Here is a 144,179-nt window from a genome sequence, read left to right on the forward strand (position 1 = left end):
GGGACTAGACGAGGAAACTCTTCCCAGCGTTTTTAGGGACTGGATGTCCTCCCATAACTGCGCGCGCTGCACCAACCGCAGCATCATCTGAGTACCCTCTTGAATGTGTGCGACGGTGAGCCCAGGATGACGAATTCCAGGGTGCTTTGTAAGCTTCCTTTCCAGCGACAAGAATCTCCGCAAAGCCTGAGGATAGGAATCTCCTAAAGAGTCCAAATTGAGTTTTAGCGGCAACCGTACCGAGTAATCGGCGGCTGGCAATCGGGTGTAATTTTTAACAAAGTGGGCCTCGCAATCTAGCTCCTTAGTGGCTTGAACTATTGGGCCGGGACAATTTTCTACCTCCCAAAAGCGCTGCAGAAGTGAATCATGTTCAACATCAATGCCGTTTTCCTTGCTAGCTGAAGAAGGAACGCGTGAAGTTATTAAGGCGCTACCGCAAGGGCGCGCGCAGCCTCCAGATGTTGAAATTTCTCAATGTTGGAGGGTCCGGATGGCTGTCGATTATGCTCGTGAACACGGAGTAAAAATCCGCTCAGGCGGCAACGGCATCGGTCTCGGCCGCGGCTGCGTTTAAGGACCACTACACTGGTGGGGCACAACCCATTCCGCAAGCGTTGAGTGCGGCGCGAAATGCACATTGCGTTTGGCTATTCCCGAGCGCACACTAGCCTTGACTTCAACGATGAATTCATCGAAGCTCTCGCTCATTTCACTGCCAATTTCGTCGAAATCCAATTCCTCCAGTTCTGTATGCAGAACATTGAAGGCACTTTGCAGCTCATCAATCTGCTCCAGCCTCACCGTAAGAGTAGGTTCGTCGTATCCGCTTAGCGTCTCATTAGACAGCGACGTTTGTAGCCTCTGCAACCTGCTGAACAGGTCACCCTGTTTTTGTCACTTTCAGCGGGCAATTCGGTTCAGCGGGAAGATGAGCACAAAATAAATGCCGAAAATGCAAGCGGAGTCAATGCACTTAACGATATATGTAGCAATGTATGTATGAATACATGTAATGCTTGCTCGCTTAAACACAACCACTACCACCGAAATCACCACTCACTTGTCCAACCGATAGCGATTTAATATTTATTTATAAACGGGATAAGTGCATTAATTAATGCATGCAAATTAACACGATCACGTCGGGGCACCAATGTTTAGCTATTGAGCTTTTTCAATAGCTGTTTCTAATAATAATAAATCGAAGAAAGTTTGTTTATTTTCCGATACTGGTTATTTTGCGAATTGTTTACGGCAGCTAGGGCCGACAAAGAGCTATATGGAATGCACAAGTTGAGTCTTTGCCGAAAAACGAAGAAGTGACAATTGGCGGGACAGACGGCCGAAATGCAGCCCCCTAGCTTAACGTAGATAGATAACAAAGAGAAAAAGGAATGAGCGCCGTACAGATAAATGCGAGCGAGAACAGCGGTGTGCATCTGGGCATCGCAACTGCTACCACTGAGTACTTCGGCTTACAGGGAGCATCACTGTTCCAGGGAGAATCACCCTATTCGCTTATGTCCACGGTTCCTCGAAATTGAAGTGAATGGTCGCTCCGACTACATCAAGAGAAGCCAGCTCTGCCTTCTTCAAGTTCGTCTGCGACAGCCAGGACTCTGCCCGCACATATTCCAGAAGGCACGGACGCCTCAGAGGATCCCTCAGATGTGCAAGTATGCTTCGCTTCCGGTTCAAAAGCCGTTCTACTGGGCACTGCCCTCATTCAAGCGCGAGCTTTGATTGACCCTGGGTCCGAAGCAACCTTCATTACAGAACGGCTGTTCGACTTAATGAGACTCCCTTTCAAGACTATCCAGGCCCAAGTGTCCGGCCTAAACCAAACCGTGAACGGTCACGACCCTAAGGTTTGTAATTTTTCGATTCGATCGCCTTCCAGACCTGGGATACAGTTAGAGAGCGTGTGTTCTTCCGCACCTGGCCTGAAATCTGCCCTCGTATCTAATCCCACAAGATCTTTTTAAGGATCTTCCGGACATCCCCCTTGTGGACCACAAGTTCCTTGAGAGCTCCCAGATTGATGTCTTGATAGGAGCATACATTCTTCTGTCTATTCTCCTCGGCAACTGCAAAATAAACATTTGTGGATCCCTTTCAGGCAAGGAAACCATTTTTGGGTGGGTGTTGACGGGCGCATTCATTCATTCAGCAGACCCCTGGAGGGTGTCCGCCTTCTCCACGCGATTTACCTGCGCCCTCGAGGACTAGCTGGACCAGAACCAGAATGACGCTGCGATCCGAGAACACCTTGACTTAGGTCACATAGCCTGTCCACTCCATTGTTCCTCGTCACTGTGCTGTTGTGTAGTTAGTCCAATTCGTAGTTTTACCAGTAATGATTTCCGCTTCTCTCTCCGTCCTATTCCTCCAGTCATATCAAGCACGTTGTCTACAATTCCACGCAGCACCACCGCAGTGGAAAGCAGATGTGCTCGAGGTACCAACTCCTACAGTTGCCGAGTCTGCAGTGGGATCCGTCCGAGTAGCCCGTTGAGCGCATCCTCCGCTCCGTCGCTGTCATCCCTGTTACAGCGACACAGCGTCAACCTGCTACCGACTGCTCTGGTGCGGCTTAATACCGGGACTCAGGTCTTCGACACGGCGCCGCTCATCGACCCGTGCTCGCCTACGAGTTGCATCGACGCGTCGCTGGCGACAGCGACGACTGCCAACGACATACCCTTGAGTTCATCGCCGATATGTTATTATTATTCATAAGTCTCTAAGACTTAAGCACATGCCTACACACGAGTACACATAAAACATTTACACCCAAACACACCCACACAGCCTACACAACTCTGGATGTACCCAACAGATACCAGATACCTGATAAGTCACCCACTGGTAGACTAAACATCCGATGTCTAATTTAAACAATCTATGCTTAAGCCCTCGCATCATCGTTGCGTTCCCACGTTCAAAGCTCGGACTCGCAATCCCGAAAAACAGAAGTATTAGATTTCAATAAACAAAATTATAAGAATCTGAGAGCACTTGTATTCAAGAGCGAAAAACAGAAGTATTAAATTTCAATAAACAAAATTATAAGAATCTGAGAGCACTTGTATTCAAGAGCGAATGCACTTGAATCCATGAGAAATGCAAAGACTTTTAAAGTCAGCAACTCCAAAGCTTTCTCTCTTCATTTGATCAGAATCCTAAAGTCTAAAGTCCATAATAGAAAAGCTCGAAACCGAGGCTTGAACGTCAATCAAATCAGAGTAATTATCAGAGTTCAGTTTGAGGCCTAATTATAATCCATCAGTGTTATTCTCAACTAAAAACAAGAGAGAACGCTATAGTCGAGTTCCCCGACTATCTGATACCCGTTACTCAGCTGGAAGTGCGATGGAGAGTCTTCAACACTGACAGTTTTTGGCGGTTTGTGGGCGTTAGAGTGGGCGTGGCAAAACGTTTTTTGACAAATCGATAGAAATTTACAAGACCAATACAAAAATGAAAAAATATCTAAACATTTTTCAAAAGTGTGGGATTGGCAGTTTTGGGCGGTTTGTGGGCGTTAGAGTGGGCGTGGCAACATGAATCGACAAACTTGCGCTGCGTCTATGACTCTGGAGTCTGTATGCCTAATCTAAACTTTCTAGCTTTTGTAGTTCCTGAGATCTCAGCGTTCATACGGACGGACAGACAGACAGACGGACAGACGGACAGACAGACAGACGGACGACTATTAATCCTGATCAAGAATATATATACTTTATATGGTCGGAAACGCTTCCTTCTGCCTGTTACATACTTTTCAACGAATCTAGTATACCCTTTTACTCTACGAGTAACGGGTATAAATATTGTAATCATTCAGTAAAATAAAAATATATATATTTATACCCGTTACTCGTAGAGTAAAAGGGTATACTAGATTCGTTGAAAAGTATGTAACAGGCAGAAGGAAGCGTTTCCGACCATATAAAGTATATATATTCTTGATCAGGATCGATAGCCAAGTCGATCTGGCCATGTCCGTCTGTCCGTCCGTCTGTCCGTCTGTCCGTCTGTCCGTCCGTCCGTCTGTCCGTCTGTCCGTCTGTCTGTCCGTATGAACGTCGAGATCTCAGGAACTACAAAAGCTAGAAAGTTGAGATTAAGCATACAGACTCCCAAGACATAGAAGCAGCGCAAGTTTGTCGATTCATGTTGCCACGCCCACTCTAACGCCCACAAACCGCCCAAAACTGCCACGCCCACACTTTTGAAAAATGTTTTAATATTTTTTAATTTTTGTATTGGTCTTCTAAATTTCTATCGATTTGCCAAAAAACTTTTTGCCACGCCCACTCTAACGCCCACAAACCGCCCAAAGCTGCCACGCCCACACTTTTGAAAAATGTTTTGATATATTTTCATTTTTATATTGGTCTTTTAAATTTCTATCGATCTGCCAAAAAACTTTTTGCCACGCCCACTCTAACGCCCACAAACCGCCCAAAGCTGCCACGCCCACACTTTTAAAAAATGTTTTGATATTTTTTCATTTTTGTATTAGTCTTGTAAATTTCTATCGATTTGCAAAAAAACTTTTTGTCACGCCCACCCTAACGCCCACAAATTGCCAAAAACTGTCAGTGTTTAAGACTCTACTTCGCACTTCTACCAGCTGAGTAACGGGTATCAGATAGTCGGGGAACTCGACTATAGCGTTCTCTCTTGTTTTTTTTTACATATGAGTATTGCGATTATTTAATTGGCGCAGTCGGTAGGATCTGTTAAATAAAAAGTCCTTTTAGTACGGTACCGATCCATTGAAGGATATGTTATACAACTGGCTATCCAGGATCGGCGAATTAAAACAGTGATTCTAAAATTATTTTGAGATCCACAAAAGAATCTACGTGAAAGTAGTATTCAAGAAAAAATCCCGTATAGTCAGTAACATCTGCAAAATAATTTAAAATCCCGTACGGTCGGAAACAAAATTAATTAATATTTTTAATTCCGTAACTTAAAACAAAAAATTAAAATAAACACCGTGTATCCAGAAACTTATACCAATACACCATGGCAGTTCCGCAACTTTCGGAAACCCACCTAAATCAATTATTAGAACTGAACTTCTACGATAGCACACCTGGCAAGCTGTCTGTGTTTGTTAACCAGGTCGAGCAGCTACTCAACTTATACCCCACCCAAGATGCCAGACAAGCACATGTTATCTACGGAGCAGTAAAACGGTTACTAATGGATGCAGCATTGGAGGTCGTGACCCAAGAAAGAGTAAACACATGGCTGGATACAAAGACGGTCCTGGCGATGGCATTCAAGGATCACAGGCCCTACATAAAACTTATAAGACAACTGGAGGATACATCATACCCCGGAAGCATCTGTAAGTTCATTGAGAAGCTCGAATCACAATATTGGATTATGTTTGACAAGTTAGAATTACAAAGCGACCCTGTAGATAAATCAAATTACACTGAAAAGTTAAAAAGAACTGTTAAATCTGTAATAGATCGAAAATTGCCGGATAGAATTTATATGTCATTGGCACGCAAAGATATTGATACTATTTATAAATTAAAACAAGCTTCAATGGAGGTAGGCCTCTATGACGCCAGTCCAGCAATTCAGCGTTCTAATAGATCATAAGGGACCAGACGCAGGAACAGGGGAAATCATAATCAAAGCAATAATCAATATTACTATAATAGAAATTACAATCACAGCAATTATTATCCTGGAACGAATCAGAATAACAATCGCAACCTTAAAATTCGAATCAACCTACAATAAATCAGAATCAGTATTCCACTCGTCCCATACCGGTTAATCAAAGGGGAAATTATTACACGTTTAGAAGGGTGTTAACACAAGGCCAACAAAACAATCCTCTTAATAATTCCCTTCATTTCCAACCTTTAACTTCAAATAATACTAACGGTCAGATGCCGGTAAAAAGACAACGCGAGAGTCAAAGTGGCCAAAGCAGAATGGATGTAAATTTTCATCAAACTGCCTCGGACACTCAAGTGACACAGGAGGACGTACCAGTCCCCATGTACGAATAGGTTATCATAACAAAATTTACAAGGGAATGATCGACACAGGCTCATCAATCAATATCATATCCGTCTGTTCAGAAATTCTATATCCACAAATATCCACAATTATGATTTCCTGTTAGCTCGAAAGTATCTAGAGGATACAAAAGCTAAGATAGATTATGATAACGAGACCGTAACTTTAGGTTCAAGAACCTTTAAGTTTGTGTATGGAGAAAAGAAGGGCGAGACCGCATCTAAATGCCTCGACCCACAGGATGATTCTGCTCCAGTGAAGGAAATCAATCCGAAGATGCAAAAGGTTAAGACCGCACCTAAGTGCCTTAAACCAAAGCACCAACAACAGAAGAAGAAGACAGCATTACCAAAATGCCTCACTCCAAAAGTTGTTAGTGACACAGTGGACAATGATGTAATACATCTCGATCCCATGTCCATTGACATCGATATAGTCAACTTCGTGATCAACAATGAGTTACGCGATTGTAACGAGTACAGACTCGAACATCTAAATGTAGAGGAAATTAAATGTTTAAAGAAAGTTCTATACGAATATAGAGACATTCAGTACAAGGAAGTCGAAAATTTGACCTTCACCAGTACTATTAAAAATGTCATCCAGACTCAGCATGAGGATCCAGTTTACCGTAAACCCTATAAGTACACCCAAAGTATTGACCAAGAAGTCAACAAACAAATCAAAGAAATGATAGAGCAAGGGATCGTTCGCAAATCGAAGTCCCCTTATTGTTCCCCTATTTGGGTGGTCCCCAAGAAGGCAGACGCCTCTGGGTAACAAAAATTTAGGTTGGTAGTTGATTACAGGAATCTAAACGAGTTAACTGTTAATGACAAATTCCCCATTCCCCGAATGGATGAGATATTGGATAAATTGGGTAGATGCCAATATTTTACCACAATTGATCTAGCTAAGGGTTTTCACCAAATCCAGATGGACGAAAATTCTATTGCAAAAACTGCTTTTTCAACTAAGCATGGGCATTACGAATATACACGTATGCCTTTTTGCCTAAAAAATTCTCCAGTTACTTTTCAGAGATGTATGAACAATCCACAAAGATTGTTTAGTCTATTTGGACGATATTATTGTTTACTCCACTTCATTGGAGGAACATATTTATACCCGTTACTCGTAGAGTAAAAGGGTATACTAGATTCGTTGAAAAGTATGTAACAGGCAGAAGGAAGCGTTTCCGACCATATAAAATATATATATTCTTGATCAGGATCAATAGCCGAGTCGATCTGGCCATGTCCGTCTGTCCATCTTTCTGTCCGTCCGTATGAACGCTGAGATCTCAGAAAATCTTTAAAAAATTGAGATTCGGCATACAGACACCAGAGACATAGACGCAGCGCAAGTTTGTCGATTCATGTTGCCACGCCCACTCTTACGCCCAGAAACCGCCCAAAACTGCCACGCCCACACTTTTGAAAAATGTTTTGATATTTTTTCATTTTTGTAAATTTCTATCGATTCGCCAAAAAACTTTTGGCCACGCCTACTCTAACGCCCACAAAACGCCCAAAGCTGCCACGCCCAAACTTTTAAAAAATGTTCTGAAATTTTTTCATTTTTGTATTGGTCTTGTAAGTCACCCACATAATCATTTTTGGGATTATGTGGGTTCTATCGCAAGTTCATTCCAAAATTTGCCAAGATAGTTAAACCCATGACCCTCAAACTAAAGAAAGGTGTTGTAATAGATATCAAATGTCAAGACTACATCAAATCATTTGAAAGACTAAAGGTTTTGATAACGTCAGATCCGATATTAATCTACCCCGATTTTTCGAAGCCCTTTTCTCTAACAACTGACGCGAGTAATGTAGCTATTGGTGCAGTGCTATCACAGAACCATAAGCCCGTTTGTTATGCCAGCAGAACGCTGAACGAACACGAAATCAACTATGCTACCATTGAAAAAGAATTGTTAGCTATAGTTTAGGTCATACTTATTCGGCAGGCCATTTGAAATAATGAGTGATCACAAGCCATTGGTATGGCTGAATAATATCAAAGAGCCGAACATGAAATTACAAAGGTGGAAAATCAATCTTAATGAATTCTATTATAAAATAAAATAACTTCCAGGCTAAGAAAACTATTTCGCGAATGCTCTTTCCCGCACAAAGATAGAAGAAGTCATGGTTGGCGAAGTCGCAAACAGCGCAGACGCAACTATACATAGTGCTAATGAAGATAATTTAAATTATATATCTATAACGGAGAGACCAATCAATTTCTTCTCTAGACAAATAAAGATAGAAAAAGGCGACAGTGACACAAGTCTAAGCCACTACATTCAAAAACTAAAGATTAAAATAGTCTATAAAGAAATGGCACTTGAACTCGCCAAAACCCTCATTAAGATATATGTGTGCACCAAGAAAAGCGCAATTTACTTCCCTAATGATGAGGATTTTCTGATCTTCCAGAGGGCATTTACCGAAATCATAAGCCCTAACAATTTCACAAAACTATTGAGATGTACCACGAAGCTAATTGATATACTAACTTATGCGGAATTTAAGGATTTAATCCTAAAGAGACATAAGAAAGTTTTACACCCAGGTATAGAAAAAACCATTAATTGGTTTAAAGAAAAATACTATTACCCAGATAGTCAAAAGCTAATTCAAAATATTATTAATGAATGTGAAATCTGTAATCTGGCAAAAACAGAACATCGAGACACAAAATTGACATTTGAAACAACACCAGAAATATTTAACACAAGGGAAAAATACGTGATAGATTTTTATGTCACGGGTAACCAGATCTTCTTATCTTGTATTGATATTTATTCAAAATTTGCCTCACTAGTTGAAGTAAAAAGGAGATATTGGCTAGAAGCGAAAAGAGCCATTACTAAAATATTCAATGATATGGGAAAGCCACAGGAAATTAAAGCGGACAAAGATTCAGCTTTTATGTGCATAGCTTTGCAAAATTGGTTACGATCCGAAGACGTACAAAATTCTGTAACAACCAGCAAAAATGGTGTATCCGATATAGAAAGATTTTAGAAGACCGTAAATGAAAAGCTGAGAATCATCGGTAGTGAACAAAATATTGAAGATAGGTTTACAAGATTCGAAACAATCTTATACGTCTATAATCATAAAACTAAACATAATAGTACAAAACGATCTCCGGCAGACACTTTTCTATATGCAGGCAGCCCAGACTTTAACGTATAACAAAACAAAAGCGATAAGATCGAATATCTTAATAAGAATAAGCATGATTTTGAAGTTGATATAAAATATAGACAGGCTCCACTCGTAAAGAGTAAAATCACCAACCCATTTAAAAAGACAGGAAGGTTTGAACAAGTAGACAGTAAACATTTTGAGAAAACAAACCGCGGCAGGAAAATCGTTCATTATAAATCAAAATTCAAGAAACAAAAAAGATTAATAAGAGCAAATACGATAATTCCAGACCAGCCAGAGAAGCGCAAAGTACGCAATATATTTCTAATAATGCTTAGTTGCATGTTATCACTTATTACTATGGTCAAATGCAGCAAACTCGAAGTAAACCCAATAAGTGCGAGGAATGGATATCTTATATTCCAAACCGGAACGATGGAAATTCCAACCAGCTACGAATACCACTATTTGAGTATAAACATAACAAAGACAATGCATATGTTCGAAAATCTAGTAACTGAAGCAAACGACTATCCCAATGTGCCTCTGATACAATATTTAGTCGATAAACTAAAACGGGAAATAAATGGATTAAGAATTATTAACAGAAGCAAAAGAGGTCTATTGAACGTAGTTGGGAAGGCATATAAATACATATTAAGTACATTAGATGAAGACGACAGGGAGGAGTTAGAAGAAAAAATTAATAACATGTCAGAAGACTCCGTTAAAACCCATGATCTAAACATGGCTATCGACATAATAAACAGCGGTATAGACATAATTAATAGGCTCAAGGTGGAAAAAGAACAGAACCAACAAATTGCGATACTGATATTCAACCTACAGCAGTTTACAGAATACATAGAAGACATCGAGTTAGGTATGCAATTGGCCAGATTAGGAATCTTTAACCCAAAATTACTAAAACACGATTATTTGAAACACGTAAATACGGAGAAAATGCTAAAGATAAAAACATCAACTTCGCTCAAGACAGACACGAGCGAAATTTTGATTATATCCCACGTTCCTAGCGAGGTCACTAAAGTTCCGATATTTCAAATAGTTCCTCACCCAGATGAACATAACTATATTATAACCGAGCAAATATTCGATAAGTTTTATGTATTCAATAACCAAGTATTTCATAAAGATACAGATAAATTAATATTCGCAAATGTATTGTTGGACTTATTAAACAAGACCAAACTCAATGCAAATACATTAAAACCCAAAGAAATTTCCAAATAAATTATATAGAACCAAATATACTTTTTACATGGAGTATTCCTGAAACAGTTGTCAACCAAGATTGTACAAACAACAAAATATTAATATCAGGAAACAACATCATTAAAATTTAAAAGTGTACCATGCAAATAGATGAATTCCTAATTTCTAATAATGTAGCAGATTTTACACAAACGATTTATATCACTAACAATGTTAGAACCAATAAATCACTTAGAAATAAGAGAAATGATCAAATTGCATGTAAAACACTACAATTTTTTCCAAATTATATGCATTACAACTTTTGTCATCATGATAATTAGTTTGACTCTGTATTTAGCATATAATTTTAAAAATATACCTAAGAAAATTTTTGTCAAATACTGTAAACAAAAAGAAGAACATCCGCACCTTTAAACTAATGTCAAGGAAAATATTCAACCAGAAAACAATGTTATGATATATCCAAATTTAACGACCTGAGGACAGGCCAAATTCAATGATTATGGGAGTGACATATCCATAAGACTTAAGCACATGCCTACACACTAATACACATACAACATGTACACCCAAACACACCCACACACCCTACACAACTCTGGATGTACCCAACAGATACCAGATACCTGATAAGTCACCCACTGGTAGACTAAACATCCGTTGTCTAATTTAAACAATCTATGCTTAAGCCCTCGCATCATCGTTGCGTTCCCACGTTCAAAGCTCGGACTCGCAATCCCGAAAAACAGAAGTATTAAATTTTAATAAACAAAATTATATGAATCTGAGAGCACTTGTATCCAAGAGCGAATGCACTTGAATCAAATCAGAGTAATTATCAGAGTTCAGTTTGAGGCCTAATTATAATCCATCGGTGTTCTTCTCAGCTAAAAACAAGAGAGAACGCTATAGTCGAGTTCCCCGACTATCTGATACCCGTTACTAAGCTAGGGAAAGTGCGAAGGAGGTCACTGACAGTTTTCGGCGGTTTATGGGCGTTAGAGTGGGCGTGGCAAAAAGATGTTTGGCAAATCGATAGAAATTTACAAGACTAATATAAAAATTAAAAAATATCAAAACATTTTTCAAAAGTGTGGGCGTGGCAGCTTTGGGCGGTTTGTGGGCGTGGCAGCATGATTCGACAAACTTGCGATGCGTCTATGTCCCTGGAGTCTGTATGCATAATCTCAACTTTCTGGCTTTTGTAGTTCCTGAGATCTCGACGTTCATACGGACAGACAGACGGACAGACGGACGGACAGACGGACGGACAGACGGTCATGGCCAGATCGACTCGGCTATTGATCCTGATCAAGAATATATATACTTTATATGGTCGGAAACGCTTCCTTCTGCCTGTTACATACTTTTCAACGAATCTAGTATACCCTTTTACTCTACGGTAGGATCTGTTAAATAAAGAGTCCTTTTAGTAGGGTACTGATCCATTGAAGGATACGCTATACAACTAGCTATCCAGGATCGGCGAATTAAAACAGTGATTCTAAAATTATTTTGAGATCCGCAAAAGAATCAACGTGAAAGTAGTATTCAAGAAAAAATCCCGTGTAGTCAGTAACATCTGCAAAATAATTTAAAATCCCGTACGGTCGGAAACAAAATTAATTAAAATTTTTAATTCCGTAACTTAAAACAAAAAATTAAAATAAACACCGTGTATCCAGAAACTTATACCAATACACCATGGCAGTTCCGCAACTTTCGGAAACCCACCTAAATCAATTATTAGAACTGAACTTCTACGATAGCACACCTGGCAAGCTGTTTGTGTTTGTTAACCAGGTCGAGCAGCTACTCAACTTATACCCCACCCAAGATGCCAGACAAGCACATGTTATCTACGGAGCAGTAAAACGGTTACTAGTGGATGCAGCATTGGAGGTCGTGACCCAAGAAAGAGTAAACACATGGCTGGATACAAAGACGGTCCTGGCGATGGCATTCAAGGATCACAGGCCCTACATAAAACTTATAAGACAACTGGAGGATACATCATACCCCGGAAGCATCTGTAAGTTCATTGAGAAGCTCGAATCACAATATTGGATTATATTTGACAAGTTAGAATTACAAAGCGACCCTGTAGATAAATCAAATTACACTGAAAAGTTAAAAAGAACTGTTAAATCTGTAATAGATCGAAAATTGCCGGATAGAATTTATATGTCATTGGCACGCAAAGATATTGATACTATTTATAAATTAAAATAAGCTTCAATGGAGCTAGGCCTGTATGACGCCAGTCCAGAAATTCAGCGTTCTAATAGATCATAAGGGAACAGACGCAGGAACAGGGGAAATCATAATCAAAGCAATAATCAATATTACTATAATAGAAATTACAATCACAGCAATTATTATCCTGGAACGAATCAGAATAACAATCGCAACCTTAAAATTCGAATCAACCTACAATAAATCAGAATCAGTATTCCACTCGTCCCATACCGGTTAATCAAAGCTGCCACGCCCAAACTTTTAAAAAATGTTCTGAAATTTTTTCATTTTTGTATTGGTCTTGTAAGTCACCCACATAATCATTTTTGGGATTATGTGGGTTCTATCGCAAGTTCATTCCAAAATTTGCCAAGATAGTTAAACCCATGACCCTCAAACTAAAGAAAGGTGTTGTAATAGATATCAAATGTCAAGACTACATCGAATCATTTGAAAGACTAAAGGTTTTGATAACGTCAGATCCGATATTAATCTACCCCGATTTTTCGAAGCCCTTTTCTCTAACAACTGACGCGAGTAATGTAGCTATTGGTGCAGTGCTATCACAGAACCATAAGCCCGTTTGTTATGCCAGCAGAACGCTGAACGAACACGAAATCAACTATGCTACCATTGAAAAAGAATTGTTAGCTATAGTTTAGGTCATACTTATTCGGCAGGCCATTTGAAATAATGAGAAATCACAAGCCATTGGTATGGCTGAATAATATCAAAGAGCCGAACATGAAATTACAAAGGTGGAAAATCAATCTTAATGAATTCTATTATAAAATAAAATAACTTCCAGGCTAAGAAAACTATGTCGCGGATGCTCTTTCCCGCACAAAGATAGAAGAAGTCATGGTTGGCGAAGTCGCAAATAGCGCAGACGCAACTATACATAGTGCTAATGAAGATAATTTAAATTATATATCTATAACGGAGAGACCAATCAATTTCTTCTCTAGACAAATAAAGATAGAAAAAGGCGACAGTGACACAAGTCTAAGCCACTACATTCAAAAACTAAAGATTAAAATAGTCTATAAAGAAATGACACTTGAACTCGCCAAAACCCTCATTAAGAAATATGTGTGCACCAAGAAAAGCGCAATTTACTTCCCCAATGATGAGGATTTTCTGATCTTCCAGAGGGCATTTACCGAAATCATAAGCCCTAACAATTTCACAAAACTATTGAGATGTACCACGAAGCTTATTGATATACTAACTTATGCGGAATTTAAGGATTTAATCCTAAAGAGACATAAGGAAGTTTTACACCCAGGTATAGAAAAAACCATTAATTGGTTTAAAGAAAAATACTATTACCCAGATAGTCAAAAGCTAATTCAAAATATTATTAATGAATGTGAAATCTGTAATCTGGCAAAAACAGAACATCGAGACACAAAATTGACATTTGAAACAACACCAGAAATATTTAACACAAGGGAAGAATACGTTTTAGATTTTTATGTCACGGGTAACCAGATCTTCTTATCTTGTATTGATATTTATTCAAAATTTGCCTCACTAGTTGAAGTAAAAAGGAGAAATTGGCTAGAAGCGAAAAGAGCAATTACTAAAATATTCAATGATATGAGAAAGCCACAGGAAATTAAAGCGGACAAAGATTCAGCTTTTATGTGCATAGCTTTGCAAAATTGGTTACGATCCGAAGACGTACAAAATTCTGTAACAACCAGCAAAAATGGTGTATCCGATATAGAAAGATTTTAGAAGACCGTAAATGAAAAGCTGAGAATCATCAGTAGTGAACAAAATATTGAAGATAGGTTTACAAGATACGAAACAATCTTTTTTTTTTTTTTTTTCGCGCGAGTCCCACGGCCACACCTCCCGCCCAACCGACCGAGGGGCGCTGCCGTGTATCGTACGGCTCGAATCGCGGGAAGATAGACGCGATATAGAAGACAGTAAAGGACGAGGAAATATATGTATGCTAGTAGTAATATCTAAGAATTCGTTAAGTATGTTAGTATTGATCGCTTTAAAAACGGCAGAAAGTCAGAATTAGAGATAATAGGATAGAATCTATTATAGTCAGAACATAATACTCTGTAGGGATCATGCAACTCATAGTTAGATCTACACTGATTTAAAATTAAAGGTACGTAATTTCTAGTAAATCTGCTTGGAACAGTGAAGTTTAGCCGACTAACCAAGTCGGGACTATCCACTTCACCACGAATAAGGTTGAAAATAAAGACTGTTCCAAGCATCGTTCTACGGTTAGCTAAGGAGGGTAAGTTAATTAACATTAATCTACTCGAATAAGGAGGTAATCTACGGTTTGCATCCCAATTAAGGCGCCGTAAAGCAAAAAGTAAGAAGTTCTTTTGAACCGATTCAATGCGGTCCGAGTAAACTTCATATTGTGGACTCCAAACAGGTGATCCATACTCGAGGATCGGACGGACTAGAGAAATAAATAAGGTTTTGGTCATGTAAGGATCATCAAATTCCTTTGACCACCGTTTTATAAAACCAAGCACACCCCTGGCCTTATTGACAATAGACGAAATATGGTCTGAAAATTTAAGTTTAGGGTCCAGAAGAACACCAAGATCATCAACATAAATAAGGTAAAAAGGAGCGGACCTAGGCGGCTCCCTTGTGGGACGCCGGATGTGACTCGGAGAATACAAGAAAGAGAATTTTTAAAGAGGACCCGTTGCGTCCTGACATTCAGATAACTTAGAATCCAATTTAGGAGATCAACAGGGAAACCTAATAAATCAAGTTTTTTTATTAAAAGTGAATGATTAACAGAGTCGAATGCTTTACTAAAATCCGTATAAATGACATCTGTTTGAAGATTATTTTTGAAACCCTGTACTACGAAGGAGGTTAGCTCCAGAAGGTTAGTTGTTGATCTGCGTTTCATGAAACCATGCTGACATGGTGAAATAATTGACCTACAAAGGTGCTGCAAGTGAGGAGTGATAACGTTTTCAAAAAGCTTAGGGATAGCAGACAATTTGGAGATTCCTCTGTAATTGCTTGCATCCGATTTGCTACCTTTTTTATGGAGAGGGATCACAAAGGACTCCTTCCATATTTGGGGAAACTGTGTAGATTCTAGAGATAAGTTAAACAGTTTTAGTAGAGGTTTGCACAAGGCTTCCGCACAGAATCTAAGCACACAGCCAGGAATTCCGTCGGGACCTGGCGAATAGACAGGCTTAACTCGCAGAAGATCATAAAGCAGTGAGCTTTCGTTTAAAGTGGGACAGAATATTAAATTTGACTTTGATACCGCGTAAGATTAAGGTCGTTCGGAATGAGGTAACGTAGAATATGTGGTTTGAAAAAACTTGGCAAATAAATCGGCTTTTGCCTGATCCGATGTTACCGAAGTATTTTCAAAAAATAGCGAGGAAGGGTAACTAGTTGTTTTACGCTTAGTGTTAACGAAATTATAAAACTGTTTGGGATCCTGTGTGAACTGGAACTTACAACGGTTTAAATAATTCTTATAACACTAAGCATTAAGCACGGTAAAATTTAACCGAGCACTTACATATTTAGAAAATATAGATTGAGAACCGGTATTTTTAAATTTTATATAAAGTCTGGACTTAACATTTCTTAGGTGTGTCAACTCTTTATTAAACCAAGGTGGTTTGTTAGAAGTAGACGGATAGTACATCGGAACACAAGAGTTGAAAAATGATTTAATTGCAGTATAAAAAATATCTATGGCATCGGCCATTTTGTTGCAAGAATATAGATCGGACCAATTAAAGCCAGATATAAAAAGATTTAACCTCTGAAAGTTTGCCTTACGAAAACAATGAATTCGTTTGGTTGACTTTTCTGGCCTCTCTTTTATTACGGTACCTGTGTCAATTGTCACCTCGAAAGTTGGATGGTATGGATCTTCTGGTTGACTAAGAGGTGCTACTCTAGTCAGAAACACACTTTCAGGACTTGAAACAAAACATAGATCCAATAAACGACCAAGCCGTCAATAAAGTCATGCTGTGCTATAGGCAGGAGAATATTTGACTGTTCCTCTGTGGACCACTTAGTGCCTGGTATATTAAAGTCACCTAGGACAACTAGTTGGTCCCTATCGGACAGTCTGTTTGTAACGGATTGGATAGCGGACAAATGGTTAATATATTCAGGAAATTCAGAAGACGGCGGAATGTACGAGCACGTAATATAAACATAGCTATCAGAAAATGACAGCTTTACGCATAAGAATTCTATGTTACGGAACTCGTCAAAAAGTACCTCCTCTGACGTGAGGGTAGACCTAACAGCAATTAGGACTCCACCTCCCCGCCTGGAGGGACGATCATGCCTGTATACTGTGTACATACCTGGGAGAACTTCGGAGTTAAGTATTTTCGGTTTTAACCAAGTCTCTGTAAACACAATAACATGGGATGCAAAGGAAAGACTATTAGAATACAAATTAGTTAGCTTACTACACAAGCCTCTTACATTTTGATAACAGATAGTGAGACTAGATTTTAGTTTTTTGAAGATAAAGAAGTAGAAGTAGTAGAGGAGGATGGGGCAGTGATCTGGCCACTTGTGGGAAGTTTAATTCCCACGGGCCTTTTTATCCTATTTTTAATCTTAGCTTCAAACTCTTTCACAATCATACTTTTCGGCCAAAAATCACCAGAACATATGGTTGAGAATAGCTCATTTGGGACAGTTATCTTGAAAGATGAGATGTCCCTAGCATAAGAAAAGTTAAATTTTTCCACTTTTATGTTGTCGGCTTTTGTTTTGTCTTGTATATAAGACAGTACATCAGATGATGTTTGATCAGGGGAAAGCCGAGAAACAAAAATTTGTTTCTTTAGTGGAACCACCGAGAGGGGTTTTGGCACTGCAGGTTGTATTTCTGAAGTGCCAACTTGTGCCGGTAGTCCGGACTCAATATTCCTTTGTGGTGGTAAACAATTCGGGACGGGTGGAATCACCGGTTGAGAAACCAGTGCGGACATAGCGGAATCTGTAGCAATCCCAGGCTGGACTCCCTCCACAACCGATTGATCGGATTGCACCGAATCTTTTTTAGCTGCCGATCTAAGCAACATTTGAGGGTTTGCTGCGATCGTCAACTGATCAGCTGTGGAGTCCTGTTGATCACTCGCCAAAGGTTGCGGGGCATTCCCCTTAGGCAGCCTACCACCAGCGGCTTTCTTGCGCTTTGGAGATTCTTCTAATAGTTTGAGGCTATTAAATTGTGAATCAAGCGCAGAAAGAAGATCATCAGCTCGACGAAAACTATCTCTAGCCACGCCAAAACTGCTGATCAGTTCTTTCAAGCCACCTTTAGTTTGGCGCATAAAGAGTTGCATTTCATTCGCAACTCCTAGGCAAGTATCACAACAGTATTTTAGATTAGGGCCTTTAGCTAGGTCATCACTTGTTCGGCCGTTAAAACCAGCGCACTTAGTGTGCACCATTCTATCACATAGCCAACAGGTCATTTTTGACTGATCAGGCTTTATTACCTGACGGCATTTGTTATGGAAGCAGACAACATTGGTTTCCATGTTTAATTGGGTTTTGACCACTGTACCAAAAGACAAAATCAGAATATGTACCGCAAGAGCGCAGTGTGCACTTTAAGATTTTGTGTGGGAGAGCGAGAGAGCAGGTGCACCGTGCAGTTAAGTACAAAAACAACACCAAACAGCACTACGGACAACGCACGAAAAAGAGAGTAAACAAAACGCAAAGACAGAAAAAGAACAGATCGAATTAATTTATTAAAATAATGCACATATCACAAAAGATTCACTCGCGAAACGAACGGCACTTTAACTAGTACAGATTATGAAATTGAATTATTAAATAATTTGTTAAATTCCACCGCTGGATTTAGCAAAACAAAAATAAATTCGGAGCGCAGAAAAAAAACACGACCGTTCGCTTTGAAGCTTGGAAAATTCTCGTCTACGTCTATAATCATAAAACTAAACATAATAGATCTCCGGCAGACATTTTTCTATATGCAGGCAGCCCAGACTTTAACGTACAACAAAACAAAAGCGATAAGATCGAATATCTTAATAAGAATAATCATGATTTTGAAGTTGATATAAAATATAGACAGGCTCCACTCGTAAAGAGTAAAATCACCAACCCATTTAAAAAGACAGGAAGGTTTGAACAAGTAGACAGTAAACATTTTGAGAAAACAAACCGCGGCAGGAAAATCGTTCATTATAAATCAAAATTCAAGAAACAAAAAAGATAAATAAGAGCAAATACGATTATTCCAGACCAGCCAGAGAAGCGCAAAGTACGCAATATATTTCTAATAATGCTTAGTTGCATGTTATCACTTATTACTATGGTCAAATGCAGCAAACTCGAAGTAAACCCAATAAGTGCGAGGAATGGATATCTTATATTCCAAACCGGAACGATGGAAATTCCAACCAGCTACGAATACCACTATTTGAGTATAAACATAACAAAGACAATGCATATGTTCGAAAATCTAGTAACTGAAGCAAACGACTATCCCAATGTGCCTCTGATACAATATTTAGTCGATAAACTAAAACGGGAAATAAATGGATGAGGAATTATTAACAGAAGCAAAAGAGGTCTCTTGAACGTAGTTGGGAAGGCATATAAATACATATTAAGTACATTAGATGAAGACGACAGGGAGGAGTTAGAAGAAAAAATTAATAACATGTCAGAAGACTCCGATAAAACCCATGATCTAAACATGGCTATCGACATAATAAACAGCGGTATAGACATAATTAATAGGCTCAGGGTGGAAAAAGAACAGAACCAACAAATTGCGATACTGATATTCAACCTACAGCAGTTTACAGAATACATAGAAGACATCGAGTTAGGTATGCAATTGACCAGATTAGGAATCTTTAACCCAAAATTACTAAAACACGATTATTTGAAACACGTAAATACGGAGAAAATGCTAAAGATAAAAACATCAACTTCGCTCAAGACAGACACGAACGGAAACAGGAAACAACATCATTAAAATTTAAAAGTGTACCATGCAAATAGATGAATTCCTAATTTCTAATAATGTAGCAGATTTTACACAAACGATTTATATCACTAACAATGTTAGAACCAATAAATCACTTAGAAATAAGAGAAATGATCAAATTGCATGTAAAACACTACAATTTTTTCCAAATTATATGCATTACAACTTTTGTCATCATGATAATTAGTTTGACTCTGTATTTAGCATATAATTTTAAAAATATACCTAAGAAAATTTTTGTCAAATACTGTAAACAAAAAGAAGAACATCCGCACCTTTAAACTAATGTCAAGGAAAATATTCAACCAGAAAACAATGTTATGATATATCCAAATTTAACGACCTGAGGACAGGCCAAATTCAATGATTATGGGAGTGACATATCCATAAGTCCCTAAGACTTAAGCACATGCCTACACACTAATACACATACAACATGTACACCCAAACACACCCACACACCCTACACAACTCTGGATGTACCCAACAGATACCAGATACCTGATAAGTCACCCACTGGTAGACTAAACATCCGTTGTCTAATTTAAACAATCTATGCTTAAGCCCTCGCATCATCGTTGCGTTCCCACGTTCAAAGCTCGGACTCGCAATCCCGAAAAACAGAAGTATTAAATTTTAATAAACAAAATTATATGAATCTGAGAGCACTTGTATCCAAGAGCGAATGCACTTGAATCCATGAGAAATGCAAAGACTTTTAAAGTTAGCAACTTCAAAGCTTTCTCTCTTCATTTTATCAGAAATTCTAAAGTCCATAATAGAAAAGCTCGAAACCGAGGCTTGAACGTCAATCAAATCAGAGTAATTATCAGAGTTCAGTTTGTGGCCTAATTATAATCCATCGGTGTTCTTCTCAGCTAAAAACAAGAGAGAACGCTATAGTCGAGTTCCCCGACTATCTGATACCCGTTACTCAGCTAGGGAAAGAGCGAAGGAGGTCTTCAACACTGACAGTTTTCGGCGGTTTATGGGCGTTAGAGTAGGCGTGGCAAAAAGTTTTTTGGCAAATCGATAGAAATTTACAAGACTAATATAAAAATTAAAAAATATGAAAACATTTTTCAAAAGTGTGGGCGTGGCAGCTTTGGGCGGTTTGTGGGCGTTAGAGAGGGCGTGGCAGCATGATTCGACAAACTTGCGATGCGTCTATGTCCCTGGAGTCTGTATGCATAATCTCAACTTTCTGGCTTTTGTAGTTCCTGAGATCTCGACGTTCATACGGACAGACAGACGGACAGACGGACGGACAGACGGTCATGGCCAGATCGACTCGGCTATTGATCCTGATCAAGAATATATATACTTTATATGGTCGGAAACGCTTCCTTCTGCCTGTTACATACTTTTCAACGAATCTAGTATACCCTTTTACTCTACGGTAGGATCTGTTAAATAAAGAGTCCTTTTAGTAGGGTACTGATCCATTGAAGGATACGCTATACAACTAGCTATCCAGGATCGGCGAATTAAGACAGTGATTCTAAAATTATTTTGAGATCCGCAAAAGAATCAACGTGAAAGTAGTATTCAAGAAAAAATCCCGTGTAGTCAGTAACATCTGCAAAATAATTTAAAATCCCGTACGGTCGGAAACAAAATTAACTAAAATTTTTAATTCCGTAACTTAAAACAAAAAATTAAAATAAACACCGTGTATCCAGAAACTTATACCAATACACCATGGCAGTTCCGCAACTTTCGGAAACCCACCTAAATCAATTATTAGAACTGAACTTCTACGATAGCACACCTGGCAAGCTGTCTGTGTTTGTTAACCAGGTCGAGCAGCTACTCAACTTATACCCCACCCAAGATGCCAGACAAGCACATGTTATCTACGGAGCAGTAAAACGGTTACTAGTGGATGCAGCATTGGAGGTCGTGACCCAAGAAAGAGTAAACACATGGCTGGATACAAAGACGGTCCTGGCGATGGCATTCAAGGATCACAGGCCCTACATAAAACTTATAAGACAACTGGAGGATACATCATACCCCGGAAGCATCTGTAAGTTCATTGAGAAGCTCGAATCACAATATTGGATTATGTTTGACAAGTTAGAATTACAAAGCGACCCTGTAGATAAATCAAATTACACTGAAAAGTTAAAAAGAACTGTTAAATCTGTAATAGATCGAAAATTGCCGGATAGAATTTATATGTCATTGGCACGCAAAGATATTGATACTATTTATAAATTAAAATAAGCTTCAATGGAGCTAGGCCTGTATGACGCCAGTCCAGAAATTCAGCGTTCTAATAGATCATAAGGGACCAGACGCAGGAACAGGGGAAATCATAATCAAAGCAATAATCAATATTACTATAATAGAAATTACAATCACAGCAATTATTATCCTGGAACGAATCAGAATAACAATCGCAACCTTAAAATTCGAATCAACCTACAATAAATCAGAATCAGTATTCCACTCGTCCCATACCGGTTAATCAAAGCTGCCACGCCCAAACTTTTAAAAAATGTTCTGAAATTTTTTCATTTTTGTATTGGTCTTGTAAGTCACCCACATAATCATTTTTGGGATTATGTGGGTTCTATCGCAAGTTCATTCCAAAATTTGCCAAGATAGTTAAACCCATGACCCTCAAACTAAAGAAAGGTGTTGTAATAGATATCAAATGTCAAGACTACATCGAATCATTTGAAAGACTAAAGGTTTTGATAACGTCAGATCCGATATTAATCTACCCCGATTTTTCGAAGCCCTTTTCTCTAACAACTGACGCGAGAAATGTAGCTATTGGTGCAGTGCTATCACAGAACCATACGCCCGTTTGTTATGCCAGCAGAACGCTGAACGAACACGAAATCAACTATGCTACCATTGAAAAAGAATTGTTAGCTATAGTTTAGGTCATACATATTCGGCAGGCCATTTGAAATAATGAGTGATCACAAGCCATTGGTATGGCTGAATAATATCAAAGAGCCGAACATGAAATTACAAAGGTGGAAAATCAATCTTAATGAATTCTATTATAAAATAAAATAACTTCCAGGCTAAGAAAACTATGTCGCGGATGCTCTTTCCCGCACAAAGATAGAAGAAGTCATGGTTGGCGAAGTCGCAAACAGCGCAGACGCAACTATACATAGTGCTAATGAAGATAATTTAAATTACATATCTATAACGGAGAGACCAATCAATTTCTTCTCTAGACAAATAAAGATAGAAAAAGGCGACAGTGACACAAGTCTAAGCCACTACATTCAAAAACTAAAGATTAAAATAGTCTATAAAGAAATGACACTTGAACTCGCCAAAACCCTCATTAAGAAATATGTGTGCACCAAGAAAAGCGCAATTTACTTCCCTAATGATGAGGATTTTCTGATCTTCCAGAGGGCATTTACCGAAATCATAAGCCCAACAATTTCACAAAACTATTGAGATGTACCACGAAGCTTATTGATATACTAACTTATGCGGATAGTCAAAAGCTAATTCAAAATATTATTAATGAATGTGAAATCTGTAATCTGGCAAAAACAGAACATCGAGACACAAAATTGACATTTGAAACAACACCAGAAATATTTAACACAAGGGAAAAATACGTGATAGATTTTTATGTCACGGGTAACCAGATCTTCTTATCTTGTATTGATATTTATTCAAAATTTGCCTCACTAGTTGAAGTAAAAAGGAGATATTGGCTAGAAGCGAAAAGAGCAATTACTAAAATATTCAATGATATGGGAAAGCCACAGGAAATTAAAGCGGACAAAGATTCAGCTTTTATGTGCATAGCTTTGCAGAATTGGTTACGATCCGAAGACGTAAAAAATTCTGTAACAACCAGCAAAAATGGTGTATCCGATATAGAAAGATTTTAGAAGACCGTAAATGAAAAGCTGAGAATCATCGGTAGTGAACAAAATATTAAAGATAGGTTTACAAGATTCGAAACAATCTTATACGTCTATAATCATAAAACTAAACATAATAGTACAAAACGATCTCCGGCAGACACTTTTCTATATGCAGGCAGCCCAGACTTTAACGTACAACAAAACAAAAGCGATAAGATCGAATATCTTAATAAGAATAAGCATGATTTTGAAGTTGATATAAAATATAGACAGGCTCCACTCGTAAAGAGTAAAATCACCAACCCATTTAAAAAGACAGGAAGGTTTGAACAAGTAGACAGTAAACATTTTTGAGAAAACAAACCGCGGCAGGAAAATCGTTCATTATAAATCAAAATTCAAGAAACAAAAAAGATTAATAAGAGCAAATACGATAATTCCAGACCAGCCAGAGAAGCGCAAAGTACGCAATATATTTCTAATAATGCTTAGTTGCATGTTATCACTTATTACTATGGTCAAATGCAGCAAACTCGAAGTAAACCCAATAAGTGCGAGGAATGGATATCTTATATTCCAAACCGGAACGATGGAAATTCCAACCAGCTACGAATACCACTATTTGAGTATAAACATAACAAAGACAATGCATATGTTCGAAAATCTAGTAACTGAAGCAAACGACTATCCCAATGTGCCTCTGATACAATATTTAGTCGATAAACTAAAACGGGAAATAAATGGATTAAGAATTATTAACAGAAGCAAAAGAGGTCTCTTGAACGTAGTTGGGAAGGCATATAAATACATATTAAGTACATTAGATGAAGACGACAGGGAGGAGTTAGAAGAAAAAATTAATAACATGTCAGAAGACTCCGTTAAAACCCATGATCTAAACATGGCTATCGACATAATAAACAGCGGTATAGACATAATTAATAGGCTCAAGGTGGAAAAAGAACAGAACCAACAAATTGCGATACTGATATTCAACCTACAGCAGTTTACAGAATACATAGAAGACATCGAGTTAGGTATGCAATTGGCCAGATTAGGAATCTTTAACCCAAAATTACTAAAACACGATTATTTGAAACACGTAAATACGGAGAAAATGCTAAAGATAAAAACATCAACTTCGCTCAAGACAGACGAAATTTTGATTATATCCCACGTTCCTAGCGAGGTCACTAAAGTTCCGATATTTCAAATAGTTCCTCACCCAGATGAACATAACTATATTATAACCGAGCAAATATTCGATAAGTTTTATGTATTCAATAACCAAGTATTTCATAAAGATACAGATAAATTAATATTCGCAAATGTATTGTTGGACTTATTAAACAAGACCAAACTCAATGCAAATACATTAAAACCCAAAGAAATTTCCAAATAAATTATATAGAACCAAATATACTTTTTACATGGAGTATTCCTGAAACAGTTGTCAACCAAGATTGTACAAACAACAAAATATTAATATCAGGAAACAACATCATTAAAATTTAAAAGTGTACCATGCAAATAGATGAATTCCTTATTTCTAATAATGTAGCAGATTTTACACAAACGATTTATATCACTAACAATGTTAGAACCAATAAATCACTTAGAAATAAGAGAAATGATCAAATTGCATGTAAAACACTACAACTTTTTCCAAATTATATGCATTACAACTTTTGTCATCATGATAATTAGTTTGACTCTGTATTTAGCATATAATTTTAACAAATACTGTAAACAAAAAGAAGAACATCCGCACCTTTAAACTAATGTCAAGGAAAATATTCAACCAGAAAACAATGTTATGATATATCCAAATTTAACGACCTGAGGACAGGCCAAATTCAATGATTGGGGGAGTGACATATCCATAAGTCCCTAAGACTTAAGCACATGCCTACACACTAATACACATACAACATGTACACCCAAACACACCCACACACCCTACACAACTCTGGATGTACCCAACAGATACCAGATACCTGATAAGTCACCCACTGGTAGACTAAACATCCGTTGTCTAATTTAAACAATCTATGCTTAAGCCCTCGCATCATCGTTGCGTTCCCACGTTCAAAGCTCGGACTCGCAATCCCGAAAAACAGAAGTATTAAATTTTAATAAACAAAATTATATGAATCTGAGAGCACTTGTATCCAAGAGCGAATGCACTTGAATCCATGAGAAATGCAAAGACTTTTAAAGTTAACTCCAAAGCTTTCTCTCTTCATTTTATCAGAAATTCTAAAGTCCATAATAGAAAAGCTCGAAACCGAGGCTTGAACGTCAATCAAATCAGAGTAATTATCAGAGTTCAGTTTGAGGCCTAATTATAATCCATCGGTGTTCTTCTCAGCTAAAAACAAGAGAGAACGCTATAGTCGAGTTCCCCGACTATCTGATACCCGTTACTCAGCTAGGGAAAGTGCGAAGGAGGTCTTCAACACTGACAGTTTTCGGCGGTTTATGGGCGTTAGAGTAGGCGTGGCAAAAAGTTTTTTGGCAAATCGATAGAAATTTACAAGACTAATATAAAAATTAAAAAATATGAAAACATTTTTCAAAAGTGTGGGCGTGGCAGCTTTGAACGGTTTGTGGGCGTTAGAGTGGGCGTGGCAGCATGATTCGACAAACGTCTATGTCCCTGGAGTCTGTATACATAATCTCAACTTTCTGGCTTTTGTAGTTCCTGAGATCTCGACGTTCATACGGACAGACAGACGGACAGACGGACAGACGGACGGACAGACGGACATGGCCAGATCGACTCGGCTATTGATCCTGATCAAGAATATATATACTTTATATGGTCGGAAACGCTTCCTTCTGCCTGTTACATACTTTTCAACGAATCTAGTATACCCTTTTACTCTACGGTAGGATCTGTTAAATAAAGAGTCCTTTTAGTAGGGTACTGATCCATTGAAGGATACGCTATACAACTAGCTATCCAGGATCGGCGAATTAAAACAGTGATTCTAAAATTATTTTGAGATCCGCAAAAGAATCAACGTGAAAGTAGTATTCAAGAAAAAATCCCGTGAAGTCAGTAACATCTGCAAAATAATTTAAAATCCCGTACGGCCGGAAACAAAATTAATTAAAATTTTTAATTCCGTAACTTAAAACAAAAAATTAAAATAAACACCGTGTATCCAGAAACTTATACCAATACACCATGGCAGTTCCGCAACTTTCGGAAACCCACCTAAATCAATTATTAGAACTGAACTTCTACGATAGCACACCTGGCAAGCTGTCTGTGTTTGTTAACCAGGTCGAGCAGCTACTCAACTTATACCCCACCCAAGATGCCAGACAAGCACATGTTATCTACGGAGCAGTAAAACGGTTACTAGTGGATGCAGCATTGGAGGTCGTGACCCAAGAAAGAGTAAACACATGGCTGGATACAAAGACGGTCCTGGCGATGGCATTCAAGGATCACAGGCCCTACATAAAACTTATAAGACAACTGGAGGATACATCATACCCCGGAAGCATCTGTAAGTTCATTGAGAAGCTCGAATCACAATATTGGATTATGTTTGACAAGTTAGAATTACAAAGCGACCCTGTAGATAAATCAAATTACACTGAAAAGTTAAAAAGAACTGTTAAATCTGTAATAGATCGAAAATTGCCGGATAGAATTTATATGTCATTGGCACGCAAAGATATTGATACTATTTATAAATTAAAATAAGCTTCAATGGAGCTAGGCCTGTATGACGCCAGTCCAGCAATTCAGCGTTCTAATAGATCATAAGGGACCAGACGCAGGAACAGGGGAAATCATAATCAAAGCAATAATCAATATTACTATAATAGAAATTACAATCACAGCAATTATTATCCTGGAACGAATCAGAATAACAATCGCAACCTTAAAATTCGAATCAACCTACAATAAATCAGAATCAGTATTCCACTCGTCCCATACCGGTTAATCAAAGGGGAAATTATTACACGTTTAGAAGGGTGTTAACACAAGGCCAACAAAACAATCCTCTTAATAATTCCCTTCATTTCCAACCTTTAACTTCAAATAATACTAACGGTCAGATGCCGGTAAAAAGACAACGCGAGAGTCAAAGTGGCCAAAGCAGAATGGATGTAAATTTTCATCAAACTGCCTCGGACACTCAAGTGACACAGGAGGACGTACCAGTCCCCATGTACGAATAGGTTATCATAACAAAATTTACAAGGGAATGATCGACACAGGCTCATCAATCAATATCATATCCGTCTGTTCAGAAATTCTATATCCACAAATATCCACAATTATGATTTCCTGTTAGCTCGAAAGTATCTAGAGGATACAAAAGCTAAGATAGATTATGATAACGAGACCGTAACTTTAGGTTCAAGAACCTTTAAGTTTGTGTATGGAGAAAAGAAGGGCGAGACCGCATCTAAATGCCTCGACCCACAGGATGATTCTGCTCCAGTGAAGGAAATCAATCCGAAGATGCAAAAGGTTAAGACCGCACCTAAGTGCCTTAAACCAAAGCACCAACAACAGAAGAAGAAGACAGCATTACCAAAATGCCTCACTCCAAAAGTTGTTAGTGACACAGTGGACAATGATGTAATACATCTCGATCCCATGTCCATTGACATCGATATAGTCAACTTCGTGATCAACAATGAGTTACGCGATTGTAACGAGTACAGACTCGAACATCTAAATGTAGAGGAAATTAAATGTTTAAAGAAAGTTCTATACGAATATAGAGACATTCAGTACAAGGAAGTCGAAAATTTGACCTTCACCAGTACTATTAAAAATGTCATCCAGACTCAGCATGAGGATCCAGTTTACCGTAAACCCTATAAGTACACCCAAAGTATTGACCAAGAAGTCAACAAACAAATCAAAGAAATGATAGAGCAAGGGATCGTTCGCAAATCGAAGTCCCCTTATTGTTCCCCTATTTGGGTGGTCCCCAAGAAGGCAGACGCCTCTGGGAAACAAAAATTTAGGTTGGTAGTTGATTACAGGAATCTAAACGAGTTAACTGTTAATGACAAATTCCCCATTCCCCGAATGGATGAGATATTGGATAAATTGGGTAGATGCCAATATTTTACCACAATTGATCTAGCTAAGGGTTTTCACCAAATCCAGATGGACGAAAATTCTATTGCAAAAACTGCTTTTTCAACTAAGCATGGGCATTACGAATATACACGTATGCCTTTTGGCCTAAAAAATTCTCCAGCTACTTTTCAGAGATGTATGAATAATCTTTTGGAAGATTTGATCTACAAAGATTGTTTAGTCTATTTGGACGATATTATTGTTTACTCCACTTCATTGGAGGAACATATTTATACCCGTTACTCGTAGAGTAAAAGGGTATACTAGATTCGTTGAAAAGTATGTAACAGGCAGAAGGAAGCGTTTCCGACCATATAAAATTCTTAATCAGGATCAATAGCCGAGTCGATCTGGCCATGTCCGTCTGTCCGTCTGTCTGTCCGTCCGTATGAACGCTGAGATCTCAGGAACTAAAAAATCTAGAAAATTGAGATTCGGCATACAGACACCAGAGACATAGACGCAGCGCAAATTTGTCGATTCATGTTGCCACGCCCACCGCCCACAAACCGCCCAAAACTTCCACGGCCACACTTTTGAAAAATGTTTTGATATTTTTTCATTTTTGTATTAGTCTTGTAAATTTCTATCGATTCACCAAAAAACTTTTGGCCACGCCTACTCTAACTCCCACAAAACGCCCTAAGCTGCCACGCCCACACTTTTAAAAAATGTTCTGAAATTTTTTCATTTTTGTATTGGTCTTGTAAGTCACCCACATAATCATTTGTTTGATTATGTGGGTTCTATCGCAAGTTCATTCCTAAATTTGCCAAGATAGTTAAACCCATGACCCTCAAACTAAAGAAAGGTGCTGTAATAGATATCAAATGTAAAGACTACATCGAATCATTTGAAAGACTAAAGGTTTTGATAACGTCAGATCCGATATTAATCTACCCCGAACCATAATCACAGAACCATAAGCCCGTTTGTTATGCCAGCAGAATGCTAAACGAACACGAAATCAACTATGCTACCATTGAAAAAGAATTGTTAGCTATAGTTTGGCCGACAAAATATTTTAGGTCATACTTATTCGGCAGGCCATTTGAAATAATGAGTGATCACAAGCCATTGGTATGGCTGAATAATATCAAAGAGCCGAACATGAAATTACAAAGGTGGAAAATCAATCTTAATGAATTCTATTATAAAATAAAATAACTTCCAGGCTAAGAAAACTATGTCGCGGATGCTCTTTCCCGCACAAAGATAGAAGAAGTCATGGTTGGCGAAGTCGCAAACAGCGCAGACGCAACTATACATAGTGCTAATGAAGATAATTTAAATTATATATTTATAACGGAGAGACCAATCAATTTCTTCTCTAGACAAATTGTGAGGAGTTAAAACTCCGCACAAATGCGAATAGTGATCGCATAAGGAGGGCCTGCCGTTGCCAGTTACGCAACAAGGCAAAGCGTAGTAACGGCAGTGCGAAGCCCAGAGAGAGAGAGTTTGGAGACTCTGGGCTGGAGAAAGAGAGTTTGGAGACTCTAGAGGAAGATAGTTTGGAGACTCGGGAAGTGGAGAGAGAGAGGATGGAGACTCCGGACTTGCTGAAAAGAGAGTTTGGAGAGTCAGCAGGCTCAAAGGCAAATAACGGGACAAATCGAACGTTGGACCGGGCCAACGGTCATGGACTTTGGATCCGGAGACTGGAAACCAAAGGGATAAACCGTTAGAGGAGGCCTATATAAACAGGCCGAGCGCTGGAAGCGAGACCGACGGTCAAGGAAAGCAAGTGTACGAGTCAGCAACATAGAACGAAGTCAGCAGAGGAGCTACGACCGTTATAGTCACCAAGGAGCAAGATCGCTACGTCAAGACGTTCGGGACGAGAAGGTCTCCGAACTGAGACGCAGGTAGCTGAGGTTCAAACGACGAAGCACGAGTAGCCAGGAGGCAAACAACAGGAGAGGCCAGACCTAAGCGGGCACCCGAGGAAGCGGCAGGGATTGTGGTGTAGACCCGGTGGACTGTGTAGGAGATCGCGTGCTTGAACCAGGCGATAGCCTGGTGTGTCCGTGCAATCCAAGCGGCGCCGCCAGTCCGAACCAGACGTGGGGTTGACGCGTTGCTGTTCCACAGGCGTTTGCCTTGGGGATCACAGCCGTGAGCTTCCGTGAAGCTCAGCCCACGCGACAAGCGCCCACAACGAAGGTCCGCGCCACCCAGGACGACGAAAGCGGCAAGACAGGAGAACCAGGCCGCCGAGCAGGACATCCAGGTCCGACCGCACAGAAGAGAAAGGTGGGGTGGAACGTTCGTCTTTCACTGGGCGTCTTGCTTCAGGGACTGCGGCGTATCCGGGCGATAGCGCGGTGCGTCGGAAGGAACTGAACAAGCGTCTGGCGGGACCGGCCGGGACAGAGCAAGGGACAAGAGGTTGTGGTTAGCGAGACGTATGCCTTTGAGAGCCCATCAATTGTTCACCCTAGTCTGGGAACGGTGACGTTTCCCTAAGCCCTCGACCTTCCTTCTCGCGCGTCAGCGGCAATACCGACCGGCGAAGGTCCGACGCTACGACGAGAGAGCAGAGGCGTCCGGACAATCGAAGTACATTGTAAACTGAGCCCAAAAAAAGACCCGAGAACGAAACTGCGAGTGTTATTACTGGTAACCGGGTGATCACGTTATTCTATAAATTTGGTGGGACGAACGCACAAACTCTACTGAGCTAGCCGCACGTATTCCGTAGCGAGCAGACAAATAAAATCAGTTCGTTACATCTGGCGCCCAAATAACGTGATTATCCCGGCAGTAAACACAAATAAAGCAGTATGGGTAGAAGTTGGATCTACCGTCTCAAAAAGGAAGATTTCGCATATGTCGCACAGAGGTTGCGCATATCGCTGTTCGGAAGGACAGAAGACATGCGGAAAGCCCTAGCGGAGTACTACGCAGAGACAGAGAACGACCCAAAGCTCGCAGCAGTCTGGACAGAATTGGAGGCAGCATATCCAGACAGACCAGGTCCAAGCATAAAACTTACAAACCCCGAGGGTGAAGACTTAATCGCATGTCTGAACATGGAGGAGATGTTTCGAGAAGGGCAACGCAGAGAGACAAGCAGGGAAAGGAGACCAAGTCCAGAAAGACCCAGGCCCAGCCCGCCAGACTACGCGAAAGTAGCAAAGCAAGTAAGAGAGTGGTCTTTTCGCTTCGACGGAGAAGAAAAACCCCTCGAATTCCTGGAGCAGGTGGAATGGTCCGCAAACACATACGGTTTGGACCTGAACATGATTCCCCGAGCCATGCCGGAATTAATGCAGGGAAAGGCTCTGAAGTGGAACATAGCCAACAACAAGCACTGGAGGACTTGGGCCGAGTTCATAGACAGTTTCCAGACGTATTTCCTGCCCAGGGGATATTTCACGAAGCTCGCGGACAAGGCGAGACAAAGGAAGCAAGGGTTCAGGGAGGCATTCAAGGACTACATGGTCGAGATGCAGACCCTGATAAGACTCCTTGGGTATGGGAAGAAAGAAACGCTGGAGCTCATCAAGGAGAACTGCACGCCAGACCTCCGAATAGCGTTGAGATCCTACCACGTGGACGACCTAGAGGCTCTCATGATCCTGGCAGATGAATACGAGGAACGGCACAGGGAACGGGAGGCATTTGCGGAAGAGCACAAATACAGCCGCAACAAAGCCCCGGCCGCAACACACGTCACGTGCAGAAGGTGTGAGGACTCAGGAGATCCAGGCACGCATACCCGGGAACAGTGGGCACAATATATCCCGGTCCAGGCCAGGCGACAAAACACGACCCTATGGAGGCCGCCAGTCACCGCACAGAGACACACTGGAACAACGTCAGGGGGCAACCTGGGTCAGAACCCAACCCATATTGCCAATCTACTGGAAGCGTGTCGCAGGTGCGGCGGACACGGCCATTGGGCAAGAGGCTGCCGAGAACAGAGGCTGCTGTTCTGCTGGATGTGCGGGAAAGTAGGAGTCCGAAGCACAGAATGCTGCCAGAGAGCGGGAAATGGCCAGCGATCCCAGCCGCAGAGAGACGGGCCGGGGTCGCAAGATGCCGCCTCTCCAAACTAACCGGAAAACTAATCGAGGAGGAGCAGCAGTTGTGCGCAGCGGTAAAGATCGGTGGGGACACGTACAAGGCCACGATCGACACCGGGGCAACAGCAAGCTTCATAAGTGAAGAGCTGGCGGACAAGCTGGCTGCCCAGGGAGCGATTACAAGGATACGACGGCAGGTTAGGTTGGCAGATGGAAGGTGTGGCGAAATCAACGCAAAGCTCGAAATAGGAGTGGAGTTCGGCAACAGGCGACTCGCCATGAGCCTGCTAATATTACCAGGGATAGTGGATGCGTTGGTGCTGGGGTGGAATTTCCTCACGCAAGTCGGGGCCGAGATCAAGTGCGCCGGTCATGAAATCCGAATACCGGCCAGAGGCAGACAACGGGTGGCTCGAGGAGAAGTTGTCGGTCGCATTAGTCCAAAAGGATGGCGAAGAGGACCACGTGGACAAATTCCTGGAAACAGAGCTCGCGGAGTTTCAAGCCATGACCGGAACGTCGAGTATAGCCGAGCACACGATAATCATGAAGGACGATAAACCAATTAAGCAGAGATACTACCCCAAGAAGGTGGACGAACTGCTGGAAATGGGGATGATAGAGCATTCAAGGAGCCCGTACAGCTCACCCATAGTCATGGTGAAGAAGAAAACGGGAAAATGGAGACTATGCGTGGACTTCAGGCAGATAATCGCGAACTCCATAAAGGATGCCTACCCGATGCCACGGATAAACTACATCCTCGATCAACTAAGGGAGGCGCGATTTATAAGCAGCCTGGACCTAAAGGATGGGTATTGGCAAATACCGCTGGAAGAGTCAAGCCAAGGCTTCACGGCCTTCACGGTCCCAGGGAAAGGGCTGTTCCAATGGAAGGTGATGGCATTTGGGTTACACTCCGCGTCGGCCACATTTCAACGGGCCCTGGATCAGGTGATTGGACCGGAAATGTCGCCGCATGCATTTGCGTATCAAGACGACATCATCGTGATTGGCCGCACCCTAGAGGAACACAAGAGAAACCTCAGGGAGGTATTCAGTCGCTTGAAGAAAGCGAACCTGAAAATAAACCCGGAAAAATGCCAGTTCTTCAAACAAGAACTTCTGTACCTAGGGCACCGCGTCACAAGCCAAGGGATAGGCACAAACCCAGAGAAGGTAGCAGCGATAGCCCAGCTAGAACCACCGTCATCGGTCCGAGAACTGAGGCAATACCTTGGAGTCGCATCGTGGTACCGACGTTTCGTGCCTGACTTCGCGCGCGTCGTAAGGCCACTCAACGACCTCCTCCGCAAGGGTACCAAGTGGACATGGTCACAGGACCACCAGCAAGCCTTCGAGGAGGTAAAAGCCAGATTGGTTACCGACCCAGTCTTGGCGTGCCCCGACTTCGGGAGAACGTTCATCCTGCAAACGGACGCCAGTGACTACGGGATTGGGGCAATCCTCACGCAGGACACAGAAGATGGCGAAAGGGTCATTTCATACTCCAGCCGGACCCTAAACGGAGCCGAGAAGAACTACTCGACAACGGAGAAGGAGTGCTTGGCAATTGTTTGGGCTATTCGGAAGCTAAGGCCGTACCTTGAGGGATACCACTTTAAGGTGGTGACGGATCATATGGCGCTGAAGTGACTGAACAGCATAGTAAGCCCTTCGGGAAGAATTGCCAGATGGGCGTTGGAGCTGCAGCAGTATGACTTCGAGGTAGCAGACGCGTTGTCGAGGCAGCCACTGCCAGAGTCGGTCTCAGCAGAACCCGATATGCTGAGAAGAACGCAGGACAAAGGGGCCGAATCAGAGTGCAGCTGGATCAAGGAAATGCGAGAAAAGCTAAAAGCACAGCCTCAAAAGTTCTCAGACTACGTGTGGGAGGGTAGCACCCTCTACAGGCAGATTCCGCATAGAGCAGGGAACGAAGATGTAGTGACCTGGAAGCTATGTGTTCCGCGGAAGCTGGGAGAAACGGTCTTGCGTGAAAACCACGACGCCCCAGCAGCCGGTCATGTAGGCAGTCGGAAGACGATTGCACGGCTTGCAGCCCGGTACTACTGGCCAGGAATGCAGAGAGACGCAAGGGCCTACGTTCGGAAGTGCGAGGACTGCGCCAGGTTCAAACCGAATCAGCGGCAGGCGGCGGGAAAGATGTTGACACAGATCCCGGAGGAGCCCTGGGCGACAGTGTGCGCCGATTTCGTCCGACCACTACCGAGGTCGAAACATGGAAACAGTATGTTGTTGGTACTGATCGGCAGGTTTTCGAAGTGGACGGAGTTGGTGCCTTTGCGAACAGCCACGGCGGAAACGTTGCAGAAAGCGTTCAGGAAACGCATAGTCTCACGATTTGGAGTACCGAAGGTGGTGATCACGGACAACGGCGTGCAGTTCACGAGCCGGGCTTTTAAGAAGTTCCTCAACGACATGGGGATAAAGCAGCAGTTTACGGCACCGTATACCCCACAGGAGAATCCGACAGAGAGAGCAAACCGCACTGTGAAGACAATGATAGCGCAGTTTGCCGGACAGAACCAGAGGAATTGGGATGAAAGGTGGCCCGAAATCATGCTGGCTGTGAATTCCAGTGTTTCACAGGGCCGCGAGCCAAGACTACCGAACGCACTCCATGACAGAGAAACGCTAGGTACGGGAAGGCAACCAGAGTCACCGGAAGGAAACGCTGAGAGGATGAGAGAGGTCTTCGAGATTGTGCGCAGGAACCTAGAGAGGGTGTCCCAGGACCAAGCAAGGCATTACAACCTGCGGAGAAGGCAGTGGAAGCCAAGCGTTGGTGAAGTGGTGTGGGCCAAGGAGCACCATTCGTCTAAAGCGGCTAAAGGGTTTGCGGCCAAACTAGCTCCGAGGTTCGATGGACCGTACCAAATTGTGGATTTCATATCGCCGGTGATATGTAAGATTCGCCACCGGACGAACAAAAAGGAACGCACGGTACATGTCAGCGACCTAAAACAGCAGGATCAGGAGGAGAAGGGTGGCAAGAACGTGGAGTCGGATCCATCGGAAGGCATGCAGGAGAACGACAACACCTGAGAACGGACTGGGTTCGGCAGCCGTTCTAGCGTCAGGCCGAGGCGAGAGTCAACGGATGCAGACTGCGAGTCCGACAACCATTACAGCGTCAGGCCAAGGCGAGAGTCAACGGCTGCGGACCGCGAGCGAACCAGAGTGTTCCCGCGACAACCACCACCAGGGAAGAGTAAGGCACAAACGACGGGAAGTTGAGAGTGACAGCACCTGAGAACGGACTAGGCTCGGCAACCGTTATAGCGTCAGGCCAGGGCGAGAGTCAACGGGTGCAGATTACGCATCCAGCAACCGTTCTAGCGTCAGGCCAAGGCGAGAGTCAACGGAAACGGACCACGAACGAACCAGAATCCTGCCTCAACAACCACCGGACCAAGGAACCCACATACTCCCGAGGAAAGGGGAGGGGCGGTACAGCAGTACCGCAAGGCATGCCAAATGAGTCTGCGGGGAAAAAAAGAGTCGAGGATTACAAGGATGAAACGTTTTGTTTATACTCCAACTTACCGCCAAAATTTTGTTTATAGTCATCAAAGCTTAGTAAAGGGGGCGCCTCGATCACAAGGCGGTCGATCGGCACTCGATAGTGTCAATCGATGGGCAAAAACATCAACATGACGGGTCACACTACGGAAATACCAGGGTCACCAAGTGGCAACGCCGCCCCAACGGGAGTTATCGGGATCTATCGGTGACAATCGATCAACGGCGAATGGTGTGACCAGATGACGAGAAGACGAAAATGTGGAATGCGGGAAGAAGAGCGTAGAACGAAGAAGCATCACGGATGTACATATGAGCGGCAAAGTTTGAAACTAAGAACGAGGAATACAGTCAAAGGAGATCGGCGCAAAAGTTGGAGGACACACTGCGGTGAGCTAATAAGTTAAGTTAGTTGCAATTGTGAAACATTGAATTCTTCCAGAATAAAACGTGTTCTACTACCACGGATTAGTCTGCCCTTTCTTTCGGGAACCAATGCGTGGGGTAGCCGTTTAAGGCAACTCCATGTGACGCACGACGACAGCCTTTTATTCGCAGTCCTAGGGCGACTCCAGGGGCAACTTGCGCTGGAATGACGGTTTAGACGGCCAGCTAGAGAGTTGCCGGAGCTGGAGTGACGGTTTAGACGGCCAGCGAGGAGGATTTGTGTGAGCGCAGCCAGCGCTACGTACCGTCAGAGGAGTCGCAGCCAGCGACAGTGGCGTCGCAGTCAGCGACATAGAGGGACGCAGCCAGCGTCGAACGCCGTATATATAGCAGCAGCCAGGATCCAACGTGTCGAGATCTTATCGCTCCGGATTGAAGTGGGGTAAGTTTGACGGAACACTGGTTTCGTGTTTTTCTCTATATTCTTATATATGCATACATTCCTGTGCCAATATTATTTTTATACGACTAGAAAATTTATGTATGTTTTTGTAATAATAACCGAAGGACGGTATAAAAAAATTCTTTTTAGGTTAGCCTCTTCCTGGCAATACATTTCATTAGTAGAAATTAAATGTTCAATGTTCAAGTTTGTTTAAAGAAAAATAAGCGGCAAGTTTTTAATTTGCAAAGACAAGAGCTCTTAGAGCGGCGTTTGTAGTCGTGAATAGCCAACAATTTTTGTTGACGTGCGCACCGATGTCCGGTGAAGAATTCAATACTCCCCGCTAAAAACAATTATAGTCAACTTCGCATAATCGTTTTATGATAGCTGTCGCGGATTGAATATTGTTATCGATAGGCTAGTTAGTATTTTTGAGAAGTCCAAATGTACGAACGGGTCGCAGCCAGCGACAAGGAGACGCAAGAAGCGTCATTTGTGGAGACCGCAGCCAGCGGTCAGAAGGCGCAAGGAGCGCCAAGCATCCGTGGCCGCAGCCAGCGGCACGAGGCGTCAGAGACGCCATTTTGGGCGCGCAGAGGCGCCGCCATTTTGGAGCTGGGGAAGATGCAGCATTCCCCCAGGAAGAGTGCCCGGCTGAACGGAGGGGAAGCCACCCCTATAACAACAGTGAGTCAGCAGCCAGCCAGTAGTGGAGCAGGAACTCGGACGCGGGTGAACATCACGGCGGCGTCGATTCCTTGCCCGGCCACTACGGTGACTACAGTAGCTTCCCAACCTAGAAGTACTGCTGTCACAGCTGCGAGTTCAGTACCGGAGGTGAACCAGCCCCTCGCGTTGGAACTCATGGAGAGGATCGCAGCGTTGCAGAGGGAGCTTGAGAAGGCTAGATCCCTGGAAAGTGTGAGCACCGCCAATTGCGCGCCAATCGCAGTTGGCCCAAGCGCAGTTGGCGCCAACAGTGGAGCGTCGGGGTGGCCGCCATTTTGGAGCGGCCAGCCAATACCCACATCTAACGGAGAGGCCTTACATAACGGGGTCGGGTCGGTGCCATACAACGGTGACGGTGCGAGCGGTGCGGCCTGTACGCTGCCGCCATCTTCGAGTGGACCGCCATTGCTAACGACTAGCAACTATTATGTGGAGCCACTGTGTGCAACAGGCACTGCGCAGCCAGCGCATGGACTCGTGCTACCGGGCGTGAGCATCCACAATGCGGCAACAGCATCGCCACTTGTCGGATCCTACGCCGCGACGACGCCGAGTGGAATCCAGGGAGCATATGGGCCAAGGAAGCTTCCGGACTTGCCTATATTTGGAGGGCAGCCCGAGGAGTGGCCGATCTTCAGCTGTGCGTTCGTGGAGACGACCCGAGCGTAGATCATTCCCTTCGCAACCCGAGTGAGTAACCTGGCGGCCTTCTTGCAGTCAGCGAAGGCGGAGCAGCACCTGGGGAACCCAACCCTCATGGAGGAGCTTGTGGCCAAGCTGCCAACGAGCAAGCGAGTGGATTGGGCCAGGCATGCTGCAACGATCGCGCCCTTTTCCACTGTAGTCCACTTCAGCGCATGGCTACAGGAGTACCCAAACGTGGTGTGCACGGTTTTGTGGAGGACAGCATGGAATATTGAACTGCAGAGAATTTATTGGAGCTTCGCCACAGGAAAGGTGGAGCAATGTGAAGAGGCATCGGCTCTGCTTCAATTGCCTGCGAAGCGGGCACACGGCTAGATCCTGATATACGCAAGGTGAGTGCCAGATTAATGGATGCCGAAGGGAGCATCACCGTCTGCTACATGGTGCGGACGAGGAGCGAAGGCCGCTGCAGCGAGGTGGCTTCAGACGCCACGAAGGGAACCAGCAGCCAGCAGTTTCCAGACGCAGCCCGGCCAGGAGGCCTTCGCTACGAGATGGTCACAGGGACCAGGAGAGGAACCGGCAGCCAGCCGTTCCCAGCAACAGCCTGGAGAGAGGAGCTCCGCGTGAAGCGGAAGCGCCCATGCAGAGGAATTTGAGCTGCGTTGACGCCGAAGGAGGCCGTCTACTGTTCCGTATACTGCCGGTTACGCTGTACGGAGCGGGGCGAAAGGTGGATACGTATGCGCTCCTAGATGAGGGATCCTCCGTCACGATGAGCGATGACGAGCTACGAAGGGATCTTGGAGTGCAAGGAGAGCGTCGGCAGCTAAATATCCAATGGTTTGGAGGTAAGGCAACCAGAGAGCCTACCAACGTGGTGAGTCTGAAGATAAGTGGAGTTGGAAAGCCCACTCGCCATGTATTGAAAAACTTTTATGCCGTTTCGAGCTTGAGTTTGCCGATGCAGACATTGAGCCGACGAGATGTCCAGGGCGTGCACAGGGATGCGCGTCTGCCGATGAAGCCTTACAGCAACGTGGTGCCGAAGCTGCTCATCGGCCTGGATCACGGACATCTGGGGTTGCCACTTAGGACGAGGCGGTTCGCTCGAGAGGGACCGTATGCGGCCGCAACCAAGCTGGGCTGGGTTGTGTTTGGGCCTGTAAGTGGGCAACCGACCACGCCGTCACCGAGGTCCTGCCTACTTGCCGTGTCAGTGGATGACGCGATGGAAAAGATGGTGGAGGACTACTTCGACATGGAGAATTTTGGAGTGAAGCCCGCGCCGCCGGTCGCAGCCAGCGACGATGTTCGGGCCCAAAGGATACTCGAAGACACCACGGTGAAAGTGGGGCGTCGCTACCAGACGGGATTACTCTGGAAGGACGACCACGTTGTGCTGCCACCGAGCTATGAGATGGAGTACAGGAGGCTGGTCAACGTCGAGAAGAAGATGAAGCGCAACAAGCCGTTGGCGCAGGAATACGATCGGATTATAAAGGATTACGTGTCTAAAGGATACGCGAGGAGGCTGCAGCCGGAGGAGGTCGCGGTAAGGAGCGATCGCCTATGGTATTTGCCACATTTCGGTGTCGAAAACCCAAACAAGCCCGGCAAGGTACGGCTTGTGTTTGATGCTGCAGCCAAAGTTGGAGGAACCTCGCTAAACTCGGAGCTGGACAAAGGGCCTCAGCACTATAAGCCTTTGCCAGCTGTGCTCTTTCATTTCAGAGAGGGAGCCGTCGGAGTCTGCGGTGACATCAAGGAGATGTTCCACCAAGTGCTGATCCGACCCGAGGATAGATGTTCCCAACGATTCCTCTGGAGAGATGGCGACGACGAGAGAGATCCGGATGTCTATGAGATGAACGTAATGACGTTTGGAGCAGCCTGCTCGCCGAGCGCTTCGCATTACGTGAAGACTATGAATGCCCTGAAGTATCGGGATTCGGATCCGAAAGCGGTCAAGGCCATCACCGACTACCATTATGTCGATGACTATGTGGACAGTTTCGCTACAGAGAGCGAGGCTATCAGCGTATCTACCCGAGTGAAGGAGATACACAAGGATGCTGGATTCGAATTATGCCAGTTTTCATCCAGCTCACCCACCGTGGAGACGGCTTTAGGACCTGGTCGAGTCAAGAGCGTCGGATGGGGTGAGGCTGAAGAGAAGATCCTCGGAATGCGTTGGCAAGTAGCAAAAGATGACTTCAGATTCAACGTGGAGTATCATCGAGTGCCAAGCAGCGTCCTGAGTGGAGATCGAGTCCCTACGAAGAGGGAATATTTGAGCCTGGTGATGTCAACGTTTGACCCCCTGGGATTCCTGTGCTGCCTCATGGTTACAGCGAAGCTGCTGCTGCGAGAGATTTGGAGGCAGAAGATCCAGTGGGACGAACCACTACCGGAGGAGTTAAGCAAGATGGACGCCGTGGGACAGTTCCGATGTCCGCGCCATTATTTTGGGCGTGGAGCAGTCCGGGCCGTAGAGTTGCACGTCTTCGCGGATGCTAGTCAGGCAGCATTCGCGGCGGTGGCCTATTGGAGGGTCACATATGAGGACGACGACGTGCAGGTGAGCTTCGTGAGTGCGAAGACGAAGTGTGCCCCAATTAGAACGATGACGATCCCACGGCTGGAGCTGCAGGCAGCAGTTCTTGGAACCAGGCTGATGAACACTGTCAAGGAGGAGCACAGTGTGGTCATCACGGACCTGGTGTTATGGACGGACTCTAAGACGGTGCTGAGATGGATCGGCAGCACCCACCGCCGGTATAAGCAGTTTGTTGGCAACCGAGTGGCGGAGATTTTGGAGTCGTCGAAGGTTTCCCAATGGAGATGGGTGCCTACAGCCGACAATGCGGCTGATGATGCGACGCGGTCGCAGAAAGGAGTCGACCTTAGCCAGGAATCAAGGGGGATAAGAGGACCTGCATTTTTGAGGCAGCCAGCAGCCAGCTGGCCGGGGCCTGAGGAAGGAACTGAGCGTGTTCCAGATGCCCCTGATGTAGAAGAGATGCCCAGTGAGTTTGCATTAGTTGCGGCAGACGATTTTGTTATTCCGTTTCAGAGATTCTCGAGCTTCAGTCGCCTGGTGAGGACCACAGCCAGGGTCCTACGGTTTACGCGCTGGTGCCGTAAACAGCGAAACGAGCTCGAGGAATACGGCCTTACTGCAGCAGAATGTAAGGACGCGGAGAACCTGTTGGTCAGACAGGCACAATTGGAGTCGTTCCCCGACGAGATGATGTCGGCGGAAACTGGACAGGACGTCGCTAGATCGAGCGACATTCGAGGGTTGGTGCCCTACCTACGCTTGTGCGCCGCGAGAAGTGGTGCCGCCGAACGGAGCACATCCACCAGGGTGATATGGTCTTCGTCTGCGATGCTGCCTTGGCCCGACGAGAGTGGCGCAAGGGCATCGTGGAGGAGATCTACACACTGCGGTGATCTAATAAGTTAAGTTAGTTGCAATTGTGAAACATTGAATTCTTCCAGAATAAAACGTGTTCTACTACCACGGATTAGTCTGCCCTTTCTTTCGGGAACCAATGCGTGGGGTAGCCGTTTAAGGCAACTCCATGTGACGCACGACGACAATAGCCTTTGATTTTTCTATTACCCAACAATTTATTAATCAATAAAGATGTGTTATTTATTTAACTACAAAAAAAAGAGTAGGTAAACCTTTTTAAAAGGGGGGCTGATGCGAGAAGTGCAGTAGGCCAGAAACGATAACATAACGTTTGACGGACAACTTTGACAAAGGGGATCGTATAGCGCGGCCCGCGACGATCCATCAGGCATGCGGACGAATGAAGGAGTGATTCCCACCCGCCGAAAATTTTTCCGATCGTTTTACGATCAAGCTAGAGCTTGGGGGGCACTGAGGACTGCTGATAATGTATAAAATGCTTATAAAATGTATTCTCGTTATGTTGGAGAGGTGAGGGGCTTACCAAGACCCCACGCCCCAAAATCGTCGGGCTTACGCTGGCAACCTGTTTCCGGCCTTACTCCTTACCCAGGACACGGGCACTAATACACCGACGTAACAAGACCGACGAAATTTACATTCCAGTGAGAACAGGCGATTGTTTGCCTGTGGCAAGGTCGATTCAATAGGCGGTGCCTTCTCTTTAAAAGGGTAGTCGACGACATAAGCCCCGTCCATCGCTTATAGGTGGCAGTAAAATTACGCTCTGTAGGATCGATAGCGTCCAAGAGAGCATGGTTGGATTGAATGCTGTCCATTTCCATGAAAAACGAACCATTGTTCCTAGGTCTGCTTGATGAGTAATAGCAGTAGTAGGATGATCATCGCAGGCAGAATAAGAACCTGCAATAATCCAACCAAAAACAGTATTGAGCGCGATAGGAAAGTCGTTACCAAAAAATGTCTTCCTAACTTGGGCTGGGAGTGATGACGGCAGCGAGTTGAGTATAAACGAGACCAATTCGATAGTTTGACTCGAATGACAAGAGCGCAGCTTGACACGCGACCTCGGGTAACGCCCGTGCTGTTGCCGGCGAGACCAAGAAGAGAAATTCGGGAGAGAATTCGCCTACTCGCTGAACAAATGAGTCCGATGCCAAGATTGTAGATCCAGTGTTCAAGAGCAACCTATAGGTTGCAGTATTGCCCCAGACTACAATGACGTCAGCAAGGATGGTTGACAACAGGGTATTGTGCGTTAAGTTGTTTTCTGCGGGAGGCTCGCTACCAAAGTGATGACCTTTACGAGCTAGCGGTTGATTGTGGGTAATTATAGATACCTCGCATGAGACTAGTGGTCGAGCACGCCTGTCGACACTCCCTGGACACTATGATGGTTGCGGTAACTTAGCATTCGGTTCCTTTAAGGTATGCAGCCATCTAAGAGGTTTATGGTCACTAGAAATTAGAAATTGTCATCCTAGTAAACTATGTCGAGCATTTCTTTTTCAATAGCACTGTAATTTAACACGTGTTCATTAAGTTAAACATTTGGTCGTTAGTTTTGCTATGTCTGCACAATTCGGTATAAATTTATGATAATAACCTGTTAATCCAAGGAGAGCTCTGATTTCTTTTACCTTTTCGAAATGAGTTATGAATCTATGGCTTTAACTCTAAGAGGGTTTGGTTTTATGCCATTAGGGCTTACGATGGGACCACGAAAACGATCTTCTTTTTTGAGGAATTCACATTTAACTAGCTGCAATTTTAGATTTGCTTCTGCAAGTTTTGAAATAACTTGTTGTAATGCATTTAAGTGTAAGGGATGAGAAAAAAAAACTGTAATATCATCCAGATACACAGAACTGTGTTTGTTAAGCAACGGTCGAAGTATATTACTGAAGACATTCAAAGATATTCGTAATTACGGCTTTTGGTGGAAAATAAAGTTTTAGATATTGATTCTGTGTTCATTTCAAAATGATGGAAATCGATAGTTGTGAAATACTTATCTTTTTCCAATTTACCAAGGATTTCGTCCATTTTTGGTTTTGGATATCTGTCGGGAATAGTTATTTCATTGAGATTTAAATAATCAATAATTACTCTATACTTCATTTTTCGAGAAGCATTCGATTTTTTGTACTACCCAGGTTGGACTATTGTATGGTGAATTATTTTCCCTAACTCATCCCTGATTAAGTAATTCCTGAACTTGTTTTCGACTTCAATTTCATGCATTTAAGCAAGTTGGTACTGTTTTGAATAAATTGTGGAGTTATGTGTTGTATTTAGGAGGTGTTTAATAATATTTGTAAATGTTAGATTGTATCTTTCCCTATATTGGAGATTTTTAAACTTATGTTAATAAACCTTTCAACCTTATAGTTAGTTACCGCCTCAGCATACACTCTCGGTCGGTGGCGGATGTTGGCAGGCGGTTCGCGTCAAACGGCTCAAGCAGACGAACGACCGTCGGCAAGCGACAATGGTTGTCGGCGGTTCGACGCAACGAGAAGTTCGCCGAGCGAACGGTCGTCGGTCGACGTCAGGCCGGACGGTTCGGGCGGTCGGAGATCGAGGTTCAGTGCAACAAAAAGTTCGATGGTATGAGGCGGTAGGAGAACGGTCGTACGTAACGGTTCCATGGAAGCGAACGTTGCAAACAAGTACAGGGGCGGATCGGAAAACACCGCGGGGCCTGATGTAGGGAAATTAATAAATTAGGGGCTCGTTCGCATGTATTGGGCAGGACGCTGTGCAAACAGGGTGGCTGCTTAGCTTGAGGACGAGACCAAAAGTGGATAATTAGAAATAGGATAGACATTCACATGTATTAGGCGGCGCGCTGTAACGCACGGGGCGGCTGCTTAGCATAGGAATGGATATTCGTATATAGAGAAAAATTAAAATTTTAAATAGAGGAAAATACGACAGAATAAATCAATTTGAAATAAATATCAAAATGAAAAAAAAAATTAAAAAATAAAAATTACTGGATATGAAGAAGAAAAAATATTAATAAAAAAAATAAAAGAACAATAAAGAAAAGAAATTATGCAATCCAGCCATGCACATGTATTGGGCGGCGCTCTGTAACGCACAGGGCGGCTGCCTAGCGTAGGTATGGCTGGGGGTTAAAGAAACTACGCAGTATGTGAGAGAAAATAGAAACACCAAGGTGCAACGACTGTCCGCATTTGGTTCCGAGGCTGTATCGCACAGCCGACGAGCTAGCTTCAGCATGCAAGGTGGACTAGATAAACGGCGATGCCTTAGCAATGACTGTGCGCAGTTGGTTGTGAAGCTGTATGGCAGAGCTGAACAGCTGGCTTCGGCATGCAGGGTATTTTAAGGAATAAGGTATCGGAAGGGAAAATAATAACAAAGAGTGAAATAACATCCAATAATAAAACAAAAAAAAAAAGAAGCGATATTTATTTTGAAACCCCATTTTGTTAAAGTAAGGTTGAATATTGAGGAGTCCTTCCTGATTATTAATTACAGAAACTCCATTTCACACACGGACACAATATACACGCACAATATAAATTATTCCAATAACTGGCATACACGGAGATCCGGTTTTGGCATATACACTTTTTTAATTACTATTACTAAATATTAATATTAAATAGGCAGGCAGAAAGGTAGCTAGGTTAGCAGAAAATGGCAACTATTTGTGTACTAGAAGCGATCACCTTGATCGATTTGGTAGAGATTGTTCCCAAGTATGATGGCGAAGGAGGTAAGCTAGACGGATTTATAGCTGTGGTGGAGCAGGTATTAGGCTTGATCAAAGGAAAAGAAAGGTCGAATATAGGACTTATAGCGCTCAGAGCAGTTAGGAGCAAGATAATAGGAGCAGCGGATAGGGTCTTAGATCTAGATGAAACGAAATTGAATTGGGACCAGATTAAGAGGACATTAGTTTCTCATTTTAAAGACAAGAGGTCGGAGCAAGACCTGATAATGGAGTTGCCTCATATTAAGAAAAGGAAGTTGGAAGTGGAGGCCTTGTATAACAAGGTCATGACATTGAAAAAGGCGCTGGTGAGCCTTGTTAAGTCTAGCGAGCATAATATACTATTGAAAGAAGAGAAGATTAAATGGTATGAGAAAATGGTGTTAAATGCCTTTGTGTCCGCGTTAAAAGGCCCGATAGGGGTGACCATTAGGAATATGCAGGGGCTAAACATAGTGTAGCATATCACTGTTATTAATACCAGGGTATTCGGACCAGCTGATGGACATAAGAGGTAATACCGCACGCGTTGCTTCCGGCCTTGCTCAGATTCGGGACGATGGGTGGGTTTTTCTAAGTGTATTACTCGCAGTGCTGGCGTCGTATGCAAAAAGAATTATTAAATTTCGCGTGCTTCGGGAATTATAGGAAAAGGGCACTCAGATCCGAAAAGAACAAAAAAAAACAAAAGGAAACATTGGGGCGATAGACAGAAAAGAATTTATGAAACAAGGCGACTTGAAAAATTGTTGCTATGGCTGTTTTTATAGCAACTGGTATTAGCCCACCCAACCTTGACCATTTTATTCCGTACAAAAAAAAATAAATAATTTTAAATGGTCCCTAATTTCAAGTTCACGTTTTAACACCCTATCATTTTTAGGTTCAGCATGACCCCCACGGCAGAAAAATTAGCAAATCATTTCAACTTCAAACATTTATTCATAAGACTAATTTTTCATTTAATTTATCCATTTAAATTGACCTAAATCACAACTTCTAAAATGAGCTTATTTATTATTTTTTTTTTTTATGTGAGAGATATGAGAATGGTGCTGTGGGTAGATAATATGTATATGTATGTATAGGTATAGATATGTATATATTTAAAATAGGTATAATAAAAAATATAAAATAGTATATAATAAGTATTAAATATAAAATAACTGCGAATAATAATGATAGGGAAGGCCAAAGTAAGGGGTTCCTTGCATGTTTTAATAAAAAAAAGAATTCCATAGCGAATATATGTCAGCTCAGACGGTGTTAAATTACAAGCATTGAAAAATAATTAGTTGATTAAGAATCGACATGACATTTACTTTACAGAGAGACATCAATTTGACTTTGCGTCGATTTCTACATGATTTTACATTTTCTTTGTCTTGCCTTTGATTTTAGAACAATGGTTGTGCAGACTTACCTCTCCATATCCAGTCGGCGAAAGCGCTTTCGGCGAATCTATAGGGAGGGGTAAAGGGGCTTTTAGATCACTTTTTGTTTTTTTTTTCTTTTTATTATTGATTACTCGATTTCACCTGGCAACGTCATAATTTTGCCCTCATTTTTCTCGACATTTTATTTTAATTATTTTTCATTTTCTTTTGTTAGCACACAATCATCATCGCTTTTATATATGTTTCACTGGACCGATTCTCTTCATTACTTTACCTTATATTTCAACTATTATATTACAATTTATCTTTTTTCTATTTTTTTCATATAATTTTTTTTTTCTTGTTTTTTCTCTTCTTTTTGTTTCGATTTACTTCATATTATTACACAGAACACCATTCTCTCACATGATCATATTCTCCTCACTACATATTCTTTTCTACACTACAAAAAATTATATATAATACAACAAAAAAAAAATAAAATAAAATATAAAACTATAACTAGCCTATTCTCGGCAAAACGAACTTCACTCTTCAATATTTTCGATATTTAAACGTATACGCATATATATATATATATATATATATATATTTATATGCATATATATGCGTATAAGTTAAAATTTTGAAAATATTGAAGAGTGAAGTTTGTTTGCCAAGGAATGGCCGTATCGAGAATAGGCTAGTTATAGTTTTTTATTTTATTTAATTTTTTTTTGTTGTAGTATATATAAGTTTTTTTTGTAGTGGGAAATTATTGAAGTTTGGTGAGGAGAGTATGTTCATGTGAGAGAATGGTGTTCTGAGTAAATATGTGAAGTTAATCGAAACAAAAAAAAGGAAAAAAAATAACATGAAAAAAAATATGATATAAAAAAAAATAGAAAAAACAAGAGAGAACGCTATAGTCGAGTTCCCCGACTATCTGATACCCGTTACTCAGCTAGTGTAAGTGCGAAGGACAGTTTTTGGCGGTTTGTGGGCGTTAGAGTGGGCGTGGCCAAAAGTTTTTTGGCGAATAGATAGAAATTTACAAGACTAATACAAAAATGAAAAAATATCAAAACATTTTTCAAAAGTGTGGGCGTGGCAGCTTTGGGCGGTTTGTGGGCGTTAGAGTGGGCGTGGCAAAAAGTTTTTTTGTAAATCGGTAGAAATTTAAAAAACCAATACAAAAATGAAAAAATATTAAAACATTTTTCAAAAGTGTGGGCGTCGCAGTTTTGGGCGGTTTGTGGGCGTTAGAGTGGGCGTAGCAGCATGATTCGACAAACTTGCGCTGCGTCTATGTCCCTGGAGTCTGTATGCCTAATCTCAACTTTCTAGCTTTTGTGGTTCCTGAGATCTCGACGTTCATACGGACAGACAGACGGACAGACGGACGGACAGACGGACATGGCCAAATCGACTCGGCTATTGATCCTGATCAAGAATATATATACTTTATATGGTCGGAAACGCTTCCTTCTGCCTGTTACATACTTTTCAACGAATCTAGTATACCCTTTTACTCTACGAGTAACGGGTATAAATATAAATTGTGCGTTAATAATAAAATAGTTGAAATATAAGTAAAATATAAGTAAAGAAATGAAGTGAATCGGTCCAGTGAAACATATATAAAAGCGATGATGATTGCGTGCTAACAAAAGAAAATGAAAAATAATTAAAATAAAATTTCGAGAAAAATGAGGGGAAAATGATGTCGTTGCCTGGTGAAATCAAGTGATCAATAATAAAAAGAAAAAAACAAAAAGTGATCTAGAAGCCCCTTTACCCCTCCCTATAGATTCGCCGAAAGCGCTTTCGCCGTCTGGATATGGAGAGGTAAGTCTGCACAACAATTGTTCTAAAATCAAAAGCAAAACAAAGAAAATGTAAAAGCATGTAGAAATCGAGGCAAAGTCAACTCGATGTCTCTCAGTAAAGTAAATATCATGTCGATTCTCAATCAACTAATTATTTTTCAATGCTTGTAATTTAACACCGTCTGAGCTGCCATATATTCACCATCGAATTCTTTTTTTTATTAAAACATGCAAGGAAAACCTTACTTTTGTCTTCCCCATCTTTATTATACGCATTTATTTTATTTTTAATACATATTATATACTATTTTATATTTTTTTTATTATACCTACTCTAAATATATACATATCTATACCTATACATACATATACATATTATCTACCCACAGCACCATTCTCATATCTCTCACACAAAGGAAAAAAAATAATAAATAAGCTCATGTTAGAAGTTATGATTTAGGCCAATTTTAAATGGAGAAATTAAATGGAAAAAATTAGTCTTATGAATAAAATGTTTTGAAGTTGAAATGATTTGCTAATTTTTCTGCCGTGGGGGTCATGCTGAACCTAAAAATGATAGGGTGTTAAAACGTGAACTTGAAATTAGGGACCATTTAAAATTATTTATTTTTTTTTGTACGGAATAAAATGGTCAAGGTTGGGTGGGCTAATACCAGTTGCTATAAAAACAGCCATAGCAACAATTTTTCAAGTCGCCTTGTTTCATAAATTCTTTTCTGTCTATCGCCCCAATGTTTCCTTTTGTTTTTATACCCGTTACTCGTAGAGTAAAAGGGTATACTAGATTTGTTGAAAAGTATGTAACAGGCAGAAGGAAGCGTTTCCGACCATATAAAGTATATATATTCTTGATCAGGATCAATAGCCGAGTCGATTTGGCCATGTCCGTCTGTCCGTCCGTCTGTCCGTCCGTATGAACGTCGAGATCTCAGGAACTACAAAAGCTAGAAAGTTGAGATTAGGAATGCAGACTCCAGGGACATAGACGCAGCGCAAGTTTGTCGAATCATGCTGCCACGCCCACTCTAACGCCCACAAACCGACCAAAACTAGCCTTCGCACTTACACTAGCTGAGTAACGGGTATCAGATAGTCGGGGAACTTGACTATAGCGTTCTCTCTTGTTTTTTTGTTCTTTTCGGATCTGAGTGCCCTTTTCCTATAATTCCCGAAGCACGCGAAATTTAATAATTCTTTTTGCATACGACGCCAGCACTGCGAGTAATACACTTAAAAAAACCCACCCATCGTCCCGAATCTGAGCAAGGCCGGAAGCAACGCGTGCGGTATTACCTCGTATGTCCATCAGTTGGTCCGAATAATAATAACATTGATATGCTACAGAATAATTAATGGCGCCCAAACGTGTCGGCCAACCGGCAAGCCGAGTAGTATATGCTAACTGGCCATCTCCATTGAACAACTTTTGGAAATCAGCAGAAGCTTAGGCCAACTAATCCCTCACGCACACTCTTTTCTAAAATCTCTATCTTTTGTCTTGTGAAAAATAAAAAAATAAACAAACATGCTATTGCAAATGGACCAGGTGGACGAAAGTATCTTTCAATAGATTTTTGGCCCTGGCTCTGCAAAAGTATACATATTTAAACCTAGACTCTAAGAGTTTAGACTAGTGAATGATTTCAAGTAATCGCGCTTCGACCAAAGAGTCTAAGGTTAATTGTATTTTAGTCGAGATAAATGGGAAAGTCGAAGTAAAGGATTTCTGGATGCAGTGTAAGCCTTTTCCTTTTTTAAATTTGCCCGACTTCTATACCCTTCTACATATCTAATAATTTAGCTATTGAATACGATTAGTTTCAAAATAAAACTAAATACCAACGGAGCTAGCTAAATTCTTTGTGTTGATTGTTTTCCTTATTATATTTTATGTTCTGTGTATATTGAACTCTTTTGTGGTATATTACTACAAATGTGTTCTATACCAAACATAAAATTAATCCTATCTTACAGAACTGAATAAAACAAGTTTATACCCTTTCTGAAACAAGTAATAGCATGACCCCGATATTTAATTGAATAATACTTACCACACCTTTTGAGTTAGATTAAATTATTATAGTTTTCTTAAAACCATGCCTTTAACACGCAGCCCAGAGACAGTACATGAGGAAGAAAGAGCTGCACATTGCTTCATATGTACTAACCCCATTGAGTATACAGCACAGCTGCTAACAATAAATTGTGATCATACATTTTACCTGGCGTGTTTTAATACGACAAACCGCAAGTGTGTCCCGTCTGTAGAGCTCCCATTGAATTGACAGAATCGGGAGACAATAGCCTGGCAGAAAAACCATCAGGTTCCCAAAATCTAAACCAACAGTTAGAAGCAAATACAATGATGGATTCGCAAGTGGGTGATCCAAATATAGGTAAACTAGTTCGGGCTATAACAGACGCGTTGAGTTCCGCTGCACATAGGCAGTCAGAAGAAATAAGGGATATGTCAGACAGGCAAACACGACTTATTTCAAGGGCAATTGAGGCAGGCTTCCAAAGAATGTCTCTACCGAGTCGGACAAGCTAAAGAAACAGGAGAGAGCAAGTTCCGACAGAAATTTCCCCTAATCAATCCGGTTATAAAAACACCGAAGCCTGTTTCCATTCAGAAGCATTTGATCTCCGGCCAGATCGTATTAGCCAAATTATGACTAATTGGAAAATGAGATATACGGGTAAGGGTTTCCTGTCAGTTGACGATTTCATTTATCGAGCAGAAGCGTTGACTAGACAAACACTGGACGGCCTAACTTGCTGGCCCGATATTCGAGCAACTTGTTTGAAGGTGGGACAGCAGAGTGGTTTTGGAGGTATCATAAGTACCAATAATAATAAAAACCAGACCGTCGCCGTCATTATTTCGAGAAGCATAAGCAAGAACGCGTTACGGTGCAAAGCAAAAGCAAGCGCAAAGGTAATCAAGGTCCGTCCACAGATTTTAAAAAGTCGCATTTTAATGTATAAATACTTTGCTCGGGTGCGGTCATAGCTGGGACCATCCTCTAAAAGGAGCGTAGGGTGTGAATGGTCAAAGGAATCCGGGATGTGAAAATCCCTAAAATTTAATACCGATTAGCTAGTTTATAGCTTAAAGTGGGTAGGGCTCCGCCTTCATCTCAAGGATGATATTCCTTGTTCCAGTGCCACCATGACACTAGAGACTAAAATGGCTTTGGAATTCGGGCCTATAAAGCTGCCCTTAACCCCCAACTTCGGCCTATTTGCCGCTTAACCTGCCAACCAACCACATCGAAGTCTCTCGGAAAATATTTCTTTTTTGATCTTCAGAATAGTATGCATTAACATAATTAACCTATACGCGCTGAGATACGATTTTAAAATTCAAGGAAAAGTGAAAAGAAGGTACTGGAACAAGGAATATCATCCCTGAGATGAAGGCGGAGCCCTACCCACTTTAAGCTATAAACTAGCTAATTGGTATTAAATTTTAGGAATTTTCACATCCCGAATTCCTTTGACAATTCACACCCTATGCTCCTTTTAGAGGAATGTCCTAGCTATGACCGCACCCGCGCAAAGTATTTGTACATTATTATGCGACTTTTTTTTATATCTGTGGACGGACCTTGATTACCTTTGCGCTTGCCTTTGCTTACAGTTGGGACATCCTCCAAAACCATTGCCTACTTTTAGGCCTACATTCCTTTTCCCTCTTTGTATCTTTTTATCTTTGTGTATCTTTTCATCGACCAGCTCTTCTACAAAACGCCCCCAACAAGATCGCGCTTAGGAGAGAAAGAAAAGCCTACAAAGCGGGATCCACGCTGGGAGCTATAATTTCATGATGTTATTGCTTGAGATCTTTCACATGAATCTTTCCTTCATAACGTCCTTGTGTATCCTCCACGTCGTAGTAACTGTTGCCGAGTTTTCTTTTAATACGCGCTTTTAGAAACGCAGGGGCAAGTTTAGCATTGAACCCCTTTGCAAAATTACTTTGACAGAAATTCCGCCTGTAGACCTCTTGACCGGGGACGAATGAAACTTCACGGCTTCTTAAATTATAAGAGTTTTCATTTCTTTGATGCTGCTTCCTCATGGTCGCTACCGCCTTGCTTCGTTCCAAATCAAAACTATCATCTCTCTGGAAGCGAACTGAACGGTCTTCAAGCACCCCGAAATTACGTAGAAGCCTATACGTTGATCCATTGGTAACCATGTGCTGTCCGAAGGTCAACCTATAGGGTGAAGTATTATCGGCCGTATGGAAACTAGACCGTAGCGAACAGCAAATCTTGCTTAAGTGTTCATCCCAGTTTATCTGATTGGGATGTATATACGACTTAATTGCAGCGATCACAGACCTATTTACTTTTTCCGACGGATTACCTTGAAGGGCGTAAATGGCCGTATAAGAGTGACGTATGTTATATTTATCTAAAAGACGGTTAAAAGCATGTGATTTAAACTGAACGCCGTTATCAGATACTATTACTTCAGGAATGCCAAAACAGTGTAGTAACTCTTCTTTAACGTACTTTAAAATTGCCTCTGCCGTAAACTTTTTGATAGGCTTTAAAAGAGGAAATTTAGTAAAGTGATCCAGCACTACAAAAACTCCTATATGACCAGACCGAGATCGCGGGTATGGACCAAGGAAGTCGACATACAGTTTCTGGAAAAATCTTTGCGTTTCGCCTGTTTTGCTAAGGTTTGGTTTAAGAGAATAATTGGGATGTTTTGAGCATTTGCATATCTCACAACCATTCACGTGAGCCTTAACGTCCGCAACCAGATTGGGCCAGAAGAAGTACCTACGTACTCGTTCAAGGGCCTTATTGATACCACAGTGAGAAGCTAAGGGATGATCGTGCGATATTTGTAGTACCATGGGAACCAATTCTTTTGGTATCCACAGTTTCCAAACCATATCATCTGCTATTCTTTCGCCAGCTGCATGTTCCGTCCTGCGATACAAAAGACTGTCCATAACTTTTACGTCTGGAAGCAAAGACTGATTCTGTTGAACTTTTAATTTTAGTTCCTCATAATCCTTGCTTCTAAAGTGGTCAGATTGCAGGTCAATAAATCGATCTAACTCCAACGCGGAAAGGTCTTGTGTGAACGCCCGAGAGAGGACATCTGGAACAACGTTCTGAGTATCTTTTCTGTGTTTGATCTCAAAACTAAACCCCTGAAGCTTGAGTGCCCACCTCGCCAATCTGCTGCTCAAGTCCGTTTGAGACATGAGCCGTTTCAATGACGCATGGTCGGTGACTACGGTGAATTTATGGCCTTCCACGTACGCTCGAAATTTATTTATAGACATAATTGCTGCCAGACATTCTTTTTCCGTGACGGAGTAATTCCTTTGGCATTGATTTAATTTTCGCGACATAAAAGCGATCGGTACTTCGTCACCTTCAGTACTTAACTGAACCATTACCCCACCAATTCCAGTGTGACTGGCGTCACAATGTATAAAGAAGGATTCATCAAAATTTGGGCTATGCAAGACAGGTGCCTCGCACATGTGTTGTTTCAGAGCTTCAAACGCCTTTTGCGCCTCTGCGGACCATTCAAATTTCCTTTTTTGTCTGAGGGCATCAGTCAAGGGTGAAGCAACGGTGGCATAGTTTTTAATGAATTTATGGTACCACCCAGTCATGCCCAAAAATCTGCGAAGCTGTTTAACTGATCGAGGTTCCGGAAAGTCTACAATGGCCGACAGTTTCTCTGGATCCGTCGCGATGGTTCCATGTCCGATAATATGGCCTAAATATTGAATTGCCTTTAAACAGAACTTGCTTTTCTGGACATTAATCGTGAGACCGGCCTTGGAGATGTTCACTGCAAGTTCTTTTAACGTTTGAATATGCTAAGATTCGGACACTATTAATAGATCATCTAGATAAACAAAGACTTCTCTTTTCAAACTGGCCGGAACAATTTTGTCCATCAGTTTGGACATAGTCTGAGGTGCATTGCAGAGCCCAAATGGCATGACAGTATATTGATAGAGAGGGCGGCCTGGGACCGTAAACGCAGTCTTATCCCTCGATTTTGGTTCAAGCGGAATTTGCCAAAACGCGTCCTTTAAGTCTAAGCTAGAAATGAACTCAGCTTTTGGCAAACGGCTTAGTATACCATCAATAAACGGCATAGGGTATGCATCATTAACCGTTACTGTATTTACCTTCCTGCTATCCAAACAAAGGCGGACTTTTCCTGGCTTACGTACAAGGACTACAGGAAAGGACCATGCACTGTTGGATTCCTCGATCACTCCCAACGACAACATGCGGTCAAGCTCTGTGTACATCATTTTTTCAATAGCGGGAGACACTGGATAATGCCTCTGCTTTATTGGTTTTGAATTTTCCACATCAATGCAATGACTAAGAACGGAAGTGCGACCCAATCCAGTTTCAGATTCCTTTTAGTTGTTTTTGCTGCTTCGCAGTTAACGGGCGCAGCATAGAATCTTCTACTGCTGAAACAGCAAGATTAGAGTTGAACGAAGGTAGCAAATCAAACCTGATCCAGAAATCAATTCCTAGGTAAAGATTTTGAGACAACGATGGAACGAGATACAAATTAATTTCCTCCGACTTGTTCCTAAAGAATATTTCTGTGGTCAGCTTGCCCATAACCCGCTGGGACTTTCCATCTGCAGTTTTTACTGAACATTTAAAAAGTTTGAGCCCTTGGCTTTGGTCATTTAAGAAATCGTCTGCAAAGGTTCCGCCTATACAACTAGTAGATGCTCCAGAGTCTAGCAACCCACTAACAGTTCTGCCCAAAATAGATACTTCTGCATATGGTCGTACGTCTAGCGTATTTCCAATCATGATAATAATGACGGCCACGGTCTGGTTTGCATTGTTTTGATTTTTCATTTATGGCTGGGACCTTTTCTTTAATACTATAATGTTGGTTACCTATTGATACTTCCGGGAAATGTGTACGATTTGTTGGCTTAGGAATGTCAGCGATAAGAAGAACTGGTTCGTGATTTATTGGTCTACTTTCGGTTCGGACGACAGATAAGTTTTGCGAGCACTGTTTGTTGATGCTCGGCCTTTCCAGTTTTTTGAAGACTGACAATGACTGCAATTTGGGCGGTAGGTATCAGGTTTTCCGGTTTGCGGCGTTCCCTCGTACAATCATGGTATCTATGCCCTGTCATGTCACAGTTCCAACATTTTAAATCTATGGCCGCAATTTCTTCAACTTCTGGATCTTCACTATCTAGTTGATCCTTAAATTGCGGTTCTATTTCGTTCACCTGTCTTTTGGGCGGCGCTCGACTGAAGGTATTATGTGGCTTAGACAATTGCTGCTTGAAAATCTCATGTCTGCGCACCGCTTGGCGCAGGTCAGCCACGCTGTGGATGGGAATATGAAGCAGCTCATGTTGTATTTTCGTCAAAAGGTTTGACCTTAAGACCCCTAGCATATAGGATTCCGGCATTGGCTGCGATAAATGGTCAGCCATTGCCGCGATTGCCTGATAATATTCATCAAACGACTCATTGTGCTTCTGTTTACGCTGATCAATTGAGGCTTGGATATCTCTATCCGTACGTGCATCTTTAAACTGTGTCCTTAAAGCCAAACACACAAGTCGGTCCAAATTATTATTGGTACTGTCTTATGATACCTCCAAAACCAATATGCTGCCCCACCTTCAAACAAGTTGCTCGAATATCGGGCCAGCAAGTTAAAATTCCCGTCCAGTGTTTGTCTAGTCAACGCTTCTGCTCGATAAATGAAATCGTCAACTGACAGGAAACCCTTACCCGTATATCTCAATTTCCAATTAGTCATAATTTGGCTAATATGATCTGGCCGGAGATCAAATGCTTCTGAATGAAAACTGGCTTCGGTGTTTATATTTCCGCATTGATTAGGGGAAATTTCTGTCGGAACTTGCTCTCTCCTGTTTCTTTCGCTTGTCCGACTCGGTAGAGACATTCTTTGGAAGCCTGACTCAATTGCCCTTGAAATAAGTCGTGTTTGCCTGTCTGACATATCCCTTATTTCTTCTGACTGCCTATGTGCAGCGGAACTCAACGCGTCTGTTATAGCCCGAACTAGTTTACCTATATTTGGATCACCCACTTGCGAATCCATCATTGTATTTGCTTCTAACTGTTGGTTTAGATTTTGGGAACCTGATGGTTTTTCTGCCAGGCTATTGTCTCCCGATTCTGTCAATTCAATGGGAGCTCTACAGACGGAACACACCTTGCGGTTTGTCGTATTAAAACACGCCAGGTGGAACGTATGATCAGCTGCTGTATACTCAATGGGGTTAGTACATATGAAGCAATGCGCAGCTCTTTCTTCCTCATGTACTGTCTCTGGGCAGCGTGTTAAAGGCATGGTTTTAAGAAAACTATAATAATTTAATTTAACTCAAAAGGTGTGGTAAGTATTATTCAATTAAATACCGGGGTCATGCTATTACTTGCTTCAGAAAGGGTATAAACTTGTTTTATTCAGTTCTGTAAGATAGGATTAATTTTATGTTTGGTATAGAACACATTTGTAGTAATATACCACAAAAGAGTTCAGTATACACAGAACATAAAATATAATAAAGAAAACAATCAACACAAAAAATTTAGCTAGATTCGATGGTTATTTTGAAACTAATCGTATTCAATAGCAAAATTATTAGATATCTTGAATCAGATAAGATTCCTTTTAAGTTTGGGTATAGATAACATTTGTATCAAAAGAATTCAATATACGCAAAACCTAAAGTATAATAAGAAAAACAATCAACACAGAGAATTTAGCTAGCTCCGTTGGTTATTTTGAAACTAATCGTATTCAATAGCTAAATTATTAGGTATGTAGAAGGGTATAGAAGTCGGGCAAATTTAAGAAAGGAAAAGGCTTACACTGCTTCCAGAAATCCTTTACTTCGACTTTCCCATTTATCTCGACTAAAATACAATTAACCTTAGACTCTTTGGTCGAAGTGCGATTACTTGAAATCATTCGCTAGTCTAAACTCTTAGAGTCTAGGTTTAAATATGTATACTTTTGCAGAGCCAGGGCCAAAAATCTATTGAAAGATACTTTCGTCCACCTGGTCCATTTAGTTTTTTTATTTAATTTTTTTCATTTTTGTATTGGTCTTGTAAATTTCTATCGATTTGCAAAAAAACTTTTTGCCACGCCCACTCTAACGCCCACAAACCGCCAAAAACTAGCCTTCGCACTTACACTAGCTGAGTAACGGGTATCAGATAGTCGGGGAACTTGACTATAGCGTTCTCTCTTGTTTTTTTGTTCTTTTCGGATCTGAGTGCCCTTTTCCTATAATTCCCGAAGCACGCGAAATTTAATAATTATTTTTGCATACGACGCCAGCACTGCGAGTAATACAAGGAATATCATCCCTGAGATGAAGGCGGAGCCCTACCCACTTTAAGCTATAAACTAGCTAATTGGTATTAAATTTTAGGAATTTTCACATCCCGAATTCCTTTGACAATTCACACCCTATGCTCCTTTTAGAGGAATGTCCTAGCTATGACCGCACCCGCGCAAAGTATTTGTACATTATTATGCGACTTTTTTTTATATCTGTGGACGGACCTTGATTACCTTTGCGCTTGCCTTTGCTTACAGTTGGGACATCCTCCAAAACCATTGCCTACTTTTAGGCCTACATTCCTTTTCCCTCTTTGTATCTTTTTATCTTTGTGTATCTTTTCATCGACCAGCTCTTCTACAAAACGCCCCCAACAAGATCGCGCTTAGGAGAGAAAGAAAAGCTTACAAAGCGGGATCCACGCTGGGAGCTATAATTTCATGATGTTATTGCTTGAGATCTTTCACATGAAACTTTCCTACATAACGTCCTTGTGTATCCTCCACGTCGTAGTAACTGTTGCCGAGTTTTCTTTTAATACGCGCTTTTAGAAACGCAGGGGCAAGTTTAGCATTGAACCCCTTTGCAAAATTACTTTGACAGAAATTCCGCCTGTAGACCTCTTGACCGGGGACGAATGAAACTTCACGGCTTCTTAAATTATAAGAGTTTTCATTTCTTTGATGCTGCTTCCTCATGGTCGCTACCGCCTTGCTTCGTTCCAAATCAAAACTATCATCTCTCTGGAAGCGAACTGAACGGTCTTCAAGCACCCCGAAATTACGTAGAAGCCTATACGTTGATCCATTGGTAACCATGTGCTGTCCGAAGGTCAACCTATAGGGTGAAGTATTAACGGCCGTATGGAAACTAGACCGTAGCGAACAGCAAATCTTGCTTAAGTGTTCATCCCAGTTTATCTGATTGGGATGTATATACGACTTAATTGCAGCGATCACAGACCTATTTACTTTTTCCGACGGATTACCTTGAAGGGCGTAAATGGCCGTATAAGAGTGACGTATGTTATATTTATCTAAAAGACGGTTAAAAGCATGTGATTTAAACTGAACGCCATTATCAGATACTATTACTTCAGGAATGCCAAAACAGTGTAGTAACTCTTCTTTAACGTACTTTAAAATTGCCTCTGCCGTAAACTTTTTGATAGGCTTTAAAAGAGGAAATTTAGTAAAGTGATCCAGCACTACAAAAACTCCTATATGACCAGACCGAGATCGCGGGTATGGACCAAGGAAGTCGACATACAGTTTCTGGAAAAATCTTTGCGTTTCGCCTGTTTTGCTAAGGTTTGGTTTAAGAGAATAATTGGGATGTTTTGAGCATTTGCATATCTCACAACCATTCACGTGAGCCTTAACGTCCGCAACCAGATTGGGCCAGAAGAAGTACCTACGTACTCGTTCAAGGGTCTTATTGATACCACAGTGAGAAGCTAAGGGATGATCGTGCGATATTTGTAGTACCATGGGAACCAATTCTTTTGGTATCCACAGTTTCCAAACCATATCATCTGCTATTCTTTCGCCAGCTGCATGTTCCGTCCTGCGATACAAAAGACTGTCCATAACTTTTACGTCTGGAAGCAAAGACTGATTCTGTTGAACTTTTAATTTTAGTTCCTCATAATCCTTGCTTCTAAAGTGGTCAGATTGCAGGTCAATAAATCGATCTAACTCCAACGCGGAAAGGTCTTGTGTGAACGCCCGAGAGAGGACATCTGGAACAACGTTCTGAGTATCTTTTCTGTGTTTGATCTCAAAACTAAACCCCTGAAGCTTGAGTGCCCACCTCGCCAATCTGCTGCTCAAGTCCGTTTGAGACATGAGCCGTTTCAATGACGCATGGTCGGTGACTACGGTGAATTTATGGCCTTCCACGTACGCTCGAAATTTATTTATAGACATAATTGCTGCCAGACATTCTTTTTCCGTGACGGAGTAATTCCTTTGGCATTGATTTAATTTTCGCGACATAAAAGCGATCGGTACTTCGTCACCTTCAGTACTTAACTGAACCAATACCCCACCAATTCCAGTGTGACTGGCGTCACAATGTATAAAGAAGGATTCATCAAAATTTGGGCTATGCAAGACAGGTGCCTCGCACATGTGTTGTTTCAGAGCTTCAAACGCCTTTTGCGCCTCTGCGGACCATTCAAATTTCCTTTTTTGTCTGAGGGCATCAGTCAAGGGTGAAGCAACGGTGGCATAGTTTTTAATGAATTTATGGTACCACCCAGTCATGCCCAAAAATCTGCGAAGCTGTTTAACTGATCGAGGTTCCGGAAAGTCTACAATGGCCGACAGTTTCTCTGGATCCGTCGCGATGGTTCCATGTCCGATAATATGGCCTAAATATTGAATTTCCTTTAAACAGAACTTGCTTTTCTGGACATTAATCGTGAGACCGGCCTTGGAGATGTTCACTGCAAGTTCTTTTAACGTTTGAATATGCTAAGATTCGGACACTATTAATAGATCATCTAGATAAACAAAGACTTCTCTTTTCAAACTGGCCGGAACAATTTTGTCCATCAGTTTGGACATAGTCTGAGGTGCATTGCAGAGCCCAAATGGCATGACAGTATATTGATAGAGAGGGCGGCCTGGGACCGTAAACGCAGTCTTATCCCTCGATTTTGGTTCAAGCGGAATTTGCCAAAACGCGTCCTTTAAGTCTAAGCTAGAAATGAACTCAGCTTTCGGCAAACGGCTTAGTATACCATCAATAAACGGCATAGGGTATGCATCATTAACCGTTACTGCATTTACCTTCCTGCTATCCAAACAAAGGCGGACTTTTCCTGGCTTACGTACAAGGACTACAGGAAAGGACCATGCACTGTTGGATTCCTCGATCACTCCCAACGACAACATGCGGTCAAGCTCTGTGTACATCATTTTTTCAATAGCGGGAGACACTGGATAATGCCTCTGCTTTATTGGTTTTGAATTTTCCACATCAATGCAATGACTAAGAACGGAAGTGCGACCCAATCCAGTTTCAGATTCCTTTTAGTTGTTTTTGCTGCTTCGCAGTTAACGGGCGCAGCATAGAATCTTCTACTGCTGAAACAGCAAGATTAGAGTTGAACGAAGGTAGCAAATCAAACCTGATCCAGAAATCAATTTCTAGGTAAAGATTTTGAGACAACGATGGAACGAGATACAAATTAATTTCCTCCGACTTGTTCCTAAAGAATATTTCTGTGGTCAGCTTGCCCATAACCCGCTGGGACTTTCCATCTGCAGTTTTTACTGAACATTTAAAAAGTTTGAGCCCTTGGCTTTGGTCATTTAAGAGATCGTCTGCAAAGGTTCCGCCTATACAACTAATAGATGCTCCAGAGTCTAGCAACCCACTAACAGTTCTGCCCAAAATAGATACTTCTGCATATGGTCGTACGTCTAGCGTATTTCCAATCATGGAAATAATGACGGCCACGGTCTGGTTTGCATTGTTTTGATTTTTCATTTATGGCTGGGACTTTTTCTTTAATACTATAATGTTGGTTACCTATTGATACTTCCGGGAAATGTGTACGATTTGTTGGCTTAGGAATGTCAGCGATAAGAAGAACTGGTTCGTGATTTATTGGTCTACTTTCGGTTCGGACGACAGATAAGTTTTGCGAGCACTGTTTGTTGATGCTCGGCCTTTCCAGTTTTTTGAAGACTGACAATGACTGCAATTTGGGCGGTAGGTATCAGGTTTTCCGGTTTGCGGCGTTCCCTCGTACAATCATGGTATCTATGCCCTGTCATGTCACAGTTCCAACATTTTAAATCTATGGCCGCAATTTCTTCAACTTCTGGATCTTCACTATCTAGTTGATCCTTAAATTGCGGTTCTATTTCGTTCACCTGTCTTTTGGGCGGCGCTCGACTGAAGGTATTATGTGGCTTAGACAATTGCTGCTTGAAAATCTCATGTCTGCGCACCGCTTGGCGCAGGTCAGCCACGCTGTGGATGGGAATATGAAGCAGCTCATGTTGTATTTCCGTCAAAAGGTTTGACCTTAAGACCCCTAGCATATAGGATTCCGGCATTGGCTGCGATAAATGGTCAGCCATTGCCGCGATTGCCTGATAATATTCATCAAACGACTCATTGTGCTTCTGTTTACGCTGATCAATTGAGGCTTGGATATCTCTATCCGTACGTGCATCTTTAAACTGTGTCCTTAAAGCCATACACACAAGTCGGTCCAAATTATTATTGGTACTGTCTTATGATACCTCCAAAACCAATATGCTGCCCCACCTTCAAACAAGTTGCTCGAATATCGGGCCAGCAAGTTAAAATTCCCGTCCAGTGTTTGTCTAGTCAACGCTTCTGCTCGATAAATGAAATCGTCAACTGACAGGAAACCCTTACCCGTATATCTCAATTTCCAATTAGTCATAATTTGGCTAATACGATCTGGCCGGAGATCAAATGCTTCTGAATGAAAACTGGCTTCGGTGTTTATATTTCCGCATTGATTAGGGGAAATTTCTGTCGGAACTTGCTCTCTCCTGTTTCTTTCGCTTGTCCGACTCGGTAGAGACATTCTTTGGAAGCCTGACTCAATTGCCCTTGAAATAAGTCGTGTTTGCCTGTCTGACATATCCCTTATTTCTTCTGACTGCCTATGTGCAGCGGAACTCAACGCGTCTGTTATAGCCCGAACTAGTTTACCTATATTTGGATCACCCACTTGCGAATCCATCATTGTATTTGCTTCTAACTGTTGGTTTAGATTTTGGGAACCTGATGGTTTTTCTGCCAGGCTATTGTCTCCCGATTCTGTCAATTCAATGGGAGCTCTACAGACGGAACACACCTTGCGGTTTGTCGTATTAAAACACGCCAGGTGGAACGTATGATCAGCTGCTGTATACTCAATGGGGTTAGTACATATGAAGCAATGCGCAGCTCTTTCTTCCTCATGTACTGTCTCTGGGCAGCGTGTTAAAGGCATGGTTTTAAGAAAACTATAATAATTTAATTTAACTCAAAAGGTGTGGTAAGTATTATTCAATTAAATACCGGGGTCATGCTATTACTTGCTTCAGAAAGGGTATAAACTTGTTTTATTCAGTTCTGTAAGATAGGATTAATTTTATGTTTGGTATAGAACACATTTGTAGTAATATACCACAAAAGAGTTCAGTATACACAGAACATAAAATATAGTAAAGAAAACAATCAACACAAAAAATTTAGCTAGATTCGATGGTTATTTTGAAACTAATCGTATTCAATAGCAAAATTATTAGATATCTTGAATCAGATAAGATTCCTTTTAAGTTTGGGTATAGATAACATTTGTATCAAAAGAATTCAATATACGCAAAACCTAAAGTATAATAAGAAAAACAATCAACACAGAGAATTTAGCTAGCTCCGTTGGTTATTTTGAAACTAATCGTATTCAATAGCTAAATTATTAGGTATGTAGAAGGGTATAGAAGTCGGGCAAATTTAAGAAAGGAAAAGGCTTACACTGCTTCCAGAAATCCTTTACTTCGACTTTCCCATTTATCTCGACTAAAATACAATTAACCTTAGACTCTTTGGTCGAAGTGCGATTACTTGAAATCATTCGCTAGTCTAAACTCTTAGAGTCTAGGTTTAAATATGTATACTTTTGCAGAGCCAGGGCCAAAAATCTATTGAAAGATACTTTCGTCCACCTGGTCCATTTAGCAATAGCATGTTTGTTTATTTTTTTATTTTTCACAAGACAAAAGATAGAGATTTTAGAAAAGAGTGTGCGTGAGGGATTAGTTGGCCTAAGCTTCTGCTGATTTCCAAAAGTTGTTCAATGGAGATGGCCAGTTAGCATATATTACTCGGCTTGCCGGTTGGCCGACTCGTTTGGGCGCCATTAATTATTCTGTAGCATATCACTGTTATTATTATTCGGACCAGCTGATGGACATACGAGGTAATACCGCACGCGTTGCTTCCGGCCTTGCTCAGATTCGGGACGATGGGTGGGTTTTTCTAAGTGTATTACTCGCAGTGCTGGCGTCGTATGCAAAAAGAATTATTAAATTTCGCGTGCTTCGGGAATTATAGGAAAAGGGCACTCAGATCCGAAAAGAACAAAAAAAAACAAAAGGAAACATTGGGGCGATAGACAGAAAAGAATTTATGAAACAAGGCGACTTGAAAAATTGTTGCTATGGCTGTTTTTATAGCAACTGGTATTAGCCCACCCAACCTTGACCATTTTATTCCGTACAAAAAAAAATAAATAATTTTAAATGGTCCCTAATTTCAAGTTCACGTTTTAACACCCTATCATTTTTAGGTTCAGCATGACCCCCACGGCAGAAAAATTAGCAAATCATTTCAACTTCAAAACATTTTATTCATAAGACTAATTTTTTCCATTTAATTTCTCCATTAATTAGTTGATTGAGAATCGACATGATATTTACTTTACTGAGAGACATCGAGTTGACTTTGCATCGATTTCTACATGCTTTTACATTTTCTTTGTTTTGCTTTTGATTTTAGAACAATTGTTGTGCAGAGTTACCTCTCCATATCCAGACGGCGAAAGCGCTTTCGGCGAATCTATAGGGAGGGGTAAAGGGGCTTCTAGATCACTTTTTGTTTTTTTCTTTTTATTATTGATCACTTGATTTCACCAGGCAACGACATCATTTTCCCCTCATTTTTCTCGAAATTTTATTTTAATTATTTTTCATTTTCTTTTGTTAGCACGCAATCATCATCGCTTTTATATATGTTTCACTGGACCGATTCACTTCATTTCTTTACTTATATTTTACTTATATTTCAACTATTTTATTATTAACGCACAATTTATATTTTTTTCTATTTTTTTTCATATCATATTTTTATTTCCTGTTTTTTTTCCTTTTTCTTTGTTTCGATTAACTTCACATATTTACACAGAACACCATTCTCTCACATAAACATACTCTCCTCACCAAACTTCAATAATTTCCCACTACAAAAAAAAACTTATATATACTACAACAAAAAAAATTAAATAAAATAAAAAACTATAACTAGCCTATTCTCGATACGGCCATTCCTTGGCAAACAAACTTCACTCTTCAATATTTTCAAAATTTTAACTTATACGCATATATATGTATATATATATGTATATATATATATATATATATATATGCGTATAAGTTAAAATTGAAGAGTGAAGTTTTTTGTATATATATATATATATATATATATGTAGGTTATGCAACCGCCTGCATGCGGGTTGTTCACGGTGTGGGGTTATGTTTTTTTTCCACTTTATGTGGCACAAAAAAAAAGGTATTTTTCCACATTTCCCGATTCTTTGTTCCTTATGGGTTTTTCTCTGGATTTTCCGGGCGTAGAGAGCCACTCTGGAGTGGCTGCTCCAAGCCGCGATTCTCTCCATACGAATTTTCGGCAACTACTCAGCACCTGCTGAAGAGCCAGGTTTGCATTCCCCTCTCCCTTTCTTTTCTTGACAGCAGCAAGCTTTTTGGTACTGCGGGGTGGGGAAATTTGCGATGATCTAAGTTGAATTGTGGCCTGCAAAAACAATTACCCCTTAAATCACACCGTTCTGACCCTTAGTTGAGAGCCGTTTTTATACCCGTACTCGTAGAGTAAAAGGGTATACTAGATTCGTTGAAAAGTATGTAACAGGCAGAAGGAAGCGTTTCCGACCATATAAAGTATATATATTCTTGATCAGGATCAATAGCCGAGTCGATTTGGCCATGTCCGTCTGTCCGTCCGTCTGTCCGTCCGTCCGTCTGTCCGTCTGTCCGTCCGTATGAACGTCGAGATCTCAGGAACTACAAAAGCTAGAAAGTTGAGATTAAGCATACAGACTCCAGGGACATAGAAGCAGCGCAAGTTTGTTGCAATGTTGCCACGCCCACTCTAACGCCCACAAACCGCCCAAAACTGCCACGCCCACACTTTTGAAAAATGTTTTGAAATTTTTTCATTTTTGTATTAGTCTTGTAATTTTCTATCGATTTACCAAAAAACTTTTTGCCACGCCCACTCAACCCCCTCAAACCGCCCAATGCTGCTACGCAGACACTTTTGAAAAATGATTTGATATTTTGTCATTTTTATATTGGTTTTGTAAATTTCTATCGATTTGCCAAAAAACTTTCTGCCACGTTATTACTATTATGTTAATGCATTCTATTCTGAAGATCGAAAAAGAAATATTTTCCCAGAGACTTCGATGTGGCTGGTTGGCAGGTGAAGCGGCAAATAGGCCGAATTTGGGGGTTAAGGGCAGCTTTATAGGCCCGAATTCGAAAGCCATTTTAGTCTCCAGTGTCAATGTGGCACTGGAACAAGGAATATCATCCCTGAGATGAAGGCGGAGTCCTACCCACTTTAAGCTATAAACTAGCTAATTGGTATTAAATTTTAGGAATTTCCACATCCCGAATTCCTTTGACAATTCACACCCTATGCTCCTTTTAGAGGAATGTCCTAGCTATGACCGCACCCGCGCAAAGTATTTGTACATTATTATGCGACTTTTTTTTAAATCTGTGGACGGACCTTGATTACCTTTGCGCTTGCCTTTGCTTACAGTTGGGACATCCTCCAAAACCATTGCCTACTTTTAGGCCTACATTCCTTTTCCCTCTTTGTATCTTTTTATCTTTGTGTATCTTTGCATCGACCAGCGCTTCTACACAGATCAAAACATATTTTTCGAAGAGCCGATGAATGTTGTTGATTTTAAGACCACGCAACAATTCGAGTTGAATAACATAGAGGAAAAGAAAAACGGCAGGGGGAGCAGTCTATTGCATAAGATAAGATAAGAAGCTAAAAGAGTTACTCAGAATTTGTAGAAAGTATCCAAGAGTATTTCATTAAAAAGGGGATAACTTGTCTTTTATAAGTGCTGTCAAACACCAGATAAGAACCAAAGATGATATTCCTATCTATTTCAGACCATATAGATATGCGTTTAAAGAAAGACAGGAAGTGAGGAACCAATTAGAGAAGTTGTTGGAGCAGAAAATAATCAGACATAGCCATTCGCCTTGGAACGCGCCGGTATGGTTGGTGCCGAAGAAAAAGGATGCTTCTGGGGAAAGGAAATGGCGGATGGTAGTGGACTATAGGAAGTTGAATGAGGAAGTGGTAAAATATAGGTTCCCTTTACCAATAATAAGTGACGTATTGGATAATTTAGGAAGGACTATGTAATTTTCTCCGCTAGATCTAGGTGGGTATCATCAGATTGAGGTTCAAGAAAAAGACATTCCGAAGACGACTTTCTCTGCAGAGGGGGGACATTTTGAATATGTACGTATGCCGTTTGGGTTAAATAATGCTCCCGCGACATTCCAGAGGTTGATGAATAACATTTTTGGGGAATATTTGGGCAAATGTTGAATCATTTATATGGACGATATCATGGTGTATTCAGGGTCCCTACAAAAACACGTTACGGACTTGGAAAAGGATTTCCAAAAACTCACGGAAGCCAATTTCAAATTACAACTAGACAAGGCAGATTTTTTGAGGACAGAGGTAGAATATTTAGGACCCCGCAGGGATTTAATCCCAACCCGGGAAAAATTGAAGAAATAAAAAGTTCGCTACCCCAAAGACTAGGAAACAGATTTAATCCTTCCTAGAGTTATTTGGCTACTACAGGAAATTTATTAGAGATTTTGCAGCAATAACGAAGCCACTGACGAAACAGTTGAAAGGGAAAATCGAAGTGCAAATACATGTGAAACAAGTGATAACACAAACGATCAACAATTGCGATATTTGTTAAATCCAGAAGTCAGATAGAAGACCCCATAAAATAAAATACAGCGTAACAGAAACCCCAGAAAGGACCATGGAGATAATGCATATTGATTAATGCATATTAATTACAGACTACAAGAAGACAAGTAAGATGGATATTAACATAAAGAGGTATAGAATGAGGCCTTTATAACATATATTAACGCTATTCATTCGGCTACAAAGCTGACACCCCAGAAACTCTTTACAGGCAGAACGCATACTCTTCTGAATAGTGTGACATTTAATAATGAGCACGATTATTTACAGAAAATTAATGCATTCCAAGCCGAAATATATCCAAAGATTAAGGAAAGGGTAGAGAACGAAAAAATCAAAAGAATTGAGTTAGCTAATACAGACAGACAAGAAACGGATCCAGTACAGATAGGAAACACGGTATTTAGAAAGGAACAAACGAGATAAACTCAATCCGAGGTTCTCAAACAACCAAACCTCAAAAAATGCACAAAGAAAAAATCAGGCGGATTAATAAACCAAATGAATAACAATAATTACAGATGGTCAATTGCCGGGGCCGAAGAGAACAAGTTTGAAATCATACCGTTGAAAAGGAATGAACCGTTGGCTCAAATACAACTGGGAGCAGCAAGGGTAATTAAGACTCACAAGACATTTATCCATATTGTAAGGTTACAAGAATATCAAGAAACAATAGAGAGAATGGAAAATACACTTAAGGATTGTGGAAGAAGCCAAAACCAGAGACCTAGTTAAATCACTGCATAACAAACTGCAGATGATAAAATCAAGATTAGAAAGCATATGTCCCAAACGTAGGAAAGCAAGAGGATTAATCAATGGGTTGGGATCAGTTATTAAATCGGTAACAGGAAATTTAAATGCGGAAGACGCAATAAGATTAGAAGAAGAAATAAGGAAAATGAAAGAAGAGGAAGAGAGACTAAGAGAACGCATGAGTTCGCAGGAAAAGACAAGTAGCAAGGTTAGCATCATGTTCAGAAACTTTACAAGATATATAAATGAAGAGCAAAGTAGGGTAGGGTGAATGTGTTATTCATAAATAATTATAGAAACGGAAAAAGCAAGACATTTATTGAGGAAGACAAAAGGATTTATAGATTAGAATACATCGATAGAATTTCATTAACGATTAATATGCTAGGGTTAAACTTAAATGATGTTGCCGAGAGCTTATTATTGGCTAAGATAGGTGTAATTTCAAGAGACATATTCAGCAGGCAAAAAGCAAGCAAATGTATGCAAGAGCTAAAAGACCAGGGTGTACATTTGATTTCAGAAAAGCACATGTATGAATTCTTAGACCTAAAAGCCATAATGAACAAAACGGATATCATATTTTCAATTAGACTACCTATTTTTAAGAAAGAAATATTTTCGTTGCGAAGAATAATCGCACAAAACCAAATTTTTTGGCGATTCATGAAGACGAAATGTATTATTATAAGGAAAAATGTCAGTTTATAAGTAATATATATATTTACGAATTCAGTCCGAGAGTTTAATAAAAAAACAAGAGAGAACGCTATAGTCGAGTTCCCCGACTATTAGATACCCGGTACTCAGCAGATAATTTAAAAAACAATAAATATGCCTTCATATATGTACAAAACTTTTCGCCGCTCGAATTAGCTTCCGACTAAAATTTTGAAATCGGTACCCAGGGAACATCACGTGGAGGCCGTTGAGTTACAACGGGGTCGCTTGAACCAAAATCAATTTTGGGGACCTACGATTCGACTTGAGTTTTCAAACTTGGAAAGTTTATAAAACTCCATGTTCCCCAAAAATGTTGTTTTTCCGTAGCACACGGAGGCATAGATATTGTTTGTATTAAGATTAATATTATTATTAAATATTTAAAAATGAATTATTAAATTAAATTAAATTATCTCACTTATTTAAATAATATATTATATATTAATAAATATTAATTTTTTTTCGTAGGTTTTTTGTTTTTATTTATTTTTTTCTTGGTTTTTCTTGTTTTTTTTTTTAAAATTAAATTGAATTATCAGACTTGTTTCAAAATATTAATTATTTTTGTAGGTTTTTTTGTTTATATTTAATTTTTTTTGAGTTTTTTTTTTATTAATAAATACATTTAATACCTAAAAAAAATAAAATTAAATTATCAGACTTATTTAAAAATGTTAATTATTTTTTTTGGTTTTTTTTTTTTTGGTTTTTTTTTTTAAATTTAATAATGAATACATCTAATAACTAAATAACTAAAAAAATTCAAAAATCTGCCTCCCTAACGCTAACTAATATACCACTGTGGTAACCATATGTGGTCTCAAATGTGCGCGCAGTGGCCCTATTATCGAAAATATTTGAAAACGCCCAATCAATATGCGTATTGCTATTGGTTGTAGACGAATCCAAATCTAGCAACGAACTAAAACCTTTTACATCTACTAAAAAATCGAATTTGCTTGTAGCAGGCAGAGATGGAGTGGAGGCAAAAGTTAAAATCTCCTAAAACTTAACAATCACTATTTAAATATTTAAAAATGTGTGTTGCTGAAATAACACCTTAAATTTAGTTTCAAACTTCTTGAAGGGATAGGTCGGACTTTTATATAAAACAAGAATCCCTAAAGATCAGTACTTAAAGATAGCAAACTCAAACACTGGAGAGGCTAAATTTGAAAGATTTGAAAAAAATCGACCACTTGAGCAAAGACTAACATCCTCGAATAGTTCGTTTCGAATAAAAACGAGAATGCCTCTTTTTGGTCGGGCTCCACTAGCTACTGACTGGCAATCTAATCCCACTGCTGTGGTAAAGCCAGGAATTTCGTATACTTCATTTGAGTATGTTGATGCTTCAACGAAGCACAAAAGAGAAGACCTAAGCATTAGACGATCGGAACCATAGTTTTTTTTTTTTTTTTTTTAAATGCTTTGCTTTTATTTATTGAATCTTCTCATTTACGAGACTAACAATAAGTGTATCAAATCTTATACTATAAACTTACTAGGAGTCATGTAGACTGAGACAGTGGCCCTGACAAGTTATGGCTGGGTTGAAAGGTCTGTACGTTGCAGGCGGGTTCGGCTGGAGACCCGAGTCAAGACCCTTGCTAGAGGATTTGGGTGGACAGAGAGTTTTTCATTGTAGGACGCTTTTTGCTTGTCTATTTCATCTTTTACTGCGAGAATGCCGAGGTCCCTGTGGATGTTTTGGTTACGAATATACCATAGGGCCCCAGTGATATGTTGGTTCTGCTCGCGTTCCCCCACAGCTGGGAGCCATACGTCCAGATTGGCTTAAGAGTGGAGTTGTAGAGCAGGACCTTGTAGTCCAGACACAAGGGCGATCGTGAGTTTATAATCCAGTGGAGGCTGCTGGCTTTCAGTTTTAGGTGCAGTTTCTTGGATTTGATATGTCTACGCCATGTTAGACGTCTGTCGAGGTGGATGCCCAGATACGTTACTTTGAGCGGAGTGCAAGTTTGTCTGTTAAGGGTAAACGTTATGTGTTTACACTTTTGTTCGTTTATTTTAATACGCCAGTCAGATAGCCACTTCTCGACTACCACGAGGTGGTTGGTGAGTTGGGTTGTTGCACGGACTGGGCATCTGGAGCGGCTAAGGATCGCAGTGTCGTCGGCGAAGGTGGATGTTGTTAGTCGGTCACTCGTGGGAATATCTGCTGTGCAAAGGACGAATAAAGTTGGCCCAAGTGCGTTACCTTGTGGGATCCCAGCTTCGATAGTGAAGCTGTCGGAAATTGTTGTGTTACATTTTACTGCGAAGGCCCTATTGTAGAGGTAGGATTCAAGGAGTTTATGAGTGTACCCGGGCAAGTGTGTTTTAGTTTTATGCATGAGACCTTTGAGCCAGACGCGGTCGAATGCTTGAGATACGTCGAGAAATATCGCGCTGCAATATTCCCTATGTTCGAAGGCTGTGCGAATTTCTGATGTTATTCTGTTTACTTGCTCTATAGTTCCGTATTTTTCTCTGAAGCCAAATTGATGGGTATTATGCGCGTTAGAAGGCATTTTTTGAATAATTTGGACAGGCATGATAATAAACTTATTGGTCTGTAAGATGACGGAATCGTGTGATCTTTTACGGGCTTCGGTATCATTATAATAATTGATTTTTTCCATTTCCTTGGATAGTAGCCGAGACTTATGATTCCATTGAAGAGTTTACAGATGACCTTAATAGCACAGTATGTAAGTTCCATTATCATTTTTGTAGTTATTAGGTCACCGCCTGGAGCCTTTTTTGGTTTTAGCTCCCTGATGACTTTTGTGATCTCGTTTGGCTGAAATGTAGTTGGCGTGGATTCAGTTTCGAGGTGGATTTGCGGAGGAACATAATCATTTGCTGCGGGGTTCGGCTGGAAGACGCCTCTGAGATGTAAGGCAAATGATTCGGCTCTATCTTTGTCGCTGCGGGCCCAGCACCCTGAAGAATTCCTTATAGGGGTGACGGTTTGAATTGGAGAGCTTAGATTTGGGTGAGCCCTCCACAATGGATGCTTTGTACTAGTTGGCGAGAGTTTTCCAATATATTTAAGTTGTTCATTTTCAGCTTCTTGCTTCAGGACCCGGTTTAGATTGCGGGTGGCTTCAGTAAGTCTTTTCTTTGAGCATGGCGATCTGCTGGTTTGCCAAGCTCGTCGCAGACGCCTCTTTTCCAGAACCAGCTGTTCAATTTGCCGGTTGGTTTTGAACTTCTTAAATTCCCCATCCTTCCGTTTAGGGGTTGAGATCCTGGCTGCTGTGACGAGTACCTCTTCCAGTGCGGCGGTGGAGCAGTCGATGTCCGCTTCGATATTTAGTTGGGGAGTTAGCTCAATGTGGGAACTCACATACTTTCTGTATTTCATCCAGTTAGTGTTGTGCGACGTCAGTCTGTGGGGGTGGTCCGCAATTTCTGGGCTTTGAAGAAGGCTTATCAACAAAGGCGAGTGGTCAGATGAGAGATCCGGTATTGCTATGGCGCTTATTAGATTGCGTTTGATGTTTTTTGTCACCGCGAATTCAATTAGATCTGGGATCTTTTTTGGGTCTGCAGGCCAATATGTGGGGCTACCAGGAGAAACGTAGTCCAGTTTATTGCTCACCTTTATAAGTGCATTATACAGTTGCCTTCCCTTGGGAGTCACGAGGCGTGATCCCCAGTGCGTGTGTTTGGCGTTGTAGTCTCCTGCGGCTATGAAGCGATCCCCCAGAGTGTTGTAGAAGTCCATGAATTGACCTTCAGAGATATTAAATCGAGGTGGGCAGTAGACAGCGGCAATGCAGAGGTTGCCGTTTCCTGAGATCACTTTTATGGACGTGGCTTGCAGGTAATTTGTTGCAAACCTTTGATGAAAGTGGTGTTTGATGCGTTCTCTGATTAAGATGCCCGTTCCGCCGTGGGCCTTGCCATCCGGATGATCTGTGCGGTAAAAGGTATAACCTCTTATATGGAAGTTATATCTCCCTGTGAGGTGCGTTTCAACCAGCAGCATGGCGTCGATGTGATTTACGTTTAGGAATTGAGTTATTTCAAGTTTATGCCGTGAAATGCCGTTGGCATTCCACATGGATATACGTAGGTTAGTCATTTATTATTTGGACTGTTGTGCTACAAGCAACTGAATTACCATGTTCTGGTTCTGAACAAGGGTTTGCATGGTCGCTAATGTGGCAGTGTAAACTTTCCGTATTATGGAAAAAAATATGAATATTCGGACTATTGATGAAACAATCGAAATGGGTATTCAGTAGCTTAGTGGAACGCAATTCTCGGAGCTCTGCTTCTGAAGCTGAATCCTGAGCGGATCTTGGGGGGACAAAAGGTCCAATACTGAAAAGACCTGCCGCACTTGTGGCTCTACTACAGGCTACATACAGCGCAGCTCTCTGCATGCTGGAGTTAGTGTGAACGACCACTTTACTGTACGTAGCTCCTTGACTTTTATGAATAGTAATTGCTTCTGCAGGAACCACTAGAAACTGCTTTCGGTCAATTGTAGTTGCCTGATTAGAATTAATTTGAAAACTTTTTATAATTTTCGAAATTGGCGTCCATGAAGCCTCCTCACAATGTCTGCGCTTGGAACGCGCATTTATTTATGCTTTATGCATTCATCTAAAAATTGTATCCAAAGAAGATCTGGAGTGTTGGACGTACTGAAGCCTATCTCTTTAACACCAGTGGCTCCGTTTACGAGAACATCTGATGTATCTATATTGACCGTCATCATATATTTGGCAGTGGTTTTTAAAGTGAGCGAGGAACACAATCCTTGTGTCTCAGATTTTTTTAGGGACCTAGCTTGTTCCAGACATCTGTTCCTCTGCTCTAAGCTTATCTGAGCGGACTTAACTGAGTCTAAAGCTTCCGAGAGAAATTGAGCAGTGGGTATCGAGTTAAGCTTCTCCCTATTGTACCGATCTGTGTCCTGATTACTTGTAAAAAGGTAAATTGAGTCATTTGGAATTTGACTTTCATCGGAAATTCTAGATCTAAGCAAGCAAACATCATCAGACGTCATTTGGCGGGATCCCATGTTATTAAGTGCAATTGCAAACGGTTGGTCAGATACGATCCAAATATAGCGCTGTATATGCTACGGGGCCTGAAAAATCCAGCGATCACATACGGGCCGCAAATGTCTAAGATCGCCGAACACGATAACCGAAATATCTCCGAAAGGAGTTTCAACATTAGAAAAAATTTGCTTTAGGCGTGAGTCCAAATGAGAAAACATTGTTGCACCGACAATAAAAATCTCGACTATTATAAAAATTTTAAAATCAATAAATCTTGAACGAAGTTTGTTCAACAAATCAGGGCTTAAACTTCTAAATGCGGACCCAGCCTGATTTACAGGGAGAGAGAACATGGAATGAAGAGTGGATCTTCCGATTCCGAAAGCAGCTTTGCCTGTGGGAGCACACAGTAAAATTTTTACAGAAGTTGGGTAGCATCCTACTCTATTATTATACTCCTTGGATAGGGACTGAAATAAGGTTGATATTAGTCTACTTTTGCCGACACCTGCTCCGCCACCTACGAACTCAGAAAAGGTTCGATTTGTCCTTGCATTATGCAAGACATGTGTAAGGAAAGTTTTTTGCTCCAAATTTAGAGATCTAACTAAATTTGCTAAATTTAAAGGGGATATAAGTGGCGGAAGCTTTATTACCCGGATATTGCTATCCGGATCAACATCTAACAAATTGTTGTTTAAGTTTAAAACATTAATTTGAGAAGATATTTCAGCAATTGCTAGTGCCCTAAACTCCTCATTAGGTTCGGTCTCCTCTTCTTCATTTTCTTCACTATTATCTACCTCCATGGCCCTTGTAAGCGCGTCTTCTAAACTATCTATGGCCTTCTACTTTTCAAAGTTGGCTTTAAGCCTCCTCATTCTCCTTATAAAATTCCTCGCAATTTCTTTGAATTAAAACTACCTGTTCGTTTCGCCAAGGAGAAAAAAAGCATTACTAATGATCTAAAATAGTTTATCCTATCTGTATTAATAATAAAAGGCCTATACCTAATAATACTAGCCTTATTTCTTTCCCGTATAAACCCGCTGCCATCTCGGAGCAGAAAATATAGATCTCCTAAAACGTCATGGCCTTCTTCAGTGTCATCGTCACTATTTGCCCTCTGACGTGTACTTCTACGGGTTTTTCGAAAACTCATAATTTGCTGAATAATCGGCTAAGCACAGGCCTTCATGGAAATCTGGTCTTTGTTCGTATCTATCCAGCAATCCTTTCAAAAATATGTCAGTTGAATTCCGAGGCATATTTTGAAGGTCGCGTGTAGGTCTAAGCATACGAACTCGTTGTTCTGGAGGGAAGGTGTTTATATGAACGCACTTATTACTTGCTTCTGATAACGCCATTCCCAGAAAACAATATACGGCTTCGTGAGCAGATATCTCAGTGCCTGAAATAAACTTGTGACCAAGATACTGTAGTTTTTGACGAATGCTTGAGTTGCCTCTCCTAATGTCAATAGCTGTGGGGCCTCGTGGTGTAGTGGATAGCGCAACTACCTGCTAACCACGGTGTCCTGTGTTCAAACCCCACCCATGACGAGAGCATGGCCACACAAAAAACTTTTTCTCTGAAATGCTTTTCTAACTTTTAGAAAGTATTCTTCCACATAATAAATGACTATACATCAATTTTCGGCAACTTCCACTTGCCCCAACGCCCCACCCCCTCCTCACTACATGGGAGAAAAAACGGGGGCACCCACCACATAGTACCAAGAGCACCCTGTGTTTTTTTGCGAACAGCAAAAACACCCAGCAGGGCGAATAACAACACAACACCGTAGACGCAAATCCCCGATGGCGACAGGTGGCAAGCCCCACCACTGGGATAAGCCTCTTCTGGCCAATCACCATCGGTCGAAAAACACAACGGTTACTGAAACTAATACGAGAAGTTTAAACATAAAACAAAACAAGAGACAACGCAATAGTCGAATTCCCCGACTATCTTGTACCCGTTACTCAGCTGGTGGAAGTGCGAAGCAGAGTCTTAAACAGTGACAGTTTTTGGCAATTTGTGGGCGTTAGGGTGGGCGTGGAAAAAAGTTTTTTGCAAATGGATAGAAATTTACAAGACTAATACAAAAATGAAAAAATATCAAAACATTTTTCAAAAGTGTGGACGTGGCAGCTTCGGGCGGTTTGTGGGCGTTAGAGTGAGCGTGGCAAAAAGTTTTTTTGGCAAATCGATAGAAATTTAGAAGACCAATACAAAAATTAAAAAATAATAAAACATTTTTCAAAAGTGTGGGCGTGGCAGTTTTGGGCGGTTTGTGGGCGTTAGAGTGGGCGTGGCAACATGAATCGACAAACTTGCGCTGCGTCTATGTCTCTGGATTCTGTATGCTTAATCTTAACTTTCTAGATTTCATAGTTCCTGAGATCTCAGCGTTCATACGAACGGACAGACGGACATGGCCAGATCGACTCGGCTATTGATCCTGATGAAGAATATATCATATATATGGTCGGAAGCGCTTCCTTCTGCCTTTTACATACTTTTCAACGAATCTTGTATACCCTTTTACTCTACGAGTAACGGGTATAAATATAGAAATAACAGTAGAAGATAAAGTTTTATTAGGAAATGAAGTAGGTCATAAATTAGATTTTAAATAATATTTTATAAGGTAAAAAAGATAGAAGAAATACATAAATACATAACAATATCAAACAATAAAAATAAAAAACAAGAGAGAACGCTATAGTCGAGTTCCCCGACTATTAGATACCCGTTACTCAGCAGCTACATTTAAAAAACAACAAATATGCCTTCATATACATATGTACGTAACCTTTCGCCGCTCGATATAGCTTCCGATTAAAATTTAGAAATCGGTACCCAGAGAACACCACGTAGAGGCCGTCGAGTTACAACGGGGTCGTTTAAACCAAAATCAATTTTGGGGACGACTTGAGTTTTTAAACTTTGTAAAATTTATAAAACTCCATGTTCCCCTAAAATTTTGTTTGTCCGTAGCATACGGAGGCATAAATATTGTACATAAGAACAAGCACCAGAGTAACCGGAAATGTGAATCATGTAATAAGACGCTAAGGTTATAGAAGTAATAGTCGCGGCAGAGGCAATGGCCATTACAATAACCCTGACAATAACAATAATTACAATTACGGCAATAACGGCAACCAAAATAATGGTAACAATTTGAGGTCGTGGCAACTCAAATAGAGGAAGCCGAAACAATCAAAATCGAAATAATTACAATAACAATGATAATGCTAGTGTGAGAGTAACCCAAAATAATTCGGGAAACTCGCAACAACCCTCAGATACACAGCAATAAATTAAGCTCATGTACATTCATCTATGTATAAATATATTCATTGCATTTGACCATGTGGCAACAGGAAAAAGATTCACTTTCTTAGTTGACACAGGTGCAGATATTTCCATACTAAAAGAAGAAGCCGACTACTTCAATAATATACAAGATGACCGTATAATAAATATTCAAGGCATTAGAAAAGAGAATTTTGAATATAAGGGCTTAACCTCAATACAGCTACAAACAAATAAATACAAAATTTCTCACAACAATTTCACAAACCATGTGATGGAATAATTGGCATTGATTTTATAAAAAAGTTAACTGCCAATTAGACTTCAGACCAAAAGAAGATTGGTTTATAATTAGACCCAATAATTTAAAATAATATAATATAATAATTCCAATAGTATACAACATACAACACTCGTAATAATATTCTATTATTATTGGAACGTAAATCACAAGTTGTCCGAAAAATCAATATAACTTCAATTGAAGATACAAATATATTGATCCCAAACGAAACAAGAGAGAACGCTATAGTCGAGTTCCCCGACTATCTGATACCCGTTACTCAGCTAGTGCACTGCGAAGCAGAGTCTTCAACACCTACAGTTTTTGGCGGTTTATGGGCGTTAGAGTGGGCGTGACAAACCATTTTTTTTCAAATCGATAGAAATTTACAAGGCCAATACAAAAATGAAAAAATATCAAAACATTTTTCAAAAGTGTGTGCATGGCAGCTTTGGGCGGTTTGTGGGCGTTAGAGTGGGCGTGGCAAAAAGTTTTTTTGCAAATCGATAGAAATTTACACCAATACAAAAATGAAAAGATATTAAAACATTTTTCAAAAGTGTGGGCGTGGCAGCTTTGGGCGGTTTGTGGGCGTTAGAGTGGGCGTGGCAACATAAATCGACAAACTTGCGCTGCGTCTATGTCCCTGGAATCTGTATGCTTTATCTCAACTTTCTAGCTTTTGTAGTTCCTGAGATCTTGACGTTCATACGGACAGACGGACGGACATGGCCAGATCGACTCGGCTATTGATCCTGATCAAGAATATATATACTTTATATGGTCTGAAACGCTTCCTTCTGCGTGTTACATACTTTACAACGAATCTAGTATACCCTTTTACTCTACGAGTAACGAGTATAAAACCAGAGAGAACGCTATAGTCGAGTTCCCCGACTATCTGATACCCGTTACTCAGCTAGTGCACTGCGAAGGAGAGTCTTCAACACCTACAGTTTTTGGCGGTTTGTGGGCGTTAGAGTGGGCGTGGCAAAAAATTTTTTTTCAAATCGATAGAAATTTACAAGACCAATACAGAAATGAAAAAAATATCAAAACATTTTTCAAAAGTGTGGGCGTGGCAGCCTATGGCGGTTTGTGGGCTACATGATTCGGCAAACTTGCGCTGCGTCTATATCCCTGGAGTCTGTATGCTTAATCTCAATTTTCTAGCTTTTGTAGTTTCTGAGATCTCGACGTTCATACGGACAGACAGACGGACGGACAGACGGACGGACAGACGGACATGGCCAAATCGACTCGGCTATTGATCCTGATCAAGAATATATAGTCGGAAACGCTTCCTTCTGCCTGTTACATACTTTTCAACGAATCTAGTATACCCTTTTACTCTACGAGTAACGGGTATAAATAGAAACAGATATTTATGTAGCGAATACCATTTCAACATCAAACGATGGTTATGTCAGAAAATTAAATAAGCATCATACTGATAAACTATTAAATGCAAACAACTTACAATATGTGCTATTTTCAAGTTATGATGTAATTCAACCAAATAAAGAGACAAGAGAACAAACTGTCATGTCCCAATTGTCGAAAAATTTCCCACCACAATTCAAACCCCAGCTAAAAAGGCTTTGTAGTAGATATACAGATATATTTGGTCTGACAACAGAACCAATTTCGGCTAATAATTTATACAAACAAAGATTGAGATTGAAAGATGATGAGTCAGTATATACTAAATAAAAATCCTCATAGTCAAAAAGATGAAATTCAAAAAGAAGTACAAAATTTGATCGACGATAAAATAGTCGAACTATCAGTATCGGAATACAATAGCTCATTACTATTAGTACCGAAAAAATCTCTTCCAGACTCAGATAAAATGAAATGGCGATTAGTAATTGACTATCGTCAAATCAATAAAAAACTGTTGTCTGATAAATTTCCACTCCCTAGAATTGATTACATTTTGGATCAACTAGGTCGAGCCAAATATTTTTCAGGCCTTGACTTGATGTCAGGTTTTCACCAGATTGAACTTGGGAAGAGTTCATGAGATATAACTTCATTCTCAACAACAAACGGTTAATATCGTTTTACACGATTACCATTTGGATTCAAAATAGCGCCAAATTCTTTTCAAAGAATGCTGACTATTGCATTTTCTGGCCTTGAGCCAACGCAAGCATTTATCTATATGGATGATTTAATAGTGATAGGTTGTTCCGAAAAGCATATGATTAATAACTTATCAGAAGTTTTTAACAAATACAATACAATACAATACATACAATCTAAACCCAGGGAAATGTTCATTCTTTATGCGTGAAGTTACCTTTTTGGGACATGAATGCACATATGGAGGAATACTGCCAGATGACAAGAAGTATGATGTCATCAAAAATTTCCCAGTACCTGATGATGCAGATAGCGCAAGGCGTTTCGTTGCATTTTGTGCATATTATAGAAGATTCATTAAAAACTTCGCCGACTATTCATGGCACATAACTAGATTATGTAAAAAGAAAGTTCCTTTTGAATGGACAGAAGACTGTCAAAAAGCATTTTTACACTTAAAAACAAAACTGACGGAACCTACTCTCTTACAAAACTCCGACTTTAGTCGGAAGGAAAATTATGATTTACAAACAAAAACAAGAGAGAACGCTATAGTCGAGTTCCCCGACTATCTGATACCCGTTACTCAGCTAGTGGAAGGGAGAAGAAGAGTCTTAAACACAGTTTTTGGCGGTTTGTAGGCGTTATAGTGGGCGTGGCAGAAAGTTTTTGGGCAAATCGATAGAAATTTACAAGACTAATACAAAAATGAAAAAATATCAAAACATTTTTCAAAAGTGTGGGCGTGGCAGTTTTGGGCGGTTTGTGGGCGTTAGAGTGGGCGTGGCAACATGATTCGACAAACTTGCGTTGCGTCTATGTCTCTGGAGTCTGTATGCTTAATCTCAACTTTCTAGCTTTTGTAGTTCCTGAGATCTCGACGTTCATACGGACAGACGGACAGACAGACGGACGGACAGACGGACATGGCCAGATCGACTCGGCTACTGATCCTGATCAAGAATATATATACTTTATATGGTCGGAAACGCTTCCTTCTGCCTGTTACATACTTTTCAACGAATCTAGTATACCCTTTTACTCTACGAGTAACGGGTATAACAAGAGAGAACGCTATAGTCGAGTTCCCCGACTATTAGATACCCGTTACTCAGCAGCTACATTTAAAAAACAACAAATATGCCTTCATATATGTACGTAACTTTTCGCCGCTCGAATTAGCTTCCGATTAGAATTTAGAAATCGGTACCCAGGGAACACTACGTAGAGGCCGTCGAGTTACAACGGGGTCGTTTAAGCCAAAATCAATTTTGGGGACCTACGGGTCGACTTGAGTTTTTAAACTTTGTAAAATTTATAAAACTCCATGTTCCCCTAAAATTTTGTTTGTCCGTAGCATACGGAGGCATAGATATTGTTATTATTAAGTTAAATAACTAAAAAAATGAATTATTAAATTAAATTAAATAATCACACTCATTTAAAAATATCAATTATTGTTTTATTTATTTTTTTGGGGTTCTTGTTTTTTTTTTGTTTAAATAAATTAAATTATCAGACTTATTTAAAAATATTATTTATTTGGTTGCCCTTTTTTTTGTTTTTATTTTTTTTTTTTTTAATTTTTTTTTTATTTAAAATTAAAAACATCTAATAACAAAAAAAATAAATAAATTAAATATTTATTATTTTTGTAGGTTTTTTTTTAAATTTTATAATGAATACATCTTATAACTAAATAACTAAAAAAATTCAAAAATATATACTTATTTAGTTTATATAAATAACTACAATACCTAATCTGCCTCCCTAACGCTAACTAATATACGACTGTGGTAACCATATGTGGTCTCAAATGTGCGCGCAGTGGCCCGATTATCGAAAATATTTGAAAACGCCCAATCAATATGCGTATTGCTATTGGTTGTAGACGAATCCAAATCTAGCAACGAACTAAAACCTTTTACATCTACTAAAAAATCGAATTTGCTTGTAGCAGGCAGAAAGTGGAGTGGAGGCAAAAGTTAAAATCTCCTAAAACTAAACAATCACTATTTAAAAATGTGTGTTGCTGAAATAACTCCTTAAATTTAGTTTCAAACTTCTTGAAGGGATAGGTCGGACTTTTATATAAAACAAGAATCCCTAAAGATCGGTACTTAAAGATAGCAAACTCAAACACTGGAGAGGCTAAATTTGAAAGATTTGAAAAAAATCGACCACTTGAGCAAAGACTAACATCCTCGAATAGTTCGTTTCGAATAAAAACGAGAATGCCTCTTTTTGGTCGGGCTCCACTAGCTACTGACTGGCAATCTAATCTCACTGTTGTGGTAAAGCCAGGAATTTCATAAACCTCATTTGAGTATGTTGATGCTTCAACGAAGCACAAAAGAGAAGACCTAAGCATTAGACGATCGGAACAAACATCGCTAGTGCGGCAGTGTAAACTTTTCGTATTATGGAAAAAAATATGAATGTTTGGACTATTGATTAAGCAATCGAAATGGGTATTCAGTAGCTAAGTGGAACGCAATTATCGGAGCTCTGCTTTTAAAGCTGAATTCTGAGCGGATCTTGGGGGGACAAAAAGTCCAATACTGAAAAGACCGGCCGCACTTGTGGCTCTACTACAGGCTACATACAGCGCAGCCCTCTGCATGCTGGAGTTAGTGTGAACTACCAATTTACTGTACGTAGCGCCTTGACTTTTATGAATAGTAATTGCTTCTGCAGGAACCACTAGAAACTGCTTTCGGTCAATTGTACGAGGGTCGTTTGATAAGTCCGTGACTTTTTGAATAAAATATATTTTTTTCGTCAAAGAAGCGTTTTATTTCTCAACATAATCTCCTTTTAGCTCTATACATTTAGTCCAGCGTTTTTCCAATTTTTTTATTCCTTCCAAATAATAGGTTTTCTCAAGGCCCTCAAAATAGTCGTTTGTTTCTGTGATGACCTCTTCATTTGACCCGAATCTCTTACCGCCGAGCCATTTCTTCATGTTTGGAAACAAAAAATAGTCACAGGGGGCTAAATCTGGAGAATATGCTGGATGGGGTAGCAGTTCGTAGCCCAATTTATGAAATTTTGCCATGCTGACTACACACGTGTGCACCCGTGCATTGTCCTGATGGAACAGCACTTTTTTTTTCGCCAAATGCGGTCGTTTCTGCTTCAAATCAATATCGAATCTGTCCAAAAGCTCTGAATAATATTCGCCGGTGATCGTTTTACCCTTTTCAAGGTAATCGATGTGAATGATACCTTGTGCATCCCAAAAAACTGTGGCCATGACCTTGTTGGCCGACAGACCCACCTTGGCCTTCTTTGGTGCACGTTCACCCGGAGAAACCCACTGTCTTGATTGTTCTTTGGTCTCTGGTGTGGTGTGGTGGATCCATGTTTCGTCTACGGTAACGAAACGGCGCAAAAATTCGTTTGGATTGCGGTTGAACATCGCCAAACACTCCTTTGAAATGGTCACACGGTTGCGCTTATGGTCGTGTGTGAGCAATCGCGGCACCCATCGCGCGGAAAGCTTTTTCATGTCCAAATATTCATGTAAAATGTGATGTACCCGTTCAGTTGAGATGCCTACAGCCTCAGCTACCTCACGCACTTTCATTCTCCGATCATCCAATATCATTCCATGGATTTTGTCGACGATTTCTGGCATGACGACCTCTTTTGGGCGACCTGAACGTTCGGCATCACTGGTACTGGTACGACCACAACGGAACTCAGTAAACCATTTCTTAACCATTGAAATTGATGGTGCAGAGTCCCCATAATATTTATCAAGTCTTTCCTTGGTTTCGGTGATGGATTTTTTACGCAAAAAATAATGCTTAATTAGCACACGAAATTCACTTTTTTCCATTTTCGTTAAAATTCACGAGATCGTCTGCTTTCAATGCCTATAAAACGCAAACCAAAAAACGCAGCTTTCTCAAAATTTTACAGTCAGCTGTTAATCGATAACTGCTGACAGGAGCAGTGTTGTATTTAGAGCAGGTGCGCGGCAAATACAAAAAGTCACGGACTTATCAAACGACCCTCGTAGTTGCCTGGTTGAAATTAATTTGAAAACTTTTTATAATTTTCGAAATTGGCGTCCATGAAGCCTCCTCACAATGTCTGCGCTTGGAACGCGCATTTATTCCTATGCTTTCATCTAAAAATTGTATCCAAAGAAGATCTGGAGTGAAGCCTATCTCTCTAAGGACACCAGTGGCTCCGTTTACGAGACCATCTGATCCGTCATCATATATTTGGCAGTGGTTTTTAAAGTGAGCGAGGTACACAATCCTTGTGTCTTAGATGTTTTTAGGGACCTAGCTTGTTCCAGACATCTGTTCCTCTGCTCTAAGCTTATCTGAGCGGACTTAACTGAGTCTAAAGCTTCCGAGAGAAATTGAGCAGTGGGTATCGAGTTAAGCTTCTCCCTATTGTACCGATCTGTGTCCTGATTACTTGTAAAAAGGTGACTCAATGCACCTTTGGAATTTGAGTTCCATCGGAAATTCTAGATCTAAGCAAGCTAACATCATCAGACGTCATTTGGCCGGATGCCATGTTATTAAGTGCAATTGCAAATGGTTGGTCATCTCGCTGTCGCATTATCTCTGTGAGTTCAAAAAACCTAAAAGGACTCCACAGATACGATCCAAATATAGAGCTGTATGGAAAGGAAAGCGGAAGCTTTATTACCCGGATATTGCTATCCGGATCAACATCTAACAAATTGTTGTTTAAGTTTAAAACATTAGTTTGAGAAGATATTTCAGGAATAGCTAATGCCCTAAACTCCTCATTGGGTTCGGCCTCCTCTTCTTCATTTTCTTCTATATTATCGGCTTCCATGGCCCTTCTAAGCGCGTCTTCTAAACTATCTATGGCATTATACTTTTCAAAGTTGGCTTTAATAGCCTCCTCATTCTCCTTATAAAATTCCTCGCAATTTCTTTGAATCAAATCTACCTGTTCGTTTCTCCACGGAGAAAAGAGCATTACTAACGATCTAAAATAGTTTACCCTATCTGTATTAATATTAAAGGGCCTATACCTAATAATACTAGCCCTATTTCTTTCTCTTATAAAGCCGCTTCCATCTCGGAGCGGAAAGTAAACATCTCCTAAAACGTTATTACCTTCTTCAGTGTCATCGTCACTATTTGCCCTCTGACGAGTACTTCTACGGCTCATAAAACTCATAATTTGCTGAAAAATCGGCTAAACACAGGCCTTCATGGAAATCTGGTCTTTGTTCGTATCTATCCAGCAATCCTTTCAAAAATATGTCACTTGAATTCCGAGGCATATTTTGAAGGTCGCGTGTAGGTCTAAGTTGTTCTGGAGGGAAGGTGTTTATATGAACGCACTTATTACTTGCTTCTGACAACGCCATTACCAGACAACAATATACGGCTTCCTGAGCAGATATCGCAGTGCCTGAAATAAACTTGTGACCAAGATACTGTAGCTTTTGACGAATGCTTGAATTGCCTCTCCTAATGTCATTACCTGCTTCTCGCATTAACTTCGAAATACCCCGTTGGGATTTGTTAATATAATTAATTATGTAGCTACAGCAAGCAAAAGGGTCCAAAATTAACTGGATATCCATATTTGCCCTTTGCATAGAAAGAATGTGTTTATTATAAGCATTTACTTGAATTTCTGCAAATGTTCTCTTCAGAAAAATCTGTGGTTTTTTCAAACTAGACCTAATAGCATAAATGTAGTCCTCGTAACTGAGGCTCACATTGTTGTGAGAAAGAAAATTTTCAAATATGTTTAAATGGCTAATCATCTCATCTGCATGATTGCGAAGTAGAAAATCTCAAATTTTTTTAAAGTTTTCGTGATGAAGAGAATTTTGAGTTGCTTCGGGAAGTGGATTTAATATTTCCGTCCGGAGCATTGGAGGGTATGGAATACCGAAACGACAAATGGATTGTCCCCGCACTTTTTTAAGACACGAATGCCCGTGCTTATGCTTTTGGTATTCAATATACGGAGCCAAATCTGGGTTTGTAACATCCACAGTTACAAACTGATCAATGAAGGCTATTACAGTACGCATAGACTCTTCATTGTTTAAATCCACTTTAAGGGCATCTTTCAGCCAAAACATGCCGTGAATATGAGGCGAACCTCTCTGTTGAAACTCAACTCGCCAGTAATAGGTAGTAACGAAATTACTTCCAAAGACACCCCCAGGCTTTTTCATATGTTTTAAAACTTCCCTATATCTGTAATCAAAATATCTAGCGCACGTCACTGGGTCTGTAAGGTGCGCCTTTTCCCTAAACTGCAAGCTTGAAGCTTCTTCTTCATTTATATTAACCCTATCTACATTGCGCTTGAGCAGTACTAACAGCTCTGGCCACCTAGTTTCAGCGGCCGATAAAGTTATGAAAAAAGTTGGCAGCCCAAATTGGCGAATCATGGCCATGACCTTTTTCTTCTCATCTTCCCAGTGAGCAGGAGACGTGCGAATATCCCTAAGGATCCTATAGCCCTCATCATGAGAAATGAGGTTGCCCATAAAGTCTTCATTCAGGACGTTAGCAGCTGTAATGGCACTGGAGGCACTCCGCTTACGTAAGCAAGTTGAAATATTATTTCGAATTTTTATTAATTCCAACTTCTTATAATTGAAGAATAACTTATCAGTTCGACAACCACGTCTATCTACATTCCTAAGTTCTGATCTAACTATGGTTGTGTAACTTTCTGAAGATGGTCTTTTAATGCCAGCATATATGCTAGGGAATGCCAGTTTTTCAGAATCAGCATCGAGAATTACGTCGAGAGGATTTTGGCCCTCACCTGGAGCTATTGTAATTCTCGTCATTCCTACAGTATGTGTCTGGTTATTCTCAAGCAAAGCTTCTTGTCCTCCAGGATTTAGTTCTTCGGCTTCTGTATTCTGATCAGAATTACGCGCCTCCGAGTTTTCATCCTCCTGCTGGATGGCTAGCTGTCCCTCTACAAAGGCTACATCAGCTTGAGATGCTATAAATGGAACAGTTTCGAATGTGAAGTCAGAGATCCACTGCTCGTTAACTGACACATTGTGCTTTCTATAAAGCTCCATATTAACTAAATACCTCATAGTGTCAGCAATTTTGGCAGGTCGTATGGTTTCTGCCATGAAATCATGTCCGTATTCCATTCTTCGTTTGAGGTGGAGCTGAATTACCTCTGCTTCATTGAAAGCTCGTGGAAGAGACGTCACGATATTGCTTACTGAAATAGGGACATTAACAACTGCTCCTTTAATAGCACTTTGACGCTCATGACCTATTGACTTTATAATCATAAATGGAAGGCGAGGTAAAATCATTCGTTCTTCCAAGGGACTTTGGCCCCTCGAAGAGTTATGAATTTCTGGGAAATCTAAGCCATTTGAAATGGCCCCTTTGGGCTTTCGGACGGCTTTAATGTTGCTGTGACAAGTTTTGCAAAACTTGAAAAGATTACCAGTGCATTTTGGTATATCTCTTCCCTGAACTCGCAATGTTCTTCCAAATAAGACCTAGAAAGCTTACTTATTTGCTTGGGGAACCACAATCCTTTGCAACAAAAGCAAATCTGATCTGGGCCAAGCGTAATATTCCTATTGAATGTAGCTATGTGAGCTTCTATTTCAATAGGTCTGATTCTAATAGTCCTATTTTCTTGAGCTATATCAAGTCTAATCTCCTGACTTCGAAGTGCATTCCGAAGATTTTCTGCTTCCCTATTTGCACTAAGGCTTCTATACTGACTTACTCTTTGACTTATATTTCTAATAGCATCGATCGTTGCTTGTCGAGCAGCTAATCGTGCGCTTCGTCGAGCAAGTGTATTTCTCGCCTGCTCGACTGCCCTGCGATCCCTACCGGCCCTAGACCTAGCTCTGATTGCCCTATCTCGCTCTCTTTCTAATAAGCGTTCCTGTGTATCTCTTGCCAGTGCTCTACGCAGGGTATTTGCTTCTTGCTCACCCGCGCGATACACGGTATCCAAGCGCCTTCTTCTACGGATGGCAGTATTTTGAACCTGCTCCACAACCCTAATCTCGCTATTTGGTCGCCTTTCAGAACGACGTCGAGTATCGGCTGCTTGCTCAATTGCGCGAAGAGCAGGATCCAAGCGCCATTCCCTATGGCCACCAGTATTTTGAACCTGCTCCACAGCACGATTCTCGCTATTTTGTCGCCTTTCAGAACGACGTCGAGTATCGGCTGCTTGCTCTATTGCGCGAAGAGCAGGATCCAAGCGCCTTTCCCTATGGCCAGCAGTATTTTGAACCTGCTCCACAGCACGATTCTCGCTGATTCACCGTCTTATAGAACGGCGCCGAGTATCGGCTGCTTGCTCAATTGCGCGATGCGTGGGATCAAAACGTCTTATAGAACGGCGCTGAGTATTGGCTGCTTGTTCAGCTGCGCGAAGAGCAGGATCCAAGCGCCTTTCCCTATGATCAGCAGTATTTTGGACCTGCTCCACAGCACGATTCTCGCTATTTTGTCGCCTTTCAGAACGACGTCGAGTATCGGCTGCTTGCTCTATTGCGCGAAGAGCAGGAACTTGTCGCCTTTGAGAACGAAACTAAGTGTCAGCCGCTTGCTCAACCGCACGAACTGGGCGATTCAAGCGTCTCGACCTTCGAGACAATGTATTGACGCCCTGCTCTACATCCCTGACTAGGGAATCTTCCCTCCACCTTCGCTGAGATAATGTATTTGCCACTCTCTCCACCTCTGCGTACTCTTCGTTTTCCCTTTATACCCTATTTCTCAACATTTGCGTTCTTGCTCGTTGAGAAGCAGTGGGTCTATTAAGACGAGGCATTTCTAAATATGATGAACTACTACTATTTAAAAGATATTATTTATTGATCTCAAAGTAATACTTAATGGAAATTATAATATGGTATGAATAAGTAATCAGTCAAAAAATATAAATCAATATTAATATATAAATAAATAGAATTAGAAGGTCCTTACAAAAACATTCGCTTCTAAAACTATTAAAATTATATGCACATATGTATATTAATAAAAATATAAAAATTATTTTTTTTAATAATTCTTATATTTATATTAATAAGAAAAATTATAGAATAAATTCAGATTAAATGTGAAAAAAAAGAAATAATAAGATAATTAAGAAAAAGTCTTTAAAAAGACTTAAGACTTAAATTATTATTATTTGAATAAAGTATAATTATATAGTATAGTATTATCAATAGTATTATAAGTACAAATCTTTAAAAAGACTTAAGCTTTTAGTACTATTAATTTTATATACGCTAAATACGTATATGGATAAAAATATAAAAGTAAGTCTGTAAAAACGAGTATATAATGAATACTGAACGAATATTATAATGGGAAAATGAATAAAATATATTAAGATTAAACGTGAAAAAATAATAATAATTTAAGAAAAGTCTTAAAAAGACTTAAGACTTAAATTATTATTATTTAAATATAGTATATATAGTATAGTATTAATAGTATTATAAGTGCAAGTCTTTAAAAAGACTTAAACTTTTAGTACTATTAAGTTTATATACGCGGAATACGGCCTTTAAAAAGGCTCAGTTCTTATAATAATATAGGTAGAAAAGCGTGGGCGATATTCGGATAAAGAAAAATCAACTACAAATTTGATACTTAGCAATGAGCGCAGCGACAAGACAGCAGCGGGCCAAACGGCAGCGACGTCAATCGAAGCAGCAACAGCACTCACGACCGCGTTGTAATTTAAAAATTTAATTTTACGTTAATTTATGCCACTTTTTATTAAAAAATGTAATCTTTACGTTAAAAATTGAGCTTAACACTTATTGGTTGGCAAGAAAACGTTAGGTAGTTGAAAAATCAATTAAAAATCGCACTCGGCTCTAAAAATATGTACCAAAAGGAAATAGTTTAGACATATATTTTACTACAGTAAAAATAAAAAAGAAGATAAATAGAAGGTCATAAAGGAAAAATGGCACATATTGATAATATTATGTTTGATCAAAAACCGAGTTTCTCTCTTTATAAAGAGTGCGCATCTATTCTCAAAGTGTCAACAGAGACCCCCCTCTCTTTCTAACATTCACCTGCCACGCACTTGTAAAAACGAAAAGCGCCTTAAGAGCGAGAAGCTAAGAGCGAGATTTAACACTAAAATTCTTTTTAACACTAGAGAAATATATATTGAATTATTGAGAAGTGGGAAAGAAAAGCAAAACAACTTATGATTTCATTTATTTATTAGAATATTATATCGCTACTCAGCTAAAGCATTGCTCCGATCAAAATTATATAATAAGATAATATTGAAACAGATATTGATATTAGGCTTGTTTTGTGGAGGCAGAACAATAATATTTCAAAGGGAATACGAATATTTAATTTGTGCACAAATAACGCTTGAATATGGTAAGCGTCAGCCAAAAAGTCGTTGCGCCGATCTATTTCGTCATCGGCTGGCTGTCTCTGACGTCATAGCTACTCCTTTCAAAGTGTCAACAGAGACGTCCCTCTCCTTCTAACATTCGCCTGCCACGCACTTGTAAATAACGTGGAAAAGCACCCTAAGAGAGATAAGCTAACACTAAAATTCTTTTCAACACTAGATCAATATATTATGAATTATTGAGAAGTGGGAAAGAAAAGCAAAACAACATATGATTTCTTTTATTTATCATCATATATCAGCTACTTAGATATATCAGCTACTCAGATGAAAAATCAAAATTATATAATAAGATAATATTGAAACATATTGATATTGCGCTATTTCTCGGGGGCAGAACAATACTATTTCAAAGGGTGTATTTAATAATACGAATATTTTATTTGTGCACAATTATAACGCTTGAAGCAGTTTTAAATATTGTTAGCCAAAAAGGCGCTGCACCCCATCTATTACGTCATCGGCTAGCTGTCTCTGACGCTACTCCTTGAAATCCTACATTCTTTAGGATTTGTGGGCGTTAGAGTGCGCGTGGCAAAAAGTTTTTTGGCAAATAGATAGAAATTTACAAGACAAAAATGAAAATATATCAAAACATTTTTCAAAAGTGTGGGCGTGGCAGCTTTGGGCGGTTTGTGGGCGTTAGAGCGGGCGTGGCAAAAAGTTTTTTTGGCAAATCGATAGAAATTTAGAAGACCAATACAAAAATTAAAAAATATTTAAACATTTTTCAAAAGTGTGGGCGTGGCAGTTTTGGGCGGTTTGTGGGCGTTAGAGTGGGCGTGGCAACATGAATCGACAAACTTGCGCTGCGTCTATGTCTCTGGATTCTGTATGCTTAATCTTAACTTTCTAGATTTCATAGTTCCTGAGATCTCAGCGTTCATACGAACGGACAGACGGACATGGCCAGATCGACTCGGCTATTGATCCTAATCAAGAATATATATACTTTATATGGTCAGAAACGATTCCTTCTGCCTGTTATATACTTTTCAACGAATCTAGTATGAAAGTATGAAATCTGAAAGTAATTAGAGTAAAAGGATATACTAGATTCGTTGAAAAGTATATATATTTACGAATTCAGTCCGAGCGTTTAATAAAAAAAATAACACGGTTGGCTTGTGATATATTATTAAACGTTTTATTTATTCCAATAGAGGAAGAACTAGAGCCTTTGGATAATCACTTAGTTGGGCAATGGATTTCGAAGTTGAAATGGGCTTTAGCTAAGCTATCGCAATTGATAGCGTACTCAGAACTGAACTGCCTTATGGGGACATGTTTGCGTTTATATAGGCAGATTGGGATAGCTTAAGAGTGAAGTTTAAGAGAATTAAGCTATAATTGTTTATTAAGAGAGAAGCTCTCGAAAAATATGAGAGAGAAGCTCCCAAAAAATAGGAGTAATTGGAGAATCCTGAGACCATTGCGTGGGCGGAAGTTTTTGTTATTTCAGTTGGCCTCGCCAAGTGGTCAAATGTTTACGATTTGTTATTTCAGTTGGCTTCGCCAAGTGATCGAATGTTTAGGGACGAAGTTGGCTCGCCACAGAGTCTAGACTTTGGAATATGATGCTGTGCGTAAATGACAGCTAAGCTTAATCGAAGGACATTAATGTGAGTGTGTGATTTGGGGAGTTCTGGGTGTAGAATGGATATGTTACTATATATATGTACGTAAGAACGAAAGATTGAAAACCAAGCTAATGAAAAATGTATAAAAAGGCTGATAGGTGGAATGGAGGCGGAGTCCGAGACGAAGGATGCAGGATACTGATAATGGTGTCTGCAGTGGCATGTTTCTCGAGGAGGACAACCATTTTCTCACCGGCGGACACACCACTTGCCACCGCTTCAGTTGCAACGTTTGCAGCAACCATGGACCCGCTGTGGTCGGTAGTTCAGTCTGAGAAGGGAGGAGTTACCGCCTCAGCATACACTCTCGGCGGCCCCCCGCCAAAACCCCCTCGTCAGTCAGAGACTTAAGTGCCGCTTAAGTGTCGTCCCCGCCGAGACCCCTCTTGACAATAGAGATTTAGATGACATCCACAAGTATCGAACGGCACTTAAAATGCTGAGTCGCTACAAACATTAGGGTTCACCCGATACCCCTCGACACACAGAACTGCATCCGCTCTAATTCCACTTTTCGGCCAGATCAGCACTTTAAGTAAACAAATATGTAACAAACAGAGTTGAGCATAACTAGAGAATATAAATAAAGATTCGTTCTGAAAATCGAAGGCAAAACGAGCGGACGTTCAGTTTTTCTCTAAAATAAAATCCAAAACTAAAATCCAAACTCAACCCACAAGAACATACTATTCATAACTAGTTATACCCGTTACTCGTAGAGTAAAAAGGTATACTAGATTCGTTGAAAAGTATGTAACAGGCAGAAGGAAGCGCGTTTCCGACCATATAAAGTATATAAATTCTTGATCAGGATCAATAGCCGAGTCGATCTGGCCGTGTCCGTCTGTCCGTCCGTCTGTCTGTCTGTCCGTATGAACGCTGAGATCTCAGGAACTACTAAAGCTAGAAAGTTTAGATTAAGCACACAGACTTCAGAGACATAGACGCAGCGCCCACTCTAACGCCCAGAAACCGCCTAAAACTGTCAGTGTTGAAGACTCTCCTTCGCACTTCCACTAGCTGAGTAACGGGTATTAGATAGTCGGGGAACTCAAATATATCGTTCTCTCTTGTTTTCTCCTGGAAACTTTAAAAATACCATTATTGGGCATCATAATCAAATTTTATAACGTATTAGGACCATTTGATGTTAAAACTTCGCATCTAGTATTTTAAATAGGAAGACAAAATATATTTTTATTAATCATATTTATTGTGGATCCCTTTTTTATAAGGCATTTGTATGTGCAACCTTTGTTTGACATTTGACCCTGTTTCACGAATCAGGAATAAGAAAATATGTATAACCATTTTGTCACTTCTTTCATTCGTTACTCAGTCGCAAATAAAATTCTGCAGCGAACGCACGGTGTTTTACCTAGCTCTCTTAGAATTCTTCCGCTCAATAGGTTATGGGCCCAGGCACTGGTTAATTTAAAAAAGTTTTGGTTAAGCGGTGTGTGACTTACGATCAAGAAGTGTGCTCTTTAACAAATTGAAAAGTTAGAGGAGAAAAACTATGACACGTGGAAAATTCAGATGCGATCTGTATTGGTGCATTTCGGGTTATGGAGTGTGACGTCAGGAGAGCTAACAGCAACGAAAGTTCCAGAGGGACATAGATTTGTGGCATGGACAATAGGGCGTTAGCAACAATAACACAGTGTAAAGAGATCTCAGTTGGCCTACATCAAGAATTGCTCGACTGCTGTGGAGGCATGGAACAAATTGAGGGAAGTACATCAGCCAAGCGGGCCTGTACGAAAGGTACAGTTGTACAAGAAGATGCTTAACAAACGGATGGAGCAAAGCCAGAGCATGTCAACACATATAAGCGATTTTGTGGAAATTCTGGATGGTCTAGCTGGAGTTGGAATAGAGCTAAACGATGAGTTACGAACTATCGTTTTGCTGTCGAGCCTTCCTGAAGAATTCAAACATTTCGTGGTGGCCATGGAATCACGAGATCAGTTGCCTACTTTCGAGATTCTGACCATAGAGTTAAAGGAAAAGAGCGAACGAAAGGGAATAGCAGAAGAGCGAATTGACAATACTAACACTCGCTTGAACACAGAGGCAAAATTGGCAGACAAGGACGTATGAGCAGAAGAAACGCAAAAATATCGTTCGCTTTAAAAGCGGTAAACAAGGGCACATTAAATCCCAGTGTCGGAGTGCGAGTGAGGGAGATAGCAATCGCACGGTGCCAAAAAATTTGGTGAATCGACAAAGCAGTCTGCTGCATGCTTGTGACGTCAACAAACTTAAAGAACTCGATGTGGTGCTTAGATAGCGGTGCAACAAGCCATATGTGTTGTGCAAGGGAGTTTTTTATAAAGTTTGAGAAGCACACAGAGCAGAACGGACTGGCCGATGCTGGATTTCTAGGTGACGTCAAGATTCACCTCTGTGCATGTTGACTCTCAAGAATGTTCTCTACGTCCCGATGATGTGCAGAAGAGATGCAAGGTGACATTTGACCTAGAGAAGGCCATGGTTGCGCAAGATGGAGAATGCATCGTGAAAGCCAAAATGATTGACAATTTGTATTTATTTGAAGGTGGTCATAACGGGTGTTTCGCCTTGTCAGCAGTTGATGGGATTTTACTGCACAAAAGATACAGACACATTAATTTCTCCAGCATAAAAAAAATTGTATCCAAAGAGATGGTGCGCAGCATAGAAAATATTGGTTTGCCGGAAAATATTAACTGCAAAACGTGTATGGTTAGCATGATCCATGTTCAACCATTCCCAAGGGCAACGTGTAATCGGGCTAAGCAGCTTTTGGAGCTGATACACGCGTATGTGTGTGGACTATTCCCAACACTTTTTTTGAAAGGTTCAAAGTATTTTCTTATTTTCATTGACGACAAATCCAGGAGGATTTTTTATTTTCTATGTGGGAAGAACGATGTCCAAGCTCATGGAGTTCAAGAATGTGGTGGAACGGTTGACAGGCAAAAAGCTGAAGTGCCTGCGGAGTGACAACAGCAGAGATTTTGTAAATAAGCAGTTTAATTAATACGAAGTATTAAATTGCCAGGCAGCTAACAATACCGCATACGCCGCAGCAAAATGGCGTGGCGCAAAGGGTAAATCACACGCTAGTGGAAATGTCGAGATGTCTTCAGGCGGAACTAGGAGATAGTTTTTGGGCAGAAACTGTCAACACTTCGGTTTATCTGCGTAACCGATCTCCTATCTGCGGTAAAGAGTATGACTCCTATGGAAGCGTGGACTGGTAAAAAGCCTTGCGTGAAACATCTAAAAGTATTTGGATCTCTTGCAGTTGCTCTGGACAAGGGTCCGAGGAAGTGCAGCAAGTTTCAACCCAAGGGCAAAGAGAATATTATGGTTGGGTACTCTGTGGCAGCCAAAGGTTATCGGCTGTATGAACCAGCAGCTTGACAACTTGTCGAGAAACGGAATGTTTTGTTTGATGAACATCATGCTATGGCATCCAAAGATGATGTTGTGTTCCTGAAGGAACTCGAAGAGCCCTGCCAGCGAGACATATTTATATGTCAAGACATTTTAACATATCCATTAAAACATCGCTTGTTTCTTTTTCACCGAAATTTTTCAGAATTACATGTTTAAAACTTTCCCACACAGTCATATTCCCATGCCTATAATCACTGGCCTGCATAATACCACAAATTTATTCTTAATAAAGCCAAACAAAATTTTTTTTGTAGTCGTGTCGAAAACATTAAAAGGAGGAAGGATATTTTCGATTTGTGTAATTAAATCTGGCAATAGATGTGCAGCAGTACCATCAAAATTTTGTATTAACTTGATGTAGTTCATTGTAGAGTTAAATGCGGCTAAACTATTTTCGTTAATTTTAGATTTATTCGTTTTCTTGCTAGATTCGCAAGTATTGATAGTAAGCTTTTCTTTTTGTTTCTTATTTTAACTAGTATAAAGAGCTTAATCGAGAAAGAAAAAAAAAATTTATCTGCTTAAGTTCTTCGCCAGATTGGGTTTCGGAAAGCTTTCCAGTTATGTTTTATGTTCCTCTTTACACTCGGTCATGTGCATTGGTTAGCGTATTGAAGAGTTCCGGACTTAAATTATATAAGAACAGCTTACTGTGGTTCCGATTGCATTTCTTGACGTATGGCTGGTTTCCTTATTTTCTTCTGTGTTGATCCTCGTCGCCAGTTATGTGGAAGGTCGAAAGGGGGCCTCCCGAGCAGAGACTTCTTTGTCCAGATAGATGTAAGCGTTGCTCGCCGAGACCTTTGTGTCCCAAGCGAGTCGATCGATGCTTTGGGAACGACTTCTTTGTCGTCTGTAGAATGAACGTTGAATTCATCAGTAAAACACATCGACTTCTTTGTCAAGTGAAAAGGGTTTAATGAAAACGATGGTTTCGTCTTAACTAAAGAGATTTATTAATACGTGTGCACTGCTCTAGGTCTTCTTATCTTCTGAAGTAAAGCTAAGCTTTGAGTTGAAACCTACGACTAAAAGCTTAGGGTAATGTGTATTTATAACATAATGATCTTATTCTAATCAGTGAGGGTATATGTGACTATATTTTAGCTGCCGACGGGCTTTAGCAACGTAGTTGTCGTTCAGCGCCACGATTTGGGGTTCGTCAATAACTGGTTATGTTCCACTTTCAGTTTTTCTTGTTTGAAGACCAAGTTAAAAGGTCGGGTGATGGACAAGGAGAATAACGCCTAGTTTCAAGCTTGCTAAAAGAACGCGCCGTAATTGTCCACACACCCGGAAGTGCGACTATACTCTCCACGCGAGGGCGGCTGGAAACAGGTCCGATGGCAAGGTTATGTCCCTGTCAGAAGATGCTGGCAAATGGTAGTCCCGGGCCGGACTTAGGTGTCACTCGATCCGTGCCGAGAGTCATCCTGACTGAGGGCCCGGGTCACAAAATTGCTCAGTCTCAAACGGAGAGCTCAGGGTACCTGGCGACCCCCTGTTCTAAGAAGCCTTACCCGGGCGTCGCGAATATCCGCCCGGGTGGAATCACATGGAGTCAATAAAAATAAATAAAAAAGAGGCAGGATCTCCCAAAAAACCTACTCAAACGACAGTGACGACTGAGTCTGGCCGTACAAACTTCAAGGCAGCGAAGTTGGTGAGTGAGCCCACCTGCCTGGCCAACACCACAGGATCGGGTTCGGGTGAACACCGCCTCAAATCTGAGGCGACTAAGTGCAAGCCGCCCAAAGCCGTCGCCATGGGAACATCTCCAGGCCCTAGTGCCATGATGCCCCCTTCAGGCGCAGCCAAGGACGGCAAGCACCCAGTGGCAACCGGTAAAGGCAAACATACCTACGCAGAGAAACGATCTGCAGGTCAAAGCCAGGAGAGATCGAAAACGGCTCCTTCGGCTGAATGGATGAAGGAGGTCTAAATCCGTTTTGCCAAACTTCAGCAAGGAAGCGACCTCCACCTAAGAGGGAGCGCTCCCAGGACGTTCCCTCCACACCTCGGCAAAGTGGCAACGCGTACAGCCAGGGCGATCTTTTGCGGAGATCGCGAAAAACCGCTTCTCCGTGGTCAGGCGTGGTCGATAAAAACGACCCGAGTGGCAGTATTCCACGCAACAAGTGGAAGTGGGTGGAAGCAGCCCTAGCCACAAAATGCTTTGAGATTATAGCCAAAGAACCTGGCCCCCTCCTGTCAGCAAAGACGTGGGATGGTTCCAAGGCGGCGTCAAGGTGATCGCCTGTGACGATGAACGCTCTGTGGAGCTGTACAAAGCCGCAGTAAAAGAGCCAACAAACCAGGCCATCCTCATCCTAAACAAGGAGTCCCTAGCTCCCATTGAGGCCGCTCACGAGGAGCTAAGTTCGGGTTTAGCTCAGTGACCATAAAGGTCTATAAGTCGGACTCCGCCAAGGAGGATCAGGAAGGCAGTGGAGGAGTGATCGAGGAGATTGCCCCCGAGATCGAGGCATCGGAAACCGAGGACGGCTACTCGACCGATGCCTCAATCCTCCGCAGCCTTGCGAACATGGGTCCAATGACGGACCTAGACACATCGGACGAGGAGGGAGCCAATACAACCGTGGTGGAGATGCCCACAGCAGATGTCCGTGAGGTTTCTGCAGATAAACCTCCACCACAGTAAGGCAGCTTCCGTTGCTCTTCAAGTCCATCTGGCTGAAGATGGAGTCGACAGGTTTCAGGATTAGGGACTAAGGAATATAAGCTTCTAACAGCTACCAGCGAAGGTAAAGTAAGGGCCTGCATTTTAGCCAAAAAGCACCTTAGCATTTTTCTGCTCCATAATTACAGCGATGCAGATAACGCGGCAGCGACCGTGGAGTCAGCCATCTCTGTTTCGAGTGCTGTCATCGTGCATGGCCTACGAAAGGCAAGAACCGCTGGATGAGCTGGTAAGGGGGCTGGTAGAAGACAGCGAAAAGCAAAACATAGGCCTACTAATAGGCTGTGATGCTAACTCCCACCATACACAATGGGAAAGTACGGACACAAACGACCGCGGTGAGTCTCTTTTTAACTTTATCTTTAGTTCAAATCTCTTCATATGTAACCACCCACCCTTATCATTAAGAACCGAAAAGAGGTAATAAACCTAACTCTCGTCTCTAAACCACTATTAGAAACTGCAGTTTTCACAAACCCAAGGAAAACAGACTGGCAGGAAATACAAAAACATTTTAAGGGAAAAAATCCCAACGGATCCCTCTCCATATCCCCCAGAAACCTGCAACTATGCACTAAAAAGGGCCTAACCCAATAGCAAGACCAAAAGAAGAAGATAACCTCACTGGTGGTCAGCAGAACTATCTCCCCTCCGAACGGACTGCAGAACCCTTTTTAACAGGGCCAAGGCAGAAAATGAGGAGGCCCTGTGGACCGCCTACAAGAGAGCCCATGCAAACTACAAAACAAGAGAGAACGCTATAGTCGAGTTCCCCGACTATCTGATACCCGTTACTCAGCTAGTGGAAGGGAGAAGAAGAGTCTTAAGCACAGTTTTTGGCGGTTTGTAGGCGTTATAGTGGGCGTGGCAGAAAGTTTTTTGGCTAATCGATAGAAATTTACAAGACCAATGCAAAAATGAAAAAATATCAAAAAAATTTTCAAAAGTGTGAGCGTAGCAGCCTTGGGCGGTTTGCGGGCGTTAGAGTGGATGTGGCAAAAAGTTTTTAGGTAAATCGATAGAAAATTACAAGACTTATACAAAAATGAAAAAATATCAAAACATTTTTCAAAATTGTGGGCGTAGCAGTTTTGCGCGGTTTATAGGCGTTAGAGTGGGCGTGGCAACATGAATCGACAAACTTCCGCAGCGTCTATGTCTCTGGAGTCTGTATGTATATATATATATATATACTTTATATGGTCGGAAACGCTTCCTTCTGCCTGTTACATACTTTTCAACGAATCTAGTATACCCTTTTACTCTACGAGTAACGGGTATAAAAACCATCAGGAAAGCAAAGCGATCCTCGTGGCATTCCGTCTGCTCAGAAATTGAAAATACAACTCAAGCCAGACTTAGAAAAATATTATCCAAATCGGCCACAACCCTAGGCTACCTTAAAAGAGCAGAGGGTCCTGCACCAGCACGAGTGAGGAATCTCTGAAGTTACTTCTAGATACTCACTTCCCAGAAAACAGCCAAAACACTCTCACCCCCCAACAAACAAACGCCACACTGGCAAGTATCGAACTGTGCATAGACCCAAAGGTCCTCCATTGGGCCATACACAGCTTTAAACCGAACAAATCTGCAGGTACAGACAAAATAATACCCGCACAAATCCAACATGCGGGGGATATAGCCATAAACTGGCTTCTTGTCATTTTTAAAAGGTCCCTACTTCTTGAAAACCTACCACAATCGTGGCTAGAGTCCCGTATTGTCTTCATCCCCAAAGCTGGGAAACCATCACACACGACCCCCAAGGACTTCAGACCAATCAGTCTGTCATCCTTCCTACTAAAGACCCTTGAGAGAATCATCGGCCTGCATCTGAGATCAACTCTCAACCCTAGTCTCATCACAGACACGCAACACGCCTACAAGAAGGGGAAATCGACAGAGACAGCACTACACTCTGTCGTCTCCAAGATAGAAAAATCAATGTCCCAAAAAGAATATGCACTGGTAGCTTTCCTGGACATAGAAGGAGCTTTTAACAACATCATCCCAACGGCGATTACCGGAGCCCTGACAGACCTTGGGGTGGACCGCCACTTGGTAGAACTCATAAACCAACTGCTCACCTGCAGAAGGGTTCTGTCTTCACTAGGCGCGTCAACCCTCACTAGGCACGTCAGCAGAGGCACTCTGCAAGGAGGCGCCCTCTCCCCACTTCTATGGAACACAGCAGTCAACTCGATACTATGCGACATGGAAGGGGGGGCTGCAGGATAATAGCCTATGCGGATGACGTTGCTATCATCTTCACAGGCAAATACCCCCAAACGCTATGCGATCTCATGAGCGAAAAACTCAGTGTTTTGTCCAGCTGTCCAGCAAAAATAACGGATTAGGAATTAGCCCCTCAAAGACCGAGCTGGTTCTCTTCACTAGGAAGTATAATATACTTAGTCCCAACTATCCTTAACAATCAAAGACTTTCCTTCAGTAGCAGCGCAAGGTACCTGTACGTAATACTTGACAGGAAACTAAACTGGAACTTGAATCTCATAGACAGATACAAAAGAGCTTCAATAGCACTCTTCACGTGCAAGAAAGCAATAGGGCTCAAATGGGGCATGACACCCTATATAGTAAACGGGATATATACGGCCATCGTCAGACCAATACTACTGTACGGGGTCGTGGTATGGTGGCCGCCTCTGAAAAAGAAATCCAGCATAAAAATGCTAGCAAAAATGCAAAGAGCCACTCTGCATCAGCAGTGCTTTACGCACCACCCCAAATGCCATACTCAACCTCCCAAGCCCAGAACTAGCTGGCATGGAACAGGCTACAGTAGCGGCCATCAGCCTTAGAGATACCAAACAGGGGAACCCACAAGAAGCGGGTCACTCATGTATCCTAAAAAACATTCAAATAGTCCTCTCCAGGACAGACTACTGCACTCCAACGGAGTACATACAAACACTATTTAACACAATCATCCCAGAGAGGGACGATTGGAACTCACGGACACCTGACCCCCAGAATGCTATATGCTTCTATACGGACGGGTCAAAAATACAGAAAAGAGTAGGAGGAGGAATTTACTCCGAACAGCTAGGCCTACGCATCTCGTTCAGACTCCCAATAAGGGTGACCCTAAAACACTTAAAATCTCTAAAACAAGAAAACTCACATGTAAGCTATCAAATCGATTGGCTCAATCTTAAGTCACTCGAAAACAGTATCGAATTGCCGATTACCTTTACCCGAGATGAGACAACAAATCGTAAACAGCCTTATAAGGGTACCCGGACACAGGGACATAGAAGGCAACTCCATCGCAGATGAACTAGCTCGAGAAGGCACTACCGCGCCACTCATACAAGAGATGGAGTGCATGAGTATGCCTTTAGCAACTTGTAAACTACTACTTAGGGAAAACCTAAACCGTAACAAACAGACCATATGCGAAAACACCACACACTGTCGCCTAACACGCCAAATATGGCCAAAAATAAGCTCAAAGAGAACATCAAAACTTTTAAGATTGACCAGAGCAAGCCTCAGCACTGCTATGAGAGTCTTCACAGGGCATTGGTTGATAGGCACTCATGCCAGAAGACTAAATGCCCCATATAATGATTTCTGCCGTAGCTGTAGGGACGAAGAAATGGAAGAAACGGTAGAGCATCTACTATGCCTCTGTCCAGCACTGCAAGCGAAAAGACTTGCTCAATTAGGAAGCAGATTCCTGATAGACACGTCCGACCTGTCCGACACCGATCCACATCGGATACAAAAATTCACCAGCGCCTCTGGCTGGGGAAACTGCTAACTTCACACGAACCTCGACGGGCAAAAGGGGAAAACATACACGGTATCACAATGGACCTCTAATGGTCTAAGTGCGTCGGATAACCGTCGGCCGGTACATTTTTTACAAGAGTTTATTTTTTTTCGGCATAGCTTGCTCTGAATGTCTATTGATTACATTACGTGCACACTCTGCACATTTTTATACCCGTTACTCGTAGAGTAAAAGGGTATACTAGATTCGTTGAAAAGTATGTAACAGGCAGAAGGAAGGGTTTCCGACCATATAAAGTATATATATTCTTGATCAGGACCAATAGCCGAGTCGATATGACCATGTCCGTCTGTCCGTCTGTCCGTCTGTCTGTCCGTCCGTATGAACGCTGTGATCTCAGGAACTACAAAAGCTACAAAGTTGAGATTAATCATACAGACTCCAGAGACATAGACGCAGCGCAAGTTTGTCGATTCATGTTGCCACGCCCACTCTAACGCCCACAAACCGCCCAAAACTGCCACGCCCACACTTTTGAAAAATGTTTTGATATCTTTTCATTTTTGTATTGGTCTTGTAAATTTCTATCGATTTGCCAAAAAACTTTTTGCCACGCCCACTCTAACGCCCACAAACCGCCCAAAGCTGCTACGCCCACACTTTTGAAAAATGTTTTGAAATTTTTTCATTTTTGTATTGGTCTTGTAAATTTCTATCGATTTGCCAAAAAACTTTTTGCCACGCCCACTCTAACGCCCACAAACCGCCAAAAACTGTGTTTAAGACTCTCCTTCTCCCTTCCACTAACTGAGTAACGGGTATCAGATAGTCGGGGAACTCGACTATAGCGTTCTCTCTTGTTATATCTTCAAACAGTACTAAATATGTGAATATGTCACTATATATAAGTAAACGACCCGCTCCCGGCTCTCACCGCTGATGCGGGCCACAACACCAATGAATCGACGAAGCCCGGCAATGTGAAAATTTGGTGTATTAGGTGTATTAATAAAGCGCAAGTGTGTGTTTGGGTTAATATGTGGCATCAGAATGCTGAAAATGTTGGAAAATATAAAAAAAAAATATCTACCAAAACACAAAACTTATCACTACGGCGTTCAGCATACGTACGCGTATGCTGAGATATGCGAGTGTAACGATTTGCGCAACAAAAACATATTATAGAAAATCTGAATAAATAAAATTTAAACACGGAACTAATCACTGCGGCGAGCATGCCGGAATTTTGTAAACGATAACCGCTGCAGAAATTTTTTTTTGCGATCGTCTTTTTTAAATTAATGTTTAAAAGAGCTATAAAGTGGTGTGTGGCAGCATACGCTTAGAGGTGCAAATCACACAGAAAAGCCGCCTAGTGTGTTGTGTGGCAACCGTACCATAGTAGGCAAAACCAATAAAGACGAATACGGATTCGAATACGCCGGGTGCCCAAATAACAAAAAAATTATCAGTAAACCGATTCTTTAAAGAAGAATAAAAAAGAATCATAATTTAAAAAAAAAATAGGTTTAAGAAATCCAACAACAGCAAAAATATGCCCAAAACGCAACACGCGCTTCACAAATTAATCGCTTAATTTTCGTAAAATAAGACGTTTTACAATAATATAAAATCCTTTCAAAAACAAAAATTTTTCTTTTATTAAAAAAACGTACTACATTTTTTTTTTTTTACCTCTATTAGAATGTTTCTATTGTTAGGAGGATTCTTACCTTAACTGAATAAATCATACAAAAATTACAGTGAAGTAAGAACCAATAGTGTAAAGTATTCTAATACAAATCTTTTTTTTTAAGAAATCAAATATCGGACTTAAAAATAAAAAAAAAATTCCCTTTTTTCAAATTTGTTCCTTTTTTTCTCTAAAAAAAAATATAAAAAGAACATCTGTATTTCCTTGGTATCTTCCATTACTCTCAATTGTAATTAATTAACCGAAAAATAGAAAAAAAAATTATCTCAGCGGCATCGACAAATTTACTAAATTTGCTAAACTATTTCCCCTAGAGTAAAAATCGTCAGTAAATTTTTCGTTCATAATAATCTTGGGTCGTTGCAAATAGAACTATAATAGATTTCACTCTACCTTCTTAAAGATCTACCGTTGCACAGTGGCGCCTTAGATACTTTTGGGTTACAAAAATCATAACTCTTGAACCAGTTGAGATATTTTTTTTTAATAAAAAGTAATTTTAGTACCTTTAGATTAAGTGGTCATACAATATGGTGTGATAAATAGTAGATTTTGTACTCGAAAATAAATGTTTTTGGTGGCAGTTTTCTCAATTTGTATCCATTTTCGACAAATACTTTTCATCTGTTTTCTCTGAAAATGCTAATATGGTACATATTAAATGTTTTAAAAACAAAAAATAAATAAATTTAAAAAAAACACATTTATGTTTTTTTTATTTTGTATTTTGTCAATTTTTCATATAGTTTTACCTTTTTTTTTACAAATAATTAAAAATTTTATTAATAATTAATCAATTTTATTTAATTTTATATTTTTAAAGAATAGTTAATAATTATACATTCATTTAAAATCATAACAAAGTCAGGGATTGAAAAACAAGCCGCCAATACAGGAAAAATGTATGCCCGCCACATAATTTCGTACTGCGCAGCGACTGCGCTTGTAGCAGAATTTGCACTAAGCCGCGCGTTTTTTACGTTGAGTTGAAAGTATTTTTTGCCTGGGAAATTCGTGGTAGGACGTCGGAGGGCCCGATCTCTTTTGATTATGATAAAGAACATATCCAAGAACAACAGCTCATACGCCAAACCTAAAATCCGGTAATTATTTGTTTTCCATCAAAGTTGAAAAATAGGTGAAAATTAGTACTTCGTTAAACAGGTATACCTGCACGTACAAAGAATATTATACATTTATTCTACCTTGGTTTTACAGAGATTTGATGACCAAGTTGGTCGGTTACATATTTTACCTACAAATCGACCGCAAAGTCCGAATTTTTTATAAAAAAAAAAACATTATTCTACCTTGGTTTTACAGAGATTTGATGACCAAGTTGGTCGGTTACATATTTTACCTACAAATCGACCGCAAAGTCCGAATTTTTTATAAAAAAAACACCTTCTTCTTTTGCAACCCAAAAAAGGTTAAATTTTGAACGTGTAACTCCTAAAATACTGAACTGATTTAAATAATTTTTTGGATCCTACTTTTAAGAGTACAGAGTTAGTTTCTATGTGTTGACAGATACAAAACCTCTGTCCACTCAGTGACAAACTTCTGACTGACGAACGGTACGAACTTTTACAGGCACTTATAAAATGTATTCTCGTTATGTTGGAGAGGTGAGGGGCTTACCAAGACCCCACGCCCCAAAATCGTCGGGCTTACGCTGGCAACCTGTTTCCTGAACATCGGATCCCCCCCCTCCTTACACCTTACCCAGGACACGGGCACTAATACGCCGACGTAACAAAACCGACGAAATTTCCATCCCAGCGAGAACAGGAGATTGTTTGCCGGTGGCAAGGTCGATTCAATAGGCGGTGCCTTCTCTTTAAAAGGGTAGTCGACGACAAAAGCCCCGTCCGTCGTGCGCTTATAGGTGGCAGTAAAATGACGCTCTGTAGGATCGATAGCGTCCAAGAGAGCATGGTTGGATTGAATGCTGTCCATTTCCATGAAAAAACGAACCATTGTTCCTAGGTCTGCTTGATGAGTAATAGCAGTAGTAGGATGATCATCGCAGGCAGAAGAAGAACCTGCAATAATCCAACCAAAAACAGTATTGAGCGCGATAGGAAAGTCGTTACCAAAAAATGTCTTCCTAACTTGGGCTGGGAGTGACGACGAGACCAATTCGATAGTTTGACTCGAATGACAAGAGCGCAGCTTGACATGCGTCCTCAGGTAACGCCCGTGCTGTTGCCGGCGAGACCAAGAAGAGAAATTATAGGGTAATTATAGATACCTCGCATGAGACTAATGGTCGAACACGCCTGTCGACACTCGCTGCGCCGAGCCATGAATCAAAGTATAATGGTTGCGGCGGCAGATCCAACAAGTATGCCGCGAGGTACAGGTGCCCACCATATGAGCTGGATGCCTCATTCCAGTCCAGTTTGAAAGAAAGCTTCCTTGCTTTGAGGAAGTTAAGATGCAATGTCGAGTGCTATAAACTGAGGACACTTAAATAGTTGATGATTCTGCTGGCACGATGTTTGTGCACTTTGGCTCTTTCTGTCGAGTACGCGTATCTGCGTGGTGCGTTGCAGCTGCGTGTCGAGTTTGGATTGGTTGAGCTAAGTTTAAAGCTTTAAAACACTTGAAATAATAATGTCGGCACTGATGCGTATGTTTTTATTGAGAGGCAAAATGCGACTAAACTAATGCTTTGGCTGTGCACACGCCATACGATTATACCAGCTTAAGATGTAAACAAGTAAGGAGTTAGAAGTTATGGGAAAATTCTGGGCAAGCTCGCGCAGCGGTGGGATGCTAGCATTAATTTCGATGATAAGCCCCGCTGAAGCAACTGAGCAAACAAAAGATAAATGGTGCCTTGTTCGCGCGCATACAGGGTGTCTTGTTCCCAAACAATAATATTTTTTCAATTTGAATTCTTGATGCATCTGCAACTGAATTTTCCTTTCCTTTATATAGTCAATTATAAATTGGTATTCTTTTAATTCAGCTCGCCATCTTTGTAACTTAGCATTTGGTTCCTCTGAGGTATGCAGCCATCTAAGAGGTTTATGGTCAATAGAAATTATAAATTGTCATCCTAGTTAACTATGTCGAGTATTTCTTTTTCAATAGCACTGTAATTTAGCTCGTGTTCAATAAGTTAAACATTTGGTCGTTAGTTTTGCTATGTCTGCACAATTTGGTAAAAATTTATGATAATAACTTGCTCTGATTTCTTTTACCTTTTCGAAATGAGTTATGAATTTATGGCCTTAACTCTAAGAGGGTTTGGTTTTATGCCATTAGGGGTTACGATGGGACCAAAAAAACGATCTTCTTTTTTGAGGAATTCACATTTAACTAGCTGCAATTTTAGATTTGCTTCTGCAAGTTTTGAAATAACTTGTTGTAATGCATTTAAGTGTAAGGGATGAGAAAAAACAAGAGAGAACGCTATAGTCGAGTTCCCCGACTATCTGATACCCGTTACTCAGCTAGTGGAAGGGAGAAGGAAAGTCTTAAACACAGTTTTTGGCGGTTTGTAGGCGTTATAGTGTGCGTGGCAGAAAGATTGTGGGCGTTAGAGTGGATGTGGCAAAAAGTTTTTTGGTAAATCAATAGAAAAATTCAAGACCAATACAAAAATGAAAAAATATCAAAACATTTTTCAAAAGTGAGGGCGTGGCAGTTTTGGGCGGTTTGTAGGCGTTAGAGTGGGCGTGGCAACATGAATCGACAAACTTGCGATGCGTCTATGTCTGTGGAGTCTGTATGCTTAGTCTCAACTTTCTAGCTTTTGTAGTTCCTGAGATCACAGCGTTCATACGGGCGGACAGACAGACGGACATGGTCATATCGACTCGGCTATTGGTCCTGATCAAGAATTTATATACTTTATATGGTCGGAAACGCTTCCTTCTGCCTGTTACATACTTTTCAACGAATCTACTATACCCTTTTACTCTACGAGTAACGGGTATAAAAATTGTAATATCATCCAGATACACAGAACTGTGTTTGTTAAGCAACGGTCGAAGTATATTACTGAAGACATTCGAAGATATTCGTAATTACCGCTTTCGGTGGAAAATAAAGTTTTAGATATTGATTCTGTGTTCATTTCAAAATGATGGAAATCGATAGTTGTGAAATACTTATCTTTTTCCAATTTACCAAGGATTTCGTCCATTTTTGGTTTTGGATATCTGTCGGGAATAGTTATTTCATTGAGATTTAAATAATCAATTATTACTCTATACTTCATTTTTCGAGAAGCATTCGATTTTTTGTACTACCCAGGTTGGACTATTGTATGGTGAATTATTTTCCCTAACTCATCCCTGATTAATTAATTCCTGAACTTGTTTTCGACTTCAATTTCATGCATTTAAGCAAGTGGGTACTGTTTTGAATAAATTGTGGAGTTGTGTTGTATTTAGGACGTGTTTAATAATATTTGTAAATGTTAGATTGTATTTTTCCCTATAATGGAGATTTTTAAACTTATTTTAATAAACCTTTCAACCTTAAAGTTAGTTACCGCCTCAGCATACACTCTCGGCGGCCCCCCGCCGAAACCCCTCGTCAGCCAGAGACTTAAGTGTCACTTCAACAATTACCCGCGGGGGTCCCCGCCGAGACCCCTCTTGCCAATTGAGATTTAGATGACATCCACAAGTATCGAACGGCACTTAAAATGCTGAGTCCCTACAAACATTGGGGTTCACCCGATACCCCTCGACACACAGAACTGCATCCGCTCTAATTCCACTTTTCGGCCAGATCAGCACTTTAAGTAAACAAATATGTACCAAACAGAGTTGAGCATAACTAGAGAATATAAATAAAGTTTCGTTCTGAAAATCGAAGGCAAAACGAGCGGACGTTCAGTTTTTCTCTAAAATAAAATCCAAAACTAAAATCCAAACTCAACCCACAAGAACCTACTATTCATAACTGGCGCAGTCGGTAGTCCTTTGGCCTAAGGACGGATTCAACAGGAAGAAAGAATTCGTGACGACCAAAGATGTAGAGAATTATTTTAACAATAGCATTGTAAGGAAGAACAGGAAAAAAACGTGAGTAGAGTGTTCTGAGTGAAATGGAGGTTTTAAGGAAATAATAAATCGCAATTAAAAAGATAGTAACGCAAATGAAAAGAAGAAAACAAACAAATGCAGGGAGAAATAAAAAATAGTAAAATTACAATAAAAAAAAATAATACAAATGTTACTTTTGATATTGATATCTATTTATTAATTGGATTTTAAATTTGCTTATTGCTACCATTATAACTATCGACAGCTTGATCAAATTGATTACAAAATGGGGCGCTTAATCTAACATTTATTATATCTTAGAACTAATTTTATTTTTATTTCCTATAGAATTATTTTATGATATTTTTCGATATGTGAGATCAATGGGGAATCTCCTCAGTGGACCTCTTCTGCGACGATGTACAGGGACAAGTGGGGTAGATAAACAGCTGGCTAGTTGGTTAGGATGGCATTGGAGCCGATTTCCGTATCTTTCAGATATTTTATTGATAGCGTCGCCAATGGGAGTAACTTTCAGGTCAAAAAATAGTAAAATTACAATAAAAAAAATAATACAAATGTTACTTTTGATATTGATATCTATTTATTAATTGGATTTTAAATTTGCTTATTGCTACCATTATAACTATCGACAGCTTGATCAAATTGATTACAAAATGGGGCGCTTAATCTAACATTTATTATATCTTAGAACTAATTTTATTTTTATTTCCTATAGAATTATTTTATGATATTTTTCGATATGTGAGATCAATGGGGAATCTCCTCAGTGGACCTCTTCTGCGACGATGTACAGGGACAAGTGGGGTAGATAAACAGCTGGCTAGTTGGTTAGGATGGCATTGGAGCCGATTTCCGTATCTTTCAGATATTTTATTGATAGCGTCGCCTATGGGAGTAACTTTCAGGTCACGTTCAATGTTCCTTGCCCTCAGATGGGAATTTGAAAGCCTACGCAAAATCTTTGCTTGTGGATTTGGATACCATACATCCAGACTGGAGCAAGGATATTTTTGTATATCCTCACTTTATTGGGTAGCGAGAGTTTACGCTGTCTGAGTAGCCAGTCCATTCGTCTAGCTTTTGAGATCAAAGCCTGCTTGACCATGGTAGTGTGGCGGCTAAATGTGAGGCGTCGATCCAAAACCAGTCCAAGATATTTGTGGAATGCTTTGTGCACAAGGGTGACATTTTGCAAGGTCACTCCGGGACAGTATTTACGCCTGTTCGAAAACGTCACATTAACACATTTGGAGCTGTTAATGCCAATATTCCAATTATTAGCCCAGTTGGAATACTGATCCAGGTAGCTCTGAAGAATATCAGTGGCCTCAATTTCGGAAGGACTCCTGGTTATGATGGCCGTATCGTCTGCAAAAGTGGCAAGGAGGGCATTATTTTGAAATTCGGGTTCAAGGCAGGATATCGAAGGCATATCTGAGGTGAAGAGCGAGTAAAACGTTGGGCCTAAAACGCTACCCTGAGGAACGCCGGCTTTAATAGATTTTCTATCGGAAGCATGCCGCCCATCAACTAGTACCGAAAAGCTGCGGTCCACCAGAAAGCTTTTTGAAAGAAGGAAAAGCTGTGGAGAGATAAATTTGTTTTAGCTTATATAGCAAGCCCGCATGCCAAACCCTATCGAATGCTTGTCTTATGTCAAGAAAGACAGCAGCCGCGTATTCTCCGGTCTCAACTGCCTCCAGAACGAAGTTAACAACTCGGTTGAGCTGTTCCGGGGTGCCGTGCTGTTTTTAAAACCAAACTGGTAATCGGGAAGAACATCCCGTACTGCTGGGGTGCTTAGAATGCGAGTAAGAATAATTCGTTCAAGCATTTTGGCAAGGGCTGGTAATAGGCTAATGGGCCTATACGAGTCAACTTCCGATGGTGGCTTGTCTGGCTTGTGAATCATTGTAACTGCTGCATTTTTCCAGCCCTTTGGGAAATAGCTGAGTCTTAGGCAGAAGTTAAAGATCAGTGTGATAAACAGGAGGGCCTTGGTGGGCAGCAACTTGAGTGTCCTGTTTTCGAGCCCGTCTTCACCAGGCGCCTTTTTGTTGTTTAGCTTGGACACCAATTCTTTGACCTCACTTAGTATAACAGGCTTACAAGGGAGCTGCAACTGTAAGGGCTGAACAAATGTTACAGCTGTGGAAAGGAGGAAAAAGACAAATGCAAGAAAAAGTTGGCTATAAAAAATAATAAGAAGTAATGGAAAAATTAAGTTAAAATGACAAGTAGAAGCGAAGTAATTTAGAAATTTAAATATGACGAGAAATTGGAAAAAGCAGATTTTATTGTTGAAGAAATAAAAACACGAAATAAAATGCACGGTAAAGAAGTTCGGTTCGATTGAACGAATGGTCGGTGGCGGATGTTGGCAGGCGGTTTGCGTCGAACGGCTCAAGCAGACGAACGACCGTCGCGGCAAGCGACAATGGTTGTCGGCGGTTCGACGCAACGAGAAGTTCGCCGAGCGAACGGTCGTCGGTCGACGTCAGGCCGGACGGTTCGGGCGGTCGGAGATCGAGGTTCAGTGCAACAAAAACTTCGATGGTATGAGGCGGTAGGAGAACGGTCGTACGCAACGGTTCCATGGAAGCGAACGTTGCATACAAGTACAGGGGCGGATCGGAAAACACCGCGGAGCCTGAAGTAGGGAAATTAATAAATTAGGGGCTCGTTCGCATGTATTGGGCAGGACGCTGTGCAAACAGGGTGGCTGCTTAGCTTGAGGACGAGACCAAAAGTGGATAATTAGGAATAGGATAGACAATCACATGTATTAGGCGGCGCGCTGTAACGCACGGGGCGTGTGCTTAGCATAGGAATAGATAGATATTCGTATATAGAGAAAAATTAAAATTTTAAATAGAGGAAAATACGACGGAATAAATCAATTTGAAATAAATATCGAAATGAAAAAAAATTAAAAAATAAAAATTACTGGATATGAAGAAGAAACAAGAGAAAACGCTATAGTCGAGTTCCCCGACTATCTGATACCCGTTACTCAGCTAGTGGAAGGGAGAAGCAGAGCCTTAATCACAGTTTTTGGCGGTTTGTAGGCGTTATAGTGGGCGTGGCAGAAAGTTTTTTGGCAAATCGATAGAATTTTACAAGACTAATACAAAAATGAAAACATATCAAAACATTTTTCAAAAGTGTGGGAGTAGCCGCTTTGGGCGGTTTGTGGGCGTTAGAGTGGGCGTGGCAAAAAGTTTTTTGGCAAATCGATAGAAATTTACAAGGCCAATACAAAAATGAAAAAATTTCAAAACATTTTTCAAAAGTGTGGGCGTGGCAGCTTTGGGCGGTTTGTGGGCGTTAGAGTGGGCGTGGCAAAAAGTTTTTTGACAAATCGATAGAAATTTACAAGACCAATACAAAAATGAAAAAATATCAAAACATTTTTCAAAAGTGTAGGCGTGGCAGTTTTGGGCGGTTTGTGGGCGTTAGAGTGGGCGTGGCAACATGAATCGAAAAACTTGCGCTGCGTCTATGTCCCTGGAGTCTGTATACTTAATCTCAACTTTCTTGCTTTTGTAGTTCCTGAGATCTCGACGTTCATACGGACGGACAGACGGACAGACGGACGGACAGACGGACATGGCCAGATCGACTCGGCTACTGATCCTGATCAAGAATATATATACTTTATATGGTCGGAAACGCTTCCTTCTGCCTGTTACATACTTTTCAACGAATCTAGTATACCCTTTTACTCTACGAGTAACGGGTATAAAAATATTAATAAAAAAAAATAAGAGAACAATAAAGAAAAGAAATTATGCAATCCAGCCATGGGCGGCGCTCTGTAACGCACAGGGCGGCTGCCTAGCGTAGGTATGGCTGGGGGTTAAAGAAACTACGCAGTATGTGAGAGAAAATAGAAACACCAAGGTGCAACGACTGTCCGCATTTGGCGAGCTAGCTTCAGCATGCAAGGTGGACTAGATAAACAGCGATGCCTTAGCAATGACTGTCCGCAATTGGCTGTAAAGCTGTATGTCTACCAGCTGTATATCTACCAAAACACAAAACTTATCACTACGGCGTTCAGCATACGTACGCGTATGCTGAGATATGCGAGTGTAACGATTTGCGCAACAAAAACATATTATAGAAAATCTGAATAAATAAAATTTAAACACGGAACTAATCACTGCGGCGAGCATGCCGGAATTTTGTAAACGATAACCGCTGCAGAAATTTTTTTTTGCGATCGTCTTTTTTAAATTAATGTTTAAAAGAGCTATAAAGTGGTGTGTGGCAGCATACGCTTAGAGGTGCAAATCACACAGAAAAGCCGCCTAGTGTGTTGTGTGGCAACCGTACCATAGTAGGCAAAACCAATAAAGACGAATACGGATTCGAATACGCCGGGTGCCCAAATAACAAAAAAATTATCAGTAAACCGATTCTTTAAAGAAGAATAAAAAAGAATCATAATTTAAAAAAAAATAGGTTTAAGAAATCCAACAACAGCAAAAAATATGCCCAAAACGCAACACGCGCTTCACAAATTAATCGCTTAATTTTCGTAAAATAAGACGTTTTACAATAATATAAAATCCTTTCAAAAACAAAAATTTTTCTTTTATTAAAAAAACGTACTACATTTTTTTTTTTTTACCTCTATTAGAATGTTTCTATTGTTAGGAGGATTCTTACCTTAACTGAATAAATCATACAAAAATTACAGTGAAGTAAGAACCAATAGTGTAAAGTATTCTAATACAAATCTTTTTTTTTAAGAAATCAAATATCGGACTTAAAAATAAAAAAAAAATTCCCTTTTTTCAAATTTGTTCCTTTTTTTCTCTAAAAAAAATATAAAAATAACATCTGTATTTCCTTGGTATCTTCCATTACTCTCAATTAATTAATTAACCGAAAAATAGAAAAAAAAATTATCTCAGCGGCATCGACAAATTTACTAAATTTGCTAAACTATTTCCCCTAGAGTAAAAATCGTCAGTAAATTTTTCGTTCATAATAATCTTGGGTCGTTGCAAATAGAACTATAATAGATTTCACTCTACCTTCTTAAAGATCTACCGTTGCACAGTGGCGCCTTAGATACTTTTGGGTTACAAAAATCATAACTCTTGAACCAGTTGAGATATTTTTTTTTAATAAAAAGTAATTTTAGTACCTTTAGATTAAGTGGTCATACAATATGGTGTGATAAATAGTAGATTTTGTACTCGAAAATAAATGTTTTTGGTGGCAGTTTTCTCAATTTGTATCCATTTTCGACAAATACTTTTCATCTGTTTTCTCTGAAAATGCTAATATGGTACATATTAAATGTTTTAAAAACAAAAAATAAATAAATTTAAAAAAAACACATTTATGTTTTTTTTATTTTGTATTTTGTCAATTTTTCATATAGTTTTACCTTTTTTTTTTACAAATAATTAAAAATTTTATTAATAATTAATCAATTTTATTTAATTTTATATTTTTAAAGAATAGTTAATAATTATACATTCATTTAAAATCATAACAAAGTCAGGGATTGAAAAACAAGCCGCCAATACAGGAAAAATGTATGCCCGCCACATAATTTCGTACTGCGCAGCGACTGCGCTTGTAGCAGAATTTGCACTAAGCCGCGCGTTTTTTACGTTGAGTTGAAAGTATTTTTTGCCTGGGAAATTCGTGGTAGGACGTCGGAGGGCCCGATCTCTTTTGATTATGATAAAGAACATATCCAAGAACAACAGCTCATACGCCAAACCTAAAATCCGGTAATTATTTGTTTTCCATCAAAGTTGAAAAATAGGTGAAAATTAGTACTTCGTTAAACAGGTATACCTGCACGTACAAAGAATATTATACATTTATTCTACCTTGGTTTTACAGAGATTTGATGACCAAGTTGGTCGGTTACATATTTTACCTACAAATCGACCGCAAAGTCCGAATTTTTTATAAAAAAAAAACATTATTCTACCTTGGTTTTACAGAGATTTGATGACCAAGTTGGTCGGTTACATATTTTACCTACAAATCGACCGCAAAGTCCGAATTTTTTATAAAAAAAACACCTTCTTCTTTTGCAACCCAAAAAAGGTTAAATTTTGAACGTGTAACTCCTAAAATACTGAACTGATTTAAATACTTTTTTGGATCCTACTTTTAAGAGTACAGAGTTAGTTTCTATGTGTTGACAGATACAAAACCTCTGTCCACTCAGTGACAAACAAAAAACATGTAGATACTTTATTTTTGATTTCAAACATAAAGTTATGGAATACTATCTAAAGCCAATCACAATAGAAAAGAACCAGTTAGTTACAATCAAAACGATAAAATCTTAAAACATTATTCACAAATGTCTACCTAACATAGCGTCAGTTTTAACTTATCGTCAGTTTTTACATATCGTCAGTTTTAACATTCTCTAATTAAAGTTGGCTGCGATAAACACAGCTGATCATTGATAAACGCTTACAAATATTAAAACACTCATACGTTATATTGTACATTCCTGTGCTTACTTATGTTACATATTTATACGTATAATTATACTTAATTACATCTATAGTTTATCCTACTACACATCTATATGCTTATCCTACTACAATTCGGCCATCCTGACCGGTTAATACCCTGATCCATCAAGTTTTGTTGATCGTAGAGTAAAAGGGTATACTAGATTCGTTGAAAAGTATGTAACAGGCAGAAGGTAGCGTTTCCGACCATATAAAGTATATATATTCTTGATCAGGATCAATAGCCGAGTCGATCTGGCCATGTCCGTCAGTCTGTCTGTCCGTCCGTATGAACGTCGAGATCTCAGGAACTATAAATGCTAGAAAGAGATGCTGAGATTCAGCATGCAGACTTCAGAGATATAGAAGCAGTGCAAGTTTGTCGATTCATGTTGCCACGCCCACTCTAACGTCCATCAGTATATATAGCAGCAGCCAGGATCCAACGTGTCGAGATCTTATCGCTCCGGATTGAAGTGGGGTAAGTTTGACGGAACACTGGTTTCGTGTTTTTCTCTATATTCTTATATATGCATACATTCCTGTGCCAATATTATTTTTATACGATTAGAAATTTTATGTATGTTTTTGTAATAATAACCGAAGGACGGTATAAAAAAATTCTTTTTAGGTTAGCCTCTTCCTGGCAATATATTTCATACTAATGAAATGTTCAATATTGTTTAAAGAAAAATAACTTTTCAGCGGCAAGTTTTTAATTTGCAAAGACAAGAGCTCTTAGAGCGACGTTTGTAGTCGTGAATAGCCAACAACTTTTGTTGACGTGCGCACCGATGTCCGGTGAAGAATTCAATACTCCCCGCTAAAAACAATTATAGTCAACTTCGCATAATCGTTTTATGATAGCCTTTAATTTTTCTATTACACATTGCACTAGCCAACAATTTATTAATCTATAAAGGTGTGTTAATTATTTAACTACAAAAAAATGAGTAGGTAAACATTTTTAAAAAGGGGGCTGACGCGAGAAGTGCAGTAGGCCAGAAACGATAACATAACGTTTGACGGACAACTTTGACAAAGGGGATCGTATAGAGCGGCCCGCAACGATCCATCAGGCAATCGGACGCATGAAGGGGTGGGAATGTGGCCGAAAATTTTCCCGATCGTTTTACGATCAAGCTAGAGCTTGGTGGGGGGGGGGGGGCACTGAGGACTGCTGACTGACGAACGGTACGAACTTTTACAGGCACTTATAAAATGTATTCTCGTTATGTTGGAGAGGTGAGGGGCTTACCAAGACCCCACGCCCCAAAATCGTCGGGCTTACGCTGGCAACCTGTTTCCTGAACATCGGATCCCCCCCCTCCTTACACCTTACCCAGGACACGGGCACTAATACGCCGACGTAACAAAACCGACGAAATTTCCATCCCAGCGAGAACAGGAGATTGTTTGCCGGTGGCAAGGTCGATTCAATAGGCGGTGCCTTCTCTTTAAAAGGGTAGTCGACGACAAAAGCCCCGTCCGTCGTGCGCTTATAGGTGGCAGTAAAATGACGCTCTGTAGGATCGATAGCGTCCAAGAGAGCATGGTTGGATTGAATGCTGTCCATTTCCATGAAAAAACGAACCATTGTTCCTAGGTCTGCTTGATGAGTAATAGCAGTAGTAGGATGATCATCGCAGGCAGAAGAAGAACCTGCAATAATCCAACCAAAAACAGTATTGAGCGCGATAGGAAAGTCGTTACCAAAAAATGTCTTCCTAACTTGGGCTGGGAGTGACGACGAGACCAATTCGATAGTTTGACTCGAATGACAAGAGCGCAGCTTGACATGCGTCCTCAGGTAACGCCCGTGCTGTTGCCGGCGAGACCAAGAAGAGAAATTATAGGGTAATTATAGATACCTCGCATGAGACTAATGGTCGAACACGCCTGTCGACACTCGCTGCGCCGAGCCATGAATCAAAGTATAATGGTTGCGGCGGCAGATCCAACAAGTATGCCGCGAGGTACAGGTGCCCACCATATGAGCTGGATGCCTCATTCCAGTCCAGTTTGAAAGAAAGCTTCCTTGCTTTGAGGAAGTTAAGATGCAATGTCGAGTGCTATAAACTGAGGACACTTAAATAGTTGATGATTCTGCTGGCACGATGTTTGTGCACTTTGGCTCTTTCTGTCGAGTACGCGTATCTGCGTGGTGCGTTGCAGCTGCGTGTCGAGTTTGGATTGGTTGAGCTAAGTTTAAAGCTTTAAAACACTTGAAATAATAATGTCGGCACTGATGCGTATGTTTTTATTGAGAGGCAAAATGCGACTAAACTAATGCTTTGGCTGTGCACACGCCATACGATTATACCAGCTTAAGATGTAAACAAGTAAGGAGTTAGAAGTTATGGGAAAATTCTGGGCAAGCTCGCGCAGCGGTGGGATGCTAGCATTAATTTCGATGATAAGCCCCGCTGAAGCAACTGAGCAAACAAAAGATAAATGGTGCCTTGTTCGCGCGCATACAGGGTGTCTTGTTCCCAAACAATAATATTTTTTCAATTTGAATTCTTGATGCATCTGCAACTGAATTTTCCTTTCCTTTATATAGTCAATTATAAATTGGTATTCTTTTAATTCAGCTCGCCATCTTTGTAACTTAGCATTTGGTTCCTCTGAGGTATGCAGCCATCTAAGAGGTTTATGGTCAATAGAAATTATAAATTGTCATCCTAGTTAACTATGTCGAGTATTTCTTTTTCAATAGCACTGTAATTTAGCTCGTGTTCAATAAGTTAAACATTTGGTCGTTAGTTTTGCTATGTCTGCACAATTTGGTAAAAATTTATGATAATAACTTGCTCTGATTTCTTTTACCTTTTCGAAATGAGTTATGAATTTATGGCCTTAACTCTAAGAGGGTTTGGTTTTATGCCATTAGGGGTTACGATGGGACCAAAAAAACGATCTTCTTTTTTGAGGAATTCACATTTAACTAGCTGCAATTTTAGATTTGCTTCTGCAAGTTTTGAAATAACTTGTTGTAATGCATTTAAGTGTAAGGGATGAGAAAAAACAAGAGAGAACGCTATAGTCGAGTTCCCCGACTATCTGATACCCGTTACTCAGCTAGTGGAAGGGAGAAGGAAAGTCTTAAACACAGTTTTTGGCGGTTTGTAGGCGTTATAGTGTGCGTGGCAGAAAGATTGTGGGCGTTAGAGTGGATGTGGCAAAAAGTTTTTTGGTAAATCAATAGAAAAATTCAAGACCAATACAAAAATGAAAAAATATCAAAACATTTTTCAAAAGTGAGGGCGTGGCAGTTTTGGGCGGTTTGTAGGCGTTAGAGTGGGCGTGGCAACATGAATCGACAAACTTGCGATGCGTCTATGTCTGTGGAGTCTGTATGCTTAGTCTCAACTTTCTAGCTTTTGTAGTTCCTGAGATCACAGCGTTCATACGGGCGGACAGACAGACGGACATGGTCATATCGACTCGGCTATTGGTCCTGATCAAGAATTTATATACTTTATATGGTCGGAAACGCTTCCTTCTGCCTGTTACATACTTTTCAACGAATCTACTATACCCTTTTACTCTACGAGTAACGGGTATAAAAATTGTAATATCATCCAGATACACAGAACTGTGTTTGTTAAGCAACGGTCGAAGTATATTACTGAAGACATTCGAAGATATTCGTAATTACCGCTTTCGGTGGAAAATAAAGTTTTAGATATTGATTCTGTGTTCATTTCAAAATGATGGAAATCGATAGTTGTGAAATACTTATCTTTTTCCAATTTACCAAGGATTTCGTCCATTTTTGGTTTTGGATATCTGTCGGGAATAGTTATTTCATTGAGATTTAAATAATCAATTATTACTCTATACTTCATTTTTCGAGAAGCATTCGATTTTTTGTACTACCCAGGTTGGACTATTGTATGGTGAATTATTTTCCCTAACTCATCCCTGATTAATTAATTCCTGAACTTGTTTTCGACTTCAATTTCATGCATTTAAGCAAGTGGGTACTGTTTTGAATAAATTGTGGAGTTGTGTTGTATTTAGGACGTGTTTAATAATATTTGTAAATGTTAGATTGTATTTTTCCCTATAATGGAGATTTTTAAACTTATTTTAATAAACCTTTCAAGTTACCGCCTCAGCATACACTCTCGGCGGCCCCCCGCCGAAACCCCCTCGTCAGCCAGAGACTTAAGTGTCACTTCAACAATTACCCGCGGGGGTCCCCGCCGAGACCCCTCTTGCCAATTGAGATTTAGATGACATCCACAAGTATCGAACGGCACTTAAAATGCTGAGTCGCTACAAACATTGGGGTTCACCCGATACCCCTCGACACACAGAACTGCATCCGCTCTAATTCCACTTTTCGGCCAGATCAGCACTTTAAGAATAGCCAACAACTTTTGTTGACGTGCGCACCGATGTCCGGTGAAGAATTCAATACTCCCCGCTAAAAACAATTATAGTCAACTTCGCATAATCGTTTTATGATAGCCTTTAATTTTTCTATTACACATTGCACTAGCCAACAATTTATTAATCTATAAAGGTGTGTTAATTATTTAACTACAAAAAAATGAGTAGGTAAACATTTTTAAAAAGGGGGCTGACGCGAGAAGTGCAGTAGGCCAGAAACGATAACATAACGTTTGACGGACAACTTTGACAAAGGGGATCGTATAGAGCGGCCCGCAACGATCCATCAGGCAATCGGACGCATGAAGGGGTGGGAATGTGGCCGAAAATTTTCCCGATCGTTTTACGATCAAGCTAGAGCTTGGTGGGGGGGGGGGCACTGAGGACTGCTGACTGACGAACGGTACGAACTTTTACAGGCACTTATAAAATGTATTCTCGTTATGTTGGAGAGGTGAGGGGCTTACCAAGACCCCACGCCCCAAAATCGTCGGGCTTACGCTGGCAACCTGTTTCCTGAACATCGGATCCCCCCCCTCCTTACACCTTACCCAGGACACGGGCACTAATACGCCGACGTAACAAAACCGACGAAATTTCCATCCCAGCGAGAACAGGAGATTGTTTGCCGGTGGCAAGGTCGATTCAATAGGCGGTGCCTTCTCTTTAAAAGGGTAGTCGACGACAAAAGCCCCGTCCGTCGTGCGCTTATAGGTGGCAGTAAAATGACGCTCTGTAGGATCGATAGCGTCCAAGAGAGCATGGTTGGATTGAATGCTGTCCATTTCCATGAAAAAACGAACCATTGTTCCTAGGTCTGCTTGATGAGTAATAGCAGTAGTAGGATGATCATCGCAGGCAGAAGAAGAACCTGCAATAATCCAACCAAAAACAGTATTGAGCGCGATAGGAAAGTCGTTACCAAAAAATGTCTTCCTAACTTGGGCTGGGAGTGACGACGAGACCAATTCGATAGTTTGACTCGAATGACAAGAGCGCAGCTTGACATGCGTCCTCAGGTAACGCCCGTGCTGTTGCCGGCGAGACCAAGAAGAGAAATTATAGGGTAATTATAGATACCTCGCATGAGACTAATGGTCGAACACGCCTGTCGACACTCGCTGCGCCGAGCCATGAATCAAAGTATAATGGTTGCGGCGGCAGATCCAACAAGTATGCCGCGAGGTACAGGTGCCCACCATATGAGCTGGATGCCTCATTCCAGTCCAGTTTGAAAGAAAGCTTCCTTGCTTTGAGGAAGTTAAGATGCAATGTCGAGTGCTATAAACTGAGGACACTTAAATAGTTGATGATTCTGCTGGCACGATGTTTGTGCACTTTGGCTCTTTCTGTCGAGTACGCGTATCTGCGTGGTGCGTTGCAGCTGCGTGTCGAGTTTGGATTGGTTGAGCTAAGTTTAAAGCTTTAAAACACTTGAAATAATAATGTCGGCACTGATGCGTATGTTTTTATTGAGAGGCAAAATGCGACTAAACTAATGCTTTGGCTGTGCACACGCCATACGATTATACCAGCTTAAGATGTAAACAAGTAAGGAGTTAGAAGTTATGGGAAAATTCTGGGCAAGCTCGCGCAGCGGTGGGATGCTAGCATTAATTTCGATGATAAGCCCCGCTGAAGCAACTGAGCAAACAAAAGATAAATGGTGCCTTGTTCGCGCGCATACAGGGTGTCTTGTTCCCAAACAATAATATTTTTTCAATTTGAATTCTTGATGCATCTGCAACTGAATTTTCCTTTCCTTTATATAGTCAATTATAAATTGGTATTCTTTTAATTCAGCTCGCCATCTTTGTAACTTAGCATTTGGTTCCTCTGAGGTATGCAGCCATCTAAGAGGTTTATGGTCAATAGAAATTATAAATTGTCATCCTAGTTAACTATGTCGAGTATTTCTTTTTCAATAGCACTGTAATTTAGCTCGTGTTCAATAAGTTAAACATTTGGTCGTTAGTTTTGCTATGTCTGCACAATTTGGTAAAAATTTATGATAATAACTTGCTCTGATTTCTTTTACCTTTTCGAAATGAGTTATGAATTTATGGCCTTAACTCTAAGAGGGTTTGGTTTTATGCCATTAGGGGTTACGATGGGACCAAAAAAACGATCTTCTTTTTTGAGGAATTCACATTTAACTAGCTGCAATTTTAGATTTGCTTCTGCAAGTTTTGAAATAACTTGTTGTAATGCATTTAAGTGTAAGGGATGAGAAAAAACAAGAGAGAACGCTATAGTCGAGTTCCCCGACTATCTGATACCCGTTACTCAGCTAGTGGAAGGGAGAAGGAAAGTCTTAAACACAGTTTTTGGCGGTTTGTAGGCGTTATAGTGTGCGTGGCAGAAAGATTGTGGGCGTTAGAGTGGATGTGGCAAAAAGTTTTTTGGTAAATCAATAGAAAAATTCAAGACCAATACAAAAATGAAAAAATATCAAAACATTTTTCAAAAGTGAGGGCGTGGCAGTTTTGGGCGGTTTGTAGGCGTTAGAGTGGGCGTGGCAACATGAATCGACAAACTTGCGATGCGTCTATGTCTGTGGAGTCTGTATGCTTAGTCTCAACTTTCTAGCTTTTGTAGTTCCTGAGATCACAGCGTTCATACGGGCGGACAGACAGACGGACATGGTCATATCGACTCGGCTATTGGTCCTGATCAAGAATTTATATACTTTATATGGTCGGAAACGCTTCCTTCTGCCTGTTACATACTTTTCAACGAATCTACTATACCCTTTTACTCTACGAGTAACGGGTATAAAAATTGTAATATCATCCAGATACACAGAACTGTGTTTGTTAAGCAACGGTCGAAGTATATTACTGAAGACATTCGAAGATATTCGTAATTACCGCTTTCGGTGGAAAATAAAGTTTTAGATATTGATTCTGTGTTCATTTCAAAATGATGGAAATCGATAGTTGTGAAATACTTATCTTTTTCCAATTTACCAAGGATTTCGTCCATTTTTGGTTTTGGATATCTGTCGGGAATAGTTATTTCATTGAGATTTAAATAATCAATTATTACTCTATACTTCATTTTTCGAGAAGCATTCGATTTTTTGTACTACCCAGGTTGGACTATTGTATGGTGAATTATTTTCCCTAACTCATCCCTGATTAATTAATTCCTGAACTTGTTTTCGACTTCAATTTCATGCATTTAAGCAAGTGGGTACTGTTTTGAATAAATTGTGGAGTTGTGTTGTATTTAGGACGTGTTTAATAATATTTGTAAATGTTAGATTGTATTTTTCCCTATAATGGAGATTTTTAAACTTATTTTAATAAACCTTTCAAGTTACCGCCTCAGCATACACTCTCGGCGGCCCCCCGCCGAAACCCCCTCGTCAGCCAGAGACTTAAGAGTCGCTTCAGCAATTACCCTCGGCGGTCCCCGCATAGACCCCTCTTGCCAATTGAGATTTAGATGACATCCACAAGTATCGAACGGCACTTAAAATGCTGAGTCGCTACAAACATTGGGGTTCACCCGATACCCCTCGACACACAGAACTGCATCCGCTCTAATTCCACTTTTCGGCCAGATCAGCACTTTAAGTAAACAAATATGTACCAAACAGAGTTGAGCATAACTAGAGAATATAAATAAAGTTTCGTTCTGAAAATCGAAGGCAAAACGAGCGGACGTTCAGTTTTTCTCTAAAATAAAATCCAAAACTAAAATCCAAACTCAACCCACAAGAACCTACTATTCATAACTGGCGCAGTCGGTAGTCCTTTGGCCTAAGGACGGATTCAACAGGAAGAAAGAATTCGTGACGACCAAAGATGTAGAGAATTATTTTAACAATAGCATTGTAAGGAAGAACAGGAAAAAAACGTGAGTAGAGTGTTCTGAGTGAAATGGAGGTTTTAAGGAAATAATAAATCGCAATTAAAAAGATAGTAACGCAAATGAAAAGAAGAAAACAAACAAATGCAGGGAGAAATAAAAAATAGTAAAATTACAATAAAAAAAATAATACAAATGTTACCTTTGATATTGATATCTATTTATTAATTGGATTTTAAATTTGCTTATTGCTACCATTATAACTATCGACAGCTTGATCAAATTGATTACAAAATGGGGCGCTTAATCTAACATTTATTATATCTTAGAACTAATTTTATTTTTATTTCCTATAGAATTATTTTATGATATTTTTCGATATGTGAGATCAATGGGGAATCTCCTCAGTGGACCTCTTCTGCGACGATGTACAGGGACAAGTGGGGTAGATAAACAGCTGGCTAGTTGGTTAGGATGGCATTGGAGCCGATTTCCGTATCTTTCAGATATTTTATTGATAGCGTCGCCAATGGGAGTAACTTTCAGGTCAAAAAATAGTAAAATTACAATAAAAAAAATAATACAAATGTTACTTTTGATATTGATATCTATTTATTAATTGGATTTTAAATTTGCTTATTGCTACCATTATAACTATCGACAGCTTGATCAAATTGATTACAAAATGGGGCGCTTAATCTAACATTTATTATATCTTAGAACTAATTTTATTTTTATTTCCTATAGAATTATTTTATGATATTTTTCGATATGTGAGATCAATGGGGAATCTCCTCAGTGGACCTCTTCTGCGACGATGTACAGGGACAAGTGGGGTAGATAAACAGCTGGCTAGTTGGTTAGGATGGCATTGGAGCCGATTTCCGTATCTTTCAGATATTTTATTGATAGCGTCGCCTATGGGAGTAACTTTCAGGTCACGTTCAATGTTCCTTGCCCTCAGATGGGAATTTGAAAGCCTACGCAAAATCTTTGCTTGTGGATTTGGATACCATACATCCAGACTGGAGCAAGGATATTTTTGTATATCCTCACTTTATTGGGTAGCGAGAGTTTACGCTGTCTGAGTAGCCAGTCCATTCGTCTAGCTTTTGAGATCAAAGCCTGCTTGACCATGGTAGTGTGGCGGCTAAATGTGAGGCGTCGATCCAAAACCAGTCCAAGATATTTGTGGAATGCTTTGTGCACAAGGGTGACATTTTGCAAGGTCACTCCGGGACAGTATTTACGCCTGTTCGAAAACGTCACATTAACACATTTGGAGCTGTTAATGCCAATATTCCAATTATTAGCCCAGTTGGAATACTGATCCAGGTAGCTCTGAAGAATATCAGTGGCCTCAATTTCGGAAGGACTCCTGGTTATGATGGCCGTATCGTCTGCAAAAGTGGCAAGGAGGGCATTATTTTGAAATTCGGGTTCAAGGCAGGATATCGAAGGCATATCTGAGGTGAAGAGCGAGTAAAACGTTGGGCCTAAAACGCTACCCTGAGGAACGCCGGCTTTAATAGATTTTCTATCGGAAGCATGCCGCCCATCAACTAGTACCGAAAAGCTGCGGTCCACCAGAAAGCTTTTTGAAAGAAGGAAAAGCTGTGGAGAGATAAATTTGTTTTAGCTTATATAGCAAGCCCGCATGCCAAACCCTATCGAATGCTTGTCTTATGTCAAGAAAGACAGCAGCCGCGTATTCTCCGGTCTCAACTGCCTCCAGAACGAAGTTAACAACTCGGTTGAGCTGTTCCGGGGTGCCGTGCTGTTTTTAAAACCAAACTGGTAATCGGGAAGAACATCCCGTACTGCTGGGGTGCTTAGAATGCGAGTAAGAATAATTCGTTCAAGCATTTTGGCAAGGGCTGGTAATAGGCTAATGGGCCTATACGAGTCAACTTCCGATGGTGGCTTGTCTGGCTTGTGAATCATTGTAACTGCTGCATTTTTCCAGCCCTTTGGGAAATAGCTGAGTCTTAGGCAGAAGTTAAAGATCAGTGTGATAAACAGGAGGGCCTTGGTGGGCAGCAACTTGAGTGTCCTGTTTTCGAGCCCGTCTTCACCAGGCGCCTTTTTGTTGTTTAGCTTGGACACCAATTCTTTGACCTCACTTAGTATAACAGGCTTACAAGGGAGCTGCAACTGTAAGGGCTGAACAAATGTTACAGCTGTGGAAAGGAGGAAAAAGACAAATGCAAGAAAAAGTTGGCTATAAAAAATAATAAGAAGTAATGGAAAAATTAAGTTAAAATGACAAGTAGAAGCGAAGTAATTTAGAAATTTAAATATGACGAGAAATTGGAAAAAGCAGATTTTATTGTGGAAGAAATAAAAACACGAAATAAAATGCACGGTAAAGAAGTTCGGTTCGATTGAACGAATGGTCGGTGGCGGATGTTGGCAGGCGGTTTGCGTCGAACGGCTCAAGCAGACGAACGACCGTCGCGGCAAGCGACAATGGTTGTCGGCGGTTCGACGCAACGAGAAGTTCGCCGAGCGAACGGTCGTCGGTCGACGTCAGGCCGGACGGTTCGGGCGGTCGGAGATCGAGGTTCAGTGCAACAAAAACTTCGATGGTATGAGGCGGTAGGAGAACGGTCGTACGCAACGGTTCCATGGAAGCGAACGTTGCATACAAGTACAGGGGCGGATCGGAAAACACCGCGGAGCCTGAAGTAGGGAAATTAATAAATTAGGGGCTCGTTCGCATGTATTGGGCAGGACGCTGTGCAAACAGGGTGGCTGCTTAGCTTGAGGACGAGACCAAAAGTGGATAATTAGGAATAGGATAGACAATCACATGTATTAGGCGGCGCGCTGTAACGCACGGGGCGGCTGCTTAGCATAGGAATAGATATTCGTATATAGAGAAAAATTAAAATTTTAAATAGAGGAAAATACGACGGAATAAATCAATTTGAAATAAATATCGAAATGAAAAAAAATTAAAAAATAAAAATTACTGGATATGAAGAAGAAACAAGAGAAAACGCTATAGTCGAGTTCCCCGACTATCTGATACCCGTTACTCAGCTAGTGGAAGGGAGAAGCAGAGCCTTAAACACAGTTTTTGGCGGTTTGTAGGCGTTATAGTGGGCGTGGCAGAAAGTTTTTTGGCAAATCGATAGAATTTTACAAGACTAATACAAAAATGAAAACATATCAAAACATTTTTCAAAAGTGTGGGAGTAGCCGCTTTGGGCGGTTTGTGGGCGTTAGAGTGGGCGTGGCAAAAAGTTTTTTGGCAAATCGATAGAAATTTACAAGGCCAATACAAAAATGAAAAAATTTCAAAACATTTTTCAAAAGTGTGGGCGTGGCAGCTTTGGGCGGTTTGTGGGCGTTAGAGTGGGCGTGGCAAAAAGTTTTTTGACAAATCGATAGAAATTTACAAGACCAATACAAAAATGAAAAAATATCAAAACATTTTTCAAAAGTGTGGGCGTGGCAGTTTTGGGCGGTTTGTGGGCGTTAGAGTGGGCGTGGCAACATGAATCGAAAAACTTGCGCTGCGTCTATGTCCCTGGAGTCTGTATACTTAATCTCAACTTTCTTGCTTTTGTAGTTCCTGAGATCTCGACGTTCATACGGACGGACAGACGGACAGACGGACGGACAGACGGACATGGCCAGATCGACTCGGCTACTGATCCTGATCAAGAATATATATACTTTATATGGTCGGAAACGCTTCCTTCTGCCTGTTACATACTTTTCAACGAATCTAGTATACCCTTTTACTCTACGAGTAACGGGTATAAAAATATTAATAAAAAAAAATAAGAGAACAATAAAGAAAAGAAATTATGCAATCCAGCCATGGGCGGCGCTCTGTAACGCACAGGGCGGCTGCCTAGCGTAGGTATGGCTGGGGGTTAAAGAAACTACGCAGTATGTGAGAGAAAATAGAAACACCAAGGTGCAACGACTGTCCGCATTTGGCGAGCTAGCTTCAGCATGCAAGGTGGACTAGATAAACGGCGATGCCTTAGCAATGACTGTCCGCAATTGGCTGTAAAGCTGTATGGCACAGCTGAACAGCTAGCTTCAGCATGCAGGGTATTTAAGGAATAAGGTATCGGAAGGGAAAATAATAACAAAGAGTGAAATAACACCCAACAATAAAACAAAAAAAAAAAGAAGCTACACTTATTTTGAAACCCCATTTTGTTAAAGTAATGTTGAGTATTGAGGAGTCCTTCATGATAATTAATTACAGAAACTCAATTTCACACACGGACACAATATACACGCACAATATAAATTATTCCAATAACTGGCATACATATATATACACGGAGATCCGGTTTTGGCAAATACACATTTTTAATTACTATTACTAAATATTATTAAGACACAATATTAGATTAAGTAACACACACACTCAAAGAAATATATAGGCAGACAGAAAGGTAGCTAGGTTAGCAGAAAATGGCAGCTACTGGTGTACTAGAAGCGATCACCTTGATCGATTTGGTAGAGATTATTCCCAAGTATGATGGCGAAGGAGGTAAGCTAGACGGATTTATAGCTGTGGTGGAGCAGGTATTAGGCTTGATCAAAGGAGAAGAAAGGTCGAATATAGAACTTATAGCGCTCAGAGCAGTTAAGAGCAAGATAATAGGAGCAGCGGATAGGGTCTTAGATCTAGATGAAACGAAATTGAATTGGGACCAGATTAAGAGGACATTAGTTTCTCATTTTTAAGAAACAAGAGGTCGGAGCAAGACCTGATAATGGAGTTGCCTCATATTAAGAAAAGGAAGTTGGAAGTGGAGGCCTTGTATAACAAGGTCATGACATTGAAAAAGGCGCTGGTGAGCCTTGTTAAGTCTAGCGAGCATAATATACTATTGAAAGAAGAGAAGATTAAATGGTATGAGGAAATGGTGTTAAATGCCTTTGTGTCCGCGTTAAAAGGCCCGATAGGGGTGACCATTAGGAATATGCAGGGGCTAAACATAGCGAAAGCTTATGAAAAAGCTTGCAGAAAAAGTAACTTGGTAGCCTTGGCAGAAACCAACTCTGATCAGAAAGCACAGGAGTCAACGGAGTCAAAAGATAAGGCTACTGAGGAAGTTCAGAAACAAGTGGGAAAGAAGGGTCCCTGACAGTTGAAACCCATAGTGGGGAGGAAACGACCAACCTCCGTTTCCGATGCCATTTACTATGCCAAATATGAATGGTTGGCCTGGATTTGGGTTCTCAAGCCCGATGATGGGAAGTCCATTTAGGGCAGGTAACTTCAATCAAGGAGAGACCCCAAATTATCAAAGACCATATCGTAATTATCAGAATAGGAATCCGCGATGGAATCAGGGGCAAGCAAACAGGGACCGAGCATGGAACAACTATGGCTATAATAGCAACAATGGCAGAGAGAGAGGTCAGCTAGCAATCGAAGCACCAATAAACACAGAGGGCAGCGGACAGTCAAGAATATCCAAGAACTTTAACAACTCGAATAATTCAGGGCAATCCAGACAGTCGTACAGCTCGAACAATTCGAACAACTCAGGGCGATCTTTTAATTCAAGTAACATCCCCGATAGGATGGGTAATGAAGCATCGATTAGGGGACAATTACATAATATCCAAGAGGACGATGCAAATTTTTGCCCAACCAGCCTTGAGCAACCCTCAGGATATTTAGGAACCAGGAAGAGTCTTTCGACGCTGCCTTATTTATTGATAACAGTTGAACTAGGAAAATCAATAAAAATTAACAATACAGGATACAGGACCCGAGTTAGCACGACCTCAGTATATAAGGAAATTAAAAGACCCAATATCTATTAAAACCATTACACAGTCCCACGAACTTGAGAGGGAGGCATTGCTACCAATGTTCCCAGAACTGGGAGGAGTTGGTAAAATAAGAATGTTTCTCTTTAAGTTTCATCAATTCTTCGAGGGGTTGATCGGAATTGATGTACTTATGAATATAAAACAAAAATTTCATTTTGTCACGTATAGGCCATCGAAACTGTATACAATAGAGGCCGAATCAAAAAGAGTTATATCTCTTCCGGTACAACTGCAAGACGGAGATTTTTTTCGAAGCAATACTATAATAAAAGAGGATGTTGAGATTTCTGAAGGTATGTACAGGGCAGTATGTACAGTGTCAGGACAGAGCTTGGTAAAGGTGGTAAACTATGCGGAGACAGATCAAGACATATTTTTCAAAGAGCCGATGAATGTTGTTGATTTTAAGACCACGCAACAATTCGAGTTGAATAACATAGAGGAAAAGAAAAACGGCAGTGGGAGCAGTCTATTGCATAAGATTAGGACAGAGCATTTTAATAAAGAGAAGCTAAAAGAGTTACTCAGAATTTGTAGAAAGTATCCAAGAGTATTTCATAAAAAAGGGGATAACTTGTCTTTTATAAGTGCTGTCAAACACCAGATAAGAACCAAAGATGATATTCCTATCTATTCCAGACCATATAGATATGTGTTTAAAGAAAGACAGGAAGTGAGGAAGCAATTAGAGAAGTTGTTGGAGCAGAAAATAATCAGACATAGCCATTCGCCTTGGAACGCGCCGGTATGGTTGGTGCCGAAGAAAAAGGATGCTTCTGGGGAAAGGAAATGGCGGATGGTAGTGGACTATAGGAAGTTGAATGAGGAAGTGGTAAAATATAGGTTCCCTTTTCCAATAATAAGTGACGTATTGGATAATTTAGGAAGGACTATGTACTTTTCGACGCTAGATCTAGGTGGGTATCATCAGATTAAGGTTCAAGAAAAAGACATTCCGAAGACGACTTTCTCTGCAGAGGGGGGACATTTTGAATATGTACGTATGCCGTTTGGGTTAAACAATGCTCCCGCGACATTCCAGAGGTTGATGAATAACATTTTTGGGGAATATTTGGGCAAATGTTGCCTCATTTATATGGACGATATCATGGTGTATTCAGGGTCCCTACAAAAACACGTTACGGACTTGGAAAAGGATTTCCAAAAACTCACGAAAGCCAATTTCAAATTACAATTAGACAAGGCAGATTTTTTGAGGACAGAGGTAGAATATTAAGGACCCCGCAGGGATTTAAAACCAACCCGGGAAAAATTGAAGAAATTAAAAAGTTCGCTACCCCAAAGACTAGGAAACAGATTTAATCCTTCCTAGGGTTATTTGACTACTACAGGAAATTTATTAGAGATTTTGCAGCAATAACGAAACCACTGACGAAACAGTTGAAAGGGAAACAGGCAGTGCAAATCGATGAGGAGTATATAGAGGCATTTGAAATATGTTAAACCTTATTGTGCAACGACCCAATTTTACAATTCCCCGATTTTGAGAAACCATTCATCTTAACCACAGATGCCAGCAATTATGCTATTGGATCGGTCCTATCGCAAGGGAACTTGGGAACAGACAGGCCAATAGCGTACGCGAGTAGAACCCTATCAACTTTAGAAATAAACTATGCTACTATAGAGAAGGAAATGCTTTCCATCATTTGGTCAATAAAACATTTCAGACATTATTTGTTTGGCACCAGGCTCAAAATAGTCACGGATCATAGACCATTGGCCTGGTTGATTAGTGTGAAAGAACCTGATTCTAAGCTTGTAAGATGGAGACTCCAAATGTTAGAGTACGAGTACGAAATAGTTTATAAGAAGGGTTCCTTGAACGTAGTGGCAGACGCACTGAGCAGAGTCCAACCAGAGTTAAATATCTTAGAAAATGTCTCAGAAGTAGCAACAAACGGAGAGGACTTACAATTAGGATTCCCAATTTCTGAAAAACCGTTAAACGAATTTAATATTCAGGTGATAATAGAAAAAGGGGGAATGTCTAAGGTAGTGAATGAGATTCCATTTAGGAATAAGTTGAGAATAACGTGGACAGAAAATAATTTCGACAAAGAAACAATTGGACGAAAACTTAGGGAGATATTAAAACCCAAGAGAACGGTGGCGTTGTTGATACCGGAAGACTTGGTTTTGACCATCCAGGAGGTGTACTGCAAATATTTTGCTTATAGTAGATTATATAGGGCAACAGTGTTATTGCCAGATATAATAGAGAGAAACCGAAAAGAGGAAGTTGTCAGAGAATATCACATCAAAAGTAAGCACAGGGGAATAGAAGAGACAGTAGCGCATATAAAAAGGAAGGTGTTCTTTCCACATATGAAACAAGTGATAACACAAACGATCAACAATTGCGATATTTGTTAAATCCCGAAGTAAGATAGAAGACCCCATAAAATAAAATACAGCGTAACAGAAACCCCAGAAAGGACCATGGAGATAATGCATATTGATTTATACTTACACTCCGCCATAACAAAAATGTATCGGATAATTACAGAATACAAGAAGACAAGTAAGATGGATATTAAACATGAAGAGGTATTGAATGAGGCCTTTATAACATATAATAACGCTATTCATTCGTCTACAAAGCTGACAACCCAGGAACTCTTTACTCTTCTGAATAGTGTGACATTTAATAATGAACACGATTATTTACAGAAAATTAATGCATTCCAAGCCGAAATATATCCGAAGATTAAGGAAAGGGTAGAGAACGAAAAAATCAAAAGAATTGAGTTAGCTAATACAGACAGACAAAAAAGGGATCCAGTACAGATAGGGAACACGGTATTTAAAAAGGAGAACAAACGAGATAAACTCAATCCGAGGTTCTCAAACAACCAAACCTCAAAAAATGCACAAAGAAAAAATCAGGCGGATTAATAAACCAAATGAATAACAATAATTACAGATGGTCAATTGCCGGGGCCGAAGAGAACAAGTTTGAAATCATACCGTTGAAAAGGAATGAACCGTTGGCTCAAACACAACTGGGAGCAGCAAGGGTAATTCAGACTCACAAGACATTTTTCCATATTGTAAGGTTACAGGAATATCAAGAAACGATAGAGAGAATACACTTAAGGATTGTGGAAGAAGCCGAAACCAGAGACCTAGTTAAATCACTGCATAAGAAACTGCAGATGATAAAATCAAGATTAGAAAGCATATGTCCCATACGTAGGAAAGCAAGAGGATTAATCAATGGGTTGGGATCAGTTATTAAATCGGTAACAGGAAATTAAGATTGATGTTGACGAGAGCTTATCATTGGGTAAGATAGGTGTAATTTCAAGAGACATATTCAGCAGGCAAAAGGCAAGCAAGTGTATGCAAGAGCTAGAAAGCCAGGGTGTACATTTAATTTCAGAAAAACACATGTATGAATTCTTAGACCTAAGAGCCATAATGAACAGAACGGATATCATATTTTCAATTAGATTACCAATTTTTAAGAAAGAAATATTTTCGTTGCGAAGAATAATCGCATAACACCAAATTATTTGGCGATTCATGAAAACGAAATGTATTATTATAAGGAAAAATGTCAGTTTATAAGTAATATATATATATGTATGTAAGAACAATAAGATTGTAAACCAAGCTAATGAAAAATGTATAAGAAGGCTGATAGGTGGAATGGAGGCGGAATTCGAGACGAAGGATGAAGGAAAAGGTGAAACTAAAATCAGATCGCGGACCGGAGAAGACGTTAAATGGATCGGCGTTAATAAAATTTAGCCATTGCAAGGCAATGGTGAACAACGTCCAATACGAAGCAGTGGAGAAGCATGGCGCAGCTGGAATGAAGCTGGATGTACCGCGGATAGAGACGATCAAAAAGAACAGGACAACCCAAGAGTTGGGGATACACGAGCTAAGGATGGAGGATCTCGAAACCAAAATACAGGTCAACCAAATACGATGGGGAACCACGGTCCACGCGACAACTACATACACAATGCTTGGCGTCTTACTGATAATGGTATCTGCAGTGGCATGTTTCTCCAGGAGGACAACCATTTTCTCACCGGCGGACACATCACTTGCCACCGCTTCAGTTGCAACGTTTGCAGCAACCATGGACCCGCTATGGTCGGTAGTTCAGTTTGAGAAGGGAGGAGTTACCGCCTCAGCGTACACTCTCGGCGGCCCCCCGTTGAAACCCCCTCGTCAGCCAGAGACTTAAGTGTCGCTTCAGCAATTACCCTCGGCAGTCCCCGCCGAGACCCCTCTTGACAATAGAGATTTAGATGACATCCACAAGTATCGAACGGCACTTAAAATGCTGAGTCGCTACAAACATTGGGGTTCACCTGATACCCCTCGACACACAGGACTGCATTCGCTCTAATTCCACTTTTCGGCCAGATCAGCACTTTAAGTAAACAAATATGTAACAAACAGAGTTGAGCATAACTAGAGAATATAAATAAAGATTCGTTCTGAAAATCGAAGGCAAAACGAGCGAACGTTCAGTTTTTCTCTAAAATAAAATCCAAAACTAAAATCCAAACTCAACCCACAAGAACCTACTATTCATAACTAGTTATACCCGTTACTCGTATAGTAAAAGGGTATAATAGATTCGTTGAAAAGTATGTAACAGGCAGAAGGAAGCGCGTTTCCGACTATATAAAGTATATATATTCTTGATCAGGATCAATAGCCGAGTCGATCTGGCCATGTCCGTCTATCTGTCCATCCGTCTGTCCGTCTGTCTGTCCGTCCGTATGAACGCTGAGATATCAGGAACTACTAAAGCTAGAAAGTTTAGATTAAGCACACAGACTTCAGAGACATAGACGCAGCGCCCACTCTAACGCCCAGAAACCGCCTAAAACTGTCAGTGTTGAAGACTCTCCTTCGCACTTCCACTAGCTGAGTAAAGGGTATTAGATAGTCGGGGAACTCAAATATATCGTTCTCTCTTGTTTTCTCCTGGAAACTTTAAAAATACCATTATTGGGCATCATAATCAAATTTTGTAACGTATTAGGACCATTTGATGTTAAAACTTCGCATCTAGTATTTTAAATAGGAAGACAAAATATATTTTTATTAATCATATTTATTGTGGATCCTTTTTTTATAAGGCATTTGTATGTGCAACCTTTGTTTGACATTTGACCCTCTTTCACGAATCAGGAATAAGAAAATATGTATAACCATTTTGTCACTTCTTTCATTCGTTACTCAGTCGCAAATAAAATTCTGCAGCGAACGCACGGTGTTTTACCTAGCTCTCTTAGAATTCTGCCGCTCAATAGGTTATGGGCCCAGGCACTGGTTAATTTAAAAAAGTTTTGGTTAAGCGGTGTGTGACTTACGATCAAGAAGTGTGCTCTTTAACAAATTGAAAAGTTAGAGGAGAAAAACTATGACACGTGGAAAATTCAGATGCGATCTGTATTGGTGCATTTCGGGTTATGGAGTGTGACGTCAGGAGAGCTAACAGCAACGAAAGTTCCAGAGGGACATAGATTTGTGGCATGGATAATAGGGCGTTAGCAACAATAACACTGAGTGTAAAGAGATCTCAGTTGGCCTACATCAAGAAGTGCTCGACTGCTGTGGAGGTATGGAACGAATTGAGGGACGTACATCAGCCAAGCGGGCCTATTACGAAAACTACAGTTGTACAAGAAGCTGCTTAACAAACGGATGGAGCAGGGCCAGAGCATGTCAACATACATAAGCGATTTTGTGGAAATTCTGAATGGTCTAGCTGGAGTTGGAATAGAAGAAGAGATGCAAGGTGACATTTGACCTAGAGAAGGCCATGGTTGCAAGATGGAGAATGCATCGTGAAAGCCAAAATGATTGACAATTTGTATTTGTTTGAAGGTGGTCAAAGCGGGTGTTTCGCCATGTCAGCAGTTGATGGTATTTTACTGCACAAAAGATACAGACACATTAATTTCTCCAGCATAAAAAAAATTGTATCCAAAGGGATGGTGCGCAGCATAGAAAATATTGGTTTGCCGGAAAATATTAACTGCAAGGGCAACGTGTAATCGGGCTAAGCAGCTTTTGGAGCTGATACACGCGTATGTGTGTGGACCTTTCTCAACACTTTCTTTAAAAGGTTCAAAGTATTTTCTTATTTTCATTGACGACAAATCCAGGAGGAGTGTTTATTTTCTGCGTGGGAAGAACGATGTCAAAGCTCATGGAGTTCAAGAATGTGTTGGAACGGCAGACAGGCAAAAAGCTGAAGTGCCTGCGGAGTGACAACGGCGAAGATTTTGTAAATAAGCAGTTTAATAAATACCTCAGGAAGTATGGAATTGCCAGGCAGCTAACAATACCGCATACGCCGCAGCAAAATGGCGTGGCGCAAAGGGTAAATCAGACGCTAGTGAAAATGTCGAGATGTCTTCAGGCGGGGCTAGGAGATAGTTTTTGGGCAGAAACTGTCAACACTTCGGTTTATCTGCGTAACCGATCTCCTATCAGCGCGGTAAAGAGTATGACTCCTATGGTAGCGTGGACTGGTAAAAAGCCTTGCGTGAAACATCTAAAAGTATTTGGATCTTTTGCAGTTGCTCTGGACAAGGGTCCGAGGAAGTGCAGCAAGTTTCAACCCAAGGGCAAAGAGAATATTATGGTTGGGTACTCTGTGGCAGCCAAAGGTTATCGGCTGTATGAACCAGCAGCTCGACAACTAGTCGAGAAACGGAATGTTTTGTTTGATGAACATCATGCTGTGGCATCCAAAATTGATGTTGTGTTCCTGGAGGAACTCGAAGAGCCCTGCCAGCGAGACATATTTATATGTCAAGACATTTTAACATATCCATTAAAACATCGCTTGTTTCTTTTTCACCGAAATTTTTCAGAATTACATGTTTAAAACTTTCCCACATATTCCCATGCCTATGAATCACTGGCCTGCATAATACCACAAATATATTCTTAATAAAGCCAAACAAAATTTTTTTTGTAGTCGTGTCGAAAACATTAAAAGGAGGAAGGATATTTTCGATTTGTGTAATTAAATCTGGCAATAGATGTGCAGCAGTACCATCAAAATTTTGTATTAACTTGATGCAGTTCATTGTAGAGTTAAATGCGGCTAAACTATTTTCGTTAATTTTAGATTTATTCGTTTTCTTGCTAGATTCGCAAGTATTGATAGTAAGCTTTTCTTTTTGTTTCTTATTTTAACTAGTATAAAGAGCTTTATCGAGAAAGAAAAAAAAAATTTATCTGCTTAAGTTCTTCGCCAGATTGGGTTTCGGAAAGCTTTCCAGTTATGTTTTATGTTCCTCTTTACACTCGGTCATGTGCATTGGTTAGCGTATTGAAGAGTTCCGGACTTAAATTATATAAGAACAGCTTACTGTGGTTCCGATTGCATTTCTTGACGTATGGCTGGTTTCCTTATTTTCTTCTGTGTTGATCCTCGTCGCCAGTTATGTGGAAGGTCGAAAGGGGGCCTCCCGAGCAGAGACTTCTTTGTCCAGATAGATGTAAGCGTTGCTCGCCGAGACCTTTGTGTCCCAAGCGAGTCGATCGATGCTTTGGGAACGACTTCTTTGTCGTCTGTAGAATGAACGTTGAATTCATCAGTAAAACACATCGACTTCTTTGTCAAGTGAAAAGGGTTTAATGAAAACGATGGTTTCGTCTTAACTAAAGAGATTTATTAATACGTGTGCACTCCTCTAGGTCTTCTTATCTTCTGAAGTAAAGCTAAGCTTTGAGTTGAAACCTACGACTAAAAGCTTAGGGTAATGTGTATTTATAACATAATGATCTTATTCTAATCAGTGAGGGTATATGTGACTATATTTTAGCTGCCGACGGGCTTTAGCAACGTAGTTGTCGTTCAGCGCCACGATTTGGGGTTCGTCAATAACTGGTTATGTTCCACTTTCAGTTTTTCTTGTTTGAAGACCAAGTTAAAAGGTCGGGTGATGGACAAGGAGAATAACGCGTAGTTTCAAGCTTGCTAAAAGAACGCGCCGTAATTGTCCACACACCCGGAAGTGCGACTATACTCTCCACGCGAGGGCGGCTGGAAACAGGTCCGATGGCAAGGTTATGTCCCTGTCAGAAGATGCTGGCAAATGGTAGTCCCGGGCCGGACTTAGGTGTCACTCGATCCGTGCCGAGAGTCATCCTGACTGAGGGCCCGGGTCACAAAATTGCTCAGTCTCAAACGGAGAGCTCAGGGTACCTGGCGACCCCCTGTTCTAAGAAGCCTTACCCGGGCGTCGCGAATATCCGCCCGGGTGGAATCACATGGAGTCAATAAAAATAAATAAAAAAGAGGCAGGATCTCCCAAAAAACCTACTCAAACGACAGTGACGACTGAGTCTGGCCGTACAAACTTCAAGGCAGCGAAGTTGGTGAGTGAGCCCACCTGCCTGGCCAACACCACAGGATCGGGTTCGGGTGAACACCGCCTCAAATCTGAGGCGACTAAGTGCAAGCCGCCCAAAGCCGTCGCCATGGGAACATCTCCAGGCCCTAGTGCCATGATGCCCCCTTCAGGCGCAGCCAAGGACGGCAAGCACCCAGTGGCAACCGGTAAAGGCAAACATACCTACGCAGAGAAACGATCTGCAGGTCAAATCCTACGCAGCCAGGAGAGATCGAAAACGGCTCCTTCGGCTGAATGGATGAAGGAGGTCTAAATCCGTTTTGCCAAACTTCGGCAAGGAAGCGACCTCCACCTAAGAGGGAGCGCTCCCAGGACGTTCCCTCCACACCTCGGCAAAGTGGCAACGCGTACAGCCAGGGCGATCTTTTGCGGAGATCGCGAAAAACCGCTTCTCCGTGGTCAGGCGTGGTCGATAAAAACGACCCGAGTGGCAGTATTCCACGCAACAAGTGGAAGTGGGTGGAAGCAGCCCTAGCCACAAAATGCTTTGAGATTATAGCCAAAGAACCTGGCCCCCCTCCTGTCAGCAAAGACGTGGGATGGTTCCAAGGCGGCGACAAGGTGATCGCCTGTGACGATGAACGCTCTGTGGAGCTGTACAAAGCCGCAGTAAAAGAGCCAACAAACCAGGCCATCCTGATCCTAAACAAGGAGTCCCTAGCTCCCATTGAGGCCGCTCACGAGGAGCTAATTTCGGGTTTAGCTCAGTGACCATAAAGGTCTATAAGTCGGACTCCGCCAAGGAGGATCAGGAAGACAGTGGAGGAGTGATCGAGGAGATTGCCCCCGAGATCGAGGCATCGGAAACCGAGGACGGCTACTCGACCGATGCCTCAATCCTCCGCAGCCTTGCGAACATGGGTCCAATGACGGACCTAGACACATCGGACGAGGAGGGAGCCAATACAACCGTGGTGGAGATGCCCACAGCAGATGTCCGTGAGGTTTCTGCAGATAAACCTCCACCACAGTAAGGCAGCTTCCGTTGCTCTTCAAGTCCATCTGGCTGAAGATGGAGTCGACAGGTTTCAGGATTAGGGACTAAGGAATATAAGCTTCTAACAGCTACCAGCGAAGGTAAAGTAAGGGCCTGCATTTTAGCCAAAAAGCACCTTAGCATTTTTCTGCTCCATAATTACAGCGATGCAGATAACGCGGCAGCGACCGTGGAGTCAGCCATCTCTGTTCCGAGTGCTGTCATCGTGCATGGCCTACGAAAGGCAAGAACCGCTGGATGAGCTGGTAAGGGGGCTGGTAGAAGACAGCGAAAAGCAAAACATAGGCCTACTAATAGGCTGTGATGCTAACTCCCACCATACACAATGGGAAAGTATGGACACAAACGACCGCGGTGAGTCTCTTTTTAACTTTATCTTTAGTTCAAATCTCTTCATATGTAATAAAGGTAATGACCCCACCTTTATCATTAAGAACCGAAAAGAGGTAATAAACCTAACTCTCGTCTTTAAACCACTATTAGAGACAGTAACTCACTGGAGGGTGTTAGATAAGAACTCTTTCTCGGACCACAGGTATATAGAAACGACCCACACAATCAACCCATCAAAACCAGCAGTTTTCACAAACCCAAGGAAAGCAGACTGGCAAAAATACAAAAATATTTTAAGGGAAAAAATCCAAACGGATCCCTCTCCATACCCCCAAACAATTTCTAGTCTAAGAGAACTAGTTTCAATTTTCACAGAAACCTGTAACTATGCACTAAAAAAGGCCTACACCAATAGCAAGCCCAAAAGAAGAAGAAAACCTCCCTGGTGGTCAGCAGAACTATCTCCCCTCCGAACGGACTGCAGAACACTTTTTAACAGGGCCAAGGCAGGAAATGAGGAGGCCCTGAGGACCGCCTACAAGAGAGCCCTTGCAAACTACAAAAATACCATCAGGAAAGCAAAGCGATCCTCGTGGCATTCCTTCTGCTCAGAAATTGAAAATACAACTCAAGCAGCCAGACTTAGAAAAATACTATCCAAATCGGCCACAACGCTAGGCTACCTTAAAAGAGAAGATGGCTCCTGCACCAGCTCGAGTGAGGAATCTTTGGAGTTACTTCTAGATACTCACTTCTCAGGAACCAGTCAAAACGCTCTTACCCCCCAACAAACAAACGCCACACTGGCAAGTATCGAACTGTGCATAGACCCAAAGGTCTTCCATTGGGCCATACACAGCTTTAAACCGAACAAATCTGCAGGTACAGACAAAGTCTTACCCGCACAAATCCAACTTCCGGGGGATATAGCCATAAACTGCCTTCTTGACATTTTTAAAAGGTTCCTACTTCTTGAAAACCTACCACAATCGTGGCTAGAGTCCCGTATTGTCTTCATCCCCAAAGCTGGGAAACCATCACACACGACCCCCAAGGACTTCAGACCAATAAGTCTGTCATCCTTCCTACTAAAGACCCTTGAGAGAATCATCGGCCTGCATCTGAGATTAACACTCAACCCTAGTCTCATCACAGACACGCAACACGCCTACAAGAAGGGGAAATCGACAGAGACAGCACTACACTCTGTCGTCTCCAAGATAGAAAAATCAATGTCCCAAAAGGAATATGCACTGGTAGCTTTCCTGGACATAGGAGGAGCTTTTAACAACATCATCCCAACGGCGATTACCGGAGCCCTGACAGACCTTGGGGTGGACCGCCACTTGGTAGGACTCATAAACCAACTGCTCACCTGCAGAAGGGTTATGTCTTCACTAGGCGCGTCAACCCGCACTAGGCACGTCAGCAGAGGCACTCTGCAAGGAGGCGTCCTCTCCCCACTTCTATGGAACACAGCAGTCAACTCGATACTATGCGACATGGACGGGGGGCTGCAGGATAATAGCCTATGCGGATGACGTTGCTATCATCTTCACAGGCAAATACCCCCAAACGCTATGCGATCTCATGAGCGAAAAACTCAGTGTTTGTCCAGCTGTCCAGCAAAAATAACGGATTAGGAATTAGCCCCTCAAAGACCGAGCTGGTTCTCTTCACTAGGAAGTATAATATACCAGACTTAGTCCTACCTATCCTCAACAATCAAAGACTTTCCTTCAGTAGCAGCGCAAGGTACCTGTACGTAATACTTGACAGGAAACTAAACTGGAACTTGAATCTCATAGACAGATACAAAAGAGCTTCAATAGCACTCTTCACGTGCAAGAAAGCAATAGGGCTCAAATGGGGCATGACACCCTATATAGTAAACGGGATATATACGGCCATCGTCAGACCAATACTACTGTACGGGGTCGTGGTATGGTGGCCGCCTCTGAAAAAGAAATCCAGCATAAAAATGCTAGCAAAAATGCAAAGAGCGGCGGCACTCTGCATCAGCAGTGCTTTACGCACCACCCCAAATGCCATACTCAACCTCCCAAGCCCAGAACTAGCTGGCATGGAACAGGCTACAGTAGCGGCCATCAGCCTTAGAGATACCAAACAGGGGAACCCACAAGAAGCGGGTCACTCATGTATCCTAAAAAACATTCAAATAGTCCTCTCCAGGACAGCAGACTACTGCACTTCAACGGAGTACATACAAACACTATTCAACGCAATCATCCCAGAGAGGGACGATTGGAACTCACGGACACCTGACCCCCAGAATGCTATATGCTTCTATACGGACGGGTCAAAAATACAGAAAAGAGTAGGAGGAGGAATTTACTCCGAACAGCTAGGCCTACGCATCTCGTTCAGACTCCCCGATCATTGCAGCGTTTTCCAAGCTGAAGTAGCAGCAATAAGGGTGACCCTAAAACACTTAAAATCACTTGACAAGTTGAACACCTACTTTTCCCCTAAACAAAACTCTACATTTGAGAGGCATTTATTTCGCAGCTTGGCTCCGTTAGAAAATGAAGATTTTTCAAAATTTGTTTTGCGGCTACGCCAACAAATGTATAAATGCTCATTTGGAGTATCTAAAACCGAGATAGAGGAGATTTGCCTCAAAGATAAAATAATTGACTCGTGGGCCCCTATAGAGTTAAAGAAAAAACTGCTGCCCAAAGAACATTCACTAGATGAAATAATTGAAGCATGTCAAGTGGAAGAGCAGATTAATAAAAAGTCTGAGGTAATGGTGTCTAGATTTCTACTCGGAAGACAAAACCACAAGGGGAATGTTCAAGATGCGGACGTTTTGGTCACGCTAGTTATGACTCATCATGCCCAGCAAGGCAAGCAAAATGCAACAAATGTTCAAAAATTGGTAATTTTTCCCGAAAGTGTAGAACCACTCTGAAGAGACGGAATTCTCAGTGTAATTTTGAAAATGTTAAGAAACGTAAGACGAATGTTCGTTGTGTGGAGGGCGAGAACACAGAATCCAAATTGGAACAGGAGAACACAAACTGTTTCAAAATAGCAAGTGATGAGGAAGAAGTTATATACTGCCGGGTGGGAGGCCAGAAAATTCCTCTAGTTATTGACTCAGGATCAAGGTTCAATCTCATCAGCAGCTCGGATTGGCAACTGCTACAAAAGAAAGGCGCTATAATATTCAATGACAGATCACATTCTGAAAAACAGTTTCGAGGCTATGCTTCTGAACAATTGCTTGAGGTAATTCGTATTTTCGAGGCACCCATTTCGGCTGAAAGAGATATTGAAGTGATTGCGACATTTTACGTTATCAAAAATGTTCGACAATCATTGTTGGGGCGAGACACAGCTATACAACTCAATGTCCTTCGCCTAGGTTTGAATGTCAACCGCGTTGAAGAGCCTACACCGTTCCCAAAGTGGAAAGGCGTCAAAGTAAAACCATGCATAGATCCCGAGATTAGGCCGGTGCAACAGCCGGTAAGAAGAATTCCGGTAGCTTTAGAGGAGAAAGTTCATGCTAAGCTGGAGGAAGCCCTTGGACATGACATAATCGAACCAGTTTTAGGTCCAAGGTCTTGGATCTCTCCCATCGTACTGGCATTTAAAGAGAATGGAGACATTCGGTTATGCGTGGATATGCGATTGGCAAATAAGGCAATTCAGCGAGAGAACTACCCTTTACCCATTTTTGAATCATTTATGACAAAGTTAAAAGACACAAAGTTATTCTCCCGCCTTGATCTTAAGGATGCCTATCACCAATTAGAATTGGAAGAGTTTAGTAGGGAGATTACAACGTTTATAACGTCAAAGGGGCTCTTCCGATATAAGAGATTGATGTTTGGGGTGAATTCGGCTCCTGAGATTTTTCAGCGCCGGCTGGAAACACTGTTAGCTGCATTCCCGAATGCCATTAATTACATCGATGACGTGATCATTTTTGGTGCCAACGAACTCGAACATGACGAAACAGTAAAAGCAGTTTGCAAAGTCTTTAACGACAATAATGTTTTATTAAACAAACAAAAGTGAACTTGGAAAACAAACAGGCTTAAATTCTTGGGGCACATTTTGTCCGATTACGAAAAGACAGCATATTTCAATGGGGCAACACCGAGGAAAAGGCTTTTCAAAAGTTGAAGTGTCATTTAGCACATGTTCCTAATCTTGCTTATTTTGATCCAAAGAACCGCACCCGTTTAATAGCGGACGCTAGTCCTGTAACTCTTGGATCGGTCCTTCTGCAGCTTGATGGTAAAGGCGATCCGTTTATATCATTTGCCAGCAAAGCCCTATCTGAGGTTGAAAGGCGCTACTCTCAAACGGAGAAAAAGAGTTTAGCACTTGTCTGGGCAGTAGAGAAATTCTACTATTACCTAGCTGGTCTACACTTCGAGCTGGTAACAGATCATAAGCCCTTAGAGGCTATCTTCAAACCGACATCGAAGCCCCCGGCTCGTATTGAGAGATGGTTACTACGCCTTCAATCATACCGTTTTAAAGTAATCTATAAAACCGGAAAGGAAAATATATCTGATGTATTGTCCCGAATTTGCCAATCATCGTCAAGTCCAGCTACCAATAGAATGGAGTATAGCATCTTGCGAGTAGTGGAAAGCGCTATTCCCAAGTCAATGACCATCTCCGAGATCGTTGAATCGTCATTGCGAGACGAAGAAGTTGTCGATGCAATACACAGTCTAGAGAATGACTCTTGGGAACGAGAAAAATCAACAAAATTACATCCATTTCGATTTGAACTGTCGACCATAGGACCTCTCCTGCTAAGAGGAAACCGTATTGTGATCCC

At 40.8% G+C, this 144,179-nt stretch overlaps 1 protein-coding gene, 1 long non-coding RNA gene and 1 pseudogene across 2 annotated transcripts; all 3 read left to right on the top strand.

Annotated features, from left to right (window-relative positions):
- The first annotated feature begins 35,489 nt into the window (after positions 1-35,489).
- LOC122319509 lies at positions 35,490-36,849 on the top strand. The gene is made up of 2 exons (XR_006245114.1): positions 35,490-36,686; positions 36,739-36,849. It is a non-coding gene; the product is annotated as an uncharacterized LOC122319509 (long non-coding RNA).
- Positions 36,850-38,613: 1,764 nt separating this feature from the next.
- On the top strand, positions 38,614-94,497 carry LOC122319461. The gene is made up of 5 exons (XM_043206787.1): positions 38,614-38,824; positions 38,895-41,954; positions 44,336-44,554; positions 86,770-86,893; positions 94,059-94,497. The coding sequence occupies exons 1-5, from the start codon at positions 38,614-38,616 to the stop codon at positions 94,495-94,497; spliced, it is 4,053 nt and encodes a 1,350-aa protein (XP_043062722.1).
- Positions 94,498-97,764: 3,267 nt separating this feature from the next.
- On the top strand, positions 97,765-102,266 carry LOC122319462 (annotated as a pseudogene).
- The last annotated feature ends 41,913 nt before the right edge of the window (positions 102,267-144,179 follow it).

This window comes from Drosophila yakuba, chromosome 2L (genome assembly GCF_016746365.2).
Source record: "Drosophila yakuba strain Tai18E2 chromosome 2L, Prin_Dyak_Tai18E2_2.1, whole genome shotgun sequence".
Taxonomy (NCBI): domain Eukaryota; kingdom Metazoa; phylum Arthropoda; class Insecta; order Diptera; family Drosophilidae; genus Drosophila; species Drosophila yakuba.

Coding starts and splice junctions, on each gene's coding strand:
- LOC122319461 (XM_043206787.1), top strand. CDS start 38,614: ATGGAGGAGCTTGTGGCCAAGCTGCCAACGAGCAAGCGAGTGGATTGG. Junction 38,825..38,894: donor CACAGGAAAGGTGGAGCAAT/GTGAAGAGGCAT, acceptor GATATACGCAAG/GTGAGTGCCAGATTAATGGA. Junction 86,894..94,058: donor ACTGGAGGCACTCCGCTTAC/GTAAGCAAGTTG, acceptor ACAATAACACAG/TGTAAAGAGATCTCAGTTGG.